This window comes from Pipistrellus hanaki (assembly GCF_964339955.1).
Source record: "Pipistrellus hanaki genome assembly, chromosome: 11".
NCBI lineage: Eukaryota > Metazoa > Chordata > Mammalia > Chiroptera > Vespertilionidae > Pipistrellus > Pipistrellus hanaki.
The window spans coordinates 42,335,851-42,480,029 of record NC_140513.1 but is presented as its reverse complement, the minus strand read 5'-3'; the positions used below and the strand labels follow the sequence as shown (position 1 = coordinate 42,480,029).

The window sequence follows — 144,179 nt, the reverse complement described above, 5'->3', positions numbered from 1 at the left end:
ATCAGGAAACTTAACATGGATGTACTATTTTCTAATCTAGAGTCCATATTCCAATTTTGCAAGTTGTCTCCATAATGTCCCTTATGGCTCCCCTCTCCCTTCCATTTTCTGACCCGGTCCAGAATCACATATTATGTTGTAGTTGTTAAGCCTCTTTAGTCTCCTGTATTCTGAAATGGTTCTTCAGTTGATCTTCCCATTCTTGTCCTTAACATTTTGGAAGAGCACAGAAGAGTTGTTCTAGCATGGCCCTGAACATGAATTTGCCTGATTAAATCCAGAGTTTGTATTTTGGGCAAAAAAGGCACAGAAATGACGTGTGTTCCAGGTGCGTCAGGAGGCACCTGCCTTCAGTTCCTCCTGTTATCGGTGATGTTAACTTTTATCATGTTAAAGCCACTCAACTTCTTTTTCTTTATAAATTAAGTAATTCATGGTGCTGTATGTCAAGACTATGCAAATTGTGTTTCATCAGACCTTTGCCCACTAGTTTTAACATTCATTGATGATTTTCTAACTCTTCCATTCAAAAGGATTGTTTTCTAAGTATAGCTGGAGAAAATACTTGAAATAGTCCCTGATGTGTTTTTCCTTCTCCACAATTCCACTTTATTCTACAGTCTTCCCACTGCTGGGACTAAGGCTATGTCTCACTAGCCCCAGGGTGGGGATTGGATGCTGGAGAACTTTAAGAGCAGATGTGATAAGATTCCTAATGTGATATTCCAAAATAAGATATTGAAAGCCACAGCTATCAATTTTAAGAAACTGGCACTTTTACGGGAGGAGGGACTTGTTGCTTCTTCTCTTTTCATCCTGCCCCCACCCCCTTTTCTTAATGTTAAAAGCTTGGCTTTGGTGATTAATAGCAAAGCCTAACTCCTGTGTAATAATTTAGGAACCAATTGTCCGTGGGTGCTAAAACCTGTTGGAGAATGAAATGTTTGCTTGATACCAAAAGGATTGCATCTCAGATTTCTTACCAACTTTGAAAGGAAGTTGGAGCCTTGGAGGACAGATTTTGTAGTTGCTATCCAGACTCAATTTCCAATTTGTCAGAAATATTGGGTCGGCAGCTAAGTAATTGCGGGTTTCACACATATATGGCTTCAGTTGAATTTTTAGGTTTGCAGACGTAGTACAAATGTAAAACACATTTTGTTATTGATAGTTGGCTATTCAGCTGTTAATCAGTAAAAAAAAGTTTTTTGATCTGTTTTGTAGTTTTCGTTTGGCGTTCGTTGAAAAATGGAAAATCAAAAGGAACATTTTCGTCATATTTTGCTTTTTTATTTCCGCAAAGGGAAAACGCATCGCAAGCTCATAAAAAGTTATGTGCTGTTTATGGTGACGAAGCCTTAAAAGAACGGCAGTGTCAAAATTGGTTTGCCAAATTTCGTTCTGGTGATTTTTCACTCAAAGATGAAAAACGCTCTGGTCGTCCAGTTGAAGTTGATGACGCCCTAATCAAAGCAATAATCAATTCGGACTGTCACAGTACAACACGTGAGATTGCAGAGAAGCTTCATGTATCACATACATGCATTGAAAATCACTTAAAACAACTTGGCTATGTTTTAAAACTCGATACATGGGTTCCTCACGAAATTAAAGAATCACAGTTAACGCAACGCATTAGCAGCTGCGATTTGCTAAAGAAACGTAATGAAAATGATCCATTTTTAAAACAACTGATAACTGGCGATGAAAAATGGATTGTTTACAACAATATCAAGCGGAAAAGATCGTGGAGCAGGCCAGGTGAACCAACTCAAACAACATCAAAAGCTGATATTCATCAAAAGAAGGTTTTGTTATCAGTTTGGTGGGATTACAAAGGAATTGTCTACTTTGAACTCTTACCACCCAACCGAACGATCAATTCTGATGTCTACATTGAACAACTAACGAAATTAAACAATGCAGTTGAAGAAAAGCGGCCCGAATTGACAAATCGAAAAGGTGTTGTATTCCATCATGACAATGCAAGGCCACACACATCTTTGGTCACTCGGCAAAAATTAATGGAGCTTGGTTGGGATGTTTTGCCACATCCACCATATAGTCCTGACCTTGCACCATCTGATTACTTTTTGTTTTGATCTTTACAAAACTCCTTGAATGGTAAAAATTTCAATAATGATGATGATGTCAAATCGTACCTGATTCAGTTTTTTGCTAATAAAAACCAGAAGTTTTTTGAACGTGGGATTATGATGCTGCCTGAAAGATGGCAAAAGGTCATTGATCAAAATGGGCAATACATTACAGAATAAAGTTATTTAGTTCCATGAAAAAATTGTCTTTGATTTTCTTTAAAAAATCCGCAATTACTTAGCTGCCGACCCAATATATGGGAAAGAGGAGCAGGATAACTTATATCACACGAAAGCTCTCAGATAAATTTAAAATATGGGATTTTTCCCCCCCACTGGGAAAAAATGGAGAAGGTTCTGTGTTAGACAAAAAGTAAAGAGACAACCAAACATAATGACTAACCTTGATACAATTATATTTTGTTGTTTGTGTTTTGCTTTTAAGCCATGAATAGGTTATTGGGAAAATGGGAATTTTAATATGAAGCGGACATTAATGAATTATTGAAGTTGTGATATTATGAAATCATTGTCAGATTTCTTGTGATAATGGTATGCTAATTATGCACGAGAATGTCTTTATTTTTAGAGTACACATGCTGAAGTAGTTAGAGGTGCTGTTATCTTTGTGGGAGACAATCTTGATGCTTCTCTTGTATTTCTGCACATCTTGTGAGCAGAGACACTGATAGCTTTGGTTCCAAACAATCTTTTCAATGATGTTTGCATAGCTCACAGCCTTAAAGGATAGAGTGCCTCTCTGTAAGTCAAAGGGAGGATACATTTAGGATCTTTAGGTTATGAGGTACGTGAGGAGCAGAGGGATGAGCTGCTTTAGCAGATGATGCCAGCAGAGAACAACCATGGCCAGATGCCCGACCTGCCCCACCCACCATGTTACGCTGTTCACAAGCTTCCTGTGAACCCATGGGCCACTTGGAGGATGAGAGAGAAGGAGGAGAACCATCCAAATTAATATTTTCCCACTTAAGACAGTTTAGACCAGAAGTGCATGTGTTGTCTCAAATTAGCTACCCATATAGAGTGATTAAGGGAAAGGTACATGAAATTACTTTTTAGCTAACATGAATCTGTGCTGGGGAAAAAACAAGTTTGCTATAAAACCCTGGGCCAGCCTGTGGGTTCTCATTGGTCCACCTTTCTGTGGCTCTTTAGTTAGCAAAATTCTTAAAATAAAACAAAACTACAATTTTAAATGGTAAGTGGATACAATAAAATATGCCCAAGGGTCTTTGTCACAGTTATGAACTGAATGTGTCCCCTTGTTCAGATATTGAAGCCCTCACCCCCAGCATGGATATATGTGGAGTAAGGAAGCAGTTATGTTTAAATGAGATCATAACGCTGGGGCCCTGAGCTGGTAGGATTAGTTTCCTTATAAGAAGAGACACTGTCCAGAGGGGATATTTTGTTAAGACAGTTTAAGAAAACTAATACAATAACAAAAAGCAATCGCTAATCTGATTCTGAAGGCCATGGAAAAACGGGCATGGTTGGTGGGTGTGGCTTTGTAGTGGAGTGATGGTTAATTTGCATATTACTCTTTTATTAGATAGGATAATAAGTACTGTAAATTTTTCTGAGGGAACAGCAAAGGGAAGATGGCATAGCACAACAGGGAGACAAAATTCTTTTCTGTGGTTGCTCCCTCTTCTCAAAGTTCCTCCCAGAAGCTCCCCACATCTCTCTTCTCTGCTTTCTAACCTGCACTCAATACAGTCACAACTAGCCGAGCTTTGGGAGTGTGGCAAGACAGACTGGAAAACTGATTTTTAAATTTTAATTAGTTTTAATTAATTTAAATTTACAAGCCAAAGCAGTGTACAGCAGTTTGCCATGGAGCACAAATGTATTTTTGTAGTAGGGCTACATTTCACTGTAATTGGATCACTTAATACATCACCGGGGTGTTGTAGTAAGCAGGCTGGGCACTTGTAGCTCTCTGGTGTGCCACACGAGCCCACCGCTGATCAGTGCCAATGGACTGTTTCAGCTCCACTGAATTGTTTTCTATATATTGATAGAGTTTTGTAAATTTCTTTGAACATTTTATATAGACAGTATGAGCTACCATCATATAAATTGTTATTGATCATTAAACTGGAGTACTTATTATTTTAGTTATAATTAAATCAGTGTTTTAGTTAAGCAAATACAAGTGCACAAATCTTGACATTTAAAATTAAGGCATGATAGTGATGTGGCATTGAGTGGAGACCAAGACACGAGTGCTATAAAGCCTCATATTCGGGCTGCGATAGCAGTGCCACAGACTGGGTGGCTCGAACAACTTCTTCCTCAAGGTCTGGAGGCTGTGACGTCCAAGATCAAGGCTCTGGTAGATGTGATGTTGGACAAGAGCCAACTTCCTGGTTCATGACAGCTGTGTTCTCACAGGTGGGGGCCGGGGAGCTCTCTGAGGTCACTTATAAGGACATTAATCTCACTCATGAGGGCTCTACCCTCATGACACAAGCACCTTCCAGGGGCCTGACCCCCCAGTACCATCATTGGGGACAAGGGTTCAGCATATGAATTTTGAGAGTACCCAAACATTCTATAGGATACAACTAGAAAGATATCTATATCTATATCTATATCTGTATCTGTATCTGTATCTGTATCTGTATCTGTATCTGTATCTATATATCTGTATCTGTATCTGTATCTATATATCTATATATCTATAAAGATAGATATAGATATAGATAGATAGATAGATAGATAGATAAATAGATAGATATGGAGGTGTATTGCAAATTTTACAAAGAATGGCAATAGCAATTTGCTGCAGAATACAAAAGGTGTTTGTCTTGTAAAAGCATTTTAAGCCAATAATACTGAAATTCTGCTTACCAATCGAAAAAGAATTGACAGTCACCTGAAATCAGAATTAAATGTTAAGCAGAAAGAAATTTAAACAATTTTAAACAGAATTTGAACTCATAAGTTTGCTTATTAACATTAGGAGTACTTTCCTTATTAGAAGAGACACTGTCCAGAAGGGATATTTTGTAATCTTTATTGCAAAATAAAGAATTTCCCATAGAATACAATACTTTTCTAATAATGTCAAATATCAGTTGATTCTAAATTGCAAGTACTTCTCTTTAGCTTTATGTGAGCCATGAATTATATGCAATATTAAAGATACTGCCCAATTAATACATTGGGTACATTTTATAGCAAAGGACTTACAAGTCTATGGAGAAATATTTTCAATTTGTGACTTAGATATTTAAATTCATAGTACAGATATTTTTGAATCTATTACAGTACTTCCCCAGACAGCGATCAGTTTTTATCAAGATGGATAATGTTCCAGCTGTTAGATCACAAGTATGGACTCAGGGTAATTTAATTCAAAAGGCAGATGTTTCCCCTATTACTTCATTCTGCTGATGATGTTGACAGTGTTAAACCCGATCTGAGCCTGTGTACCTGGAAAAGTTTTCTTGCAAAGGACCACCCGGTTCTCACACTCTGAGATCAGACTCGCTTCCACCCTTCCCTCAGTGACTAGACTCCCTTGTTTACCTGGTTGTATGTTCCCAGGCCCCCTTCCTTCTTTTTGGGAAGAAAATCCTCCTACAAAATAAAAGGCCAATATGCAAATTGACCTAATGGTCCAAGACTGGTCACTATGATGCACACTAGCCACCAGGGGGCAGATGCCCAATATAGGAGCTGCCCCCCTGGTGGTCAGTGCACCTCCACAAGGGGAGCACAGCTCAGCCAGAAGCCAGGCTCATGCCCGGTGAGTGAAGCGGTGGTGGCGGGAGCAGACTAGCCAGCAGTCAGACATCCCCTGAGGGGTCCCAGACTGCAAAGGCTTCAGGCCAGGCTGAGGGACAACCCCCCACCACCCAGGGCACGAATGTGGTGCACCAGGCCTCTAGTAAATATATAACAGGGGTGTTTTTTTTTCTTCAAAGAAAAGGAAGGGGGCTTGCCCTCCCCACCCTCTGACTCCCGCATAAAATAAAATGTTCCAAAAATCTGATGAAAGATACAAAATTGTTTACTATCCATAGGGTAGTACTCCATTTCATCTTCATCCAACAAAAATTTACATTTCTATTAACATTTGCATCCTATCAGACTGATAGAAGTTAACTGCTATCTCTACAGAATTTCAAAATAGTCAGACAATAAAAGGTACAGACCTCTTCAGAATCAGGTAACCCTGAAGACTTTCTCCAAATACTTAGCATTCTTTTGAAAGGATACTCAGTAGTCTTTTTGTCCGTTAAAAAATTTTCATAATTTTTCCTGGCAACATTGTGTGCCCTAAGACCTTGGTAAAGAATATAGCTCTCAACTGTCCATTTGTTATAAATGAGAGAATTTTTTACCTATCTGTATCTGTAGTCTCCCACTGTTTATATGTATGTATATATGCATACACTTTACATCCATACACACACACAGACATACACACTATATACACACAAATTCATACATGCACTATACATACATACATATACACTCATACATCCATAGGGTTACTAAGATAAAGTATAGTCCATTCATTTCTCTCAAAAACAGGTAGCCTAGATTTGAAGCTTAAGAAGCACAACACTGGAGAGCTGTGTGTCTGGAATAGTGTGTGGGCTCCTGTGAAAATGCATTTGCTAACTTGTACCCTCAGCTCACACCTAGGGACACCAGGAGATGCAAACATACTAAACTGAAAGTACGTGAGTCGTAGGGATGTCCTGTCTAAAACGCTGCCCCGGCTCTCAGTCAGGCCATCCCGTCTTTGAAAGACTAAGTGCAGACGGAAGACTCCCATCCGTTTTCATGTATGTTCCCACCACAGGGAAGGGCATTCGCCTGGGTCCCTTCTGTCCTTTCTTGGAGTTTCCGAGAATCTGAATCTCTGAGGATGGGGCTCCAGCATCTGTATTTTTAAAGATTTCAGATTATTCCAATTTGCATTAAAAAATGAATGACACTCCATTGTGGGTGCAATCCTTTTCCAAGGACAAAGCTTTCTTTTAAACTTGCTACCCTCAAGCAGAACACATGTCCCATAAAGTTAAGAAATGTAACTTGATTTGGGGAAGAGTTATAAAATATTGGAATTAAAGGGAATTTGTGGTCCAAAAGGGACAAGGGACTTTTTCAAAGTTACTCAGTGACAGAGGCAAGATTAGAACCTGGTGTGGTCAATAGAATTTGAGATGGTGCCTTTGCTAAGTAACTGGTGTTACTTCTGTGATTATGTTATGTGACATGACACATGACACATGACACATGACACATGGGAGATTGTCCAGGTGGGCATAATGCAATCCCATGAGCCTTAGAAAAGCAGAGAGCTTTCTCCATCTAGTGGTGAAGTCAGAAAAAGTCAAAGCATGAGGTGGACTGTGCTGTTCAGTTCTCCGTTCTCTGTTGTTGAGATAGAGGAGGCCGTGTGGAAGGGTCATGTGACACTGTGATATAATAAGATGTCTAGTCCTAATGCCTGGTTCTTGGCGCAGAGCTCCTAAAACCGTTGTAATTTCCGGGTTGATAGGAATGAGAAGAGTGTCTTTTGTTAACCAAAATAAGCCCCTCTCAACCACACCTCAAGTGATGCGATTGAGGTGACTCTTGGCGGGCTGCTAGGGTTATTTATGATTAAAGGATTGAAACCTTCAGCTCCATTCCCGCAACCTCCACGGAGGATTGAATTAATCACCAATGATCGATGATTTAATCATCTATTTCTATATAAAGGAACCTCTATAAAAACCCAAACTGGCCCAGCTGGTGTGGCTCAGTGGTTGAACACTGACCCAGGAACCAAGAGGTCGCAGGTTCCATTTCCGGTCAGGGCACATGCCCAGGTTTCAGGCTCGATCCCTCGTAAGAGAGGTGCAGGAGACAGCTAATCAATGTTTTCTCCCATAGATGTTTCTGTCTCTCGATCCTACTCCTTTCCTCTCTGAAATCAATAAAATATATTTGTATTTTAAAAACCCAAACTGATGAGGGCCTGAGAGCTCATAGACTGGTGAGCACATCCATGTGCCAGGAGGCTGCTGCACCCCGACTCCATGGGGACACTCCTGTGCCCAGGACTCTTCCAGAGTTCACCTTATATACCTCTTCAACTAGCTGCTTGCTTTTTTTTTTTTTTTAATCACTTTATATGTCCTTTATAATAAACCAGTAAATATAAGGAGTGCTTCCCTGAATTCTGCGTATGTTTGAGTGAATTATGAAACCAGTTCTTGGGAGAGAAGCCCACCGGTATGCAGATGTCCATTGCCCTGTCCTGCTATCCTCTAGTTGGAGACTGGAATTGGTACCCAGGCCCCAGGCAGAGGGGTAAGAGGAACCTTTGTGCTCCGTTCCCTGCCCTTTCAGTCTTCCTTTCCTCATCACTCCATTTCAGGCCTTCAGGCCTCTCCGCCTCCGCAGGTTCCAGCAGAGGAAGCTGCTCACCCTCCTGGCCGGCTGCCCCTGCTTCCGCTCCAGATCCCACTGTTCTCAGCAGCGCTGGGGAGAAGGGCCAGCTCCTGCTGGCTGTGTCCAGTGGAGGAGGGACGGGGCAGGTGGGGGTGTTTCAGGACATAGCCGGGGCTTCCTGGGACAGCTGGTCGCAGGCCCGGGTCAGAGAGCACCTGCTGCCATCACTTTACTGGCTGCTTTCTCCTGTTACGGGACGAGAGCCCGGCACTGCCGTTTGTTAACTTCAGACTGCAGGCCAGGCGCTCTTCGAGGGCCTGAATGTGGAAGATCTCACTTCACTCTCATTAGCATACTCAGTGCTTTCTATCTGCAAAGCATCTTTACTGCATCTCGGATTGGATTTTAATTTTTAAAAATATATTTTATTGATTTTTTACAGAGAGGAAGAGAGAGGGATAGAGAGTTAGAAATATTGATGAGAGAGAAACATTGATCAGCTGCCTCTTGCACACCCCCCACTGGGAGTGCGCCTGCAACCAAGGTACATACCTTGGCCCGAATCGAACCTGGGACCCTTCAGTCCACAGGCCGACGCTCTATCCACTGAGCCAAACCGGTTTTGGCTCGGATTGCATTTTCATTGGGTGGGTGGGTAAGTAAGGACCTTGACGTGCTGTAGGGAGGACTGACACCCAGCTCACAAAAGCAGCCGGACTTTTCCAGGGGAGCTGCCAAAGGTCCGAGTCTAGAGAAGCTGTTTTATTTCCACCTGTTGTTGGGCACCTTTCAGAATTTGCCTTCTTTTGAGGCCCAGGTAGGAGACTGCCATGCCTGTGATGCCGGCCCCATCCTGACATCCCTGTGTGCCTTTCCTCCCACATATATCCTTCAGGCACACATGTGAGCCTTGTGATCGCACTCTGGGAGGAAAGCATGCGTTTACTTGGATAAGCTCTCTTTGCACTTCCTCCCACTAGTGCACACCATGCTCTGCTCCCAAGGGACCGCTTCAAGGGAGGCCTCAGCCCAACACAGTCTTAGTTCCTAGCTTTCTTCAATCTTTGCCACCTATGCTTAATTGATTTGGGGGGGAGATGGAGGGAGGAGGAGGAGGAGAAGGAGGATGGGAGAGAGAGAGAGAAACATCAAGCTTCTTGCAAGCCCCGTACTGCAACCTGGGTATGTGCCCTGCCTGGGAATTGAACCAGCAACCTCAACCAACTAAGACACACCGGCTGGAGCACCATCTGTTCTTCTTTAGGAAACACAGGGCTGATGCGCAGTAGGTCTCTATGGAGAATGATGCTGGTCTGTGTGTACCTATCAGCAGTCTTTGGCTGCATGACAAATTATCCCAAATCTAGAAGCTTGAAGCAGCACACATGTATTATCTCATGGTTTCTGTGGGGGCAGGACTGGAGGCAAGATTTAGCTTGGTGGTTCTGGCTTAGGGTCCCTTAGGAGGTGGCTGTCACCCGGGCCTGTAGGCACCCAGGGGTGGTGGGCCTGCTTCCAAGCTCACTACCGGGGGAGGGGGGGGTTTCCTCTCCAGCTGTTGGCCGGACACCTCACCCCATGGGCTTGTCCTCCTGTCATAGCAGCTGGCTTCCACTAGAGCCATGGTCGACAAACTGTGGCTTGGGAGCCACATGTGGCTCTCTGGCCCCTTGAGTGTGGCTCTTCCATGAAATACCATGTCCTGGGCAAGTCTATTTTGAAGAAGTGTCCTTAGAAGAAGTTTAAGTTTAAAAAATTTGGCTCTCAAAGAAATTTCAATCATTGTCCTGTTGGTATTTGGCTCTGTTGACTTATGAGTTTGCCGACCACTGCTCTAGAGCGATGACTTGAGAGGGAGGCCAAGACAGCAGCAGCAGCAGCAGCAGCAGCAGCTTTTCTTCCCCATCTGAGACATGACAGCCATGACTTCTGCCACATTCTGTAGGTCATACTGATGTCAGCTCCGGGACAGTGTGGGAGGGGTGAAATACCAGGGCTCGGGGTCACCGAGGGCCAGCTTGCAGGCCAGCTACCATCATTTGTCTATTCAGATATTTTACATTTTTTTGGAGAACTTACATTTTATCTCGTTTTTAAAAAATGCTTTTCCATGGACTTATCTTGTTTTTCCAATAAAAAAAAAAGCTCCTCAAGGGAAAAGAATGTCACATTTCCAGATCATTTGTCCCCCTCACCGTCCTAAGCCACACCAGTGAGCAAAACAAAATAGAAACGAACCAAGCGTCTGTGTCCCTGGCCATAGCATTCATGGCCTGAGTTCGGTGGCTCCTTCACATTCTCGGCCACAGGTTTGCCTCCCTATACAGGGGTGTAGAGAAGGGGTTGGGTCAGATAATTCTCTAAGGACCCTTCTAGCTGCAAGGATTTTTCCTACAGTGAACGGGACTATTCCTATTTGACAGAAACAGGCAGAGGGCTGTGGAGTCCATCAGCTTTACCAGGGCTGTCAGAGCCGGGAGCAGAATGGCGTTCTCAGGACAGTTGGGGCTGACAAACTCAGGGCCAGTCAGCACCTTATGTTAGCGGTGTTACTATTACTCCTAGTTCTACTAACCGTCACCACCTCTGCCACTCATTGAACATCTACTGCCTGCCACACCCACTTCAAGGGTCCAGAGTGTCCGCAGGAGTCACGGTCATCTCAGGCCATGGGGGCTGCTGCCATTGTACAGGGGGAGCGACTCCCAGTTCCGCTGAGGGATGGGCCCTAAATCGCCACGAGAGGAGTGGAAAGCAGCGGTTGACAGTGGGAGGCTGGGCAGAGAGGAACTTGATGCCAGGTGACTTCCTCCCAGCCACCCACGATGTCTGGCAGGGCAACGGCACTGCAGGCAGCTGCCGCCAGCCCACGCGGGAAGGGAGAAGTGACCTCCGGGGCTACCTGGGTGGAGGATGACCTTGACTCCATTGCTATCTGACAGCATCTCAAACAGGTGGACTGCGACACTCCGAGCCAAGAACACGATGGGGAAAACGCCACATGTTTGCTTTGCACACAGTGTGTGCCCTTGACTTCGGGATGCAGGAACAGCCGCCAGCGAGGAAGGGCTGGAGAGGCGTGAGGACTGAGTGCCCTCCCAGGAGCAGTCCTGCCCCTGCCCTGTGGGCCTTAGGCTGCCCTCCAAGCCACTGCCATTTCCTTTCAAACTTGGGCTCCTCCCTCCCCATCTCAGGGAATTCCCCTCCCTTCTCTTGGGGTTGGGCTACTCTCAGCCCAATGTCAACTTCAAGCCCTGGTCTGTGCTGCCCTCCAGGTCAGCAGGATGCCGCCTCACTCCTTAACGTGCGTGCTCTGACCTCCCAAACACAGCCCCTTAAAGAAGTTCCTCCTCCTCCTGGGGCTAGGGAGCCCAGCACACAGGCTGCTGGTTCACTTTAGAAATCATTAGGGGGAGGAAAAACTTCTTTCTTATGCTTTGGAATTGTTGTTTTTAAGCAAAGACAATTTAATAGCTCATGACATTAGCCTTCCTTTTTCCCCCCTTCCATTTCTTCCTTACAAGAATTCTCTGTACCTGGTATTATTCTCACAATCTTAAAAACAAGAAACTGAGGCTCAGGAATGTTACTGGGCCAGGTCATACAAGTAGTGAGAATCAGAGTCAGGATCTGAACTCAGGTATGTGTAACCTGAGCTGCAGGCTGTGGGCCTGTTAGCGGTGAGCACGGGTCACAGGCCAGACCGTAGCTTCTCGATGTGTCTGGACATCGTCTAATTTCTACTCTTGAAGCAACCCTGAGAGATAGGCATTTTGGTGCCACTTTATGGATTACGAAACTGGATCAGCAAGATCAGGTAACTCACCCAAGGACGCACAACTTTCAAAGTGGCCTTGTAGGGCCTTCCTTCCTTCCTTCCACGAGGGCAGGCTGAGCTCTGGGTGCTCCAGATCAGATCATTCCTTGCCAGCACTCCATGCTTTCATCAGGAGGAGTGCAGGTGGATCTAGAACTGTGCGTCCCTCACACCTTCCGGGCACAGCGTCACCACCACCACCGCTTGCCCTGAGACCACCTGCACACTAACTACCAGTCTTATGATGCTGAATCTCATTGATACCTGACTCTCCCCTGAGGACCCTGTGGCCCTGAAGCCCCCTCAAGGGGTGGTGGTTTTCTATCCAACAGTCCTTACCCGCTGGGCCTGGAGTAAGATAGGTGTTTTCCTTGGTCCTTATTGCTGCTTCCAGATCATTCTGCCTCTCTCCTTCCTAATTACTCCCAACTAAGTTTGAATTGCAAGTCTCAGACCCTTCCCTCCTCTGATCACCATCATCTACTGATCTCCAGATCCTCCTTTCAATGTTTTGATGAGTAGAACCTGGCTCACCATCACCCTGTCCAGTTCTTGGTGAATGTCATGCATCTGCAGATGAAATTTTCAGCACCTTTGTCTCTGAGGTCCTTCACTTCCTCTGTTTTAAGGCCATTATCTTTTACCCACTTCCAATACTGACTCCCATTTTCTTACTCTGGAGTTTGTCATCAATGGAACTACAGCCATTCCTGAAAGGGAACTCCAAATATCCCTTTCTTCACCTTTTGTTTTTCCAGTTCATCCGAGTGTCTAAACTTCAAAAATCCTTCTACCGCACCAGGACCTACAACCCATTGGTCTTTCCGCCGTTTCTCTGTTGCTCATGTGCTCACAAAGTATAGTGTCAACCTGGGGCATATGCACTTGAGGTGTGCTCTTCCCCCAATACCTGCAGGTTAGCTCCTCACCTCATCCAAGGTGTGCTCCAGGATCATCTTTCACATGGAAGCTTCCCTGATCATTTTATTTTTTATTTTTTGTTGATTTTCCACAGAGAGGAAGGAAGAGGGATAGAGAGCTAGAAACATCGACCAGCTGCCTCCCGCACACCCCCCCACCGGGGATGTGCCTGCAACCAATGCGCACGCCCTTGACTGGAATCGAATCTGGGACTCTTCAGTCTGCAGATTGATGCTCTATCTCACATGTGTCAAACACAAGGCCCGCGGGCCAAATCCAGCCCACCCGGCCTTGCAATGTGGCCCGCACCGCGCTGTCATCACTGCACTCCGCTGTCAGTTTATGACATTGTCAGTTTATGACTGTTCAGTAAACCATTCGGCCCGCGATTTAGGCTGGATTTTAGATTTTGGCCCCTTCTCTGATTGAGTTCGACACCCCTACTCTATCCACTGAGCTAAACCAGTTTCGGCCTGATCATTTTATTTAAAAGTTTTTCCTCACCCAATATTGTTGCTCCTTATGAATTTTCTCCATTGTCCTTTTACTAAGATTATATATATATATATATATATATATATATATATATATATATATATAATTTATTTCTCTGGGATGGAAGCTTTGTGAGGGCAGGAAATTTTGTACACTGTTAACCCAGAATCTACAACAGTCCTTGGCACATAGATGGTCTTCAATCAATATTTGTTGAATGAAAATGTTCTAGGGCTGTTGAATCACGTGTTCCAGGGTTGGCTGCATTTTGAACCCTAGACCAGTGGGACTAGAAAGTTCCTCCTCCCATTATTCCTTGTCCTTTCAAGATGAACCACTGTTATGAATTAGAGTGTGGAAACTAGTGAGGTAGCATCTTTTCTGAGGGTGGGGGAGCATATGGAAGAGGGCTCCATAAAATACCCAGGTGTGGGTGATTGTTAATATAGTACCAATTAAAAATCTGAAAAAAAAAAGATGAAAATTCAGTTGGATTTCTGATCTCATGAAGGCATGGACCTGTCTCATTGCTATTCTCCTCTGTTCTTACTCTTCTTTCTTTTCCTTCCTCTCCATGCCAATCTCCTTCTCTTCCCTAATCTATATATATATATATATATATATATATATATATATATATATATATATATATATAAAAGGCTAATATGCAAAGTGTCCCCTCTGGAGTTTGACCGGGAGACCAGGAGTTCTATCACTTGCTATAATGTGTGCTGACCACCAGGGAGCAGCACGGAATGAAGAAAGGCCCAGCTGGCAGCCAGCAGCTGGGGAAGGGAGGCCCCGGCCAGGAACTGGAAGGCCCCGATCAGCGTTGATCGCCAGCCAGCCCTAATTACCCTACTCATGCACAAATTTTGTGCACTGGGCCTCTAGTTATATATATCTTTTTATTTTCCTTTTCTCCTTCCCTCCTTCTCTGCCTCTCATGTTCTCCCTTCTCAATCCTTGACCATCTTTCTCCTCAGCTTTCTCAGAGAACAAAAAATAAAATAGAAAAATTGGGGAGTGTGGGGAAAAATTTTTCATTTCCAAAGTGTGGGTGAAATGAAATTGTCCTCTTTCCGAGGTCCCTGGAGCATCCTATGCTTTAATGAAATAAATGGCCTGGAGAAAACATGGGGAGGGGAGGCTGTTGGTAGGTCTGTCTGTGTTGGGTTCTCTCTTTTCCTCCTTGTATGACCTCTGCAGTCTAAGGTGATGGGCAGGGCAGAGCAAATTTATCAATGGCCCCTTGCCCTGTGCTACTTCTAAACTAGAAATAAATGACAGACTAGAGATACTGAAGACATTTGAAAGAAGAGAGAGAGAGAGATACCCCTTTTGATAGTGGATCTTAAAGCTGCTAGAAAAACATAATCCTCTTCCTGAATGCCAAGTTTCTAAAATATATATATATATATATATATATATATATATATATATATATATATATATATTGATTTCAGAGAGGAAGGGAGAGGGAGAAAAAGAGAGAAATATCAATGATGAGAGAGACTCATTGACCAGCTGCCTCCTACAGCATGTGCCCTTGACCAGAATCGAACCCGGGACCTTTCAATCCTCAGGTTGGTACTCTATCCATTGAACCAAACAGGGTAGGGCCTGAATGCCAAGTTTTAGTTTCCATGGATGAGTGTGTCTGGGGAAGGCCAGTTTCTTTTTCTCCTCAATGAATTAGGTGACAAAAGCTGCATGTGTTAGAACCAGGAGATAGATGTGATGTGGGGCACAGGCCTCAAAGGTAGGAAGCAGAGGTATCAGGAGAGTGCACCGCACTGAACTTTGCAGTTTTCACTGGCAGTGTATGGAGCAGCGTGGAAAGAACAAGGACTTGGGTTTCAGGCATGCAAGAATTCAAATCTATGTGGATTTGTTTATGCCTTTGAAATGTCGTCTTAGTGCTTAACTGCTTTGTACCTTAGTTTCCTTGTTTGCCAATCGAAGATGATAACAGTCCCTACCTCGTGGGGTTGTCATAGTACTGGAGCTAATGGGTAATAATAAAGATGATGACAATTAGCATGAACTTGGATATCTACATGCCAGATGTTGTGCTAAGTGTGCACATTAGGTCACATGAAATGCCCAGAACAATGCTTGGCTCATCATGGGCATCTGACACATTTTAAGTAACTTTGTTATCTAGCACTGTGTAGGGCACATGACTTTGGGGACATGAATATTTCAAGTCACTTTCCTATTGTGAGATGGCAAGGTTCAGCTGCTCTGGAACCTTGATACCCAAAGAAATATTCAGCCTGGCCGGTGTGGTTCAGAGGTCGAGCATCAAACTATGACCAAGGAGATCACATTTCAATTCCGGTCAGGGCTCATGCCTGGATTGAGGGCTCAGTCCCCAGTAGGGGGTGTGCAGGAGGTAGCCAATCAATGACTCTCATCATTGATGTTTCTCTCTCCCCCTCTCTCTTCCTCTCTGAAATATATATATATATATATATATATATATATATATATATATATACACACACACACACACACACACTCACAAATATATATACTAGAGCCCTGATGCATGAAATTCATGCAAGAATAGGTCTTCCTCCCCCCAGCTGCCGGCATTGGCTTCCCTCTGGCACTCAGGACTCGGGCTTCCTTCACAGCCCTTTTTTCCAGAAGATCATCTGGAAGGATGTCTGGTCTAATTAGCATATTATGCTTTTATTATTATAGATATATAAATATAAATATTCACCAAGATGGGTCAGGTGATGGTTGCAGAAACAACCCACAAACTTGGGGGCTTTACCAACAAAAGTGTATTTCTCACTTAGACCACACACGCAAAGGGGGTCAACCTGGGGTTCTGCTCATCAGTGTTACTTAGAGCCACTGATGGATGGATGCTCCATGTTGACATCTGTTTCCACAATTACCAGGAGAGACCAAAGGAGGACTGATAAAGAGCAGCAGCAATTAAATGCTTCTGCCAAAAGTAACACACATCTCTTTTGTTCACATTTGTTTGGCCAAGGCAAGCCGCACTTGGCCACATTGCATTTCTCCACCACATTCAAATTCTATCTACTCCCAGGAGAACTAACATATGTGTGAACAGACCAGTAATAATGAACCTTAATGACCACAGCAGAAGGGCATTCTGTGGATGGTGGACACCACTGACATTCTGATGGTGAAGAGTGAATAATAAGAAGTACCATGAACTGAGCATTTACTATATGATAGCTATTGTGTCAAGCACTTTGCATTAAGATACTCGTAACTTTTCCCGAGGAGGTCTTAATATCTCTGTATTATAATGTAGAAACTGAGGCTCAGGGAAGTTTGGTTATGAAGGCTTAGTAGTATTAAGGATTGCATAAATATAGTCTGCACAGGTTTTCTGGTTTTATAGGAAAACCCTTCAGAAAGAACTGTAGCTCTGGCCTCTGTGGCCCAGTTGGCCGAGTGTCATCCATGCAACAAAAAGTTACCGGTTTGATTTCCGGTCAGGGCACATGCCCAGGTTGAGGGTTTGGTTCCCAGTTGGAGTGCATACAGGACACAATTGATCAATGTTTCTCTCACACCTCAATGTTTCACTCTCTCCCTTTCTTTTTCTCTAAAATCAATAAAAACTTTTTTTTTTTTTTAAAGAACAGTGTAGTGCCCAGTAAAGTCTGAGCAAGTGCCAGGATAGCAGACAGGTCTTGAGGGTCAACTCTGGCAGGTTTGCGTTGGCTGCTAGGGAACGGCAATGTGAAGGCTCACCAATGGGTAAGAGCAATGTGGCTGATTAAGAATGTCTGCTGTGGCATAGGAAGGGGGTGGCTGCAAGGAAAACAGATGTTTGTCATCTCTGGGCACATTTCTTAACTTCTTTGGGAATGAGTTATATCACTTACACAACAAGGTTAATAAAACCTTACCTGAGTGAAGGTAGAAGACTGGCCAAGATAGGTTTTTGTTTTTTTAATGTTCTCTGAGGGCACTTTCTGTCCCTAGGTGCATATATTCCAGCTCATTTTATGCATATTGTTTCATCATGTAGTCACGAAAATTCATTAGTATGTGTAGGATGGGGCTGCGGAAGGGCACTCAACAGATTGAGCCATTGAAAACTGCTCCTAATAAGAGCAGAGATTTTGACAGGAAGAATGAATCATTTATTGGCACTTACGGGTGCCAATCATCGCTGCCCTACCAACCATCTATGAGCTGAATATGCCTCCTGGTCTGTAAATCCAAGACCTGTATTTCTCAGTTTGAGGTGATACATTGGGGAGGCATGACTCTTCAGATACATGTGCCTCATCTTTTCAGTGGTAATCTGGGGAATATGAGCAACGTCTTTTTTGTAAGGTAGACAAGATGTACTAATCAGATCCCAGTGGGAAATAGGTGGTGTACTCAAAGGGGTTATTTGAAGAGATTTTAATAGAGATCCTATTTCCGGAGCTATGGTCAGGATTAAGGGAACCAACAAGGGGCAGTGAGATCATCGGTGACTAGCAATGCAAGAGACCGCTACCACTCACAGCCTGAAGGAATGACAGGAGGAGGAGGTGTAACTGGAACCTGTGAGTGCCGTGGCTGATCTATAATAGAAGGCTGCTCAACCGAGCCCTGGCTATGGGCGCTTAGCAGACACCCAGGCTCCTGCCACACAGAGGGAGGTGAGGGGTTAGTATACAGAATGGTCTCTCCTCTCATCTGCTGGCAGCCAGAGGGTAAGGGAAACATGGAAGACAGACCTCTTGGACCATGCACCAGGGCAGAGCGGGGTAAATAGGGGTTCTAGATAGACACATGGAGAAGGCCCAGCATACATGAATAGACGTGTAAAGTGGGATACATGAGGAGAATCATGTAAGGTTTAAAGATGCCACATCAGAGTTGACCAGGGAGGAAAGAGGGAGCATTGAGGTGTGGGGAACCACATTCATCTTGAGTTGGGGGCCAGGCATCAGCCTGGGAGGAGGAATTTGAAGCTTTTGTGAGTATTTTCTTGAGTGATAATCTAATGTTTTTCTTGAATTTTAAAATACTCTCCCCTCCCCCCCCCCGCCCCCCCCCCCCCCCCACTTCTCTGCACCCGCCCTCAGAGCAGATGCCTCTATGAAGGCAGATAAAAGGCCTACACCTGCATTGCCCACCGTGGCAGCCTGGAGCCACGTGTGACCATTTAAATTTCTATGAAATGAATTAAAATGAAATACAATAAAAAATTTAGTTCCTGAATCACACCAGCCACATTTCAAAGGCTCAGTAGTCACACATGGTTATGTTGTATTGGATATGGCATAACGTTCCATCGCCACAGTAAGTTCTCTTGAGCAGTCTGGCCAGGATCCCTGGGGGGTTAGGGGGCTGGCCACAGGACTCCAACGCTGTCTCCACCCACAGAATCCTCTCCTCGATGACAAATGACGCTGTTAACGCTTTTCCTGCGCAGCTGGCAAGATAGTAATGGTGATCATTGCAGCCCACAATTATTTAGTTCTTAACGCGAGCTGAACAGTACACTACAGATTTTATCTCCATTTTAAGGATGCAGAAACAGGCTTGAAGAAATTAAGGGACCATGCAATGTTAAGTTTCCCTGTATGACATCGCCAATATTCAGTTGTTTTCTTTATGAAAATGGCAGTTTCACATGCTTCAACATCACAGTTCACAGCAGAGCCAGGTTTCAAATCTAGATCCCAAAAGTCATGTCAAGTTCAACGTGGCTAAGCCTCTGTAAGGGATCGCCTTGGAACCTACTTCCTAGGGCTGTGGAAGGATAAGTGGTGCTGATTCTGTGCCTGGCACACAGTGGGGCTTATGGAATGTTGGGGTTTTGGTTTTTTACTTCATTCCCTCCTGTCTGTCTATCTCATTCTCTTGGGAGGCAGAGCACAGCTGTTCAAACAGATGTGGCTAATGAGATTGGGAGGTGGGGGCTGCTGTCATTTACCAGATCCCCTCCCAGGGACCTGCAAAAGTTCATCTTCCTGACCAAGACCTCCTGCACCCCCACCCCTCTCTCTCAGGGAGCCGCCTCTGCTGGGCTCCTCAGGATCATTCTGGCGGGGCCTCCAGCAGGGGGAGGGGTGATGAACATCAGTCCTTCCTGTTCCATGTCCTTCAGAGGCAGCTGCTGCCCTGAGCATGGCAGGTGGTCACATAAACTGTGTTCCGACCTCCTGCCTGTTGGAACTCTGTTTCCATGGTTCCTTCTGGCAAGGAGCCTGATGCAAAATTCCTCCCTCTTATTTGGCAAGAGGGAGAGATGTCCCTTTGGTGGAGGGTCCTGCTGTGTAGGTGGGTTTTTAGGATTTGTGGGTAATTTCCTTCCGTAGGAGGAAGCTTTGTCTCCCAGAAGTAATAGTACAGGGTTGCTAGGTCTGGCAAATGGAAACGAAGGATGCCCACTTAAATCTGAATTGCAGAGAAGCAGGAGATAATTTTTTTCTTTTTTAGTGGAAGTATATACCATGCAATACTTGGGACATACATCCAAACATTATTAACTTATCTGGAATTCAAATTTACTTGAGCATTCTGTATTTTAACTAGTGACCTTCCCATAAACAGTGGGGTTTCTGTCCATCCATCAGATGCCAGGTCAGTTGGGATGGGGTTAAGGGCAATTGTGATGAGATTAAGGGCACTTGGGGTTTTCCCAGTGGCATCCTAGTTTTGCATTCAAAGGGAGGTGATTTAGACCACGGTTCTCAGGATGTGGTCCCTGGACCAGCAGCATCAGCATAACCTCGTACTTGGTATAAGTACAAACCCTCGGGTGTCACCCAGACCTACGGAAGCAAAGACTCTGGGGTGGGCCCAGGGATCTGTGTTTAATAAGCCCCCAGAGGGTGCTGATGCAGCTTGAGAACCACACGTTTAGACTTCGGGCAAGGGCCTTAGGCATCAGACAGACCAGGCTGGAAGCTCGGCCTCACTATCCACGGACTGTGCCAACTTGGCTGAATTACTTAACCTGTCTGAGCTGTTTCTTCCTGAATAAAAAACAAGGTAACACCTAATTTAGGGATATGTCAAGGACAAAATGAGGTCCTATGTTGTAAAATACAATCTGTGTTTGTGCCTGTAATTGTAAGACACACCAAACGATTGTTTTTAAGACACGAGCATGCTGGGGCTAGTCATGCCCTGAGACACACTGGATGGTCAGCATAGCAAAGCTTCTCATTATTGGGCCAATCTCCACTTGCTCAGTTCGAACACACCTTTAATTCCCAGGACTTCAGTTCCCAGCAGTCCTATGGAAAACAGAAGAAATTAGGGGGAAATGGGGGCGGGGAGAGAAAGAACTAACACCCTATGGGAAGGAGCTGGTTTTCTGACCCACAGAGCGAGCCCAGAGTAGAGGGCCACATCGATCTAATTCATGTTGTTCAGTGCTCGGCCCAGAATAGTCCCCAGAGGCAGAGTTTTTTGGTTTGCTTGTTGAAAGGTGAGAAAAAGGGGCCTAGAGAGGTGGGAACATGTGGGGGCTGCTATCGAGGGAGAAGCGATTAGCACACTTGAGCATGTTTCACAGGTCGAGTCTGGAGGCTCTCATGTTAAACGCAGACCAGGGTTTCTCAGTGTTGGCTCTGTCGATGTTTTAGGTCAGATAATCCTCTGCTATGCGGCTGTCCTGTCCATATTTAGCAGCATCCCACGTCTCTACCTACTAGATGTCAGAGCCCCCTCATGCTTCCTTACAATAGTGACAGCCAGAAGCATCTTTAGAAAATGCCATGTTTCTACCCCTAGGGGGTGGACAAAATCAAATCTCCCTGAATTGAGAACCATCAGTCTAGAGAATCTACTAAACAATACCCTAACTCAAACATTTTTAACAGCTTCCATTTATTGAGCATTTACAAGTATTACCCTCCTCCATGCGCATACTACAAGGTGGTTTCTTATTACCTGCACTTCACAGTTGAAGAAACTGAGGCGCAGTTAAAGAAACTTGTCCCAAATCCTACAGCTGGTAGATCCGGGCTTCTGACTGAGATTGGTCTAACACCAGGACCCCTATAGTTCAGATGCGACATCCTCTCTCTCTGAAAAATCAAGGATTTCCTTTCTTCAATGAAAGGAAACTCTCAAGTCAACTCAAGTGCAAAAAATACTTATTGAGAAGCCACGAGAAGCTACAAGAAAAAGCTAAGATGTCACTCCTCCCAATGAGTTCTCCTATCAATGTCATTGGGATGACCAGACTCTCACACAACACAATATGGGGCCATCTGAGTCTGGGTTCAAGCAAACATTCATGAAGTAGAATTCTGTGAACGGAATGCCCTTTGTGTATGTCTGCCTCATGTGCCCTTTCATGAGCAACCCTGATGATGATAAAAAAAAAAAAAAAAAGGAAGGAGGAAGGAAGCCTCGAAGGTCACAGGACCTATCAGCCACGTGGACTATGGGACATTAATTCTCTTGCTGTGGGGTGGGCTGTGGGTTGCTTTTAGCCAAGCACTCAGCCATCTTTTTCCTGGCTCGCTGCACGAAGTCCACCTTTCCCCTTTCCCGTCGCATGGCAGTGTACTCATAAGCCTTGAGCTTGTTGTAGTAATCGGAGAATTTGTTGTAGAGGATGGAGATCGGCATCCCGTTGAGGATAATCCCAAAAGCGATGCAGAGGAAGGCAAAGAGCCTGCCCAGGTGGGTCTCTGGGTACATGTCTCCGTAGCCCACTGTGGAGATGCTCACCTGCATGGGAAGAAAGGCAGGGTGAGTTGTTAGCTCTGTGAGGGAGGAGGAGAAGGGGATGGAACAGGCAGGGAGTGATCTCTCTCCCTGAAGGTGCACATGAGTCATGTAAGAGCGCCCCACAAAGGCAGCACTAGGAGGTACTAGGACATTTGCCTGCAGGTCCCCTGTCATGGAAAGAACACAAGCTTTGGGGCTACAAGACTTGGGTTTAAATCCTGACTGCCACTTCTAAATGTTCTTTTTTTTTTTAAAAAAATTATTTATTAATTAAGGTGTTACATATGTGTCCTTATTCCCCCATTACCACCCCCCACCACCACCACTCACCCCCCTGGTGTCTGTGTCCATTGGTTAGGCTTATATGCATGAATACAAGTCCTTTGGTTGATCTCTCCCCTTTTCCCCCACCCACCCCTACCTTCCCTCCGAGGTTTGATGCTCCGATCGATGTTTCTCTGTCTCTGGAACTGTTTTTGTTCATCAGTTTATGTTGTTAATTATATTCCACAAATGAGTAAGATCATGTGATACTTATCTTTTTCTGACTGGCTTATTTCACTTAGCATAATGCTCTCCAGGTCCATCCATGTTGTTGCAATGGTAGGGTTGCAGGAGAGAGAATACCTACTGTAAAGGGTATTGTGAAGAGCTTGTAAGACACTGTGTATAAAGTCCCTGGTGTAGCAAGGGCTCAATCAGTGTTGGGCTTTGCCCCCCACCTCAGCCAGGGCCAGTTTTAGCACTGGGGCCCCGAGTTTGCCTAAATGATACACATACTGAAACGAGCTCAGGCTTAGGATCAGTCAGACTTGGGTTCAAGTCCTGAATCTGACCCTTCCCAGCAGAATGTCCTTGGATAAAACATTCATAGTCTCAGCCTTGGTTCCTTCCCCTGAAACAGGAGGATATTACCTAACTCTCAGGATCCGTGTAAAGACTAATTGAGAAAACAAATATCAAGCGCTTAACACAGTGTCAGGCACACAAAAGGCACTAACCAATCTCTTCTGTGGTCCTTCTCTCATCTTTAAAATGGAGACCATTATAACACCTTTCAGAATTATGTCATTCTAATGAGTTATTTTATATAAAGGTGCTTTACTTGCAAATGCTTGGAGGAACATATTCTCATTATGTTGTGGAGGGATGTTTTTTAAAGACATCACCAACCAAAGATAGTTCACTCTGCATGAAATTCTTCCCAAACTCTCATCACCAGGCTTTAGATTCCGCTAAGTAGAGATTTATTTAGGTTGACAAGCTTCCGTTTTAGCATGCAGATCCATGGAACTAGTTATGTCAGGTTAGTGAGAGAGAAACCTAGGAAAAGCTCTCAGGAATCGTTTCCTATGCCTCATGTACTAAGACTGCCTTTATACCCAGAGTATTGGCTATATGAGGCAGGGCTGCTGCCTACGTTGTAAACACTGGGCATTGCACAACTCCAGGGGGCACTGTGTGCTTCATGGGTTTGTGTTGTTGTTGCCACAATTTCCCAGCAGGTGGCAGTAAAATGTGCGAAGTCATCTTATTGCCCTGTACCCAAATGGCCTTTACTTTAGAAATTCAAACTTTATTATTATTTGCTAATACTGTAAGGGCTAGTTTGAACTTAGACTGAGTGTGATTGGTTAGGTAAAATGAAATGAAGAATTGAGCCAGCCGGGCAAATCTGATGGAGCCGATAAGAACAGGTGCTCTATCCAGCCTTAAAAGAAAGCTGGCACCTACCCCTTGGGGGCGGGTGACCCACCACTTATCTCTGCTCCATCCGTGGTGAGAGACCTGCTGAGGGATGGACTGTCCTTCCTCAGGTGGAAGAAGACAAGCAAGCATCTAGGAGAGGCAGAATGGTGTAGACTAGGTTAAGGAGACAAGTATGGCACTAGGCTATTTGGATCTGAATCCACTTCTCAGATGTGTGACTTGGGCAAGTCACCTACATTGGCTCTGCCTCCATTGCCGCCTTTGAAATGAGGGCGGCAATGGAGTAGTTGTGGGAATTGAAGGAGTGCCCGATGCAGGGTGTGTGAGTGATAATGTTAGTTCTTGAGCTTATTAGACTGACAGACTGGGGAAGCAGGTCCCTCTTGGCTCTTGCAGAATGCTCTGGGGGAGACTGGCTGGGGCACACACTCGCTCCAGGACGGAATCTCCTTTTCCTACTTTCAGTTGATCATGGTGACGAGAGGCCAGGATTAATTGAGAGTGTGGGTTAATCTCCAAGTATGCTTGTGCGTATGTGTGTGTGTGTGTGTGTGTGTGTGTGTGTGTGTTTCCTGTCACTGGCCACAGCAAAAGTAAAGCAACCTGAGTCAGATAGATCTCTGTCAGAATTGAACACATGTCAGTAATAGCATCACTCACACCTCTGTATGGATGTTTGGTTAGTCCCCATTGCCTGGGGAGTTTGGATAATAAGGGTGAGGGACAGGAAGGGTAGAGTTAGAACAGGAAGCTCCCAGGACAGGCCAAAGCTGAGGCTTTTGGGTGAACCAGTCCTTCAAAGGTGCAGGATTGGGGAAGAGGGGCAGGGGCGGGGGGGAGGAATAGGATGCAGAGGAAGGAGAAGAAATGAGACAAAGGGGCTTTTCAAACTTCTGATCAATCCTGATACTGGCCTTGCTTCACTCCCAAAGCAACTTCATTTCTTTCTTTTTTCTTTTTTTGGCTGAACTTTCAATGAAAAGCTAAAAAGCAAAGCGAATTGGCTTAAGGAAGATTAAATATTTGATGTGCATAATACGGTCTAAGTATCTTTGCGTATCTTGGATCTCTTGTTTTTATAGAAAAGCTCTCTCCTACTAGGGGGCTCTGTAGGATGGGTGTGGAAGAATTTGTTCAAAATGCATAGCTAATTTATGCCTTGTCGGGTTTGTGGATAATTTAACTCAACCCTGATCTGCATGCTCCTTGGCTCCAAGAGGAACTCGGGATTCCTTGGCTTTAGGTCACTTTCCCTCCATGTTCCACAGGCCAAGCCACTTCTCCCGGGATGAGCCTTAAACATTGAAGGCCCCAGGCCGACCCATACGAGTTTGCAGATTGAATTCTCTCATTAGCACGAATTGGGTTTGGAAATGTGGCCAACATTTTTACGATCCATTAAAAAAAAAAAAAAAACCCCACAAAATCCAACAGCAGCTTTATTGAGGTATAATTTGCATGATATGAAATTCACTTGTTTCAAGGGTGCAGTGAAATGATTTTTAGTGAATTTACAGAGTTGAGCAGTCATCACTAAAATCCAACTTTAGAACATTTCCATCACCTCAAAGCATCCCTTGTTCCCATCTGTCACTACTCTGAATTCCCATCCCCAGTCCCACGTAACCGCTAATCTACTTGCCTTCTTTGTAGATTTGCCTCTTCTGGAAATTTTATCTGGCTTCTTTCACTCAGCCTAATGTTTTTGAAGTGCATCCAGTTTGTAGTATGTTCTGTAATCCATCTTAATATCCTGAAAAACCGGCTGGCTCAGCCATTCTGTAAACTGGAAACGTACCATTCCATTGAAAACTCACATATTTCCCCTAGCCTTTGGGTCCCAAAAGCCTGAATGTGACGTTCCCCTAGCTGCTCACTCACTAATCAGCAAATCTTGGCCTGCAAAACATTACAAGGAGGATAAGCACCCAATTTTTCTCCAAAGCTGTGGAATGGCTATGCTTGAATTTCTCCTTCAACAAGAAATGTTTCTTTCATCATGAACTAGACATGTATAAAACTTTGGCAGCCAGTACTCAATGAATCTTGGAATTATGATCCCAATGAATAAAACTGATTTTAAAAAATAATTAACATCCCTTCTATTTTTTCCAAAAGACATTTAAGACTAACATGTTCTGGCTAAAATCATTACATACCTCAGTCCTTCAAAGGATTTAGCTTTAAAGGCTATACTTAGCCAACCCATGCCACTGTTGCTACAAATATTTTAGGAATTCCTCTTTGGGATTCTAATCTGCCCAGAGGATTCAGTGGAATGACCTTGAAACAAGTGGTCTTATTGGGCCACAATTTGGAACAGTTATCTGATGGCCTCACCTTGAGGGTTAACTTTAGATGCTAATATTAAACTCAAGGGTCTAGACCATTTTAAAATATCGAATCTACTCTCAAAAAGGTAAAGATTAAGCATGATTAGAATGAAGCAAATGGTCTTGTCACAGACTCTGAAGATAGTTCTTCAGTGAAATGCAAAGACTGTTTTGACCTGCAGAAGCACTGTTAGAATCATGTCATAGGTGACCACCTGGAAGAGAACCACCAGCTCATCTCTATATTATAGGTCTGACACGGACATAAATTGCACAATAAGGAGGAGGTGTGCAAAAGCTAAAGCAAGTTTGGGAGTCTATTAATCTACTCATAGAAAGGTTCACAATAACACAATGCCCTCTGCATCTTCAGCTTACCCGGCACTTCTCCCTGCCCTCTCCAATTCTGCCATGTCCTTCCCAGGCAAGTCATAATGGTCAAACAGGAAGAGCATAGTTTAAAGAGATAGAAGGGGACCACCCCCAAATCAGGAGACCACAAGATCAAAAGTCGTAAAGGTGCCCAGTAGCCTTTGTCCATTGACAGCTCCTGCGCTAGTTCTGAAGGAGCTAGAACATGAATTGCCTGCTGGGCCAGACATTTACCTGTTTCTCTCAGTCCCAAGCCTGACATCCTTCTGAGCTATATTTTGTAATTCTGCAACTGGGGGTCTGCAAACTATAATCTCTGAATTTCCTTGCCCACTGTCTTCTGGTTGTGTTCTGCCAATAAGAGACACTGTTGGGAGGCTGGAAGGTGCGATGAGGAGATGGGAGTCTCTATGGCTGATTCTGCTTCTGTCATCACCCTCCAATAAGAGCAGCTATCTATGGCCCAGTTGTCTTTCAGCACACTTGGCATCAGCCTCATGGTGCTATCTCTGGGGTCCCTGCAACAGCTACTCAGAGGCTCCTCCTCTGTACGCTATGGTTAGAAACTCTCCCTTCTCCTGTTTGTTCCCCCAGTTCTAGGGCTGACAGCTATTTCCTATATTTACCAATCTTTGGGTTATCTCAGTTTACTCCTTTTGCTTCTAGCCCTCTAGCACCTATATATCTATTTCCCTGCATCAAATTTCCTGTTTAAAATACACTTTTTCTGACTATAACTTCACTGATTCACCTTCCAAATGGTTCTCCTCAATGCATGCAATCCATCAATAACAATACATAATATAGTGCCCTGACTGGGTAGCTCGTTTGGTGAGAGTGTCATCCCAATATGCCAAGGTGCAGGTTTGGTCCCCAGACAAGGACCAACCAAAGAATGCATAAATAAGTGGAACAACAGATTGATGTTTCTCTCTCTCTCTCCCTTCTTCTCTCTCTAAAAATCAACAAAGATTAAAAAAGTAAAAAATACAATAAATCTCAATGATCTCATAAGTACACCCATTTGCGAGGAAATGATATCATGCTTTAGGAAACCAAAGAGAGGAGCAGGGTCTCCGGGGCTCAATTATCAGATGCTTCAGCCAGAGGCACACTTTCTTTGTGAAGAGCCTCTGTTAGTTTCTGGAGGAATGAGTTCATGACATAGTTTCCTGTTTGGTTTCCACAGTTTTAACTTGCTCTGAAAGCTCAGAAGGAAATGGTTTGTTGAACGGCCTATTTGCCCTTTTCTATGTGAAAACAGAGCCACGCTGGGGGCCAATGAGTACAGCTCCATCATAGAGCTCATTGTTCTGGTTGAGCTGGGCCATGCATTTCCCACACCAGGCAACCCTGAGAGCTCAGCAAGCCCGGGCCTCTTCTTCTAAACACCCAGAAGCTGTCCCGAGATAGGACAGCTGACCCTTTTGTATGTCCCACAGTCCATCTCCCCAGTAGAGAAGGAATCTGCTTTATTTCTCCCCAAATGAATCTGGAAGCAAAGGTTATTGCTTCCATGTGATAAAGACTATTAACTAGTCAAATATGGTAGCTTCTATTTATTGTGGATGTACTACAGGCTAGCATCTTACATATGTTTCCTATTACATTAGCGCTTACAAATAACCGCCATTTGACAGCTGAGTGGGACGGGTTCTATTTTATATCCAAATACATGAGTGTTTGCAGACATGAGTGTCCTTGTGGGATTTGTTTTGCAGCTGTAGGAGAATTCACAGCAATGAAAATTATTGTATTCCTCTTAAAACCCTGAGTTGAGCAGAGGAAGGTCTTTGGCAGAGAGCGAGGGAAGATTATTAAAAGAAATTCATATTTGGGGTTGTCTGGAAGCATTAAAAACAGAAGAGCGGATTAGAGAAACTAATGTGGGTGAATATACTACAAGGGATATAACACTGGAGTGCTGGAAGAAAATACCAGTCCTATCATTCTTTACCTCGTCCTTGAAATTTCAGAGTGTGTGTTTTCTGATGTGCGTAATATATTTGAGCAGGAATATCTTACTGCAGTGGAATGATTGTGCTTCTGAAACTAATTCTTTATATCTTCCTTTATCCAAGCTCTTTGCCTATAACTTTATAGAGCTTCTCTATAGTGAGTGGATTAACCTACCCTGCCCTTTGACTCTGAGTTTGGTCTTGTGACTTGCTTTGGCCAATGGGTTGAGCAAATGCCATTAAAGAGAACCAATGGACACAGATCCCAGGGGGATGAGGGCATGAACTGGAGTGAGTTGGGGGACAATGGGGGAAGAAGGACACATATGTAATACCTTAATCAATAAAAAAAGAGAGAAGCTTATATGGTACTTGTATGATTAGACTTTTTCTTTCTCTCTCTTTTTCTCATCCTTTGCCATGGATACATGTTTGCTGGAGAATGAAAGCTATCTAGCCTAGTCTCCCCCTTCATTCCAGCTGTTAGCCAGCTGACTATCAGATATGAGGCTAAATGAGAAGAACATTCTAGTTGAAGCCAGCCTAAATTGATGACTCCCAAACTCATTAGCTAAAGATATGCTTGGCATTTTAAGCCATTAAGTTTTGGAGTGGTTTGTGAAGCAATATTATTGTGATAATAAGTGACTTAGATTAGAATTTATGAATAAAGGCTAAGGTCGGGAAATGATAAGGTTGAAAGGTACAAATTTTGGTTTGTGAAAATAGTGCCTGCTAGAGATAAAGGCTACAAGAGAAAACTCATATTGGTAAAAGCAACCATTGATAAAATTTATTGTAGGTAAAACCTGGATGTTGATTCAATTTTTATTGTTAAATTTATGGAAAATACTGGTCTTGAGTAAAATAATTTCAGCTAACATAAAAGGGATCATTTGAAAGTTTTAAACATCATTGTTTATTATGCCAATCAAGAAATTAAATGGGGTCAAAGGGCATTCACTTCAGGGAATTTTTTAAAAAGGAAAACCCAGTATTGGCGACAAAATTTTTATTAAAATCTTTCTGTTAATATACAAAAGGTTAAAAAAAAGTTTTGTGGGTTAAAATTAAAATATTAAAGCGTCCACTAGGTCCAGCCTATATATGCGAGTCTTCTAAGATATTTGAATGAGTGAGAAGTTGGCTCTCTAAAACGGGGAATTATATCATCAGCAGGTGGATTTGCTCTTTTCCCTTCCTACCTTACTCGCCTCCAAAGTAAATGTCAGTTGCCGGGGAAAAATCACTCTCTATCAGCTCCATCTGTACATACAGCTTACCTGCCATGGAGATGACCTTTCATCATTTGGAATATGATCAGAGGGGTAGCATTTGGGAAGCTTGTTTGGAAGAGCCTCACTGAGGAAAGCTCACAAGTCCTGTAGGGCATCTGAGCTCTCCGTCCTCCCCTTGTAGAGCCGAGGACACTGAGGGTGGCCATGAGGGAGTGAGGTTTCACAGCCCATTATTTAGGGTCACAGGCAATTAGTACCAGAACTGTTATAAGAACTGAAACAGAAATCTTCCTCCCATTCCACCACACTCCATTGTTAGTAGCCCTGGGTTGGCTCATCTCAGAAGTTCACCCAAGGCTTTGGGTTCCGACATGCCCAATGTTAAGATTGAAAATACTGACTTTCTAGAAAAACTTGTTATATTTGCTTAATGTCTTTAAAGGCATTATCATAATTTACTTAAGAAAGTACAAGGAACAGGCTGACAGGTGTCAGAGGGAGGAGAGTGGGAGGGTCTGGATAAAAGGTGAAGAGAGTGGCTAAAGAACATACATGCATAGCCCATGGACACAGCCAACAGTGTGGAGAAAACTGGGGCTGGGTGTAGGTGGGCAAAGGGTGGGGATGGGAGGCATCTGTGATAGTGTCAACAAGAAAATATGGAAACCATATACCTAGTTCTTTCCTATGCACACATGCCAGCTTACTCATTGCCCCGAGAAGACCCAATCAGCATTTCTAGGACTTTTAGGGATTTTTCAGGGATTTCGTCTAGCATCCCAGAAACATAGATATGAGAGTAGATGGCATGAATGGTTATGAAAAGGCAAATATGTCATGGAAAGAAGTGACAAAAGTAGCTAGTATATTCACTGTTCACGGCCTGCAGACAAGCGAAAGCATGGGAGAGGCGGTGCTGGGTGTGGCCGGGGCGTGGGTTTTGCACTTGGACCAGTTTGGGCTTCAGTCCTCTCTCTCTGGATTTGGCTGTGAGTCTGCACTCAAACGCTCGCACCTCAGTTCCTCTCTCTATAAACGGAGGGAACCATTTCAGGTCCTGAAAGAGTTTCCGTGACACTGGAGCAAGTTTCAGTTTCAGATGCTCCTTTACTCACTTAGTTTAGAACCAATGTAATTTCAGTTAAGGTGACCATCTTCAGCCAAGTCTCACTTCCTCTCAGTTTCCTACACACACACACACACACACACACACACACCAATCACAACAATAAAAAAACAAAAACCCCTTCCAGCGTGTCCTGATTCAAATAGAAAATAGTGATCAAAACCACCACCTTGAGTGAAGATAAAGTTATCAACTACTTAGGATAACAGACGTTCCATGAGAGGCAATTCGCAACAAGAATGGTGATCAGGAAGCTTCCCACAAATATCAACAGTGAATTCTTCAAAATCTGCCTGGTCAGGGTGTGAGAAGTAAATCTAGAGTTGTAGATTCCTACCGTCAAGTCAAATTCAGTTCCTTGCTGGACTATACATTATCTCTGTCTTTCCAACCCTCTACAACCTATCTCTGCTTTTTTAATATATATATATATGTGTGTGTGTGTATATATATATATATATATATATATATATATATATATATATATTTTATTAATTTTTTTTTTTTTACAGAGAGGAAGAGAGAGGGGTAGAGAGTTAGAAACATCGATGAGAGAGAATCATCAATCACCTGCCTCTTGCACACCCCCTAATGGGAATGTGCCCGCAACCAAGGTACATGCCCTTGACCACAATCAAACCTGGGGATCTTTCAGTCCGCAGGCCGATGCTCTATCCACTGAGCCAAACCAGTTTCGCCCATCTCTGCTTTTTGTTAGCTGGAGGCAGCCATGAGGCAAAGGGGAAGAGCAGGGGATGGCAGACAGGCGGCTGAGCGCCAAGGCCTGGGAGGGCCTATGAGGAGGGCACTCACCGCGGCCCACCACCAGGCGTGCGGGATGCTGGTGAAGTTGGTGCCGGGCACGTCGTGCTCCACGGAGTAGACGGCGGCGGAGAAGGAGAAGATGCCCATGGCGATGAAGAGCAGCAGGCAGCCCACCTGCTGGTAGCACTGGCGCAGGGTGAAGCCGAAGGCGCGCAGGCCAGTGGAGTGGCGCGCCAGCTTGAGGATGCGGAAGACGCGCATGAGGCGCATGACGCGCAGCACCTGGCCCACCCTGCCCACCGTCTCCAGGTCGTGCTCCCGCGCGGAGGCGCCCGCCTTGCCGCGCCGCCGCGGGTCCTCCTCGTCGCCAGCGAAGTGCTCGAGCAGCAGCTGCAGGTAGAGCGGCAGGATGGCCACCAGGTCCACCAGGTTGAGGGCGCTGCGCGCGAAGCTGCGCAGGTCGGGCGTGGAGGCGAGGCGCAGCAGGAACTCGAGCGTGAAGAAGGCGATGCACAGCGCCTCCACGTGCTCCAAGGCCGCCCAGCGGCCGCCGCCGCCCTCCGCTCCCCGCCGCCGCCGGGGGTGGTGCTGGTGGTGCATCTCCTCCACCGTGTTGAGCGCCAGCGCCACGATGGACACGAGCACGAAGAGGCTGGAGGCCACGCCGACGGCCTTGGCGGCGGCGGACGAGAAGGGCTTCTCCATGAGGTCCCACAGGCGCTGGCGCTGCGGCCCGCAGCAGCGCGCGTCGCGGAACAGCCGCGCGGCCTCCTCCGCCCGCGCCTGCGCCCGCAGCTCGCGCTGCACCTTCAGCTGCTCGCGCAGCTCGTCGCGCCGCTCCTCGAAGCAGATGCGGCAGCAGCGCGGCGTGTGCCGGAGCCGCACGCCCCAGTAGCCCAGCTCCTCCAGGAAGCCGCGCGGGCACAGCGCGTCGCACACCAGCAGCACGCCGCGCAGGTGGAAGGTGTACACCAGCTGGAAGACGGCCGGGTCGCGGTCGAAGAAGTGCTCGCCCGTGGCGGCCTCGTAGTCGTCGCACAGGCCCAGCTGGCGGCCGCGCGGGCCCGGGCAGGCGGCCAGGCGGCCCAGGCGCGTCTTGGGGTAGCAGGCCAGCTGCGCGCAGGCCAGGCGGTAGCTCTGGCCTCCCACGTTCACGTGCAGCATTGTGCAGCCCTCGCTGCTGTCACCGCCTTCTGGCTGGGCCGTGGTGGTGGTGGTGGTGGTGGTGGCGGTGGCCTCCTCGGGCTGCTGATCTTCCTCGGCCAGGTCGGCCAAGTGGGCCAGGTCCAGGTTGGCCAAGTGGGCCAGTTCGTCTCTCCACTGCTGCTCCTCTTCCTCCTCCTCCTCCTCCTCCCCATCCTCGTCCTCCTCGATATAGTAGTTGTAGTTGCCCTCCGTCCACGTCGGGATGCTGGCCTGGGAGCCGGACCGGGCCGCCAGGGAGCAGACGCTGCCGCGGTGGTGTTGGCTGTTCCCTGCATCCGGAGCCTCGGTGCCCTCCGTGCTAGTCCAGGGCCTGTAGCTCCAGGAGCACCTCCGCTCACTGTTTTTCAGCATGGCTGCAGGAAGCAGGCCCCTTGGCTTTTCCCCAGCGTGCTCACTGCAAAGGAGGCGGATGGATAGTATGCCCTTGACACCTAGGAGCACAGACTAGGGTCCCAGATGCTGCCCTCAGGCTGCTGGGTCTGAACGCATATGCAGATGGCTGCTGCCAGCTCTAATCTTGCTGAGAAAGGAAGAAGCAAGTTTTAGAAGGGATTTAGATCCTCTTAGTCTGTTTCCTCCCCGTGTCCCTCCACTCCGTGACGCAGGGGGTGATTATGTGGCCTTAAGTCTGTAGATAATCAGAAAGTGGCAGAGACTCTTGCTCATAAAAATGTGGACCACCCATCAGGCCTTCCCTTAGGAAGTGCTGGGGGTGCCTATGCTGAGATGACATCCTTTGAGTGAGCTATACAATGTAGCTCAGTTTCTGTTCTTTGTCTCTGTCTCTTTCTTACCCTCCCTCCTCTTAAAGGTAGAATCCCAGGACTGGTGGGTAGATGTTCTTGGGCCTTGCAGGCCTGCTGGCTGCTGTATTAGGCCGTATGTGACAGTGGCCTAGACTTCCTTCCAAGAAAAAAGTCTCCAGCACTCTTCAAGACATCACTTTTTTTTTTTTTTTTTTTTTAAGTCTTTTTTCATATGTAAGGCACTGTGCTAGCTGTGGAGACACAATTGCAGCCCTCAAGTTTGAGAGACCCAACTTTATTTTTCAGCTTTTTTTTTTTTTTTTTTAATCCAGAAGTTTTATAAGCCATCTAAATCTGCAAACACAATAAAAAAACAAGAAAAAAGATCGGGGTGTCAAAGGAGAGCAAGGGATTTGCTCTGAGCAGGGAATTTGTTTGTAAATTCATTTTATTTTGGTGAGCTAATACATGCGATACAAAAGGTACAAAGGTGCATTCTGGTAAAAAATGTATCTCAACACGGACTTACCGCTATCAAGTGGGTCTCTGAGGAGGCAACCACTGTGAGTGCTTTCTGGTTAGCCTTCAAGACATCTTCTGAACACACACAAGCAAAAACCTATCTCCATCTGTCATCTGAATAGCTCTCCATTGTGAACACAAATCACAGTGTGCAATACACTTTGCTCTTTCCAATTAACCACATGTCTTAGAGGTGTTTTATGTCTGAACATAAATATCTGCCTCATTTTGAAAATATCTACTTGGTAGTCTGGTAGGGATAGACATTCTACCTTTGCTCTCGTAAACAACGGCACAATGAATAACCTTACACATACATTGCTTCATACATATTAAGATATATGAAGGATAAATTGTTGGAGGTGGAATTACTAAAAACCTCACAGGTGTAATATTGACTGGTAATGCCAAGTTTCCATCATAAAAGTTTACCAATTTACAACTCACCATCAATATCTGAGAGTGTATTATTGCATTTCATGAGCCCCTCCTATTTCATGGGTGAAAAATGTGTGGGCTTATTTTATGTTTCTCTTATGAATGCATTTGAACATCTTTTCATGTGATTAAAAGTTGTATTTTTCTATTTCCCATTGAGTTGTTGGTATTTTCTTATTGATTTGTCGGAGAGCTTCATATATCATGAAAAAAGACCTTTTGCCTGTGATAGGAATTACAAATATATTTCTTTCTGAGTTTATTTTATGAGTTCTGGGTGTATGTCAGGTTAGAAGTGTTTTCACCTCTCTAATTCTTTAAAACATTTCTTCTTATGGTTTCATTTTTCACAGTTAAGGATTTGATCCATCAGGAATTAATTTTGATGTAAAGAGTGAAATAGAGACCCAACTTTATTTTTCAGCTTTTTTTTTTTTTTTTTTTTTAATCCAAAGGGCTCAACACATTAATTGAATAACCTATTTTCCTCTGGCTGGTTTGTAGTGTTATCTTTACCATGTAGTTCAGCTGTAACTATTATATTCTTCAAAGGTGTTGGGGCAGGTGACAGTTACCACAGGGTCTGTACCTGCTAGTATAACATTTGCTGATGCTGTTGAGCTTCCAATAGGGCTCAGACCTACAGGCTTCAAATAAAGCTCTCACCAGGACTGGCCTTCAAGTTCCTCAGTGTATTTCCTGTGTTCTCCTGAGGGCATACAATATGGATGTTTCTCTAGCCACACACTTAATGGTTTTTCCAGTTCCATCTCTTCTTTACATTATGCCAACTGCTGTCACATGTTTTCATATGTTTCCTAAATTCACTATTTCCTTCAGAATCAATTATCCTGTATAATAAAGAGATAATATGCTAATTAGATTGAACAGCAGAACGACCATCCAGATGACCTTCTGGATGAATCCGGGGCTGTGAGGGCCGAGCCCCTTGCATGAATTTCGTGCTTTGGGCCTCTAGTACTATTATAAAGAGGAAAGGATCATTATTTTCATATTTTTAATGTTCTCTCTTTCCATTGCCATCATACAATACTTTGTACCTAAACTTTCAGCACACTGTGCCTTGTGCACTTGAAAACAATGGAGTGCGTGATGTTTGTCGAGCATCTCAAAGCCACTCTCCAGCTCCAGGACTGTGCTGCTGAGTGGGGAATATTGCTTTGATGAGCACACCGAGGAGACTCTCACAGCCCCAGGCGTCTGTTGGTGTGGACTTGTTGCTTAGGTTTTGCTCTGGTGTGTCTGTACGTAAGTGCAGTGGTAGGCGAGTGTCCATATGTGGAAACACTTTGTGACAAAGAACTGCCCGGCCATGGACGGGTTTGTGCAAACTGTGGTGAGCGCCTCCTCCCTGAGTGCCGGTGAGAATCCATGGGGCTGCTCTAGAGGGGAACCTTCATGTGTGGGAAGATGGGCTGGATGACCTTTAAGCCTTTTCTGGCTTGAAATCACCAAGTTCCTAAATTTTTGCTTACTGTCCCATTTGTCTTGAATTCTCTCCTGGATTTCTCTTAAGTCCTTGTTCTTGAAAGTCAGCTGAGACAGCATCTTCCTCTCTCAGCGATCCTTCTCTGACATCTTTCTTTCCCCAAGATGGGGAAGCTGCCCTTTCCCAGTTTCTCCTTGAAAACACATACTACTAACTTAATACAAGTCCCTTATTTTAACAGAGTGATGTAAAATGTTCTTCATTATAATAGTTATATAAGTACATTACAGGAACATTTTAAATATAACAGAATGCTGATAATTGATATAATGATGATAGCAGCCTGCCCACGTACTGTACTATGATAATGCTTACTGCAGCCTATCATGCAGGTGCTATAATCATTCCTATTTCACAGAGAAGGAACTGAGACCCAAAAGTTAAGTGACTTGCCCAAGGTTACACAGAAAGTAACTGAAGGAACTGGCTTTTGCTCCAGACTAACCATCGTGCTATAAACAGCATGTACATAAAACCCACCTCTAATCCAATCTCACCGCCCAAAGACAATCCTATTCGTATTTGAACCTGCCTACTTCCATTTAATCACACACACACACACACACACACACACACACTTAACATGCTTGTGGTTATGTAGGATATGAGACTATGTATCTTGCCTTTCTCATTTAACATTTTAACATAAGCATTTTAATATTTAAAAAAAAACACTTTGCAAACATTACATTAAATGGATACAAATTATTATACATTGTGGATGTACCATCAGTAACTTTACCAAACCTCTTTTATTGAAATAGTTTGTAATATTTCACTATTATAAGTAATGATGTAGTGAAAACCTTCTGTTATTTTGTATTCTGGGTTATTCCTTGAAATAGTTTTGCCAGACTTTTAAGGCCATTCTCATTTGATGCTCATCCCTCCCATGAGCTGGCTGTTCATGCTATTTAGGATACTTTCTCCATGCACCCTGTCTCCTCTTCCTCTGGGTAACTCCTCCTCATCACGTAATGGACGGAGGGCCTCCTCCATCCTCTCCCCTAGGATAGCCTTCCCTGAGCACCCCAGGCTGACCTCCGCTCCCCTCACAAGGGCTTCTGTAACATCTCCATGTTGCCCCTCACAGCACTTCACACCACGTGACTATGTAAACAAGACGTGACTGTGTGAACAAGACGTGACTGTGTAAGTTTCAGAAGGGCCAGACAGTGTGTGCTTTGTTCAGCGTTTCCCCCATGGATCTAGTCCAGTGCCTGGCATATAGCAGGCTCTCAAAAACATATTAGCCGAGAGAGACATTAAAGTATTTCATGCATATTGCCAACTCGATTTCCTATTTGCCTCCATTTACACTTTTACCAATGCAATATGGGAGTGCCTCTTTCGCAGCAGCTTAGCTAGAATATCATTACTGTTATTCTTACTTGCTTATGGGCAGGTGAAAATAGCATTACATTTTTTGTTTTAACCAACTCGGTATTAGTTATGTATTTGTATGCTCCCCGCTGGCCTCCAAAGTCTTCCAGAGCAAAGGCAATCCTGTCTCTGTGACCCCAGCACCCAGGAGAGTGTCAGTATGTAGCCGACTATACATACACATGTTGAAAGGATACAGGCTCTCTCTGTATCAGTTCTTACCCTGCATTAAATCTATAATTATCTCAACAGGAAATGTTAACCAAGACTTGTGGCTCTGTGCTGGCCTAACCCTCACCCCCACTTGGAAGGGAGGGGAAACGAGTGGGCTGTGAGGAGCAGTGGCTGGGCGTCCCACCTGCTTTCCCCGGGGACGGAGATTGATGGGCAGCAGGTACAACAGAGAGGACATGGAGATTCCACCAGTCCTGATTTTCATTCTGGTTTCAAAGCTTTGGTTAAGTGACTTGACCACTTTTTATTTCTGTGTTCTCGTCTGTAAAATGGGTCGTGGAGGACTGCCTGTGTAATAAAAAGGCTGCCAGTGACTGGCCTGCCCGTGCCCGAACCCTGGCATATAGCACTCATCAAAGGTGGTCATCCCCCCCTCATCCAGCCCAGTCCTGATTGATTACTTATAATCCACAAATATCCTTACTTTTAGCGCCTGTAACTTTGCTCTGCACAGAAATAATGGTCACTTTCACAGTCTGCTATCAAAATTAATTCCTTTTTGCTAACACAGTGCTAATAGAACTTTCTGTGTTGATAGAAATATTCTTAGGCATTAGAACATGACTAGTGCCTCTGACGAACAGAATCATTTTACATTTTATTTAACTGATGGATATTTACATTCAGTGGCTACCGTGTTGGGCAGGGCAGTGTAAAGATAGCACCTGTGTCTGGATGAGGCTCAGGTAAGCAGGCAGTGCCACAGGAGCCATGAAATTGCAGACATTAACCCTGCGGCCATTGGAGTTGCCAGCCTAACTGGCCGACCACTTTTAAGACTAAAGGGAATGAGACAGAAGAAATCAATCTTAATAGGACAATGAAGGAGGCAGCAGGATGGGATTGAGATGTGTGAGCAGGTGGGCTTCGGCTGGGGGCATTGCAGAACTGGTTCAGGTTCAGAATGGCTTGGGAAGAGAATAGTAATAAAAGGGAGAAGCGAAGGCAAATGGTAGAAAGAGCAAGTTTGCTGAATATAAACACTGTTGTAAATTTACCAAGACCTTATCCTGAAAAGCAGAGAGAGAGAGAGAGAGAGAGAGAGGTTTAGCATTTACTTGGGAAACTTGTTTACATTTCTTATAGGCCTTTGAAGTCCTGGTCAATAAAGAACTAAGATTATAACCAAAGCCTAAACAAAGAAATTACAAAAAAAAAAAAAATAGGCAATCTTTCCAACTTCCAATAAAGAAATAATTTTTTTTAAGTCTTTGCTAAGCCTGGTGGTCCCCCCACACCCCCACAGTAATTGAATTATTTAGGTATTCGTTCACCTGCTTCTCTTTAGATTTGCCTGTCCCGTCAGAGGTGAAATGTGCGGTGAATGGGAGCAGAGATGGATTGCAGTGTCTTAGTCAGTTGAAATTCTGGCCAGCCTAATTGAAGTTGTCTCTGAGTTTGGAAGAAGCAAGAGAGTGATGGGGAAACAAGAAATATGTTACTAAATCATCTTTTTATTGATGTCTTGTAACCAGACTTAAATCTGGAGAGTGTACCCTCTTTCCCGAAGCACATCCGTCCTCTCTCATCCCCTCTTTAAAGATGAAGACCCTGCGCCTCAGCAATGCAGGTTTCTTGCCTGATGTGGCTCCTCGGGCAGCTGGCAGGGCTGGACCCAGAACCCGAGGCCCTCCAGCAGCTGCTCCAGGCACCATCCTCTCCCCGTGCTGCATAGGCATCCCTACTGCTCTGTGCCTTACTGAGAAAACCGTCACCTTTTGGTCTTCATTTATTGTTTCTCCTAAACATACAGACAGACTTGCCACGGGGTTCTTTCTGTTCTTTTGGCCCCAGAGGACACGACAGATCTTGACACCTGTTATGGCATTCTGGAAGAGGACGCAATCCAGTTCGATAGCAAGTACTATAAATATATGCATAACTCACGGTGCCGCGCTAAGGCTGGGGTGAACCCGGGGTTGTCTGATTTCACTGCTCACTTTAGAGAGAAGGGAACTGAGGTGCCAGATAAATCGGGCCACTTGCCCAGTGTCCTATGGGCAGGGGAGTTAATACACACCTGACTCTAGCCCTGTTCTAATACCAGTCTAAGGCCCTTCCCTCTACTCTGACATGGTTTCAGCATCACTGCATATCGGTTTCACGTTGAGGTGTGTCCCTGTGGAGCAGTGAGTTGTCCATCTGGAAGGAGTGTTTTGGGTAATTTAAATATCCGATCCTGGCATTCAATGAAGAACTGGGCTCAGTTGTCCAAACCAATGGTCTTCGGTGATCTAACTCCAGGGAAAATCTCACGGTCCTCTGTGTGAGAGCGAGCAGGCGCTCACAGCGGTATCTCACAGACCTGCCAAAGCCCCTCTGCTCTCTGCTGCCCAGACCAGAACATTGCTTCATTTCCCTGGTGGAATTGACTCGGCTGATCTTTAAAAGCTTAACCTCATACAATTTGAGGCAACGTTGTCCTCACTTCCTTTGGTTTTCCAGTGTTCTCTCTCATCTCAGTCTCTCTGTGCCTGTTTCTGTTTCCTGCACTCTGAGCAAAGAGACTCTCTGACCAGGTCTCCAGAAGAGCAGACATGAGGCCACTGAGCACTGCATTTGGCACAGAGAGAACACACTTGCAGGAAATGCTTGCACCCACAAGTTCTTTTTTCCCTTCATCTCAAAATTTGCATTCCAGAACTCTACCGTGAGAGGGAAATATGCCAGAGAGAATGGAACATCTGCTCCAACACTGGTATTACTGAGATGTCTGGGGCTCCCTGGAGTAGGGGTGACGGGAGCCAGATGATGCTCCTGAGGAGATTTGCCGATTTAAAAAGTGGCATCTGTGAAAACCTCGTAAGAATATAAGGAATGTGCTTGAACAGATGGTATGAGAAGAATATTGGAACAAAACCATTTTTTTCCCTGAAAAATCTTTAAGGATTAATAAATGTGGCAAAGGGAAGGGATTCCAAGTGATTTAGAATGACTTGATTATATTATTCAAATTGCCTATGTAGTTTTGCTCCAAAGACTGTATTTTTTTTTTTGTATAGATCAATAGTTATCAGTCATGGTAAAATAATCTAGTATAGGTGAATACTTTCTGTGAAGCTTTCTAAAACATCTTAGTTCTTCATTGCAAAGTTTACTCATAAAATCACTGAGCCACACCAGCTGGGCAGCAGTTGACTTTTTTACATTATTCTTAGAGTTAGCTACTTTGTTAAGTTCACTTGTTAATGTAATAATAATAAATTTTCTGTAGATTCTATTGGGTTTTGTGTAAACAATCAGCAAAATACACTCAATGGCAGATTTTTTTTCTTTCCATTCTTACATATTTTCCTTCTCTTAATAGATGGCTTGGTCTTCAGTATGATATTGATAAGAAACAATAATAGTGGGTGTTTTCATCCTGTTCCTGATTTTAAGGGGATTTTTGGATATTTTTCCACTTAGGAATGTTGTTGCTTCCTAAGTTTCTAGTTTATATCCTTATTGGGGTAAGGCTGCTTACCTCTGCTTGCTTCCCTCAATACACAATGCATACATCCATACACATCTGTGCTGGTAGATCTGTAGTTTGGAATTGCATGGGATTGATGAATCAGAAGAAACAAACATTCCAAGTGCTATTGGATGTTACCAAGCCACCCTCCCCAAAAATTGCATCAACATAAACTCCACAATAGTATATGTAAAAGTATACTTTTCCATATCTCACCTAACCCTTTTGATCCTCAATGCATCACCATTTCCTTAATAATAATAATAATAATAAAGATCAGTCATATAGCTGTTACTTTGTCCCAGGTGCTGTTCAAACACTTCATTTATATTAGCTCATTTTATCTTCACAACCACCCTTTGAGGTAGGTGTTATTGTTTCCCGCAGTTTACAGGTGAAAAACTATGGCACAGGGAGATTAAATAACTTGTGCAAGGTTACCCACTATAAGTGATATAGCAGGGTTTTAACACAAGCTGTCTGGCTCCCACGTTCATGCTCTTAAACCTTATGCTGAATGGCTCTTCAATGCTAACAGCTAATGAGTGTTTGCCAGGAGTGGCAGGAGCTGTTGCAACTCAAGAGTCACAATCACCTGTAAGGTTAAGTACTCTCATCACCCCCAGTACTTCGCATAGTGTAGCACATTATACATTTTTGTTCCTGAGTGAAAGCATTGGTTTGATGGTGTCTTGGTTGGGTGGTTGATCTTCCTATGCCTTTTGATTTCTCTAGGAGTGGTGACTACAGGCAATCAGCATTTGCCCTGGGACTGGGGCTAGATTGAGACACACTCATGACTCAAGAAAAGGCATGTGGTTGTAGTTTGAATTTAGTAAGGAGAGGATTCACATCCATTCTGAACAAGAGGCTGTCTGAAAGAGCAAGGACTCGGGAAAGAGAAAGGCTTGGGTAAATATTCCCTTCCATTTACCAGCTAGGGTTTCTTCAAATCTCTGAGTCTTAGATTTTTTCGATATATAAAATGAGGACACTAATAGTAACTTTGTGGTATTGTGAGAATTAAGTAAAATGGAATGTGTAATGGGTCTGGCCAAGTGCAGAAATGCATGATACCTTATTGGGTGCCAGGTATAATTCAAAATACATTACATATGTAGTAACTTAAATTCTCAACCAACTCTATAAGTTATGTGTGATTGTTATTATCCCATTTTAGTGGACAGAGAACCTGAGGCACAGTGGAGTTGAGAAACTTGCCCTTGGTCACACAGCTCTTAAGTAACAGAGCTGGGATTCAAACTCAGGCTCTGAAGCCAGTCTTAATCACATGTTCTTCATCTGTGATAGCTCAGAAGACAAATTCCTAACAAACGTCTTTCTGAGAGAAGACCATGCATAAAATTCAGATTAGGTTTATGTGTGGCAGTCTATTTCTAATGCTTTCTTTTGATGTCTTCCTTCTATATCTAATAGGGTGTATTTAAGTTAATTTGAATCTTTACCATTGTGGTTTTTTATTTTTATTTTTATTTGTTTGTTTGTTTATTTATTTATTTATTTATTTTTGTAAAAGATCATCCATCCATCTATCCATCCACAATTTCATTTATTCCTTCAACAGTATTTGTTAGTCCTTTTAAAGGCAAGACAAAGGCATGAGAAGACTTGAAATCAAAAGACCTGGTTCCAAATGGTGGTTTTCCATCACCTCGCTGGGTGACCTTGGGTCAGTCACTGAACTCTCTGATCCTCGGCCTCTTTAGATTAAACAGATGAAATAATGCCAAGACCAGAAGCCTGTGCTTCCTTAAGCACAAACGCTGCTTTGGGCATAAGAAATGAATTCAATCGCTCCCCGTCCTTTTATTGCTGATGTCAGCCAGGGTTTGAGCTTCAGTTGTGGCACGTGAACAAAGGGAGAAGCTTTGAGGGAAGCTGGCGTGGGGATCCTACTTCTCTTCTGCAAGCGTCTCAGTGGGAATGGGTCAGATTTGTCTGTCAGCAGAGTGTTGCCTCCTTTGTGGTCCAGAGTACAAATTAAAATATCAGGCTATAAAATTATTAGCACTTTCTTACCCAGAAAAGACGTTAAAAACAAACAACGGACGTGGCATGGTAGAAGAGGTGAATTGTACCAGGCAGCTCTGCTGGCACGCTGGGGCTGGGGACGAGCCTGCCTTCAGACCTCCCAGAAGCATTTCAAAGGCAAAGATCTCCGATTTCAATCATGAGGCCTTCTTTTCTTCCAGGAAATTGTCTTGTGTGCCAAGGTCTTTTAAATTAGCAGCTTGCTGGAGAGACTGGCCACCCTAGAATCCACTAATGATAAGTAAGTGGAAGTTGAATCCATACCAATTCTTAGTCCCCCTCTGCAGGGATCCTTATTCTTCAGTTCCGACACCAAACCTGAGAAGCTGCATTTTTAAGAGCTCCCAGGAAGATGCTAATTTACAGCTGGATGTGGGAACCAGGGCTTGGTGATGAGGATGAATGAGGCCTGTAGGGTTGCATATGGGACTGGTGAGTTTGGGGAACTGAGCTGGTTTTTGGAATGTCTCTATGCTAGGTTCTCTTCACCCCCATTATTTATTATCTCCCCCTCCTCTTTTTTTCATGAAAACTTGTTTTTAGTATAGCTTTCTGGACAATTGAGCATGCCAGTTTTGAATCACTTTAATTGCTGCTTTCTAAGTCAACCATTTCCTCAGAATATAGGGGAATGATTTTAGGAGGGTATTTGCATTATCCTTTCAACTCATGCCCTCTAGCCAGTTATGTGATTGATGTTGGATAACACTGTTTCCCTGATAGACTCTCAATGCTCAGCTCTCTCCTCCTCCCCTCCCCTTTGTGTTATGAATGCAACTACTGCTGGGTCAGGGTGTGCCCTGGGTGGGGAGTCCTGCCAAGGACCAAGTCAGAAAGATTAAAAAAAAAATTTGGAGACAGTTGTTGATGAAGATTTGGAAGTCACTGCATTTTCTAAGGAGCTGATGAGAGACAGGGGCACACAGGCACAGCTGTGACATAGGGATGCAAATAGGTTCGTTGGCCGTGTGCTGTGTGGTTGTCTCTGTACTTTTATCTTCACAAATGACTTTGTGATCCATCAAACCTGTCCATTTGAATTCTGGGTCCCAGCACTATGTGACAGGTTGCTTAACTTCTCTGTCTTTTGCTTGCTTCTGCCTTCTCCATTTGTACTGGAGCCACCTTTTTTTTTTTTTTTTTTTATATATATAGAGAGAGACATTGATTTGTTGTTACACTCATTTCTGCATTCACTCATTGATTCTTATATGTGCCTTGACTGGGGATCAAACCCACAACCCTGACATAATGGGATTTCGCTCTAACCAACTGAACCACCCACCAAGGCCAAGGTGAGTCAGTCTTGATAGGGAAGTTTATTAAGCTGAGCCGATGTGTCCCTTTGTGTGGAAGGTGCTGGGATACACATCTGGGCATAGGACCTCATAGAGTGCCATGTGGCAACACAGGAAGTAGCAGCGTGGTGAATTGCAGAAGGTAACAAAGCAGGCTGTTGAAATCTGGTTGTGGAAGGGGCTGTGAACCAGGAGGGTGTTCGGGTAGTACCCCTCCCCACTGCTCCGCCCCAGGATAAACTGCATACCAGTCAGGGGTGAGAGGGTCTCGTTATCTAGTTGGTAATATGATATCTATCATCCTGGGTAAGTTCCCACTTGCAGTGTGAGACTCCAGAAGGCAAGGTCCCTTGGTTAATATATTTCGAGTCACAGACCAGTCCTTCCTATTTTATGCCTGTCTTTGAAGATACAACAAAGGACTAACATTTTGCAGTAGGGAGGATAACAATCTGAAGAAGGGTTGAGAATTTGGGCTCCAGATAAGACTGTCTTGCTTTGGAAGAGGGTCATCCGGATAAGAACAGGTGCTTGACCAAGAAGGAGCACGGGACTGAGAGTTTTGTGTTGAACTTAGACTCTGGCTCAGTGCTTCTTGAAAAGATTAAAACTCCAGCAAAGAATGCTGAGGTCTCAGACTTTTCAAAAACACTTTTCAAACTTCTTTTCTCATCTGTGCCTCCCAGTGCCCCTGGGAAGTAGGCGTTTGAAATCCCCAGTTGATTGTGGAGAATGGAAGGCACAGAAGACAGGACCTTTGACTACAGAACGCAGGCCCCGGCTTTCCCGCCAAGCTATGAAATGAGTCTGTAAGGAATGAAGGTGAGGTTTGATAGCATTTGATAGCCTTTATGATGGTATAAAGGCCAGGGGATGCAGGAATACTGAAATCCTACTCTCCTAATAAGGTAGATGCATTGGCATTGCAATGAAGAGCAATGATAAAGAGAAGAAAAATGTTATTTTATTTATTTATTGTTGGTTGGGGTTTTCCTCCAAATCCCCAGACTAGGAATTTGGTAAGCTGAGTTGGAGCATGGGTCCTGGGCATAAAGCCTGAGAGACCACTTTCTTCCCTTTTTGAGCAAATCTAAATCTTATGGATCATATTAGACTGGTTCATAGTACTATAAGTGGGGGGAGAGATAGAGACAGAGATGAGAGAGAGAGAGAGAGAGAGAGAGAGAGAGAGAGAGAGAGAGAGAGAGAGAGAGAGAGAGAGAGAGAGAGAGAGAGAGAGAGAGAGAGAGAGAGAGAGAGAGAGAGAGAGAGAGAGAGAGACTACACCCGTTGGCGTGTAGGACTGATTCGTGTTGGCCCAGAAAACATAGTATTGCAGAGGGACTGCCATTCTCAAGATCACACTTTTCCTGGATGCTAGTGATGAATTTATTGAGTGCATAAGTCATCATTGCAAGAATTGCCAGTCTCATGTCTCTCTTCTTTATAAAATAATGAAGGTTTCTTCCTAAGTCTTCTTTAAAGGTTAGGCTTGATCTTTCTAAAGGTCAACCTATTATTACTTCTGATACTTGGGTGGAAGAGAGGTGAGAATGAGACAGAGATCTGGCCAGAGGTTCCCCACAGTGAAATGGGTTCTGGTCCTTCAGCATGCTATAGACAAAGGAGAGAGATACACACTCAGAACTTGGCCTTTGTATATACTCACTAGCAAATATAGCCCAACTAGAGGCCTGGTGCATGAAATTCGTGTATGGGTAGGGTCCCTAGGCCTGACCAACAATCAGGATTGATCAGAGCCTTCTGGCTGCCAGCCTGGCCCTTCTAGCTGCTGGCCACTGGCCAGGGTCTCCCTTCCCTGGCTCCTGGCTGCCGGCCAGGGCCTTCTTTCATTCTGCACCACCCCTCTGGTGATCAGTGCATGTCATACCGAGTAATCAGTCTCCCGGTCGAACTCCTGTGGGGACAATTTGCATATTAGACATATATATATATATATATATATATATATATATATATATATATATATATATATATTCTGGAATCAGTCTAACTCAAAGCAACTTTTTCTTGTTTGGGAGAAATTGGGGGCTAAGAGAAGAGAAGATAGAGAGCCTTGGAACCAAACTCTTATAAAGTTTCACTAGGTGCTGGAACATGAAGTGAAAGGTAGGGTAGAGCAGGTAATGATAAAGAGGGGATGAGACCCAGTTTTGGAGTCCTATTAGATCATGTTACTGTAGGTCAGTGCTACTTAGTGTTATGGCCCATGGAGATGCCAGTTCTTTGGCCCTATCCCAGACTCCTAAATCAGAATCCCATGGATATGGGCAAGGAATCTGTGTCTTAATACTTTCCAGGTGACTTATGTCAGCTAAAGTATGAGAACCATTGGCATAATTCACGGGAAAGGAATTGAAGGGTTTCCGGGCGGGATGGGTATGGTTGGTTTTGGGGGTGGTGACAAAGCTTGTATTCCCTTCATATGATGACTTCCACCCCCTCAGCTCACCAGCAGGGATGGGTTCTTTACAGCTATGCTTTGGTTACTACCTGATACGATGTGTCTGACTATAGCTGATTGGGCCACGCAAAGACTGTGGAGACAAGCTGAGCCAATCCAATGATCTCGCCCACTTTCCCTGATTTGCAGGAAGTCCAGACTATCTCTTTCTTTTAGTTCTGCCACCTCCTCTCCTTTAGCTATCCAGACATTTCTAGACGCTTACAGTGCCCAAAGGGGCAATTTTCATGTTCTCTTAAAGCATTGGGAATAGCTGCTCTCCCCCTTGTCTGCCAGGCTCCCCCTCATCTGTGGCCAGTCTTATCCTCAGGGATATGGCTGGGTGGGATCCCTGGTGTGGGTGCCCTGCCCATGCATACGGGCCCTTCATTGTGTGAGAGACTGCGATCTGTGCCACTCTCATCCAAGAGGCCACTTCCTTCCCCAGGGCTGACCTGGGCCGTCACTGTTCAGCCCTAAGGGTTTCCCAGCAGCCTCCAGAGGGCCTAGCTCAGATCAGGAGTTCAAGGCTTGGAATCACATTTCCTTATCATCTCTGCTTTCCCTCACCCCAGTGCTAGAAGTTATTTCCTTTCCTTCTCCCCAAATGATGCCCATTGAACCTCACGGAACAGGAGGCAGTTCTTGAAGGAGAAAAAAAACAAAACAAAAACACTCTATCAGATTATATGCATTACATACACCCCTGCTTGAAGTGTAAGCCTGATTGAGTGAGTTTCTGTTCCTGGAGACAGAACCTTCGCCAGGACAATTAGGTTTGCCTGTGGGAAATCACCACGGCAGTGTAGGTACCCGGGTAGAGGGCATAGACCTGATGAGCAATAATTTTCCTGTCCAGGTGGGAGAGGAGCATGGCTGAGCTAGAGCAGTGCCAGCAGAGAGGGAGATAGATGACTAGACCAGTAACACATGCAGATGTTAAGATCAGCAGAACATGGGAGAGGGAGAGAGGGCTCCAGGATCCCACTAGGTTCCTGCCTTGAGTGTCTGAGTGAATGATGCAGCCTTTCTCGAGGGCAGCAACCACAGGACTATGGACACTGTGGCCATCAAATGGTCATGACAGAGGTCAATGGTAACATCAGGGTGCGACTAAAGTAGTTTCACTTGCCTCAGAACCAACAGAGAATATTTTCTTTATCATTATTATTACCCTAGGTTTTCTATGCTCCTCATTGTCTCTGTACTCTTGTCTCGTCCCTCAATGGGCTTCTCATTTTCCTTGCTCCTCTGTCTGACCTACCCTGTACTTCTCTCTCTCTCTCCTTTGCTCTATTATTTCCCTTTCTTTTTCCCACTCGACCTGGTCCTCTTCACTTAGCCTATAAATATGAAATGAAAGTACTGTACTCTTCTAGGAGTTATATATTTGTGGCATGAATCTTATGCTCCATGTTCTGAATTTAAAAACAGTGTCATTTAAATTACCTAATTACAGCGTTCATTCCTATATAGACTCCATGCAACCTTAAAAATGAAAGGTGGATCCAATTAATGCTTATTTTCATTTTTCAGGTTCCCCAGCTGGGGATTAAGTAATATGTGCCCTGCGAATCTGCTTCTTGTACCTATTACTGCCATTTCCTTCATTACAGATGGGCCCCCAAACACCCATTTCCCATTGGCTCCAGTTGTTCAAGATAGTAAAACTGCACATTAAAAAAGTCAGCTTTTAAAAAATAGCCTAGATCTGGAAGGAAATCAAGTGAACCACTGAGTTGCCTCATCAACAACAAATATTCTTTATATCCCTCCTGATTGCGAGGCCCTGATACATAGGTCAAGAACTGTCACAGCACAGTGGCATCCTTTTATCATTGCCTTGTGATTTATCTCTTCAGTCCAATTCAGCTGTGCAAACACTCATTAGACACTTACTAGGTGTTAGAAATTTGCAGAGTGCATCCACTTTTAAGCAGCGGAAAACCTTCCCATTTAGCCCACACATTCCCCCGCTTCCAAGCTGTGCCCAAGGAGTAAACAAACAGGAAAGGGGATAGTGGTGCTGGGCATGCACAGGGATGGATGAACACAGGCTGAGTATCACATCACCACATGTGGGGTTGGGTGCATTCCAGCATCACAGCTTAATCACCACCAATATCCTAAGGTAGCCATAGGTGTTATTCCCACTTCACTGATGGGGAAACTGATGCTTGGAAAAGTTTAATGAATTGCAACACAAGTAGCAATTATTTCCAATAATATTTATTTATTTTCAAAATTTTAAAAATATTTTTTTTTATTGATTTCAGAGGGGAAAGGAGAGGGAGAGAGATAGAAACATCAATGATGAGAGAGAATCACTGATCAGCTGCCCACACCCCACACTGGGGTTCCAGCCCACAACTTGGGCATGTGCCCTGACCAGGAATGGAACCATGACCTCCTGGTTCGATTCCATGACCTCCTAGGTCGATCATTGAGCCACACCAGCTGGGCTCCATTGGTTTTTAGAGAGTGAAAAGAGAGGAAGAGAGAGAGAGAAAGAGAGAGAGAGAGAAATATTGATGTAAAAGAAACACATTGATTGGTTGCCTCCTGCCCACACTCTGACCAAGACCTCAGCCAGGGAGGAGTCTGCAACCAAGGTACGTGCCCTTGACAGGAATCGAACCCAGGACCATTCTGGCTATAGGCTGACACTCTATTCACTGAACCAAATTGGCTAGGGCTCTTTTCAATGATGGAAAAATATGTACAGCATGAAATTGACTGAAGCTCCGTACCCATTAAACAATAACTCCCCATTTCCCCACCCCCAGCCCTGATGACCTCTAGTCTACTTTCTCATCACTGCTGTTTCAAGTGATACTTAGCTGGCATCAGAGGAAGGGGGCAGAATGCAGTGGTTATGAACCTTAGGTTCAAAGCTTGTCTTCTTTGGGCTTATTAATTAGTTATTTTTGTAATTTTTGTACCCGCATTGCAAAAATAATATTTTTTCTTTTCAAGTAAAAGAGACAAGATTTCAGCTGAATTTTTGAGGAACAGGAAAACTAGGTGACTGAATACATTGCAGACCAGTAGTTTTATTGCTAGCTTTACCCAGTGGCTTGATAAGTTTCTATTGATTGAGTACAAAAAAACGTTTTACATAAATGCCCATTGCATTTTGAAGTTATTTATTACATGTTCTTACAAACTTTCAAGCTATCTTTTTAAAAGTATATTTATTACATGTTCTTACAAACTTACAAGCTATCTTTTTAAAAATATGATACTTTGTAAAACACTGTGTAATATGAAGTGATAATTCTCATGATCCATCCGCAATGTGTTAATATGTAGAAAATGCATAATTGTCTGAAAAATATGAAAGAATATAGGAGGACCATTCTGATAGAAATTATTATAGAAGAACATGCATTAGTTATGCAAAGAAATAAGAATATTTTCACCTTAGGAAAGGATCCCAAAATGTAGGTCATGGGTCTAGTTGCTGAAAAGGGGAAGTTCTGCGATGCCTTACTTTCACAGAACTCTACAGATTACAGATACCTTCTCAATGAAAGGCACTAAAGTGGCATGTTAGCAAAATATATGAACATCTTCCTCTGATAAGTCACTAGAGAAGACAGAATTTACTGACCTTCTCAGCCAGACAGTATGGTGTCTATGGAAGAGAGTGTAGGTAGGACCGGAAATGGTTAGTCTAAGTCACGCTAGTTGTCCTACCACTGCTTAGTGACGAGACTCACCATCACCATCCTGAGTCACTGTATGTCCTTTATCCCTCGTTGTGTTTAGGAACAAATCATACATTGTCCACAGTTTTCACCACAGTCATTGTCAGCCAAACTCTTTGATATCAGTGGTTAGCGGCATCTGGAAAAGGTGGACCCTGCTTGGTTTTCAGAGGGCCAGGGTGGGTGTGCAGCAGCTGATCAGCATGGCAACTTGTCACAGCTTCCTTTCCTCGGGGACAAGTAGCCCTTTTACTTGTTTACTTGTAAACGAGACAATTTGCATTTTACATGTTGACCTTCGTTTTTTAGCTGCCATATGCTTTGAGTCTTCTTTAGAAGCTATTCTAGGTACCTGTTACGGACTGAATTGTGCCTCTTCCTCCAATTCATATGTCATAACCCTCAGCACCTCAGAATGTGACTATATTTGGAGATAGGGTCTTTTTCTTTTTCTTTTAATTCTCACTTGAGTGCGGTGGCCAGAATGATTGTATTTGTTAGGCTCCCACGAAGGAAGGACAGATGTAGCCTACATGGAGCTTAAACACCTGCTCCCATATTCCAACTCTACAATCTTCCCCACCTGTTCTGCATCCCAAGGCTTACCTTCCAGCGTGAACTTGACAAGACAGCTGGACCTGTCTGCTTACTGCCTCATTCACCCCACCTCCCACACATGCTCTGCGGGGTTCAGCTTTTAGAAATACATCCTTCACATCCAGCTTGGAATGTGCCCAGGACCACCCCCTGTCCAGCCTTCAAGGCCCAATTGCTGACTGTCTCTCCGAGGGGCTCATCTTCAAATGCCTACCCTGCTTTGTCATTTGGACCATACTGTTCAGGCTTGATTCCTCTTCCTCTGTTCTTTTTTTTTTTACAGCCTATCCTATTTTTTAATAAAAGTATTCAGGGAGCTGACACACGTACATAAAACTCAGCAAGATACCAAAAAAAAAAAAAAAAAAAAAAAGAACCCCCCCAAACCGCCCCCCACAAACAAACAAACAAACAAACAAACAAACACACACACACACACACACACACACACACATGCATTTGGCATGGAGCAAAAGGAAAACAGCGGCAGAGTTATAAAAGGGAGCCCAGGAATGAGACAAACACCAGAAAGCAGACTAGTCTTGCTCCAGATTTGGCTCCCTTTTCAAGAAACCCACTTGAAAAATGGAAACTTAACAGTTACACAGTTCTCACTGTATGTCACATGGAAACAAATCAGTTGCCCAGAAGTACAACTGTTCCTGGTGTTATCAAAAGAAAGCCATTTCTCCTGAGAGTTGTTAAACTGGCTCTATGCGATGAAAGGCATCTTTGACGTCTTGACAGAGGCCAAGTGATGCGGTTTCAGGAAAGCCCTCACACCTTGGCACCCAAGTTGAATTCATTAACAGTAGTTCTACGGATGTTGAACAGTGGGATTCAGGTAGAGTTCCTGACTGGTCTCCCTGAGTGTAGGGATCGGTTCCAGTGGTCTTAGAGAAGGAGAGGGAATCCATGTGCTTCTGGAGGTCCCTCATGCTGTTTCTCTCAACTGAGCCTTGAGGCATGCTGGCCAGCAGGGAGCAGTTCATTCCTGTTTTTGTACAATGGCAAGAACCGATTCTGGGTTGTTTGCCCTAGGACTGACCAAAACCAGGAAGAAAGATGCTATTTCATTTGTCCATGTTCGAAAGCTAAGGTCCACCAGGAACACACCTATAGGCGAACTGAGGTGGGTTTCCTGGCTGTTGAGGGAGACCATATGCCAATGGGAAGGCACTGTGGGGAGTCTCGGTGAAAAGATACCAGGAGGTTTGTATTACAGGATTTGAGTTCATGTTGGGTGATTTTGGGGGAGCGGTCAAGGAGCAGGAGTTTGCTCTTGATTGGGTACTCTCAGGAATTTGGGGGCAATTCTTTGGGTTTCTAAATTTTTATCTAGAATACAGGGGACTGAAGCATAGCTAACCCTGTGATTGTTAAGAAGTGGCAACCTTGCTTATAAGCTGAGAGAGAAGGATATTTGGTTATGTTGGTGGAATGCACACCTTGTTCTTGTCAGATATGGTTATGGAGTGGGTTTATTTTTATCTCACTTTATCACAGTAATCGAGTGACCTTGTCTGACATTGCCTCCTAGCAACATCAAGACCAATTTGCTAATGCCCGGCCAGCTCCCTGCTGTCAGGGCCACTTTGTCTTTTGCACAGTGTAGAGCCTGAGGACTATCAGGATGGGGCCCCACTAAATTGAGGGGTGAGGGAGAGAATGCCTTCAAAAAGGGATAAGCTTTTTCCTTAAAACTTTGGTTTGAATCTGCTCAAATTTGCAGAAAAATGAGGGAATTGGGGCCTCCTTTATTCCATATAACAAAAAATTAATTTAACACCTCCCAAAAAAAGTTTTAGGGAAAGCCCTGCCCTAGGCAGTATCAATCTTAAAAATTAATATTGGCATATTGATGCTGCAGCCCTAAATCATCTGCTCTGGCTGCAAGATTATAATCATGATTTTTTGTTACTTATTAAAACTATAACTCCTTTATAAAAATTGAACTTTACATTAACCATAACTCAGAAATGATCAATATACTATTATTATGCAAAGTTTATAAAATAAAGAAGAAAAAAGTGTCATAGTCCTTATTAGTCTAACTCAACTATTGTCCTCTTTTGTTTTTCCCCCCATCTTTTTGTGTACATTTAAAAGCATATTTAATCATGCTGCACAGAGTTTCATAAGCTGTTTCACTTTATAATGTACAGTCTCACCTTACATCTGTGCTTTTCCAGTAACCGCTGAATCATTTTAATGATGGTTTTTAATAGCTATATAACATTTCATGTAAACTTATTTTCTTAGTTACACTTTTATTGTGGAAATGTGTTATTTTTTAATTTTTCTGTTTTAAATAACACTAGAATAAAGATTTTTAACCAAGCTATAGGCTTTCTTCTCTTTTAAAATAATTGTTCTTTCTAGTTAGAAACTTTAAAGATTTTCTCTTTACTTTTGTCTGGAGCTTGAAAATTTTGCCAAAATATGGGTAAAAGCTCTTCTTTTTTTCCCAATAATTTTGCTTGAAATTCATTAGGCTCTTTTGAGCTAAAACTCAAAAAAAAAATTTAGGAAAGTTTTTAAAATTTTGTTTCTTCTCTACGTCTTCCCTTATTTCTTCTTTTCTTCTATGGCTTCTGTTATCCACATTAGTTTCCTGGGTTTCTGGTCCCGACCTCTTTTCTTTTCCCTCAGTGACCTTTGGTTTTACTTATTTCTCCCTTTTGATTTTTCCCATGCCACTGAATTTGAGTATCGATGCCTTCTTATGGGTTTTGTATTAAGTGAAAAGACAATTAAAAAATACATTTTTATTGATTTTAGAGAGAGGAAGGGAGAGGGAGAGAGATAGAAACATTAATGATGAGAGAGAATCATTGATCGGCTACCTCTTGCAATCCTCACACTGGGGATCAAGCCTGCAAACTGGGCATGTGCCCTGAACAGGAATCTAACCATGACCTGGTCCATAGGTCTATGCTCAACCACTGAACCACACTGGCCAGGCATGAAAGGATACTTTCTTTTTAATGATTTAGATGAGACTGTCAAGATTTTTATTGCTTATAGTCAAAATCATCCTAATATGTCACTTTTATAATTATTATGCAGATGACTTTGCTGAACATTAGAGTCTTTATTGCTATAACTTGGAGCTTAATGGGTAGAAAATAATGATGAATTTTTCTTGTTCTTTCTCATGCTATGGAAAATCATAAGCAAAATTAAAATAGGGAAGAGTCTAGTATTAATTTTAAAAAGGCATATTCATTGCAATTTCATAAATCATGTAGAGATATTACAGATCTGTGCATTTAAAAATGATTTGTGGGAATAGATGTAGCAGAATATTTCTACTTTAAAATGGGGTAACATTTGTAATTGGTTACAAAGATTTATTTGGCTTTGATTTTTTAAGGTTTTAGGCAAAAGCTATTTGTTCCACATTTTATGTGAAAGGCATGGCAAGAACAAGAAGCTGCCACGAATAACTGAATCAATAAAATACAGGCAAAGCAGACAGAGCTGTGTCAGCATCTTTAAAAGAGAGACATGTCAATTCAGTATCTTGGTATCCCACTCAGAGTAGGAAGCTAGATGCTGAGGCAAGTTTGCTGGAAGTCCAGGCCTTTGCATGATTAGCTATAGTATTATAGGACCAAATTATAGGATTAGCTGAGGATAAACTATTATTAGACCTGTCAATATTTGTTAACTGCTGGGTAATACATGCATCTAATGTTTATGCCTCAGCACAGAATCTCCCTCCCTCCCTCCCTCTCTCCCTCCCTCCCTCTCTCCCTTCCTCCCTCCCTCTCTCCTCTCTCTCTCTGTCTCCCTTTCTTTTTCATACACTATTGCCATCTTGGTTTTGACCTGGAAATACTCAAGTTCACTGAATTCTAGCTGGTGCCCTGAGAAGATCAAGGAACGCTTGCCGTGTGTTGCCCACAGACCAGCGAGGGCTGCACTCACCCAAGACTTACATTTGGGTGATGCCAGTTACTCAACCCTAAACCCATGCCTTTCGGGGAAACCCAATGCTCTAGTTTGCATCAGCGCTGATATTTTCCACATTACTTCAGAGCCAAGAAAGACAGGGATCTTATAAATAGTTTGCACATACTACATATAAGGATGCTAGAAACTTTTTTAAAAAATTTAAAAAATAATGTCCAAGGCTATGCCTTTACATACAGCAAAGTTGCAAAAAGACATCTTTTCCTATTTATCAGAAAAGGAAAACTTCCCTAAGTGGACTTTGAGTCCAGCAGAAAATATTGCCTGCCGTGTGCTAAGTGATCCAGTAAAACCACTTGGGGGGGGGGGGGGTCTAAACTTTCAAAGGTTGTGATGAAAGGACCCGTATACTTTATAGCTTGCTCCTGGGAATGAGACTTATCAAAGAGAGAGGTGCCATTGCTAGAAGGAACTAGGACTCTAGTTTCATCCTCTTCTTTCTCTTCCTGCTTTTCTGCTCTCACCAATTCTTAGAATGGTGTGTGTGTTGTGTGTTGTGTGTATGTGCAATAATCACTCTCCTTCTTCTGAAGGGGTCCAGATGTCTTCCATCAATTCCCTCATATTTAAGAATTGCATTCTTGTATGATTAACATTTCACAAAATGCTTTTTGGACTTTTTTTATTATAAGACTTGTCCTATATGATCAATTGATATGTCATATTCAATTACTTGATACTATATTATTCTAGCACTAGAGGCCCAGTGCACAAAATTTGTGCATAGGGGGGTCCCCCTCAGTCCAGCCTGCACCCTCTCCAATCTAAGACCCCTCAGTGTTGTCTAATTGCCAGTTTAGGCCCAATCCTGGGAATTGGGCCTAAACCGGCAGTTGGACATCCCTCTCAGAATTCAGGAACACTAGCTCCTAACTGCTCACCTGCCTGCCTGCCTGATCTCCCCTAAATGCCCCCCCCCACCCCGCTGTCTTGGTCACCCTCAACTGCCCCCTGCCAGCCTAGTCGCCCCTAACTGCCCCCCAGGCTGGCCTGGTTGCCCCTTACTGCCCCCCCCCCGCCCCCTGCAGGCCTGGTCACCCCATGCAGCCTGCTGTTCAGTTGTTTGGTCACCCCTCACTAACCCCTCTGCCAGCCTAGTAGCCCCACGTGGTCTGTTTGGTTTTCTGTTCAGTTGTGATATATATATATCTTGAGAATTATAACTTGATCATGGTTGGTTATGCCCTTTATGATATTGAATTTGAGTTTGGATTTTTTTTTTTTAATTTGGGATTTTTTTTTTTTAATTGCACTTGTAAGTGATGATGGTCTACAGAGGTAAATTTGATTGTGTATTTGTGGGCATACATACAAATCATCATTGTCCAGTGTGAAACAGGATTATTCTAACTAAAATCAGAGCATCAAATACATGGATAGAAACAGTTATTAACTGCAAGAAGCAATAGACTAATTCACCTTTATTTTTTAATAATTTGTGACATCATGTGGAACCACTCTGCCAACCAAAAAGCTTAGTAACTCAAACTGCTATAGCTTTCAATACTTCTCTTTCAATCATTGATTTTTAAAAGTAAACAGCAAATCTGCATGGATGTGGAAAATCTGAACAATACTTTCAACCAGTTTAACCTACTGGCAGCATGGAACACTCCACCTCACAGCAGCAGAACACCTTGTTTGAGCTATCTATGTTCTTGTATCTAGGTCTTCCTATCTTTTATCAGATTTGTCCCCAAGTATTTCATATTTTTATGATGTTAAAAAAATATTTTTGTTTTAAATTTCAACTTCCATTGTTGCTAGTGACTAGAACGAAGTTAATATTTGTGTATTGCATCAGTATACTGCAGCCAGTTAGATACACATTAATTTTAGTAGTTTTTTTTTTTTGGATTGATTTACTAGAATTTTTGACACAAATGAACATAAAAGTTTACTTCTTTCTAATATTGATGTATTCTTTTTTTTTTTTTTATTGCCTTCTTGCACTGGTTAAAATCTACAATACAATGTTGAATAGAATTGGTGGGAGGAATTTTCCTGTCTTGTACCTGATTTAGGGAAAGCATTCAGTCTTTAATTATTAAGTGTGATGTTGACTATGAGCATTTCAAAATGCTCTTTGTGAGGTCTAGGAAGCTCTCATCTATTTTTAGTTTGCTGAGAGTTTTTCTTTTTATATCAGAAGTAGATGCTGTAATTTGTCAAATGCTATTTCTGCATCTATTGAGATGATCATATGTTTAAATAATCTATTCTAAATGATGTTGATTCATTTTCAAATGTTAAATCAATCCTGCATCTTTAAAATAAACCCCAGATAGTCATGATGCATTATTATTTTTGTATATTGTTGGGTTTGATTTACTAATATTTTGTTAAGAACTCTTGCATCAGTGTTCATGAGGCAGAGTATGACTTATTTCTTTTCTTGTGATGTTTTTGTCTGGTTTTGGTAGCAGAGTTTCTTGAAATGAGTCGGAAAAGATTTCTTTCTTTCCAATTTTCTTGAAGACATTAGGTAGAAGTGGTATTATTATTATTTTTTTCTTAAAGGTTTTCTAGAATTCACTAGAAAATTCATCTGGAGGGCCCAGAATGCCAGGCTCAGGAGCTTGGCCTTTGCTCTGAAACCCTCCTTGGTTCCCGCGGTAAAAGATGTCTGCAAAGGGTGCTCTGGGAAGATGAAACTAGCAGCTGTGAGGAGGATATGGACTGACCGTGGGGGCCTGGATGGAAGCACCAGGAAAAACATTATATTCTAATTCCCAAACTCCCTACAGATAAAACCTTGTTCGATCTTTCGCAGGCTTGAAGGAATTCCCCACACAGAAGGGAAAGTGACCCCACTTAACGAAAACCACTTATCGGCTGGAAGACGCTTTTTCTTGCTGGAGAGGCTAAGCGGGGCAGCCACTGTGGGCTCTGAAGAACCGCCCTTGGTGCCCAGGGCTCCAAGTTCAGCTGAACAGATGCAGCCTGGTTTGACACTTGCTTTATGGCGTGCCAACACCAGTGTTAGATTGCAGAATTTTTTTAAAAACAGACGTTATCATCTGAGGTTTTCTTTTCTGTACCGGTTAAAGGGCCATAAAAGAGACACAAATCTTTAGGACTTATTTCTAACACAACTTTGTCAAGTTGCTGCCTCCCCACAATGGAAGATCTGTCTTTTTGAGTAAGCTCGCTTTCCTATCCTGGGCATAGAATTCTTCATAATCCCTTCTACGTTGTTTCTTATTTTTTTTTTAAGAACAATATTGCAACTTGATCATCCGATTGCGGCAGCCACTTTGCGTGAGTTTCGCTTTATTTCATCAGCTCTCTGGAAGGCGAGGCCCGGGCCAACCAAAAAGCTCAGTAGCTCAAACTGCACAGATAACACGGTGGATTTGTTTTCAAACTGAAACCACCGTGCAGTACAAGTCCTTCTCAGCTCACGAGCGAAAATACTTCCCAAACTGTGAGTTCTATAGAGACCATCTTTCCACATTTCCTTCTGCACTGCAGCTCCATGCCTGCGCATTGGGAAAGCCAGCACACCTTTCTCACATAATCAAGTGCTGTTGGGAGGGTGGCCCAGGCGACATCAATGGAAAATCCAACAGATTCGGGAACGACATGTCCTTGCCTACATGGGCGGTGCTGTTGTCACACAACGCCGTGCGCAGGGATTTTCATTGTTCGTCAAACGTCTGTGATGTCGAGTGATCAGGCGATGGCGGTCTGGAGCCTGAGCCTGCGGGCCCGAGCTTTCATTCTGTGAGCAGCAAGAGGTCATCTAACGTGGGGGCAGTGACGCAGTTACGTTTGCACTTTGAAAACATGATTCTGCCAGAGGTTCCGAAATAGCCAACGTGAAGCCGATGACTCACTGGAGTAGTGATTGAAAAAAAAAAAAAACTTATTGTGCGCACACGGAACACACTGTTTGCGAACTGGGAGTGCTCACACCGAGTCACAGAGTGAGGTTCAGGGCTGTGCTGTATTTATACAGTGAGAAAGCAGCCTTCAGTGGCTGGTAATTCAGCTGAGTTAATGACGAAACTGGAAGTGTCAAGGCTGGTCTCTGTTTGCCTTTGATTTTTAACGATACCACAGTTTGAAATACTCCCAGCTGCAAAAGTCTATCGCGATGATAAATTGTGTGTACTGAATAACCAGCAAAATGCTGGGTTCCTACCATCAAAAAGCCACCTGATTCTACCTAATAAATGGAATGATCTGTGACTTTTTGTGGAGTCACTCTGCCCCTCATGCTCCGGATGATATGGGCTTGGATTTCCAATTCCACAGTCTGTAGAAAGTCTGCCCACCGAGCTTAAGGGCTCTGAGTCCCTGGGGAGCTTATGCTCTCTGGGTCTAAGCTCTTGCAGCTACTGAGTTAGTTCAGATCAGTTAATGGATTAATCTTAACTAAGGCCCTGTTCTGCTGCCAGGTGAACCTGGTGAATCTAGGACTGGGCTTTTCCTCCTCCTCCTCTTCCTCCTCCTCCTCTTCCTCCTCTTTTTCTTCTTTTTATAATATATTTTTATTGATTCTAAAGAGGAAGGGAGAGGGAGAAAGATATAGAAGCATCATTGATGAGAGAGAATCATTGATTGGCTATTGAGCCTGCAACCTGGGCATGTGCCCTTGACCAGAATTGAAACCGGGACCCTTCAATCCACAGGCTGACGCTCTATCTACTGAGCCACACCGGCTAAGCCTGGGCTTCTTTCTATGATTTTTCATCTAAAGCTACTCACACAAGGTGCATTGCGTGCCATACATTATATGGAAGGACTGGATGGATGAAAGGGTTTGCAGTGAAGAAAATGGAAACAGTCTAAAATTACATATTGGATACTCCTGTTGCTGTCAGCCTCGAGCTCCACGCACAGCCCAGAAAGTCCCTGCACATCACGTTGCTCCACCTTCTTCTCCCCTCTGCTGCCTCACGGCCACTCCTCACCCCACCGCCCCCAGCCCGAGCCCTCTCCTCGCAGAACGCGGAGGATTCACCAATCTACAGCCAACTCCCCAAAGCCAGCCTCGGACCTCCTCTGGCAAATCCATAGATTTTCCTCCTCTGGTGGCAGGATAGAAATTTCATTTCTCTGGACGTTCCCAGCCCTCCTGCCAACAGCTAGTTTTGTTCTTAAATCATCTTTTTCCCAACCCGAATTTATGGATCAGTACAGACTGATGTGCCACTTTCGGAGAACTGGCCCCGTTGGAATCTTCTCTGTCTCACAGTGGCCGGGCTCCCAGAGCGCAGGGAGCACAGTGCCTGCTGCAGGGGAGGGAGCAGCCAGGGACAGCGGCACGTACCTCCTGTCTATTCTCAGCCTTGTCCTCTCTGGGGGTTACAGAGGAGGAGGAGGTTGCTTTTCTTTCCTGAATGGAAGCAGGTACTGGGCGGACATCTGGGAAGAGGCTGTTTCCTGTTTCAAAGCTGTTTGTCAATATTTGGCTTCTTTTCAATGACCTCATGGATGCCCTTCCGAGACTTACCTCATTCTTAATGCGGTAAAAATGATAAGAGAAACCCTTCCCTGAAGTTGTGGGTCCTAGGAGGCTCTTGTTTTTCAAAACAGTGCCATTTCTATTTGTTTGGTTTTTGATTTATTTTATTATTGTTTATTTTATTTTTGCACAAAGCTGTTGTTGAAATTCTGGGCTTTTTTCTGAGAGTAATTGCTAGTTTGTGGGTAACTCAAGCCATCGTCTGATGAATGGGGTGTGCTTGCCGAGTAACTTTAGGCAGACATTCTTTGCTTCCTCCACTGGGGCTTGTGATCAACCCTATCAGACAGGTACTCAGTGACCTTGGGGTTTGTTTTAGCTCAGAAATACCAGGATCCTAAAATGTCCTGAGTAAAGTAGTTCTGATGATGCTCCAAAGCCATTAGAGGACCACGCAGGTAACAGGGGAAGTATACAGAGGGTGGAGAGATGGAAAAATGCCGACTTCTGTCTAAAGCCATTACATTTAAAAGAATTGTGCCACCCAGAGGAAGCATGCTCTTAGAGGCCACTACTCAAGAGCTAGCGCAGAATCTGCCCAAACGCCCCTGCCGGGAGGTGTGCCTGGAAGGGCTCTACCGTGAAGGCAGGCAAGGACTCCCTCCCTCTGAGTGGGTGAAACACGTCACGTCTGTGGACCGGGTTTGTGTTCCACGCTCCTCTTTTCTTCTGGCTTCAGACTCCCTTTGTTAGGGAGGAGGGATCTGGCTCTCCTTCTGCTTCCATGTAGCCTTGTGGAGCCTTCCCACCAATGCTGGGCTGGTGCCTGTCATCCCTGCCCAGCCAGGACACAGCCCAGTAGATATCCCCCAGGCCAGGAGCACAGCCGACAGAGGAACCAGCTAGGTTTCCCCAGATGTGGGGACCGTCTGTCATGACACTTTCTCCACGTCAGGGAGCCAGCCTGTGCACACAGCCCCTTCACAGGACAGGCTGGAGAAAGAGCAGAGTTTTCTCCCGTCCTCACCAGCCCAGCCCAAGCCATGGCCACCTACCTGCCCTGCTTCCGCAGTCTCCCAATGGAGCTCCCTGTGTTCGCCTTTGCCTCCCTGCAATCTGTTCTCCACAGATCAGCCAGAGCGATCCTTTCAAAATGAGACGTCACCCTGCTGTCCCCAAACCCTCTCAGGCTGTTCCACTACTTTAAAAAGGGTGGGTGGGGAGAGATCAACCAAAGAACTTGTCTGCATAGATGCATAACACATGGACACAGACAACAGGGTGGTGAAGGCCTGGGTCTTCTTTTAAATCTTTTTTTTTTTTTTTTAAGTAAACATTAAAAGAAAGAAGGAAGAAGGAAGGACGGAAGGAAGGAAAGAAGGAAGGAAAGGAGGGAGAGAGGGAGGAAGGGAGGGAGGGAGGGAGGGATGGAGGGAGGGAGGGAGGAAGGAAGGAAGGAAGAAAAGAAAGAAAGAAAGAAGGGAGGGAGGGAGGGAGGGATGGAGGGAGGACTAAAATCTAATCATAGCCCTTGAAGTCTATATTGCTTGGTCTTTGCTGTTCCCTTCACTTCTCTCTCTTTGTCATGACCACCTTGCTTTGTTGTTGCTGAATCAAGCTGCTCCTGCCTTAGGATTCTGCCTTTGCTGTATCCTCAGTGGGCTCATTCCCACATTTCCTCTGGTTCTTTGCTCAGGCCACCTCCTTGGAAGACTACCTAGACTACTGCCTAAAGTAAAACATTCCTTCATTCTTTTTTGCCTGATTTGTTTTTCTCTGGAGCTCTTATTACTGCCTCACCTGTTAAATGTCTGTGCTGTGCCTGACTTGCAGCTAGAATGAGCCCTTAAAGGGTGGAGCTTTGGCCTGTCTTGTTCTCCACTGGTTTCCTAGAATTCAGAATCCAGAACCAAGCTTGGCACATAGGAGCTGTTGAACAAATGAATGAAATAAGGACAAAGCGTGTGTGTGTGTGTGTGTGTGTGTGTGTGTGTGTAGGGGAGGTTCCCTTGAAGGGGCTGATCCATATACATCCTTCCTCAATGTTGTTAAAAGCTCAAGAACTTTTTGCATTTCCCCCAACTGATGTTCACACTAGGATCTGCCAATTATAAAGCTGTCCTAGAACCTTCTAGAAACTGCCACTTGAAGTCCCCTGAGGCCTGAGAAGCAATGCCAGCTGTTACCTAAAATCATCCTCCAGCACTTCTAGGCCCTTCTCAGGAAATCACGCTATTTGCTTGAGGTCAGATAAAAAACTAAAATTTGTTTTTAGTTGTAAAGAACTAGTCGTTGGTAAATTTCACATGTAAGCAGGAAAATTTAAGGAAAGATAAATGACTATGGGTTTAAAACATGTCCTTCATGAACTAATAGTAAAAAATGCCTCTGAACTAGAGGCTCCATGATTCATGAAATGTTCAGAACGGAAATTGAGCATTTTTCAAATTTCCTAAATTCTGGCCCATCACATTTGCTGAGCCCAATACATTCAAAGAGAGTGTTAACCTCACCCGCTGGAGTGCTACCAAGATTAGGGGCTTCTCCCCACTGGTTAAACAGACCTCTATGTAATTGGGGAACTTAAACCAGACACTTGTGCTCTTTAATCAGCAGAGGGTCTCTCTCTCTCTCTCTCTCTCTCTCTCTCTCTCTCTCTCTCTCTCTCTCACACACACACACACACACACACACACACACACAGGGCTTTTGCAAAGCCTAAAGATGCAGAATAATTACTCTTGATTTCCTGGAGTAAAATAAATAAATCACCAAGTGCCAGCATGTTAAGGGAGACCCAAGAAGGAGCTCTCACAAATGGGATTTAATGAGTGCAGACCCTAATCAGTTCTCCAAACGGACAGAGGAAAGAATTTCTTTCAAGTCCTCACCTGAGGATGTATGTTATTGATTTTAGAGAAAGACGACAAGAGAGGGAAACATTGATTGATTACCTCCCATATGCCCCCTTCTGGGGATCGAACCCACAACCTAGGTATGTGCCCTTTCCTGGAATTGAGCCTGCAATCTTTTGGTGTATGGGATGATGCTCCTGAGCCACCCAGCCAGGGCACACATAAAGAACTTTAACTACATTTTTTGGTAATGAATCATGATTTTTTTCTTTTTTGGCACTAGAAAGGAAAATAGCAGCCATCCTTTGTGTCAAAACACTTTATGTGTGTTGCCTTTCTCTCTTATGAGACTCCTATTTAGTTAGGTGTCATAATTTTCAGAGGCGGTCAGAAATTTGGATGGTAAGCAACTTACCTATGGCCACAGCTAGTTAAGTAAGAGAAGAAACATCCAAAATTATATCCAACTCACTGCAAAGTTGGTATTCACTGAATTCATTAAGGACTAGCTATTATTGAGATTTTAAAGCCTTTTTTTTTTTTTTTTTGGCAGTTTCTCTTGTCCTCAATTTACTTAATTTTCTTTCACTACATTTTTGGGTTCCCTGAGCCAATTTGAAGGTTTAGCACCTGATATAATTCAAATAATTGGGGGCCATTGACTGGGAAAAGTTTAACATGGAATATACTAAGGGTCTCAAAACTTTAGCCTTGTTGTAAATAAATTTCAACACACACTGTGTCAGAGCTGATGAGAAGATGGAAATGATTGTACTTGCTTCTCACGGCCTGTCTCGTCCTGCCGCCCTGAGGTGTCCTCCCTTTTCCCAGGTGCCACTTGCTCTCAATCCAAGGGACGGAGCTCTGGGCTCATGGCTCTTGGTCATAGCAGCTTTGGTTTTCATTTCTTTCATGGCAGGAGTGGACAGGGAGGGTTTGAGAGGGGAGCACAGTGGCTGCCTATGGTAAAGCACTAATTGTACTGCTAAGCATGACAAGGGGACATCTCTCATTCTTTCAATTGGGCGGTTTTAATACTTTCCCAGAAAGGGATGACGGAACCATTTGCAGTGATTCAGCTAAGAAAAGGAGAAAGATCTGAGCGAAAGATTTTAGAAAAAAGCTTGCCATAAGCATATCAAAAATAAACTTTTATTTCAGTTAAACGTACAGTTCATAAATGAAAGAAGAACATTTATTCACAGGTCACCAGGCCTGGGTGTGTTCCGACAGGTACCTCTGGAGTTCTGAAGCTCCTGAGCGTGACCATTGTGTTGCACGTACGGCACATTTTGGTATCAAGTGCAGTTTTTAAAAGGGCACGATAGTTTCCCCAAAGCCAGTCATTACTGATCGGTTCAAAGAATTCTTTTTTCCCTAGGTAAATGGAGAAACACCGAGGTCTTTGGGGGTGGATTCCATAATATCTAAAACCAAGCCCTGGAGTTACAGCACCATCACTCACTGACACAAGCAACTGTTCTTCCTGTCTTCTTGGGCAAGTCTCTCTTTATGACAGTCCTCACACTTAAGGTTTGCTCTCTTACAGCTTGTTTCCCCCAATATTTTATACGCAGGAATGATGTCACATGCCTACAAACTCCTTTAGGGACTCTTTCTTTTCTACTTGGTTAATCCTCGCCTGAGGTTATTTTTTTCCCCATTGATTTTTTTTTTTTAGGGAGAGTGGAGGAGGGAGGGAAAGACAGAGAGAAACATCGATGTGAGAGAAAAAACCTGGGACCCTTTGGTCCATAAACTGATGCTCTATCCACTGAGCCAAACTGGCTAGGGCTTTCTTTTCTCCTTTGCAATCTAGTATTCTACTTCTGCTTCACGTAGATGGCAAAGGAAAAGAATTTTGGAACTTGTGGTCTCTTACAGGCATGACAGGTAACCAGCCTGATGAAGAGCGCTAGCCTCGTACGCTTGTACATGGCCGCAGTGAAGCCAGCCGTAAGGGCCCAGAGACACCCGAGGACGTGCTGCAGCATCCCAAGGTCAGCAGCCATGGGGACTCAGCAAACAATGTGACACCCAACTTCCCCTTGACACAGCACTGCCCCTTTTCCTGAGAGGAGACGGCGATAAACACCTAAGGTATGAAATCACATGTTATTTATAGCCTCAGCTTTCACACTGGAATAATACTTACCTACTCGGGGTGCTGTGAAGTTCAAATAAAACACACGAGAGCATGTATGTAGCCTGTTATGAAGCACATGGCAAAACATGGAGGGAGACTGCGACTATTGGCTTCCGTGCCTCGGGCTGTAAAGTCAAAAGGCTGAGGCAGAACCAGCCCAACTGTTTCTGGAGCTTCAGCCACGCAGTCCTTTAAGCCTTCTAACTACACAAAAGCGATATCACCCTTCCATTTCAGACTTCAGTCTCGGACAGGCGTAGTGGAAAAACACCTGGGAGAAGGTGTAATGCGGGTTACCCTCCATATTGATTCATTACCTGTATCTCTCACTGGAAAAGGTGCTTCTCGGTTTCTGGACGATGTCACAGTACACGCAGAGAGAGGCATATCGTTGAAAGTGATTTTTTAGCAGTGATATTTGCCCTGCACCTGCTAAATGCCAGGGGCTGTCCTGAACACTTCGTGTGCGTTCTCACTTAATCCTGACCATGTGCAGAAGGTAGTCCCATCATCTCTATTTAGAGAGAATATCAGTAACTTCCCCAAGGTACCACCTGTCAGCGCTGCCCATCTCCTCACGTTTCCCTTGAGCACAGTGAAGAAGAAAACAGTCTATGATGCACCACACAGTCATCTGCAGAGCTGGCGCCCCTCAGCCTCAGTGAGCATAGATGGAAAGAGATTTATGGGGGGCTGTCAGCCAGTGGAGCCCGTTTGTTCCTGTTTCTCTGATGAGCCAGCCTCAAAAACATGAAACAGATTCAGGAGATGATAGAGAGATGGACCAGGACTTAACCTGTTTCTCAGTAGCTTATCTCTGAACCCCCAAATTTCAGACAGGCCCTCACTGCTAACTCACATTCAACTTTTCTTGTGTGAAGGTACACAAGCATGAGGAATGTGCAAAGAAGGTCGATGACCCTTCACATGAAGCTGAAAAGCTTCTGTGCTTGATTTGATAAAAATGAGTCCAAAAAATGAACCATTGTTTAATCTTATTATACATTCCCCCTGTATTTGGAAACAAGACCCATTTGAAGACTTACTACTCTTATGTATTCCTAAACTACAGTGAGATCCATGATATGCCTAAAACGGGGACATACCATTCTCAGTTTTCCCAAAGAGTATGGCTGAATACTTGATTATGTAACTGAAGGGCTCAAATTCAGTGTATATGATTTTTGTTTGTTCTGTGAGTTTTCCCCACCATTAAAAGCAAGACAAGGATCCTAGTTCCCTTGGATACAAAATAATAAGCTGCTTTCCTAGGTAAGAATTCTAGGAAACCACTCCATTTAGACTACCTGATATAGGAGTACATCCCACCAGAATTTTTTGGTTGGGGGTGAAGATAGTTAAAACATTATACTTTAAAGTCTCCCATTTCCAAGTGTGAATGGAAGAGTTAGTCCTTGAAATGTCCTATAGTTTTTCTATTTAAAGCCTGTCTTCTTCTCCTCCTCCTCCTCTTCCTCCTCCTCCTTCTCCTTCTCCTTCTCTTTCTCCTTCTCCTTCGAGAAGGACTATCTGACTTGGATAAAAGGAACAGAAAAGAGAGCCAAAGTGAAAGCCTTACTCCTCCTCCTCCTCCTCTTTTCTTGTGTTCCTATCAAGAATAGAACACAAAGGCTTGAAAGTCATACCAAAGCTTTAAAATTGCTATAAGAATATTTTCCAGGAGCTGGTTGAATAGCTGGGATTATTTCTCTCTAAATAGCTTGCAAAGGCCACTTAAAATTTTTCCCAGGGCTTCAAGCCTTGTATCTTCCTCTACTTGTTGGTATTTAGAGAAAGGAAGTCTTAGCCAATCGGATAGAAAACTTAACTAATTCCCTGTGCTGCTGCTTCTTCTACCTAAAATCTGCTTTTCGTACTAAATGTTTTAAAAATTGTCCCTAGAAGGAATCCATTCTATGCCAGCTGGACTGAGAAATTAGGAGATATTATAGATTCTTCATGGAATAACATTAGAACAGTGATTTTCAAACATTAGTTTACAACATCACCTGAAGGGCTTGTAGAAACACATATTCCTGGACCCCACCTCCAGAGCTTCTGACCTAGCATTTTTAACAAGTTCCCAGGTAATACAGATGCTAACCTTAAACTCTCTGAGAGCCACTACTTTAGATTGTTCAAGAATGGTTATACTTGTTATTCTTCTTAGCTCTCTTCATGGTAGACTGGCTAGACTCATAAGGAAGAAAGTCCTTTCCCATACCTTAAAAGGCACTGGTCCTTGAACTATATATATGTAATTATAGAAGATGGAAAATGAATTTAATATGAAGAAGCTGAATTGATAGAAATCTTAGCATATGTTTCTAGATCAGCAAACAAATTAATGAGAAAAGAAAGTTCCCTCTAAGCAAGAGGAATTCCAGGTATATAGTACCCTAGTTTTTTTGTTTGTTTGTTTGTTTGTTTGTTTGTTTTTTTGTTTGTTTTTTTACAAAATAAATTATTGCAGAGGAAATATTTAGTAGTACCTTGTCCTTTTCATGATGGTTATTTAAAAAAATTAGCAATATTATAGACTTAATTATACAACATTAAGAACTATAGCTCATGTATTTAGTTAGAACATTTGATACTATTTAGACTGTTTATAGTTTCTCCTAGAGGAATAGGCATCAACCATGGTTAAGCTGCTTAGTTTAATTTTTTTAGCGCTTGGAAAAAAAATGTACAGTAGTTTGAACACTCAGTCTTTGCAAACCTCCATTGAGGTCAAAGATTTCATTCATATTGATAGGTACAAAATTAGTTTACAAATTTTTTGGCAATTTCATCTTAGTAACCCGTTTTATCCTATTGCCATTGTCCCAACCATTGAAAAAAGTGTACAATAATTTACATAGAAATATTTTCAAAGTGCTTAAGAATAGTGATTGTTCTCTGGGATATTTACAGGTGGCCTATACAATGTATGTACAGGTGGTATACACTATAGCACAAGTTTCTTGGTGGAATATGGCTTTCTAGGGAAAGTGCATATTTGGCCAGAGGTGGCAATACTGTCTAGAAATTCAAGGGTTATAGGGAACCACGTCCAAAGCTGAAGCAGAGTGTGGACAGGAATATTTATGAAAGTCATATAGAAACGGTCAAGTACACAAGCTTGATCCACGCAGATATCTTGATGTTCTTCCAGGCTGGAGGAAGAAAGAGACTTCTGCTGCTGACTCGGTTACCATTCCAAATTGGGGAGTTATTGGTTTAGATCTCAAAGGTTGAGACTTGTCTCCAAAATCAAGCTAGATCATCATCTGTGCTTACAATTGATATCTGTGGAAAAGAAAAAAATATGGAGTGAGCTTGATCACTCATTGGTAGCCCTTCTAATCGCTAAAACGGACCTTGCTTTTGAGTTGGCCATTTAGAAATCAAAGGTGCACAGAAGGGAAGTCAGACTCAAAATAGTATTGAGTTGTGTCACTAATGCTGTTTAACTTGAATTTAGCTGTGAATGCTTGGTAGAGAGAGAGGAAACAGTGTGACTAATTCTGCATCTTCTACTTAGTGATCTTAAGTCCTGGAGAAAAATACGAAAAGACACACGTGTGCCATGAATTGGCTACCATTCTTTGTTTTACCAGAATGTTGGAGAGGGAGTGCTCAGCACTTGTTTTGTTCAGGCTGGTCCCTAAATGAAGGCCAAATACTCCATTTGGGTTTCAACTAAAGAACAAGTGACTGAATGAAAAACTAGCTAGCTCTACTAGGTGGGATAGGACACTTCCAAGCATTTGGTAATTTGGTAAAAAAAAGAACCTTGCTCAACACATTGACTTTAAGCTAACTCTCCTATATATGATATGCTAATTTACTTATTTAACAGTTCAAAAAGGAGTTACTTAGTTCATATAAATAGTCACATGTAGTTTCTATAACCAAAAATACCTCCAATAGTATAGTGATGACCTGAAGTTGTCATCCTGTATGGGGCAGGTGCTTATCAACTGTCTGAGTTATGTTCTAACAGGCTAGACTGTCTAATCTCTGGTAGATGAAGTATTTGGTGGTTCCATAATCCTACTGGCTCTTCCTAGCCCAGACAGTCATAGCTTGATTTTGAAGTTTCCTTACCAAAAAGTCTTACTGCAAGCCATGGCATAAAAGGACACAAAGCTGACTTACTGCTGGGTATGTGTGTCCAACTGAAGCACTGTGTCTACCGATGTCTATAGACAGGTCCTCTTCAGTGGTCTTCAAGTACACAGGATTGTCAAAGTTCATGCTTTTCATGTTCTTGTGTTGCCAGTTCCGCCACATCAAGTAGCCACCTACGGCTGCCATTGCTAAGAGCACTGAAAAAAGTTAGAAGGTAACTAAGCAAGGTCTAGTCTCCAAACACAGAAAAAAAGATCATGTTCATGAGTCCATAAGCGATATTCCTAAAAGTTTCATGTTATATGAAGCTGAGATAACTGGAAGTTAGAGTCTAAATGAGCAGGAGCTTAAAACAAGTTCAGACCAATGGTTAAGTTTTATTCCATAGTCTGGCAGACTGGAGAAACCGAGTGTCCAAGGTCCCTTCCCAGGCAGAATGAATTAAAATTGCAGAAGTGCCAAAACCGGTTTGACTCAGTGGATAGAGCGTCGGCCCGCAGACTGAAAGGTCCTGGGTTCCATTCCAGTCAAGGGCATGTACCTTGGTTGCGGGCTCATTCCCAGTGGGGTGTGTGCAGGAGGCAGTTGATCAATGTTTCTCTCTCATCGATGTTTCTAACTCTCAATGTTTCTAACTCTCTATCCCTCTCTCTTTCTCTCCGTAAAAAAATCAATAAAATAGAATAATAATAATAATAAAAAAATCTGCTGAAGCTTCTGGAGAACTCTTCAAAGGGGCCTCCTAGTGTGTTAGCTAAGTTTGCAACCCATTGATTTAGGATAAAGAGACCATTATAGCATAGTGCCTTAGCATTCACATACTCAATAGTAGCTTTAGAGATTCATCTCCCTGGTTTTGAAAATTCTTCACTATTTTTAATTTATACCCTGTAAGTCTTATAATTCTTCAAGAAAGCATTTAAGCATTGTATCTCCTCTGTATGAAATACTATATATATATATATATATATATATATATATATATATATATATATATATTTCAAAAAGAATTAGAACAGTTTTCTTTACTTAAAGGGACTTATTGTGAAAGGGGGTAAGCCATACTAACCATTCTAAAGTAGAAAGCTATAAGCACCCTTCATGTAATAGCTGAACATTTATCACTGCCACTCACTGTAGGAAGGATACCACTGAAGAGAAAGGCATGGACTCTCAACTCAGTGTGCCATGTTGGGGAGAGAGTAAAATGTAATTCAGTATCATGAGAGCTATGAAAATACAAGGGGCCATGGGAACTATGTCTCTAGATGAGCTATAAATGCCCATCTGGTATCTAAGAAGTTCACGGGCTCCACATATATAAAGAATTGACTTACAGAGGGGAAGGATGGCCCAGGCAGCAGAAGTCCCTTTTGGGGGAACACTGACCTCCGATACTGCTGTGGTCATGTTGATCCCTATAGGGGGATGAAAAGAATCAGTTTAGAAGAATCTGAACTCAGACTTGGAAATGCACCCATCTAGTGGAGAGCCTCATACCCTTGCATCCATCAAGGATGCTCAGTATCTACTATGATTGTATTGCCAGCAAAAACTGATCCAGAAGTATTTGAGAGTCACATGCTGTTATACCATTTCATTAACACTTCTCTAACACAAACCTTAATAAGTCAGATCAGGCTAAGACTTAAAGCTTCTTAGTCTTTGAAGTTTAAAAGTAGGTTACCAATCGGGGCAGAGCTAGTAGTTAAAGGCTGTATTAATCATTTAAGTAATAGATACCAAGTGTGGCTGTTAGTTGAGATTAACAGTTTGCAATACTGAACCCAGTACCTCCAGGAACTAGTCCACTAGTTGGTGACATTTCTGTTGTGTTGATATCTTTTGTCTCACTGTAAGTCATAGTAGTTGCAGTACCTGAATTACAAAAACCAAGAACCTGGTTAATGCCAAGGTTCCAGAGTGGCTAGTTGTTTAATCCAGATGAGCCCTGCCTAGGCTATTTTAATATCACGGGAAACAGACACGTCACTGCTGAACTAAGTTGCATGGTGGATGCATCAAAACTGGGAGAAAGAGCGGTCTTCAGACAAAACCAAACACATGAGACTTTAGGCAGAAGAGCAAGCATTTGAAATTTGACAATTCAAAAAGACACACAGCCACACTTCATGACCCCTCTAAGCAATGTCCAGGCTCCTGAAAATTACAAAAAATGCCCGTGAGCCTGGCAGCGGAGGCTCTGTGGTTGAACCAGGAGATCATTGTTCGATTCCCAGTCAGGACACATGCCTGGGTTGTGGGTTTGATACCCTAGTCGGGGGCATGCAGGAAGCAGCCAATCAATGATTCTCTTCCATCATTAATATTTCTCTCTCTATCTCCCTCTCCCTTCCTCTCTGATAGCAATAAAAATATAATTTTTAAAAATGCTCTTGAAAATAGATGACCAGGCATACTAGTCTTACCCCAGATTGTCTGTCTTGCAACTACTTTCTCAGGAAACGGGCTAGTCCCTGCAGGGACTCAGGATTAAGCTAATAAAAACCTCACAACACGAGCTCCTTGCTCACAACATGTGTGAGCTGAATTTGCCACTCAACCGAAAGCTAAGAACAGAAGACTAAAAATGTAAGTTTGAGTGTGAGTTTAAGATAGTGTCCTGCACTGGGGCTATGAGGTTTCCTGTAACCATAACCTTCTTTGTGCATAATTTCTGGCCTCCCTCTTCAGAGGAAATGTGAAGGCTTTGTTATCTGCGCATTGCCAAGCTCAGTATCGTCATGGGACTAATCTGCAAGAGGCCTGTGAATACTTTGACGAAAATGTCACTTATAGACTCATCTGATGTTGAAAGCAGTTAAAAGTCAGCTCTGAAGTAATGCCGGGAATAACTGGTAGGCAACAGTACCAGGCAGGTTCTCAAAGCCATTCCTAGAGTTAGTTAAAACGGAATTCTTCAAACCCAGGCTAGTTTTCATAGCTAGTGTCTTATTCTATGGCCTGCGATATGTCTGGCTAGTGGATGAAAAGTAAAAAAGTCTTACTTTGGCACTCCCGGCCATTTGCCCGTAGGTTGTACCCGTTGGGACAGGAACATGTGTATTTTGGGGAGTGGTCATTAATCTGTGGTGCTGGCAGACATAGGTATTCACATCCTCCATTCTCCATGTCTTCTTCACACCAATTTTTACCTGTTCAGACACAGAAATCCTTTAAAAGAAGTACGCCAGGGCCTGTTATACACATACAGTCCTGTTCTAAGTGCCAAATACATGAATCCTTGGCCCCAAGGAGTTTAAACTTGTCTACTCTGTCTAACCTTCAAGTTAAACCAATACCAATGAAGACTAAATATGAGTACAGACAAAACAGCATGCCCTAAGGACACCAGAGATCCAAAGAAACTTATTGGAAAGCAGAACAAGAGTTATGCCTTGAACAGATGGATGGTGAGGGAGTAGGTGGAGAATGGAGGTGAGTGACCAGGAGTGGCACCAATTACCGGTCCAAAGCTCATAGTGAAGGCTCAGAGGAAGAAGATAAACATGTTCTCCTGGCTTTATCATGCCTTGTTCCCACAAAGTGGAAGGCACTCAATTATATGGAAGTTTTAAGAGTTTCATTCATTCATTTTTTTGCATTATAACATCCCTCCCCACATAAATACACAACATACACACATAGTTCACCTAATCAGCCTTCCTCTCTTAAGCTCCTGGTAACCACTAATCTGTTTATTATCTGTACTAGAGGCCCAGTGCATGAAATTAGTGCACACGGGGAGGGGGGGGGGGGGTCCCTCAGCCTGGCTTATGCCCTCTCGCAGTCCGGAAGCCCTTGAGGGATGTCCATCCCAGGCGGGAGCATGGCTTCTGGCTGAGTAGTGCTCCCCCTGTGGGAGTGCACTGACCACCAAGGGGCAGCTCCTGCATTGAGCATCTTCCCCCTGGTGGTCAGTGTGCATCATAGCGACTGGTCATTCATTCTGCTATTCAGTCAGTTTGTATATTAGCCTTTTATTATATTATATAGGATAGTGTCATATAAATGTAGTTAACATAGTATCTATTCTTTTCAAACTCTCTTCTTTCATTTAGCAATATTAAGAGTTATGAAGTGTACCTCATTATAGCATAGTCATTGTATTTCCCTAATGACTAAAGGTTTTTGAACATCTTTTCATGTACTTACTGGACATGTAAAGCTTCTTTGGAGAAATGTCTATCCAAATAATTTATCCATTTTTAATTTTTATATTATTCCCCCCCTCCCCATTTACCCCTTCTCTGCACTACTGTCTGTACGTGGATTATGTATATACGCAAGTAAGTTTTTTTATTAATCTCCCCCCCCCCCCCCCCTTGCCTGCCAGCCTCCCCTTTCCCTCTGAGATTTGTCAGTCTGTTCCATGCTTCCATGTCTCTGGGTCTATTTTATTCATCATTTTATTTTGTTCATTAGATTCCATATTTAAGAGAGATCATGTGATACTTGTCTTTTTCTGACTGGCTTATTTTGCCTAGCATAATACTCTCCAGATCTCTCCATGCTACTTCAGATATTTGCTTTTTTATTTTTGAGTTGTAAGAGTCCTTTATGAATTCTGGGAAATAGATTCTTTTTTTTCTTTTTCTTTTTAAAAAAATATATTTTATTGATTTTTTACAGAGAGGAAGAGAGAGGGATAGAGAGTTAGAAACATCAATGAGAGAGAGACATCGATCAGCTGCCTCTTGCACACCCCCTACTGGAGATGTGCTGGCAAACAAGGTACATGCCCTTGACCTGAATCGAACCTGGGACCTTTTAGTCCACAGGCCGACACACTATCCACTGAGCCAAACCGGGTTTCTGCTGGGTAATAGATTCTTATTGGCTTTATGATTTGCAAATATTTTCTCCCATTCTTGGGTTGCCTTTTCACTTTTTTTGATAGTATACTTGGAATCACAAGATTTTAAAAAATTCTGATGAAGTTCTCTTTATTTCTTCTGTCATTTGTGCTTTTGGTATCATATATTAGAAACGATTAACTCAAGGACGTGAAGATTTACTCCTGTGCTCTCTCTCTTTTTTTAAATGAATGTGCATTAGGGCCACTTGAGAAACTGGGAGCATTTTATTCTATAGATTCTAAAGCTCAGTCTTTTTCAACCTATATCTCCAGGGCCTAGAACTCTACCTGTCACATAATAGATTTTTAAAAAATGATTCCCACTTCATAGCCCCTTCCCTTTGGCAACTAAGCTTGTTCTCTTCTGCATCTATGGTTCTGTTTCTACTTATTCATTTATTTTGTTTTTTAGATTCCACATATGTATAAGTGAAATAATATGATATTTGGCTTTCTCTGTCTGACTTATTTCATTTAGCATAATATCCTCTAGGTTCATCCACATTGTTGCAAACAGCAAAATTTCATTCTTATTTATTGCTCAATAATATTCCACTGATGTTCATTCATTGATGGACATCTAGGTTGCTTCCATATTTTGGCTATTACTAGTAATGCTGCAATGAACATAGGGGTGCATATCTTTTTGAATTAGAATTTTTGTTTTCTTCAGGTAAATACTCAGAAGTGGAATTCTGGATCATATGAAAGTTCTATTTTTAATGTGTTTGAGGAATCTCCATATTGGTTTCCATATGGCTGTACTAATTTACAACCCCACCAACAGTGCATGAGGGTTCCCTTTAGAGTAAATCGTCACCAACACTTGTTTATTGATTTATTGATGATAGCCATCTGACAGGTGTGAGGTGATAACTCATTGTGATTTTTATTTGCATTTCCCCGATGATTAGTGACATTGAGCATCTTTTCATATGTCTGTTTGCCATTTGTGTGTTATCTTGGGAGAAATATCAATTCAGGTCCTCTACCCATTTTGTTGTTATGGTGGTGGGTTTTTTGTTTTTTGAATCTTCACCCGAGGATATTTTCCCATTGATTTTTAGAGAGAATAGAAGAGAGAGGGAAAGACAGAGAGAAACATCCATGTGAGAGAAACACATTGATTGGTTGCCTCCTGCATGTGCCTCAGCCAGGGCCTGGGTTGGGGAGGAGCCTGATCCAAGGTACATGCCCTTGACTGGAATTGAACCAAGGACCCTTTGGTCTGCAGGCCCACACTCTATCCACTGAGCCACTCTATCCTCTGCCCATTTTTCAATTGGGTCGTTGTGTGTTTTTTGGTGTTACATTGTATGAGTTCTTTATATATTTTGGATATTAACCCCTTCTTAGATGTAACATTTGCAAATATTTTCTCCTATTCAGTAGGTTGTCTTTTCGTTTTGTTGGTAGTTTCCTTTGCTGCACAAAAACTCTTTAGCTTGATATTAAAAGTCTCATTTAGCTAGAACCAAGCAAGTCTTTGGAGGTGACAATATGACCAGATGTGTCTGAGCATCTACATCACATGTGTCAAACACAAGGCCCGCGGGCCAAATCCAGCCCGCCAGGCCTTGCAATGTGGCCCGCACCGTGCTGTCATCACTGCACTCCGCTGTCAGTTTATGACATTGTCAGTTTATGACTGTTCAGTAAACCATTCGGCCCGCGATTTAGGCTGGATTTTAGATTTTGGCCCCTTCTCTGATTGAGTTCGACACCCCTAATCTACACAGTCCTATACAAGATGCCTCATGGGGGTGGAGGAAGGGAAAGTTTGTGGCTACTTTGGAGGCTAGCGCCATAGTCTTAGCAAGAGGAGATGCAGGCCAAGGGGATGTGAAAAAAGTAGAAATAAGAGACTGAACATGGAAGGTTGGGAGGGAATAGGAGAGCTCAAATCCTGAAGCTCATTTACTAGAAAGTCAGAAATAAAATATCCCAAACTCCAGGTTTGACATGTTTGGTATAGAAGGGAAAAGCTCCATTTTGGAGCAAGTTGAGTTGCTAACAAGCTACTGAATACCCCACAGGTACTGTGTCACGCTCCTGCCCTTAAAGTGGCCACGAAGGCTCCTGCTTTCCCCGTTACCTGATGGCTGGACGAGCTCATGATAGACAATGATGTCTTGGGCATCATTGAGGTTGTTTACTAGAGTGGCCAGCTCCGACCCAGTGAATTTATTGGCACCATAGACGGCTTCATTTTCCCCGTCTATCCAGTAGACACGATCCTAAAACAGAACCCCCAAATTAGCACGTAAGTGTAGGATTAACACAAATCGCTGTCTAACTAAGGTCATTATTATTTATTGGCAAATTAATGGACCAAGTTTATTTAAGGCTGGTTTGGGATACTGAAAGTAAAACTGTAAGAGAGCAAGTTCAGGTTTCTTAAAAGTGCTACAAAAATCAATATCTAACTTGCCCCAGGTTTTAAGTGACAGCAGATTTTCAAGTCATGTCTTCTGCTCTCCCCTCCCAGGCCCCCCTCACCTATGCCTGTACCTTCTCCCAAAGGTGCTATGGTAACTCAAAGGCATACACTTGGACGTGAGGCAGGCATCTTACCTCAAATATCGTTAGTGCGAGAGGATGGGCCAGGAACTCCAGAGACTTGAGCACTATCCTCCGATCTTGGCCGTTCAAGTCCACACTGGATAACATGTGCAACTTGGAATCCAGCCAATAGAGACGGCTCTTTATGAGGTCTAGGCAGGAAAAGAATTTCGTTGCATGGTAAGTCAGTATTGCTCTGGCTTCCATTTAAAATCTCTGAGGAATCCAATATTCAACTTTTATGATTCCTGCTCCAGTAGGGATTCTTAATGGGTTCCCACAAATCTTGTGAAATGGCATGCCATTTCGGGAAACTCAAGGGGTACCTAAGGTTCTCAAAGTAACTGACTTAAGAAATGTTACATGATAGAAGTTTTAAAAGAGGCTGGCATTTTGTTGTTCTCTCCTTATGAGCCAGAAAAAAAGAAAAGAAAAAAAAAAACTGTTTAAGCTGGCAATTCAGGAAATGCTAAGGCATCTGGGCCAGGAGTATTTAGGGTGAGAGTTCCCAAGACTCACGATTCACAGAATTTGTGTCAGAGATTAGGCCCCAATGGACAGAAAAGCTAGTAATTAAAGCAGGTAATTTAAATTCCCCATGCCATTGGCATTGCTCAGTTATTTCCATCCAAAGTCACTGCTCTAGCACTGTCTGCCGTAGTCCAGAATTAACGGAGATCAGTTAAAGCCGGGTGAAGGCTGTTGAGTTGGTTAATGTAGGAAGGACATACGTACCAAGTGTAATTCCGTTAGGCCACTGGATATCCACTGCCACCAGCGGCCGTCTATCAAATCCATTCATTCCTGCTTTTTCTATTTTAGCCGGCTCACCCCAGTCTGACCAATACACAAATCTGGGAAGAATTAAATCAGAATTAAGCCTCAGTGGTTTTAGAACGAATAAAGTTGTAGCTTAGGACAAACGTTCAAAGAGTGAACAGAAAATTCTAGGGATTGATTATGACAAATAGTAACATTTCAGGCTATAAAAAAATCATGTTCTGCGTAAACAAAATTAACACTAAGAACCTACAAGGTCATTCACTATATTAATGCATTTAAGTCAGCCAAAAGTCACAGATTATGCATTGTTTTTATTTCAATTTTTAATTTTTTTTTGGTTAATCCTCACCTGAGGAGGATATTTTTTTCCATTGATTTTCAGAGAGACTGGAAAGGAGGGGGAGAGAAGAGAAAACCATCGTTGTGAGAGAGACGCATAAATTGGAATCGAACCCGGGACTCTACAGTCCGCAGGCCAATGCCCTCACCACTGAGCCAAACCGGAAGAACTATGCTCCATTTTTAAAAGGCTGATTCTTTCTGAGGAGTGAAGAAGAGTATCTGTTAAGTTTGATAGCAGGGGTAGCTGATCGTGTGCTGGTGAGGTTACACTGGGCCCATTTCTGATTACTGTTGGCCAGTGGTCGGCAAACTCATTAGTCAACAGAGTCAAATACCAACAGTACAACGCCTGAAATTTCTTTTGAGAGCCAAATTTTTTAAACTTAAACTGCTTCTGACGCCACTTCTTCAAAATAGACTTGCCCAGGCCGTGGTATTTTGTGGAAGAGCCACACTCAAGGGGCCAAAGAGCCGCATGTGGCTCGCGAGCCTGCCCACCACTGCTGTAGGCTTAGCTTCCTTAGTTGTTTTGTTTGTTATTTAGTGGCAATTTAGGAAACCTCTCTCTGAAATGTTTCTAGCGAGGTCTGTCAATTTCAACTGGACTTTCGGACAAGCCTTGAGGTAATGTTACCAAAATCCTCACAACTCATGCTAAGACTTAGGTTTGATCATCCAGAGCTAACCTGACAGAGCATTCCGACAACAATAACAAGTCCCTTGTGTAGAAGGTGGGTGGGTATAAGGGTTCAAATCCACCCTCTGTTGCTCATCAAGTCAGAAATGCTGTTTCCCTAACTTCGACCAGCAGTCAGACTGCCCTGGGAGGGAGGGCCTGCCATGACATGTTGAGCCAGACAATTCTTTCTCGAGGGCAGCTGATAGGTCTTGATATTTCAGTTCTACTTCAGGCACAAGGAGGGCTCCTGGCCTGTGCAGACAGCACCCAAGAGGCTACAGGATGCAAAACACAGAATACCAACCCAGACAGGGGGTCCACGGCTATGGAGGCAGGCTCTCGCAAGTCCGAGTTAAACAGGAGCTTCCTCTTGGTTCCGTCCAGGGTAGCTACTGAAATAGTCTTAGAAGCCGCGTCAGTCCAGTAGAGGGTCTTGTACACCCAATCAACAGCAATGGCTGCAGGATTATAGACATTGTCGATCATTTTAACATGTCTACCAACCTTGTCATCAAGGGAGGCGCTGAAACAGAGTAGGCCACAAGAAATTTCAGAGGTTTGACGCCATCGGAGCCTGGAGAACAGACTTTCTGCTTACAAAAGGGTCCACAGCCTTGTTCAGAGAGAACTCTAGTAACACTGCTCACCGCTCCAATGATTGAGCCGGGCTGCTCACTGATACTGCATTCACAGTAGGCTATCTAGATGCTGTATGTGTTCTATATGCCAGACCCACACGCTTCTAAGTGGAGCTATTTGTTTCAGTAGCCACCATCTGAGTTTCTCTAGGTCCCCCTTAAGGAAAAGCTGCACTACCATTTCTATCTGTAGCAACCATAAACGGTTCTCAATTAACTGTAATGGGGAGAAAATAGGAGAAATTAAGATGTCAGCTGTGATAATCTTTTAGCTGTAGACACTTTTTATTTCATAGGTGACTGTTCATTTGTAACGAGGAACTGATAGTCAGGGAAAAGTTAAAGATTGGGTGTTTAGATTTACTGTTTCCAGCTAATTAAATACCAGTTTGAGACAAGAGAAATTCTTTCAAACCCTCCCAAAAGGTCAAGCAATTTAGACCAAATAAGACACCAAGAATGGAACTGAAAGTTACCTGAAGATGGCCTTTTGGCTCAGATCAGCCCAGAATAGCTTCTGGGCAGCAATGTCAGCATCGAGAGCCACAGTGTTCCTTAGCTGCTCCACTAGTTGGATATATTCTTTCCTCTCTAAGCCAATCTTCCTGATGTCTCTGCGGTTAGTGAAGATCAGACTTGGCTCTTTCCCTGCAAGACACGACGAGTCCAGTGTATTTAGTTTTGCTGCAAGAAGGTAGGGTCCTTCTAAGCTACCTCCTCCCAACAGAGCAGCACTTAAAAAGTGAAGCCACCGCCCCAGCCAGTGTGTTCAGTGGTGAGGACATCAGCCCATGCACCAAAGGGTCTCAGGTTTGATTCCTGGTCAAGGGCATGTACCTGGGTTACAGGTTCTATCCCCACCCCCTGGAGGAGGCAACCAATTGATGTGTCTCTCACATTGATGTTTCTCTCACTCTCCCTCTCTCCTCCTCCTCCTCTCCCTTCTACTCTCTCTAAGAAATCAATGGAAAAAATATCCTTGGGCAAGGATGGAAAAAAAAAAAAAAAGTGAAGCCATTGCTGAACACTTCAGGAGTACTTATGCCCGAGGCCATGCCTCAGAGACCTGCAAGTGCTTCCCACTACTTAAGGCAGTTCTGAGGTCTCAGCATTCAACAATAGGGCTGCTGGTGAATAAGTTATTCATTTGAATTGCACTCAAGTATGGGAAGCAGAAAGTAAGCAAAGCTGGCAGGTATTCATGGTGTCATGTGCATAGAACAACGCAGGAATCTGGGGAAATGGTCTGTTTTTAACCTACTACAGAAAATGCGCTGTGATTTTAGTAGCATTGCTCTCAAGTACTATTTTAATTCCATCTTCAATTTGGTGATTGTCATCATAAGCTGTACCTTTCCTAAAAGATACCCTTACTCTTAAAGATACCAGAGCAACACCAGGCCCAGTCCATTTACCTACAGCCTTGCACACGCCAGTGGCAAGATCCATCTGATAGCCACGACTACATTCACACTTGTAACCGCCTTTTAAGTTGATACAAATTTGACTGCAGATTCCTGGATTTTGGCATTCGTCAATATCTAGGAGGGAAATTAGAATGAGTCTTGCTGCTCCTGGATAACCTACAGAGATACCCTGTCCTTTCCCACCACCCCCAGGGCTTAGGCTCTCTTCTCTGACTCACCTCCACAGGTTTTCCTGTCTATCAGCTCAAACCCAGCTGCACAGTCACATTCGTAGCCTATAACCAAATCTCTGCAGATATGGGAGCATCCGCCATTGTTAACCAAGCATTCATTTACATCTGAAATAAAAACATCGTCGAATTACTTGACAACTTATTCCAAATTGACATTTGTCCTATTAACATTAAGAATCCAGGCTATCTGCAATAACTTATCTACTTAATCTGTCCAAACCTATGATTTTTTCAGCCCGTCACCTTGGCTAGTTGGTTAAGCAGGATTTGATCAAGTTGCTTTCTGGTCAGTTATCTTTAAGGAGGTAAATTATGAACTAGCTTGTCACTGGATGGGCTCTTGAGTCATAAAAATTCACTCTTAAGTCCAACCATTGAACTTAGTTCATTAAAAGTAGTTTAGCCAGACATTATGCATTAGCCGTGCTAGATTGAATGAGCCATCCCAGCTCTGTCTCCAAGCAAAGGCTTCACTTACGGCATTCTTTCAAGGGTTCGTCACTCCAGTCCCTGCAATCCTGCTCCTGGTTACATACTTTAATGATGTCTATGCATTCCCCGCTTCTGCACTTGAACTTTCCGGGGCTCAAGCACTGATTGACTACAAAGAGAAACACAAAAGAGAGACTCCATGAGTGGGTCCGATCAGGGTAGTCCTTTGACAAACCCACACGAAGAGGCCCTTACCATTTTTGCAGTTGACTTCGTCAGAACCGTCGACACAGTCTCGGATGCCATTACACTGCCTGCTGCCATGGATGCAGCTCCCATCGTCACATTCAAACTGGTCTGGCCGGCAGGTTCGAGAAGCTACAAAGGGAGGAAACACCATGGGATGAAGCCAGCCAAGTTGTCCCCAGTGGATCCATGGGAGGGAACCGAACATGCCACACGGATGAGAACGCTACGTACGACAGTTGACCTCATCGCTGCCATCCCTGCAGTCCGATTCTCCATCACACCGCCACTTCTTGTGGATGCACTCGCCAGAGCCACACTGGATCTCGCTGGCTGGGCACCTGGTGTGGATCACGGGCTGGCGGCCACATTGCTCCAGGGACTCATCAGACTGGTCTGAGCAGTCGGCATCGTCGTCACACACCCAGCTGAGGGGGATGCAGGAGGAGACGCTGCACTGGAACTCGTGGGCACCGCAGGACGGAGGGGCACAGTTGAGCTCGTCACTGCCATCGTTACAGTCATCCTGGCCGTTGCACACAAAGTTCCTGGAGATGCAGCGGCCGCTGGAGCAAGTGAACTCATCAGCGCTGCACGTTACGTTGCCTGTTGAAAGAGAGGAGGCCCCACTGAAAGTGCATCAGACTGGATCTTTCAGGACTTTTGTCTGGAAATCTAACCTGCAGACCTTTGATCATGAATCCTAGCTTAACTTAAAAAGCTAAAGTGCAATTACATCAATATCCGAGTTCCTGAAATACCAGGAACAGTCTCACCACATAAAAGATGCAGGGACACTTGAATAAGAACTGAAATAAAGGACCAAGAAAGAGTTGAAGACCAGAAATTTGAGATGAGAGCCACAGTGGACTCTTACAGGAAGTGATCAATAACTTAAACAAGGAATTCCTTTCTGGAAGGCAGAGACTGAGTTATCTTTAAATGGACATAGTGCTTATCAGGCCAGACCACATCATAGCTGAGACGATCATGCATCAGGTATTCAGACAAATGTACACTCATAATAAGCATTATCACACAATCACCCGAAAGGAGCCATTATGTTGTCCCACCATGCATGGCTCCTCTTTACATCCTTCAAATGAGGATCAGGACTAACAGGTCTTAAATACTTAAGAGTTTTAGAAAGTCAGTTCAAGGGCTAGCATGACAGTCTAGCAGTCAGGCATGCTAATAATAATAAGCTAGTCAGAGTCAAAGATAAGCCAGTTTGTACTTTGATTCAAATTCGGGCCAAATGGATTCAGTCACAATTTGGTGGTAATAACGGTAGAGACCGCAGCTCTCTTGGGAAGCAAAGTCTAGATTTAAGAGGGAAACACTTGGCAGCTCCAGGGCTTACCAACACAAAAAGCTCAATTCCAGGGTTAAACACCAAAACTCATTGGACTAGGTGCAGTGGTATTGACCTCCAAAGGTAATTTCTACACAGAGGACGTGTTTCGGCTGCAAGCGTCCTCAGCTCACTGGCACACTACTGCATCAGGAGGCCTGTGTTCCTGGGCAGCTGTGGTGATAGAGGCCCTATAAAAAGGGCGGTAGCTTGAAAGCGCGTTCAAAACAATGTTTGTTCAACCTTGAGATTTTCCCAGGGCCTCACCTTTAAGGTGTAGCATTTATTACACACTTTCCAAGAACAGAAGCATGAAAGGGAAGGAAACAGAGTTGGCTTTTACAGGTAGAAACTGATAGAAGACAAAACTACCACCAGCTGGGTAGTTTTTCTTCGGGTATCTGCTAATAACATGATGTTCACGAACACGGCTATGCCAGTTTAACTTCTGGAAGTGTCAACATAGAATCTGGTTTTGGAGCTAAGAAATGCTGGTATGATACCCAAGTAATTTATTTCAATATGGAGATCCAATTTAGACCTAGGAATGAGTTTGCTGGCCCTATTCCCCTTCTGGGATGGCGCCAACGTAAGGAAGGCCCATGCATTACTGTCCTCACAGAGACAAAAGCCCACACGCTTGGTGCACAACTGAGCTACTTCTACATGTAAGTGCCTTGAATGACTTACCTTTGTATTTCTATTTGTCTAGAAGAAACACCAAAGCAAGCCATGGCCAATGACCATGTGAACTTCTTTCAGACTTTTTGGGGCGGTTAGGAAGGACAAGTAGCTGAGCAGATAGTAAAGTCACTGAAAAGCGAGTCAACGTAACTGCATCTTCATGCTTAAGTTAGCTTCCCCTGCCCACCCTTCTTTGAGCAAAAGGGTCTTTGGGATAAGCCACTCAACACTGATCTTCTTACCACAGTTTTCTTCATCTTCTCCACTGTCACAATCATTCTCACCATCGCATCGCCAGGACTCTGGGATACACTGAGTAGAGTGGGCGCCACAGCTGATTTCATTTGTGCGGCACGTTCTCATATCTGTTGATGATATACAGTCTCAAAAGAGCCTCCAGACTCATCAGGGCAAAGTTGCTGCTCCTGCGCTGCGTGGAAGTGGTACACCTATATGACTCAGTGGCCTGGCATGCTGGTGAAATTCGACTTACTGGTTGCAGCCTGGGTAGATCCTTTGCCAGCGCCATTGCTTAGAAGCCATGCCAACCTATGCTACCTGGCAGTACACCCGAGAGCCTTGGCAGTGTAAATCCTTCAAGGTTCCGTGGAGTGCCCAGTTCTGGGCTTTTGTTTTACTTGGCCTAGTTAGGTGTATTGGCTGGCCTGCTCCTTGACCATTGTTTATCTGTTGGCTATCAGGTGGTACACCCACATATCTAGTCCCAATTTTTTTTTAATGGCCAGATGGTCTAAGACTCATGAAGCCTTCCTTCTAGGTTCCTTTACAGGCCTCCTTCACAACCTCCTTTAGATTTACATTTTGCAAAGTAGTGACATCCCATATGTTTTGACTTGACTGGGTCATCCTCTATGAAAACGTGGGGCTGATCTTTATGGAACCCGTCTTTACATGTAATAGCTTACATGCCTTAACCAAGATTCTTATTATTCCCCTTGCTTCCTGCCTAGAAAATTGATATCACACATTTATTTTCCTTTCTGCTTGATTTTCTTTGGTAACCATTTTCCCAACTGAAACTTTGTTCACTGGTCCTCCACATTTGGTGCTCCAATAGGTCTCTATTGCCTAAAAATGAACTCCTAGACTTTCTTTATCTTGACATTCAAATAATTGCAAATCCTCCTCCTCTATCACCTCATAGGCTTTTCCCTGAATATCAGCCTAAGAACTCAGATATACATTTGCTTAACTATGAAATTTATCTTATTTAAGAACATGCTATGTTCCCTACTTTAATAGTTTTAGATTTCATGTTTGTTCAAAATAATGATATCACCCTACTTCTAGTCACTCTACCTCTTCAGTAACAGATTCTCCCCTCCCCCCCCCATAAAATGAGAAGCTGTGTATCTAAAAGCTTATATTTGGCCTACAGGGGATCCTTACATCTTGACTTAGCTTCCAGGACCAGAGTACCATCTGCTCATATTCATCATTGTCAAACATTTGAAAACTGTGCACCTAGTCAAGGAGTTCTTAATGAAGTCTGCTGGCTTCAGTCTTAAATGTTCAATAGTGAAGCTACCCAAGAGAACGTCAGTCTTGTTAGACTAGGGAGAACATTCTTTAGAGGATACCGATCAACTGTTCATGACTTGACTGAGTTTGGAGTCAATTGGCCTACACTTCAAGGGAGTCAAAGGAAATTAACACGAAGTATTGGATTAAGCAATTCGTAGAGACACAGATGGCAAGGCACACTCACGGCACTGTTCTGGGCTGTCATCAGAGCCATCTTCACAGTCGGGATCCCCATCGCACTGCCATCGGCTGGGGACACACTGGCCATTGTTGCATACAAAGTCAGACTCAGCACACGTCTTCTTCTCTACAAAAGTTCATTTGCAGGGTTAAAGTTGAAGTCCCTTACCCAAGAGCCCTATAATCCCATGAGGGTAAAACTGCATTTTGATGTATTTTACTTGTAAAATAAAGCTGATTCAATTAGCACCCAACTGCCAATATCCAGGAGAACTATAGAAAAACCCTCTCCCTCCCTAGAGGACAAAGGTGCTCACTTAAGAAACTTGGAGGATACTAAAGTCAAGATAAGACAAAGGTTTCCAACTATCTTATAATCTAGGGATTGCTTACAGCTCTTGTCTATTTTATAATGTTGAGATTAAGTAATAGTTTCATTCTCTTCATGCATTTCTTCCAACTCTTTCAAGTCCTTCCTTTATAAACTGAATAGCCAAACAGTCCATCCTATGACTGGATCATAGTATAATTGCTCTGGGGACATACCTTGACAACACATGGTGTAGAGATAGATGAAGCTCCAGTACTGAATGTTGTCACTCCTACAGGTCTACTGGGGAGAGGAACCCACCCAGTAAGAAATAAACAGAGCTGGAATCCAAGTTCAGGAGAGGTGTTCAGAATCCAGCTTGAAGTGATTGAAGTTGCCAATACCCATAACTGATGGCCAGGGTTAAAATAACCTGCAAGGTATCCATTTTGCTATTAATTCTTACTAGGGTGGGCCTTTTCTCCTGTAATTAGGGTGACCATGCAATTTATTGTCCAAACTGGAACAATCTCAGTAGAAAGGGGACACTGTTCATTGTACCAAGAAGATAAGCACAAACCAAGACTATCCTAAGTAAACCAAGCAGCTTGGTCACCCGACCCATGAGGAAGTCAGAGGTTAGGAAAAGTCTTAAAAAGTAGCCACATAGGATATTCTCTAGGCTCATCCTTCTCAGACTATGTTCTTCCTTACCCAGGTGTCTATACCTTCCATCGGAATTTCTAGTTTAAAACATTCTTCTCTAACAAATATTTTGTAATAGTAAGTCAACTAAAAGCTGACAATTTGCTGAAAATTGGAAAGGGACCGTTTCAAGACAGGGGTTTAAACTAGGTACAACATTTAGAGTATCCTAAATGAGAGGGCCATTCTGGTTTAGCTTCTGATATTATAAAGTGGGGAGACAGTGATTAGAGTCAATTTCTAGAACTCAAGATGAGGAATTATGATGATTCGAAAAGGGTTATTCATCTCCTTGAATGGTGTAGCCAAGGAAACAAGAAAGGCCACATTAGCTCTTAGATTCACATCTATTTCTAAAATCACTGAACATCCCAAAACCCCAGTGTTAATGTTACTTTCATAACTGGGAGGCGGAAACAAATTCTGGTGAAGAAATATTTTTAATTTTTTCCCATCTAATGTGATCTTGATACACATCCTTCTCTTTACCTCTTCCAAACCCTCCTGCCATACGACTGGACGTTATTTATGCAAAGACTGTTTTAGGAAAAGCCAGCGATGACCCTAAGGTGACTCAGGTTCGTTCCTACTAGGAAATGACTCTAATCATTGCTTCCCCCTTTACAACATCAGAGGCTGAACCAGAGTGGCCCTCTCCTTAGGTCACTCAGAACTCTGAGAGTGGGACCAAGTTTAACCCCTCACTTGAAGCAGTCCCTTTCAAATCTTCAGCAAATTGTCAGCTTTTAGTTGACTTCCCCTTACAGAATTAGTCAGATGGTAAAAGAAGACTTCTCACCCATGAAGAGAATAATTATTTTCCAAGAAAAAACAGTGGGTTTTGCCAAATATCTAAGTTTAGACTAGAAGAATTACTACTTTACACCAAGAGAACAGCTGACCAGAGTGAGTTCCTATGAGTGGGATAGTTACAGAAGGAATTATAGTAGTACCTAAGTAAACCTAAAAATAGCATGGGACTGAGTGTCTTATAAAGTAGATGAAAATCTTGGTGCTATTGATAGAATGCAAATGATGGAGAAGTGTTGCACAGTACTATTTTTCATCTTGAGATTAGAGAGAAGTTTCTTCCCTGAGACTGTAGGGAAGTGCTTCCACATAAACTACTAATCCATAGATAGGCAGGAAAACATCCATGAGAGCTCAAGTGCAGGACAGCCGGCTATAGTGTTTACACTATAACATGTTAGTAATGATGCATGAAGAAGCTGGTAATGGTATAACAAGATAGCAGTTGATGAAATTTACATTAAGCTAATGTAAATTTACATTAAGCTAATGTAAATTCTGTATTTCTAGTTTGTATAATAAAGATCTCTATATAACATCTTTTAAAAGGCAGATGATGATGCCATCACCGGCATTCACACACTACGTTATTTCAGGATTTTTACAGCCTAGGACAAAGGGATCAGGTACCTACACGAGAACATGTAGTTCTCAGCTGTTCTGGCTTGACATGAGGTTATACAGATTGTATCAACAAGCATTCCTCACAATGATCTTTTCATAGATGCTGATCAAAGGGCACGATGGTATATCCCCATTGTCTTGGGAGAGATGTCTTCCACCCTGTCTCATGCTTTAGAATTAGCATCTATTGTAGACAGAAAATGAAAGAATAATTCTTATCTAATCTTCGATCTGAGCTGGCTTGTAGTTTCTGTGCCAGGAGTTAATTGACCCCATGAAACTTTACGGGATCTTTTTACTATCTGTGACTTCCTTTTTTAGGGGTGTGTGTGTGTGGAGGAAATCAAAGCTATTTGAAAACTGAACAAAGAAAGTCTGTTCTAAGGAGTCTTCTGTCTATCTTCACTTCTGCCCCTCCCCTCCCTTCTCCTAGCTTCCTACACCAAATGTTTGTCTGGTCTCAGATAAACCAGGTCCTGTCGTTTGAAAGGGACTCCAGTTTATCTTCAACATTCTGTACCCAGGTTGATAACCTCATGTCAAACATTCAATTATGTTCGTTTAGACCAGGGAGGACAGAATCTTTGGACTCTGGTTCAAAGGAAGTCTTAGGAGTGGATTCTATTCTCAGAATCTCAATACATTCACAGAAACTAAGATAACATCACCACTTTTCAATTAAATGCATAACTCCCAGTGAGGTGGCAAGTGAGACTGTCAAACTCTTGACTCACCACAGTTCTTTTCGTCACTGCCATCAGCACAGTCTTCGTCCCCATCGCATTTCCACAACAGTGTGATGCAGCGGCCATTTGTGCACTGGAATTGGTTAGTTTCACATTTGGCTTTTCTTCCTAAAATCAGAAGGGAACACTTAGCTAAGCCTGGGACATAGGGGTTATAAGATAGAGATTCCAGTTATCCAAAACCAATGGACAGGGGTCCTCTGAGAAGGACAGCTGCAGACTTGGCAGGCTAACACATTCTAAGAGGAAGACTTGGATGGGTCTTGGGCAGTGACGGATAGTAACTGAGTTCTTAGCTGGGCACACACCTTTTAGATGAGACTAGATTTCCCAGCCTCCCTTGCAATGAGGAATCACCATGAGAATCAATTCTGGTTAATGCACTGTAAGCAGGATGGGCATATACAACTTCTAGGAAATATCCTCTATTTTCCTTCCCTTCATTCCTTTCTGGTTCCTGAAATTTGGGCCTGGTGGCTGGAATCGTGGTCTTGGGCCAATGCAGCCAGATCAAGATAGAAGGGATCTAGATTGCTCAGAGAACATAGGGCATTTCCATGTGTTCAGGACTCACTCCTCTCATTTGTTTAAAAGTCACTTGTGTGGCTATAACCACACAGCCAAATCCTAATCCTTCAATGGCATTTCTGGCTCACATGTCATATTGTTTTTCATGAACGATGCTCCTATTACAAGCAAAGTGAAGGAGATTTAGAAGGAGCAGCAGGGAAAGGGGAGACATAGAGGTTTAATACTATGATTCCTCATCTTAGACCTTGAGATCTGATTGCAAAAAACACATGTTTACACACTAACTCCAAGATAAGATACAAAGCATCACAAAGGTATAGTTAAGAGACAAATGAAAACCTTTTTTTTTTTTTTTTTTTTTAATTTAAGGATAGGAGAAAAGCAAGTAAGGTAAGGTAGAGCCACAGACTTGGGTTCCATTTCTCCAAACCTCAGTTTTCTTATGTTCAATGTGTAAACATTTAACTCACACAATGATATGAACTAATTCTTGTAAATAAGTAGGGCACTTAGGTGTTGTTTTTTCGCCTAGCACAGACAGCTAACATCCAGATGTTTCCCATCATTAGCAGGTCTGTCCTTCTGGAGGATATGATGTCTTTGAGATAACAGGCAAAGATCCGGTTGCTTAATGCAAATATCCTGCAAATATTCGAGAAACCCAGTAGAGCCATGTATAGTTCATGCAGGTTACTTAGGGAGGGCTTCCGATTTCCTGCCACCTTTCAGCATCTGCAGCTGTGACCTGCTGGCGTCAGAACAGATGCCACAGTGACAAGCACAGACTGGAACTCTTGTGTTATGCACACAATACACTAGTTAGCCTCCCTACTGTCAGCTACTCCCCACTGACTGGGAGGATTCTATGCTTTGCAGCAAATTCCCAGGGAGATTAAAATTTGGTCCAAATCAAGTTCACCATATAGGTGTGGTTCTTTTCTTAGGTACTAAACGTATTTGTTTAAAACCTGCTCCCAAGAGTCAAGGTAAGCTAAGACCCAGGTAAAAAGCAGTGTGATTCTATTGCATTTCCTACATACATTTTAGACTATTCATTCGCCCCACAAATATGTTTTTGAGTATAATATACCAGGGATTTAGAAGGGAAAACAGGGGAGAGTAGAGGTTGCTGTCAGGAAGCATCGCCTGCTAGTTTGTATAGAAATACCTGTCTGCCTCCCAGTTCTCCGCCATCATCAGTCTAGTCTCAGTGTATTCTCAATGTGCTCAGGGCTGGGGTACCTGCACCAGGGGCCACTGGCTATAGTTCTATATCCCCACTATGTTTGAGGGCTGTGGGAGGAATAAGAATCTACGTTGAGTATTGCATTTAAAAAGTAGGAAAAAAACACAATTGATAGAGTACATAGATATAAATGTACTTGGAAAGAACAGCTGGGTTATAGTGAAGATACTGTGCAGACTGAAAGGCTCTGAACTTTTTAAAGGTTTTAGTCACCCAAGGTCAAAATGAGACAAAAACACTGACATTGATATCTACACTGTCAAAAAGGTAATCCTAAGGTCAGACTTGGATATGGACTTAAAAATAGGTGTCACATGATGGTGTTCCACGTCAGGGTGAGGTACCTAGAAATCTCCTTACAAATGAGGCACCTGGAAGCTACATATTTTATAGACACTCAAGCTGTCTTGGGATTAAATACAGACACAGAACACCCTAAGCCTGACGTTTAGTCCAATGTTCCCTTCGAGAGGGTCTCTGAAGGTAGCTGTTAACATACAAACTGTCCACACTAACAGGAAACATAAACCATTCCAGCCAGGCTGCTTCCCGCGTTGATACTGAGCATGCTCAGGGCAGACACGAGCATTTTCTTAGTCTTTATTCCAACAGCCCAAGATGAAAAGGAGTGTAGTTTCTACCTTTGCTTATCTGAGCTGTTCCCACTTTCCCCGGGGCTTCTGCCTGGCTGCCATAAAGCTGTTTTCCCAGGACTCACACACACGGCCCTCCATTAAGAAGCTCCTAACACATGGGGTTAGGAGCACAGCCTGCTCCTAAATGTCCCAGCTTGTTTACAGAAGGAGGGAGATGGGCTGGGCGAGGCTGTCAGGCTTTGTAAAGGACCCTTTAGAGAGCGAGGCAGATAAAGGCCTTCAGCTTCATGGCCACGTCTCTCCGTTTCCCAAGTGCTTTGTTTCCGGAGATGGTTCCTGGGCAGAAGGTGCTCGCCGGTTCTGTTCACTCCCTGCCTCGTGCTGAGCGGCAGAGCTCAGACAAGAACTCCAGTGCTAAGGCCACGGCCACCTGCCTGCAACACCGTGTGGGCTTTCCGTCTGAGCGTCAGAAGGATTCTACCTTCTGCCTCCGGGTTCCCCTGGGGTTGCTGCTGCCCACAGGAGGGCCGAAAGCACTGGGCGAGTTAAGACGCTTTTGGTTTGCGAAGCTTTGGGGATGACAGGCTTGTGGACCTTAGCCTGTTTCCATCCAGGACAGTCAACTCTCAAGTTCAGAATTAGACTCTCATAAAGGGAACAGGATGAACTTGAAATCACGCACACCCGAGGTTCTTTTAATTCGTAGGCTCAGCTAGAGCCAGCGATGCCTGAAGAAAACACCTGTGAAGCAGAGGAGCTAGGCCCGCTACAGGGCGGGACAGAAGTAGGTTTGAAGCAGGGTGGCTTTCTTTTGTCTTGGAGTTACATGGAAGAATGTGAAAAGGGCTCTGTGGCTTTAAGAATTCCAACTGTTGGGCGGACACTTTGAATATCCCTACCCCTTTGGATCAGGGGGTGGCACGTCACAGGCACCCAGTCACACACATGGCTATTTAAATTTGTACTGAATGAAGTGTCGAAGGATTACTCACTCACGCTGTCACTTACACAGATGGAATCAGACCATGCAAACTTACTCCATGTCCCAGGAGCCTTGCGTATCTAAACAGTGAACTACCCAGACATGTTGGCAGCTCACTGGCCCCAAGAAACTCAGGTTTTATTGCAAATAGAAGCCTGCCTGCCATTGTCTAATTGTCCCTGCATGGGTTACATGGAAGAGCAATATTAAGCTTCAGTAAAAAACGGCAGAGACCTTATAATAAACACCAAGCCCCAGTGGCTACAAATGTATCTGGAGGATGATAGTGACACCTTGGCAGGAGTGTCCACAGCAATGCCTGGAACATGGAGATGTTTCTGGGTATCAGGCACAGGCTGAACTTCAACTACTCAGAGGGGCTCACCTGGCCACACCGCTGGGACTAGCAGGGCCAAGTATTCAAACTGCTCACACCCCCTCCTCTCAGCTTGAGCATGCGGGTGTTATCATCGACTGGAATTTCTTCAGTCCATTTGTTTTGGCACTTCTGAGGCTGCCAAGGGCATTTATTTTTAGTAGGACTCACTTCTGCTTGGCACTTGAATGCCAATCTTTCTATTCATAGGCGAAAGCTTGTTTTCAGACAAGCAGATATCCTAGTCAGCAACGCTTCCCACAGGGGAGGTTAGTAAGAGGAACTCAACGAAAGGCCCCCGAGATATCAAGCACCAAGTTCATGTTCTGGCCTTCCAGGCAGCCTTTGAAACACTGGTGGGGGCCAACTAAGAACTGTTAACTACTGAGGCTAATCCTTCTGATTCACTGCAAAGAGTGAATCTTACAATTCAATTGTCAAACAGTTTTTCCCATTTACATCAGATTGAAACGATCTTAAGAATCATGGACAAATAACTCATTTATTTCTCAATGCTACATGTTTAGAGCTACTGTTCCCTTTGTATACATATATCAGGAAACCTGTTTACTCTGGGAAGAACTAGAATTTGAACCTAGGCATTCTGGCTCCAAGTACTTGTTATTGAGCGTGTATGCAACCAAGAGCACCCCACTCAGGACTGTTTCTTTCTAGAGTGTCCTGCTGATTTATAAGTTGGCCAGACCAGTCAAGTTAATTCAGAATTCGGGAGTTTGTTATTTGTCATAAACGACACTATCCCACATAGCTTTATTGTGGAGATAGAGCCCTATCTCCTGTTCCCATTTTAACTTTTAAAACATGCTGCTAGAGTATCCTCAGTGGGTCCTTTCCTAGGAGAACGATAGTGCTTGAGGACATATTGAGGACATATTGGTCAAGTAGCGCAAAGGCCCTCTGATACTCTTTGGAAGTGATTGGTTTTTGGAGGGTGGTTCTCAAGCTCTCTTTGCATCAGAATCCCCTGGAGGGCTTATAAGACACAATGCTGAGCCCCACCCCCTAGAAATTCTAATCCAGTGGGTACAGAGCGGGGCCCACATTTACATTTGTAATGTGTTCCCAGATGTTGCTGACGCTGCTGGTCTCTGGCCGCACATTGAAACCACTGCAGGAAATTAGAAGGTTCAGATTCTACCTACCATGGAAGTGACTGTTTCATTTCAGGGTTGGGTTATATAGTGCTCATCCCCTAAGCCCTCCTGCCCATCACTGGATGGATGTTGGTGAGAAATGCCAGTCTTACAACACATTGGGTGACAGCCTGACATAAAGCCTTTGTGCCCGTTAGGTAGGGAAAATTTATCCAGATGCCTTAGTCCGCATGCACGGTAGAATCTGGTTCTAAAATCTGCCTTCCTCTCTCCTGTGCCCCATCTTTGATCGGCCCCATCACTTCCTCTAAATCAGTAGTCCAAAAACAGGGCCAGATTCTTCTCCCCTGACATTTTGGCATCAAGTCCTGGCCTGTCTAAGCCCTCATCTCTCGCTTGATCTAAATTTGTCTCCTGTCCGTCTGCCTCTAGGCTGCCACATTCTGTATCCAAATCGAGATGGTGATTCAAACAACCTAGTGCCAAAGATGGTATCACTTCCAGGTTTCCCACTGACTCTGGAATTGAGTCTAGTTTATGACCTATTCCTCCCAACTCTGTCCTATTAATTACCACCTGCCATCTGCTCTGGCTACACCAAGTTGCCCCGCTCACTTCCCCGGGCCCACACCCTCACTGCTGCTTTGTCTTCATTTGCTCATGTTACCCTTGTCCGTCTATCTACCAAGAGTGGGCCCAGATGTCAACTCTTGAATGAGGCCCTCAGTTCCTGTCTTGACCAGTTAGGTATGGTTTGGCTGTGTTTCCATGGTCTCCTGTGCCCAGGATACAGTTGTCATGGTCTAAGATGCTCTTACCCACCAGTTTGCATCTCTCCAAATGGACATCCTCTAATATGGGGCTTAGAATTTATCTTTGTAATCTGGGCCCTGATGTCTATAGCTAATGACTCTTTCAGCACTCGTGAGTATTCATGGATGCACTAGTTCCTTGGTTGGCAAACCGCGGCTAGCGAGCCACATGTGGCTCTTTGGCCCCTTGAGTGTGGCTCTTCCACAAAATACCACAGCCTGGGCAAGTCTATTTTGAAGAAGTGGCATTAGAAGAAGTTTAAGTTCTAAAAATTTGGCTCTCAAAAGAAATTTCAATCGTTGTTCTGTTGGTATTTGGCTCTGTTGACTAATGAGTTTGCCGACCACTGCACTAGTTGATTTGTTAGTTCATTAATAAAGCTGGTTTGAACTATAGACTTTTCCCAAGCATTCTTCCCAACTTTTGTGAACTTGAAACCAAGTGTGACCAGCTGTTTTCACTAGCTCGAGTATTTTGAAAGAATCTAGGTTATAAAGGCCACTGTTCCCTGTGCCTTTGAGGGTTCCTTCCCCTCATCTGTGTGACACTTTCTCATTTAAAAGTAGACTTCTTTCAAACTTGTCTGTGTGGGTACGTAGGCCTCATTTCCCTGTGAGGAGGAAGGTTTGACACACAGGGAAAGCGAGCAGTGGCTGACTGACAAAGTTAGAAATCAGATACGTGGGGCCCAGATTTTACTTCTGACAGTTTTGAGCACTCTTTGGTAATGTTGGCAGCAATCTGTTGGGCTTGAATTGCATCACCTCTGTGAGATCATCTGCAGAGGGGGAAGAGCTTCTGGCTTTGTCACATTGGAGTCTATGTTCTTGGTGATTTGGGGGAAGCTTCATAAGATGTAACCCGGGTAGCATGTGGGAACTCCAGCAATTTTGAGGTGCTGGCAGCCTCTTTCATGATTAAGACTTAAGCACATGGTCTGCTCACTTCTATCCAGTGCTTCTCTTCCCCACTGTGTTTGAATCATTGATTTCTTAGGTTACCTTCCCCACTAGATTAAATGCCAGAAAGGAAGGGACCGACCACCTGGTCACAGGGTCTCCATGCCTGGTGCCATATGATAGGTGCTCAGTATTTTAGAGGTAAAGTGGACTCAAACAGATGTACAAAGAAGGTCAGCACCAGCCCACCGCCTACTTATAATAGTAAACCTACAGATCAGCCAATAACTCAGATCTTGGGAAGGCTTCTTAGGAAAATTAAAGATTAGAGGCAGCTTGCAAAAGTTGTCTTTTGCCAAGGTTTTATCACGCCCTTTGCTTGGCAGCCTGCAAGACTCACTCCATCCCTCATATCACATCTGGGTACACAAAAGCTACCAGCTGGCAAGGCCAGCATGGATGACCCAATTTGGTGGCAAGATGAACCATTCTAGCCAGTGGTCCAATCTTTAGTGTCTTCCCCCAACGGTATCTCTTAAATAAATATAAGGCCATGTGTAACCTCCCTGCTCTCTTCTCGCCCCTCCCACCACACCACTCCACTTACCCATGTAGCATCTCTGAAATACAGAGTGGGCAAAGGATTCCTAAGCAGACATAACACCGTTTTTTTAAAAGCAGAATCTGTACTTTGTCCCCCAGCATCTAGCAGGCATCCTCTTGCTTAATTTAGAGTCCAAAATAGCCATCAGGTCCAGGCTTTCCTAGGGAACTTCCATGAAGGGGAAAGTGTGCTAACTTTAAGGTTTCACCTGCCATCTCATTATACCCTGCAGTGCACCTAGCAGACCTAACTAGGTGGCATTAACAATATCCAGATTTTTTATTGCAAACCCACAGGAGAGCTTAGCAAAGAGATGCTGAATCAAACTGAAAAATGCGCAGAGTGAAATGGAGACGATTTTTCACTTCCAAAGCCAGATTTTCCTAGAGCTAAGTCATACTCTGCCTTGAAGTCCTATGAAATGCTATCCTCAGGTTTCCTAGCTAAAAACTCTTTAGCTGGGCAAAGAAATTGCCTCTGGACCACTTACCTCTGCTCACCGGTACATCTAATCCATCCCCTCTGCAGAAGGGATTCTTGGACTTGTCGCCTTGAAAATAGTCACTGTGCTGTGGCCTAAGTACTCTTTTGAGATTAATTTGAAGTAGAAGGGACCATCTTAAGCAATTTTGAGGCTATCAACTAACCATCTGGAGAGCAGCTGCATCAAGGTCCATTTATCACAAGCATCATCACAGACCTTTCCATAGTCCTCTGAGGCACTTAATTTCTTTTTAAAAATATATTTTTATTGATTTTAGGGAAGAGAAAGGGAGATGGGGAGAGATAGAAACATCATTGGGAGAGAAACTGCGATTGATTGCCTTCTAGACACACCCTACTAGGGTTCAAGCCCACAACCCAGACTTGTACCCTGATGGGGAATCGAACCAGCAACCTCTTAGTACAGCAGATGACACTCAGTTCACTGAGCTGAACCAACCGGGCACATTTAATTTATTACAAACTAGTATGTGAAGGCAGCTTTCCAAAGGAAGGTCAGCATCCAGAGTAAATTTAATGATGACTCAAAATCATATAGGTGACTGCTTAGCCTTGATCACTACTCCATCTATTAAAAAGGACAGTGTAATTCATATTTTGTGAGAAATAGAAAGTGATCTAGAGAGTTAATGAGTGTATATATATATATATATATATATATATATATATATGCTGTGCTCCGAGTCTTCTGGTCCTTGGATCAAAACCCAAAAGCCTTGTGGCTGGGAGCTATCTGTTCCCTTGATCTTATGGCCATGCTCTACATTTTATCAATTTGCTGCTCCTCCTGAAACAGAAGGGCTCCTAACTACTTTTCAAATGTTCCAGAATTATAAAAACTACTCAAGTGAAATCGAGTCTGTGGTCATACAATTGTATAAAAGGCAGACACACTTCTAACAGACCTTCACTTCCTTTGCCCATGGAGGCTGCCATGATTAACATGTGCAGTTTTGTTGTCCCAAAGTCTTAACTTTTGGCAACTCCACTGAACTTGGCTTTAGGTACCTCGTGACTCAGGCAATAAAACCAAAGGATCAAAATGACACAGAACAGGTGCAAGAAGCTGTCTCTACCAATACGGGCTTGCCTGACGACCCTCCTTTAAAGAGCCCTGCTCAGGTCCTCACGCTTTGGTCCAGATGAGAGTTCTGGCCATTCCCACACCTTCCCTTGGTGCTACCAGATGAACCAGGTTCATTTCCCTCTTGCCCTCTAGTCTCCTATCCCTCCAGGTCCATGACTACTGCTATTTCACCAATCCGCCCCCCATAGTAAGAAAAGTGCTGTGTACTCTCTTGCTAGTTGCTAGCCATATCTGAATAGCTCTCACAGAATCTTTGTTCTTCTGGGCTTTGGCCTGAGCAAATGTATGGTACCCAGAGCCTAGTCTTGACTCCATAGGCTGCAGGAAAAGGTCCTAGAACTCTGGGGATTTTGCAGTCAGGTATACACACCATTGGATTTTAACTCCTCTCATTAGCCTGCTCTAAGTCCCTTGCCAGGGTCTTAGTGCACACCTTCCCTACTCTAGAGTATTTTAGACCAGCAACATGAGTGTGTGTGGGGTGTGTGGTGTGTGGTATGTGTGTGTGTGTGTGTTGGGAGGTGGGTGCAGCAGGCAGGTAAGTGTAGGAGACCAGGGCCAGATGTCAGCCTACATGTCCTTGGACTTTGAACTTCAAACAGGACCAGTCTGGGTTGGCTTGGGGTCAGTACCTATATCAGCAGACTCCAAATTCCCAGCAGGTCAGAAGGATGTGTGTGCTTCCTTTCCTTTGAAGAATTTAAGTCTTGCATGGGCTTCTCCACTGTTCATGGCATGTCACATGTTTCATATGTGACCTAAGGGAGCAAAGGGTCCTCACCTACCCAATACAGATGAGCATATGGCTTCCAGTAACTGTTTTCAACAATGTAAGTGCATTCCTAGCATTTTATAGGATCAGGTTAACCCCCAATGTGTTAACTTAAGAGAAGTCCATGCAGCAAGGAGAACATGGGAGTAAAAATGAATACTTTCTCCTACCTTCCGGGACAGTTATCAGTAAGCTCTAGCACATTTTTTTAAGTCTTGGAAATGGTGTGAAAAGTATAATGCAAGTCATGGCACTCTTCTGAAAAATGGCTTAATAAGTTAGTGCAGCTCATCCATTAATGATTAATGTTGGGATCTGCAAACTTGTGAGCAGGGCTTTCCAGGCTCTCGGGTTTGACACACATCAGAGGCCACACTCAGGACACTTTCCGAGGAGGCCAGGCAGGGACAGCATTTGCGAGAGCAGTGGGTCTCAGCCTGTGGGGTTTCTACATTCCCTCAAAGAGAACACTGGTCAGGCTGCTCCAGGGCGAGTCTGCAGAGCCATGTGACCAACCCAAACGTGACCCTGCGGCCAGCTAATCGGAGCGCGAGGACAGGCCCGTCCCAGCTTCACACACCTCTCCTGGACAAATGGAACCAAAGGGCAGGGGGCGTCCGGAGACTTTAAAACCACCCAGCGGTGCCCCAGAGAGGCTGTCTGACCGCACACTTGAAAGTTCGCTCTCACTTCAGGAGGCACGTGACTGCAGGCAGGCAGGTCTCCTAAGCCCCCGGGCAACCCGAGCTGGGGACTCTGAGATGGGTACTGAGGACCCGGCAGCCTTCTGTCCTAACACACCCCCCCCCCCCACCCTCAAGAGCTGGCGAGCAAGCCCCTTTGGGGTCTCATCAAGATCATCACTGCAGGGCTCCGGTGGAGTCCCCTGAGGGGTTTCCCGTCTCTTGCCTAGGAAAGTTGTGCGTCCCGGTGGGGTGGGGAGAGTGGCTGAGACCAGGCTCCTGGCTCAGGGACCCCACAGCCGTCACCGCTGCCTCCCAGCCAGCTCCAGCCACACGCCGGCTCTCCCGCGATCGCCTTTGATCCATTGTTTAAGAGGAAAGCTCATTACAGCCCCTCGATTAGGACTCGGTTCCCCGCGGAGGAAATCTCGCCGGGAACGAGGATCAGCAAACTAACCTGATTAAGTCTTTGTTCCCCTCCCCTCCCCCGTCCAGCTACACGGGGGACCCACGAGGTGCCCAAATGCCGCCCGCACGGGAGCGGGGTGGGCAGGGGCGAGGGGGGCAACACCTCGAGAGGAGTCCCATGGCAAGCCTCTAACCTGCACTCGGGAGAGACAGCCCGGCGGGCGCCGGGGAGGCAGCCCGGGCGCGCAGGTCTGCACACTGAGCAGCTCCGGGGCGACTCTGGGCTGCAGCCAGCCGACCGACCAGCGCCCGCTCAGCACCGCGGGGGGAGGGATCGCAGCCCCGGCTGACCCCCGGGCCACTCTGCGGGGTGCCGGGTCCCCAGAGACGCCCCCGCCCCCCTGAAGTCCGAGGCACGCGCCGGGGGGCCCTCTGCCTCCTCTCCCAACGCTCTGCCCGGCAGGCGAGGCAGAACCATTGTTCAGGGGCTCCGGAGCCCACGTTCCCCTCGCCCCCACTCCGAGCGGGGCTGGAAAAGGGGGCGAGGCCGCGGGAGGGAGTGTCAGGGACTGGGGACTAGTTCAGGCGAGGCTTTAGGACACCCCAAACCGCACACTCTCCCCCAAGCCCGGCTCTCCGCGGCGGTGGCGGCGACGCTGACAGCTCAGAGGCGCCACCAGGGCGGGGAGGGGGGAAAGGCGAGGAGAGCCGAGAGGTGCCTCCTCGGAGGGGGAGGGGGAGTGGGCAGAAGGAGCAGACCCGGAGCCTTGGGGGAGCCCTGGGGGGGTCCGGGGCGGCCCTGGGGGGTCTGGGGCGGCCCGAGGAGGAGGGGTGCATCCCCCCACTTACCTGCTCCGGTGGCGTCGCTCTCCCCGGGCGCCCAGCACAGCGCGAGCAGCAGCAGCCCGAGCGCCCAGAGCGCGGACGTGCCCATGGTGCCCGCCCGGATGGTGCCGCCGCCGCCGCCTGCTCCGCACAACAAGTTACCAGCCTTTCGGAAAGGAGGAAGGAGTTGGGGGCAGGGAGAGAGGAGGGGAGAGGAGGAGGGGAAGGAGTTAGAAGGGGGTTGGTGGTGGGGGAGGGAGCTGGCGAGCAGAGGACACCCCCTCTCCTACAACTTGCACAATTTCTCCCCACCTGCCAGCCCACCCAACCTCCCTCCCTCCCACCCACCCACCCACCCACCTCCCAGGGCTGCAGCAACAGCGCCAGCCGAGCCCGTGGGCAGAAAATAATGCAGGCGCTGCAGGAGAGGGGAGGATAAGGGAGGGGAGGGTGCAAGAGAGAAGGGGAGGGAGGGAGGGAGAGGGGGTGGGGAGTGGAGAACCGAGGAGAAGCCAGAAGAGAGAGAGAGAGAGAAGCCCGCGGCCAGCAGCCAGCCGAGCACCCGCTGCCGGAGCTAGGGGTGAGGAGCGAGGAGGGGTCCGGAGGGGAGTGGTCAGCGGGGCGGCGGGGCGGGGGGAGAGGCGCTCAGCCCTCCTTTCTCATGGATGCGCCGGTCTCCTAAGGGGTGTGAGTGTGTGTGTGTGTGTGTGTGTGTGTGTGTGTGTGTGAATGGGAGCATGCGGGCGGGCAGCATGAGCGGCCGTAGCCGTAGCCTTGACCGTGGCCGCCGCTGCCGCCGGGACTGCTCCCGGGGCCGGGCGCTCCGCACGTCCCCCAGAGCTCACGGGGGCCCGGAGCGGCTGCTGGTTGGCTCTCCGGCAGCCCGCGCGCCTCCAATCCTAGATGCCTGTCCTAATTTCCTGATCCAGGGAACCTGCCGCCGCAGCCGCTGTGCGCTCCCTACAGTCCGTGCTGACTGTGCCCTCCCCGCAGCCGCCGGCAGCGAATGCAGCAGCAGCTGGGGCCGCAGCAGCAGTTAACGCTGATGCAACTAGAGCTGCTATTGCCACTGCCTTTCCACTAACGCGGCTTGCAGCTTCCATCGGAACGGGGTGGGGGGGGGGGCGGTAATCACCCCCTGCCACCCTCTCCTGCGCCCCAGAGAGAGAGAGAGAGACTGGGAATGGGAGGCTGCCAGGTAGCACCTTCCTCTGGCCTCTGCTTCTTCCCACGTGAGTGAAAGTGGTGAAGAGAAAGGGGTCCAAACTTTTGGGCTGTCCTGATGTGGGGTTCGGGGTGTCTGTCTCAAGTGCACGTGGAGATGTCATTTTTGCTTAAAAAAAAAATTTAAATTAAATGTGTCTTGAAGTGTGTGAAGTGTGGGTGAGATCGTACACCTTGTGACTTAGAACCAGGCCAAAAAACCCAGGGAAATTGTCACAGCGGCTCTGCATCCTCTCATCAACATTGGAGTTAATTGCCAATTGCACGAAAATGATCGTTGGAGGGCCTGTAATGAGAAGCTTAACTTTTTCTTATTTGGGGGAGGGGAGACACATACGTTTGCTCTTCTTGATGTAGTTTGTACTAATCAATGGCATGGCCCAAAGAAGGAAAGAAGGAGTAAAGACATGACTTCTGTAAAGGATTGATTCTTGTTTTGTGCCTGGCTAATACTGAGCCCACCTAAGATGCTTTTGGGGCGCTTGAGTTTTCTTACACAGTTCCCCTGCTGTGATCTGTTAGACATAACAAGACACAGTGGGCACCCCCAGCTATTTTACCTTCTTAAATAAAGGGTTTATGCTTTTCAAAAAAGTTGTTTTTATCACGAATGCTGAAACCCTGCTGATTTCAATAGGACCGTGCTCTGGCTCTATTCTATCCTTGAGATGGAAAGTGGTGGGCACTACCTAGCTGTATTCTCCTTGTTCTGGTTCTCCCTGGCATTTGTCAAGGCTAGTTGTCAGGTGGGATGTTTATTAGCAACTTACTGTTGTCCAGGAGACAAAGAGGATAGGAAAATTCCAGAAGGATACACTTTGGTAGGATCAGAGGTTATCCAGATAGTAACTAATGCCCATGAAAAGGGCTTGAGTCGATGTATGTATTGGTGGAGTCTTGCACAGCAGCTCATTTTGAATGCTGTTTTGCCCACCCCACGTTTACATGTTTGAGACAGACCTACAGCAGCCACACACATGCTGCATGTGAAACTGACTTCAAACTAGTTTTATGCCATTTAGTAGTGAACATGCATGGAGGTGCTGTTCACTTACTGGGCATTACAGTGTGATGGTAAAACTTTAGGTGCATAACACCTTCAGTATTCTGGGGGTTCTGAAAGACCACCTTATAATGAACTGTGGCCTTAATACAAATAGACACATTGTTAATAAACAGTCATGTGGCTTGTTTCTAATATTTTACTCAGAGACAAATGTGCATGATGAGTAAAACATTGGTATGATATAACAAGGCATCTTTGACAAACATATATTATGCTTTCTTTCTCTCCTAAGGGTATAAGTAAACTGTTGGAGAATTTAGCTGCTGCTCTATGCTCAGTTCTATAACTTTATTGTTGAATCAAAGGGAAGCATAACTTTTGGCTCTGACTCTGATTGGCTGTGTAACTGGGAAAATCATGGTACATCTCTGTGCCTGCCTTTGACCTATAAAGTGAAAAGAAAACCACAAAGTATCCAAGTTCTCTGTGGCCTCAAAGTATCAGCTTTCTGTAAAGTGATGGTGTTTAGAAGAATAGTTTATAAGGAGGAATGCATTTGATTAATACAGAAAATAGCTGAATAACCGAAAAGATATATGTATCTTTTTGAGTGGAGTCTAGTGTGGTTGAACTAACTGGAGTTACAGAGATTCAGAAGCCTCCGATAAGTACATAGGCAATCCCATTCTTCCCACAGTCTACCACATTTATTTATTTGTTGCAGGAACATACATTGAGCATCCCTGGAGGGCTGGCAGGCACTGTGCTAGACTTTGGAGATGCTAAGCCCAGGAAGTTCAGTCAGGATCTGGTGGGGGAGGCAGAGAAGTGGCAATTACACTACCCTATGCACAGCACAAGGATGCTCCAAGAGCTATAAGATTAAAGGGGAAAGCAGCTAATGTGGCTGGGGGCAAGGGTATCAGAAAAAGCTTTCTAGAGCACTTGGCTTCAAGCTGAGTAGATTTGTCAATTTTACCAAGCAATTTCAATTCTTCCTACTGCTGGACACATGATAGGATTGTACGTCCTGGCCTCCTCATGGCTGAGTGGGACTGAAAGATTAATTTTGACCAATTATTTGTGAGCAGAAGTTACAAGAGTCCCACTTGCAGACTGGAGCATTTAACTACTTGCATAAGCCACTCTTTTTGTCTACATGATGACAAGAAGTGGCTGCTCCATTAGCCTGATTCCTAAATGACTAGAGCAGTTCTCTACTTTCTGCCTGTCTCTGGCAATGATCGCAGAGAGGAGAGATTAGCAAGTAGTCACTGGCCTGTTTTGTATGATCTATCAATAAGAATAGTTTTATATATATTACATATACACTGAGTGGCCAGAATATTATGATCTCTGAAGGCATAATAATCTGGCCACTCAATGCACACACACACACACACACACACACACACACATTAGAGGCCCAGTGCATGAATTTGTGTATGGGTGGAGTCTGATCAGCCTGGCCAGGGGGAGGGGACATGGGCAGTTGGCCAGTCTGCCTGATGGTCCAGCTCTCCTGGTCGAGGGGATGATTTGCATATTAGCCTTTTTTATATAGGATATATACTAAGTGGCCAGATTATTATGTATTATTATGTATAATAATCTGGCCACTCAGTAATATATATATATATATATAGTTGTACCAAGAGAGAGACTATGCAACAGGAACTGTATGTTGCTCACGGATTCTAACATATTTACCATCTTTGTCTCTAGAGAGAGAAAAAACCCTCACTGACGCTTAATATAGAGTGAGTGCAAAATAAGTCTTTTTTTTTTTTTTTCTTTCATCTACTGAGTTTTTGTTACCTCAGCATGACCTAGCATTAACCTGACTGATGTAGGGGGTAAAGAAGGAAGGGAAGCAAAAGAGCATCAAGTATTCAAGAAAATGCAAGGGATTCAGGATTGTTCAAGGACTAGATGATATGGGTATCTGAATGTCATGCTAATGCTTTGGACTTCATCCCATGGGCCATGGTGGGGACTTGTGATCATCTTTTCTGAATTATAAAAAAAAATTATTATAAAATACAGAGAAAAATAAAAATTGAAAGGCATACTTTCAATACCCAGAGATAGTAACATACTTATTTCTTTCCTTCTAAAAATGTATTTAACTTTGTCCTCAAGTCACAGAATTGCATTGATATTATTACAATTGGTCCAGTTATGACTCTCATTACTTAATAAATTATGTGTTAATTTACTTCTGTACATTAAAAAAAGATATATCCATGTGCCCACTAGTGAAGCCCAAGAAGTGGAATATTCACAGTAAGGCATCCACTGAGGTGCTTCTCCACATGGCCATCTGCTAGCCTTCCCCCTGGAGGAAATTGCTATTGTGATGGATTTTGATCAGAGGCCAGACCTCCAGTGTGTTTTATAAAGTTCACTCTGTCAGTGGTGTGAAGGGTGATTTATTTGGGAAGCAGAGTCGAATAAGGTAGAGGAAGGACCGACAGAGACTCTGGTGGTGAGGGAACACCTAAAGAAAGGAGGGGAAGAAGCTATTGTTGGCAGCCAGAAATGTTCATGTAACTCCTTCATGAGCCTTCTCCCCAGTCCCATGGGTATGTCTCTTAGAACAGTGTTTTCCAAACATGCGCACGCCATAAGGATCTCTGGTCATGTCTGCCGAGAGCAGATTCCCAGGTTCTCCCTCAGAGATCCTGATTCTGTGGTCTAGGGCAGCACCCAAAAAGCTGTGTGTGTGACCTTATCACAGGTGAGTCTTAGGATTATCCATGATTAAGAAAGTTTCTTAGAGAATTCTTGTTTAATGCAGTTTTAACTACCATGTAGCTTTCTTCTCTCCATCATGTGTATATTGTCCAATTTTTCCTTAAAAAATGCTAAGGTTAATGTTGGGCTTTTTTTTATTCTTAAGTTCTATAAACTAATAAATATGGGCAGCAGAAGTAATCTTCAAGCCAATCTGTTAGTTTGAAGCACTGATTAATGTGTTTTCTATGCCACAGCCTCACCATGGGAACTAAGAAGTGAAATGAACTGTCCCCTTCGGAAGATGTCCCCTTATGAGGTAGTTGCTGGCAATGTCCCAGGCCTCCATGACATCATTTTCTAATTGTGTGGCAACCCAGTGCAATGAGTGGGATTTCCCCCACTGTGGATTCCATGCGGAGGGCCTGATGCTCTAACCAGTGGATCACATGCTTCAGCTTTCATAGGAATCACCTGGAAGGCTTGTGGAAACACAGATTGTTGGGCCCTACCCCAAGAGTTTGATTCACCAGGTCCAGAAATTCACTTATATTTCTAACAAGTTCCCAGGCGATGTTGATGCCATTTGGTCAGGGAACACACTTTAAGAACCACTCTTCTGAACCCACCTGTAAAACTCCCCCCTTAGCCACTGTAATTAATCCAAGGGCCTCACCCAGTCTGCCTGTGGCCTTTGGGGCACACTGATGGGATATGTCAGCCCTTAGCACATTACACAATCGGTCCAATTACAGTGAAGCTCAGGGCTTTGGCTTGATTAGAAAGGCACTAATAAGCCACATGGTGTATGGGTATTAGGCCAGAAGTGTTATAGCCATTGTGCCCCCAGGAAGGAAGCCAATTTAAAAACTGACTCACTCATGGAGGAGAGGAGGCTGAGAGAATCGGAGAAATGACATCCAAACAGAGCCCGGGTTAGCTCCTCCTGACAGCTGGCATTCTGCAGAGCTTCTCAGTTACCCGAGCCAGTAACCTCCTTTTGTTGCTTAAGCCAGTTTGGTTTGAGTTTCCTGTTACCTGCTCCCTGACTGACACAGGTGCCCTCTTGAGGGATATAGTATGTTGACTGTAGGCATTGGGCAAAACACATGTGGCCATCCAGTGGGAATGACATGCCTGACCCCTCCTGGGGAGTGTTCTGAGGAGGCATGTAGGTTTTGGTAAGGCCTGTCTTAAACAATTGCTTTCTTCTGCCTCCTGGCAGGGTCAACACTCACTCCTACTTCCACCCCAACTCAAACGCTCAGTGAGGACTTCCTATGAATGAACCCTTATTGAGGGTCTGATCTTATAAGAATATTTTTTTTTGAAAGCCCCAAGTCCAAAACTATTTTGCAGGCTGCTTTTGAGCAATTGAAGGAAGAAAAATATGGTCAACTATGGTCAAGAGTTTATGGCTGGAAGGACACTTCAAAATGGGTTGAGTGTGAGGTTAGTCCAGTGGTTCCCAGCTGGAGCAGTTATGTCCTCAGGGAACATGTAGCAACGTCTTGAAACATTTTTAGTGTCTGTGCCTTGGGGCGAGGTATTCCTGGCATTTAGGGAGTAGAGGCCAGCGCTGCTGCTGATCACCCCACGGTGCACAGGACAATCCCTACAACAAAGAGTTATTTGGTCCAGAGTGTCAATGCTGCCCCAGTTGAGACATCCTGGTCTGGACTTAGAAGAAGTCAGATGATTTCTGTACCGTGTGAGCTTTCTGTCTGGAGAAGGGCAGGGGTATATTGTTTGGAACTCGGATGGCCCAGTAAAAAGATGGTTTCTTTCTGAACAACGACAGCATCAGGGCAGTGGGTCCATTCACTGCCCCGCGAGATGTGCAGCATATGGCAAGTCCTTTGCATTTAGACGGAAGTAGACTCACAGAGGACACCCACATCCTGGTTGCCTTGTGAACTATCGTCCTTTAACTTTGCAAAGTGTTGCGTTGTGTCTGGTTTGTTTTCCTATGAGGAATGAAGCACCGGACCAATTCCCCTGTACTTTCCAGAAACTCTGATCATTAATCCCTATGATTTTTGGCCCCAAATTTGATTGTTCTCATTTGTCATAAATGTGATTTATAGAGGTTTTGGAATGGAAAGCTATAGCGTTTAAAACACTCCTATAATAGGAGTTTCTATGGACATGAAAGCTTTGTGGCCCATACTGGACTCGCTAAGTGTAGGTGCACTTTTGGACATAAGAACTTGAATTTGCAAGTTATGAGTGATGCAGTAGGTACCATTTAACTATGACATTTCCATTTTTAAATGTTTAGTTTTGTGGGAGTGGATAGTTGATGTAGCTAACGCTTTCTTGCTTACTGTATGGCTTACATTTATATTATGCTACCGCTCACACTCCTTGAAGGGCCGAGCTTCTGAATGAATGTGCGTCCTTCCAACCTGGTTCTTTGGGAAGATCTTGTCTTAATACCCCTAAACTGTTTTAGAAACGCATTAACGAGGTGCTGCCATGCTGATAACAGCTGTATCTGGAGTGGGGGGGAGAGTCCTCATGCTCAACCCTGCCTTTAGGGTCTATGGTGGGGTGAAGGAGGGGCAAGTAATTCAGAGTTAGTGGAGGGTAGGTTGGCGTAAGGTGGGAGGACAAGTGCGTAAGGTATTCGAATATGATTTGGATTTTTATCCAATAAACTGTTACTAAGCCACCGGAAGTTTTTGATCAAGGGACAATGAGATCAGATATGTGCGTATTTATAAGTATGACTATCTGAGAAGGTCGTTATGTTTGTACAGGATCCGGAAGGCGCCCAGGTGGTACCTGCAAGTCTTCATGCAGTGAATGAATGAAGAGAGCCAGTGTAAGCTAATGGTTAGGAGAGACGGTGCTGCCCCGATGTTTGTTGCAGTGTTACTTACAAGAGCCAAGATTTGGAAACAAGCCAGGGGCTCATCAATAAATGAGTGGATATATATGAATATTACTCATAAAAAATAGAATGAAATCTCACCATTTCGACAGCATGACTGGGCCTAGAGGGTATTATGATAAGTGAGATAAGCCTGCAGAAAAAGACAAGTACCATATGATTTCACTTATGTGTGGAGCCTAAAGAACAAAATAAATGAACAAACGAAGTTAAAGCAGACTCGTAGATACAGAGAACAGACTGATGGCTGCCAGAGGGGGGGCGGGGCTGGGTGAAAAATGAGAAGAGGATAAGAAGTACAAATTAGTAGTTACAAAATAATCCAGGGGATGTAAAGTACAGCATAAGTGATATTGTGGTAACGATGTATGATGACAGGTGGGTACTGAAAATATTGGGGGAACACTTTGTAAAGTAGATGGTTGTCTAAAAACCACTACGCCATACACCTGAAGCTAATACAAAACAATATTAAATGTAAACTGTAATAGAAACATAAAATTAAACAAAGAAAAGAGAGAGAAGGTGCTAGAGCCTGCCCTCCTGGATTCAAAGCCTGGTTCCCTCATTTGCTAACTGATATTTTAGGCACGTTATTCAGCCTCTCTCTATGCCTCATGTTTTTCACCTGAAAAATGATCAGAAGTGCGTGTAATAAATGCTCAGGAATTGTGAGCTCCTGTTGTTGATAATAGTGACATGTATTATTATTGTTGTTATTGTCAGCAGGCACCCTATAAAGGTAAGCAAATGAGTTACAGGTATGGGCCCAGGATTAGAAAACTGGAAGGCAATATTTCTGCACTCTGCCCGAAAATTAAAATTCCTAGGAGAGCTTTTAAGACTGTCAACCCTGGAATTCTTCTCTGATCAAGTCAGTGACAATGTCTGCCAATGGGGCTTGGGTGTGAGCATTTTTAAGCTTCCCAGGTGACCTGCCTTCTAACTGTGACCCACTTAGTGTCCTGCCTGAAGCTCTGGGCCAGGACAGCGCAGGAGGAAAGCTGTGTGGTGAAGGTGAAATGGATGTCACCCTTCCGCTGCAGAAGAAGCAAGAACAAAGCCCCTGCCAGTGTCCCAGAATGCTCTCCCCTCCCTCAACACTGTGGATTCTGCACTCCTGGCCCGGCGGCCCAAGTCCAGCTAGATTGCTCAGCTGTCAGAGAGCCAAGGACTGTGGGTGGTCAGCGGCTCTGCACAGCCGGACTGTCAGGAACCCAGCTGGCCTCTGCCTATCAGGGATGGATTACGGATCACCATTCTCATGACTTTACAAATCGATCTACCAACAAGGGCTGCTGGAGTACCTTCTGTGGGCCCAGCCGCCTGCCAGGTGACTGGAGGGCAACCACTAGGTAGCTAAATGGTTGCTGCTGGAGAGTGAGTTGCTATTGCTTTGTTTGCTTTTTCTATAGGAGCCAAAACCAGGCTTGTTAAGTGGTCATTGACAGCCCTTTCTTCGAAGTTTTCTCTTGGATTCGCTGCCAATAGGAAGTGTATTATTCCTCAGAGCACTATAGCATTCATTTAGCGAGTGCCCACTCAATTATGAGGCATGACAGGAGTTTGCCGTATGAAAGAGGAAAGACCACTTAATGATTATTCTAGAGTCAGAAGTCTGGAATAAATGGATAGACAGATCAAAGAGTTAAGGGGGTCTCACTGTAATTGGAGAAGCACTTTAAGCAGGAGCTGGGTCTCCCACTGAAACCTTAAAGGAGCCCTTGAATCAGTTGTGTGGGAGAGAACGTGTGTTTTTTTAATATAAAGGGATAGTGATGTTAGCTGATCATCTGACGGGATAACAAAGTGCAGGTTGTGCTTTTGCCAAACCATGGTGGCAACAGACTTAACGCTTGGTAGAAACTTGAATTCTGTTCTGGGATCTTAAGGATTACTTTCCCTGAACTCTCTCAGAAATCGTGTTTATCACAGTAGTTTTCTGTCTGATTATTTTTATGAATGGGCAGTTCTTGCATGTGAGGGAAATAAAAGGTTCCACCCTCTGGGTGAGGTTTCCTTCTAGAGTTGAATGGTAGTTCATGGTTATTGACCCCAAAGGGAAGGACGATTGATGCTTAATGACCCAAATCAGATCTTGTTCCTAAATTATTTAGGATTTAGGATTTACTTTTGGAAGAAGGCAATGGAAGGCCATTTGGAATCACAGATTAGGGGTTTGACATAGATAGAGATGAAGAGGTGGGGAAGGGTTGGGATTAAGATGAGGGAGTTTGAGAAATGAGACATACCTGAGACTTCTACTAAATCTAATACTTGCCTTTTACCTTCTTATCTGCAACACCCTAACATTACCAATATCCTTCGAAATCAAAATTCGTTCTCCCCTCACCACCCACTGTAAGATGTAAGCACTTAGAGGGGAAAGTTGATGATGGCCTGCCCTGTCTGTAGAGTTGAATTGGAATATATGGACAGATGTTTTAATCAGGTTCTGTTGGTGAACATGGGAAAGGGGCCCTTCCGGGAACACGTGACTGCAAAGAGGATGGATCCCTGTTTAGTTTTCTCTTTATGGTCCTTCATTTCTCCCTTCCTCCCCTTTGGCAGTCACTCCAGGAAAGAACAATGTGGGCCTGGCCAGTGTGGCTCAGTTGGTTGGGTGTCATCTTGTGCACTGAGAGGTTGCAGTTTTGATTCTCAGTCAGGGCACATGCCCAGGTTGCGGGCTCAATCCCTGGCCCAGGCCGTGCAAGAGGCAGTTGATCAATCCATGTTTCTTCTCTCTCTCTTTCTCTCTCTCTCTCTCTCTCTCTCTCTCTCTCTCTCTCTCTCTCTCTCTCTCTCTCTCTCTCATTCTCTATTCCTTTCCCCTCATGTATCTCTAAAAATAAAATAAAATAAAATAAAATAAAATAAAATAAAATAAAATAAAAACATATTTTAAAAAAAGAAAGAACAAAGAGGTGAGGGGGAGAGAGCGCTAGCTGGCACAAAGACTATTCAAAATATCCCACAGAAAAATCTACGAAGGTCATTTATGGAAGCTCTTTTTCCTTTCTCGTGGCTCCATGGAGCTTGCCTAGCTAGAAGGACAGTTTTAATATGTGAAACAAAAAGGTAATGATGGCTGTGTCTCGTGTAGTATGAGAGGAATGTCTTGGGCTTGCATACTCCTCTGCTGAGGAGGTGCAAAGTGCTCTGCAAACATGACATCATTGCTCCCTGGGTGGAGACCGTGGGCTGACTCCCAGGAGAATAATCCCTCTGAACAGTTCGGAGGAGCTCAGGCACAGACCAATGTCCTTGCTGAGTTTAAGCCAGTGCCCCCAGAGAGGGTGAGTTCTGAATCTCACGATAAGATGGGCATTAATTCTAAACATGGATGGATGAAGTCTAAGTGAGGGCTCTTGATGAATTCTACATCTCATGCTTCAAAAGTAAATTTTTATGGTTTCTTATTCTTTTCTTCCAAAGGGTCATGCTCAGAACTGGCCTCCACCTAGCATCTTTTTAATATTTATTTATTTATTTATTTGCAAGGCAAAAATAAAATGATAGAACAAAACAAGAGACACCAAGTAGCATGTGTGTTATTATGACAGAACCAAATTGGCTCATCCCAGGTAAAACCTGGAGTCTTAGACAAGATTCCTTGAAGAGAGAAATGAAAACATTCTTTCTCCCTCTGTTTTGATTAGGACCTCATGGCAGAGTGCAGTAGTTGGAAATTTTGTTAACAACATGAAGGGGAAAATAGCAGTAGTTATTTCTTTTTCTGTCTTTGCAAGGAAATTTAAATCATATCGAGTAAAGTTGCTTATTTTTCTTTACTTCATTCCATCCCCCCACTTGCAATTTTTGTCCTGCCTTCTGCCCAGCTCTCTTAAAAACCTCAGGAGGGCCTGGCCAGATGGCTCAGTGATTGAAGCATTTTCCTGTACACCAAAAGGTTGTGGGTTCGATCCTCAGTCAGGATGAATACAGGAGGGAACCAATTAGTGTTTCTCTCTCATGTTGATGTTTCTCTGTCTCTCTCTCTCTCTCTCTCTCTCTCTCTCTCTCTCTCTCTCTCTCTCTCTCTCTGTCTCTGTCTCTCGCCCTCTCTCTTCCTCCCTACTTCCTCCCCTCCTTCTCCATTCTCTAAAAAATCAATAAAAACATTTCCTTAGATGAGCATTAAAAAAAAATCTCAGGAGGTTCTGCCCCTGGGGAAAAAGTTTACAGGATATGAAGAGAAATGGAACTGTGCCTTGTAGATCTACTATCATTTCCTCAAATCAAGTCCACTTCAGGGGAAGATTCACTGGAGAAATTATCGGAAATATTGCAACAAGGATTATTTGGAAATTGAGGGTGAAAACAGGAACTATTTACGATCAGTTCAAATTCTCTTCCCATTTCCTTCGACTCTGATGTGGCTGGCTTCAGTTCATGTATTTCTACTAACAGGTCTGATGCGCTGTCAGACAGAGAAGCTGTTTCCTTCTAACTTTATTTAACCACCGAAGTATCTCTGGAAGGCAGCGTCACTGGCCAATTAAATCTTGTTCTGCTGTAAATGCTTGTTCTGTGTCTGGACTTGACAGTGTGTGTGTTGGGTTGACAATCACAACAGCAAGTCAACTGTCTTTTTCTGTGCTTATCTGGATTATTTTGAGGGCTTTTTGTGTTTCTCTCCCCAAATACTCCCTTATTGTTTTTTAAAATGTATTTTAGAGAGAGAGAGGTAAGAGGGAAAGAGAAACATCAGTGTAAGAGAGAAATATTGATCGATTGCCTCCCAGGCATGTGCCCTGACCAGGAATTGAACAGGTGACCTTTCAGGGCACGGGACAATGCTCAATCAACGGAGCCACATCAGCCAGGTCCTCTCTTGTTAATTTTTGAAAATATCTTCTTGGGGATAGGGTGGGAACCTTTGATTTATTTGCAGTGAATGAGAGATGGTGATGATTCGTGTCATCTATTTATAATTGGACTGCCAAATTCATCTTCTCAGCTTCCCCTGTTGTACACATTGCTCTTGCTGAGAAGATTCCAGCGTCTTTCTTTTCAAAATTTCACCCCCTTACTATGGATACTTGGAGCCTCCTGCCCCCACCCATCTCTGTGAGTTCACCACATCCTCTCCCCACCTAGTACCCCCGCTATAGTCATGTATGTTCTCATAGTTTACCTTGGAGCTAGTATCATGTGGGAAGGGGGGAGGGTCTGTGACATTTTTGCCATTATATACATGTTGTCATGTCCAGTTGGGAATCGCAACACGTGACTACTTGTTTGACATGTAACTTTGTCTTCCTTTAGTTATTTTTTTAAAAATATATATTTTATTGACTCTTCACAGAGAGGAAGAGAGAGGGACAGAGAGTTAGAAACATCGATGAGAATCATCGATCAGCTGCCTCTTGCACACTCCCTAATGTACCCGCAACCCAGGTACATGCCCTTGACCGGAATCGAACCCGGGACCTTTCAGTCTGCAGGCCGACACTCCATTCATTGAGCCAAACTGGTTTCGGCCCTTTTGTTATTTTTAACTTTTTTTTTAAGGCTCTGCCCAGACTTTCAACTGCATTGACATTCCTATGATTTTGGGTATCACAAGTTTTGGGAACTCACACCGGAAGTCTCTAACATGCACACATGTACAAGGCCCTTTCAGGGGTTAACAAAGACTATCTGCTCCCAGCCGGTACTGACTGTGCCTTCCATAACCTGCTGAAATTCCTGCTGGAGTCAGGGCGCAGACTCAGAGTGCTGGAAATGCTCACGTACTGGCAGTTCTGTCCTTTGGAGCACTCAGCACGGCCCCTGGTAGATGGGACTCTTTGTACTGGGAGCCTTGTGTAACTTGGCAGCACAGAGTCTGGAACCGTGCGCAGGAGAAATCTATCTTGTAATAAAGTTGCTTCATGGAAAGAAGTTAACAGTGGGATTCCACTGTGTGTGATTTAACCATTGGATGCGACCTAGGATTCTTGTTCGTTGATGTAGATTATGCAGAACAAGCACCATTGTTAAGGATGAGCTCTGAGGGGTGAGCATTGGGGCTGCAGGACTGTGGTAGCAAGCACTTGGTTCTGGGTCCCAGAAGCCCAAAGCCTTTCCCACTCACAGAGCCTCATGCAGCTCACTGGGCCCTGTCATGCTCTCTGAGGAGAAATGGGGAGGTGCCCGTGTTTGATAAGGAAGGATAGAATGGCCCTTGTCCAAGCAACACAGAGTTTCAGAGAAGACAGAGGCCTTACCTGTCCTGCAGTGATGAGGAACTCATACCAGAAATGGTGCTTTTGAAATTTCCTGCTCTTCCCAGGCTCTGCAGGATCTTTGGGTTTAGGAATGCAGGGAATAACCAGCGGGGGTGTCTGTTAACTCCAGTAGGAAGTTTGGCAGCCCCTGGGTACAATTTTCAATTGCCTGGACATGTCCCATTAATAAGCAGGCGAGTATATGACAGGTGGGAGATTGGGTGGGAGAGTATTAGAAGGATTTGTGCCCCTATTGGTGGTAAAATACTATCCAGTTATAAATATCCTTTCTGCCTAGAGCCATGGTTGGCAAACTGTGGCTCGTGAGCCACATGCGGCTTTTTGGCCCCTTGAGTGTGGCTCTTCCACAAAATACCCTGGCCTGGGCGAGTCTATTTTGAAGACGTGGTGTTAGAAGAAGTTTAAGTTTAAAAAATTTGGCTCTCAAAAGAAATTTCAATCTTTGTACTGTTGATATTTGGCTCTGTTGACTAATGAATTTGCCGACCTCTGGTCTAGAGGATATTTAGACAGAGGGGCCTATTTGACCCTGGGATGGCTTTGTAACATTTTCCGTTTTCATCCCTTTAATGTTTTGTGACCTGTTCTGCCATGTGGGTTCAGGAACTGGGAGCTGAGTCTAGGTTCTGCTACTCGCAAGCTCTGTGCCCTGAAGAAAGCCCCTTGCCTGCTCCCGAGCCTCACTTTCTTTTGCCTAAGGAGCTAGTTCTTGCCCTGCCCATCTCTCACAGCATCTTCTCTGACTCAAAAGAGAACATGTACCTATAAGAGATTGTCAGTGGTTTTCATGGAGTATCCAGTAAGGTTTTTGCTGTGACAGTTGTATTGATAGTCAGAATTTAAAATTATAGGAGAAGGAGAGAGTGGAGTAAGTAAATTTGCATAAGGACTCTAATGACACTCTTGGAAAGGAAGGGACCAAAATCTCATTTCCATCTCCTGTAATTTCAGGTTACAGAGACCTTCAGGATGTGCTGGTGATTCACCACCAAAGGAGAATAAAGAGTTACTTACCCAGGGTCACAGAGCTAGCCGCCAGGCGATAGAGCACTCAGGACAGAAGCACTCAGGATAGAAGGATGTGCTGGATGTTGCCTTGTTCTGAAAAAAGCAAAGGATTTGGCCTTGAGCAAATGGCTTGGGTGAGTAAATCTAAAGAGACAGCAGTTGGGAACCCAAGTCACTTTTATTTTTTAATATGTTTTTTATTGATTTTTTTTTTTGAGAGAGAGAGAGAGGAAGGGAGAGGGAATAGAGAGAAACATTGATGAGAGAGAGACATCAATTGGCTGCCTCTTGCACGTGCCTACTGGGGATCAAACTCATAACCCAGGTACATGCCCTGACTGGGAATTGAACCAGGGACCTCTTGGTTCATTGGTTGACACTCAACTACTGAGTTACCCTGGCTGGGCCCAGAACACCAGTAGAACACCAGGTATATTAATCAACTTGGGCTGGCATAAAAAAATACCATAAATTGGTCTAGCCAGTGTTGCTCAGTGGTTGAGGCTCAACTATGAACCAGGAGGTCATGGTTCAATTCCTGGTCAAGGCACATGCCCAGGTTGCAGGCTCAATCCCCAGTGTGCGGCATGTAGGAAGCAACTGATCAATGATTCTCTCTCATCATTGATGTTTCTTTCTCTCCCTCTCCTTTCTTCTCTGAAATTAATTTTTTAAAAAAAACATTTTTAAAATACCATACACTGGATGGCTTAACCACCAGAAATTTATTTTTCACAATTCTGGAAGCTGGCAATTCCAAGATTAAGATGCCAGCTGATTTGGTTCCTGGTGAGGGCTCTCTTCCTAACTTACCAATGGCTGCCTTCTTGCTGTGTCCTCACTGGGCAGGGAGAGCATTCTGGTCTCTCTCTTCTTAGGGCACTAATGCCATCATGGAAGCCCCACCCTCGTCTCATGTCCTCATCTAAACCTCGTTATTTCCCAAGATGTCAGGGCTTCAACATCTGAGCTTTGGGATACAAACATTCATTCTACAACACCAGGTTTCTGGCCTACCTTTGTTTTCTAAAGCAACCATCTTCTATTGGAAACTACTATGCTCTCCTACTGGGAGGTCAAGGAGCACATCTGAGTTCCGGCTCTAGGGTTTAACTGGGAGCAAGGACTAACAGACCCTTTGTCCATGAGAAAATACTGGGGGAGTTCTTAGATCTATTGAGGTGGGAAGACCCTGGAAAGAAAATTTAATTTTTTTGCTCCTCTGGACAAGTAGAGTTCCAATCAAGTCATGTTTGGGAGCATGTCGTATATCTGAGAGTTGGACACATCTGGGTTTGAAGACAAATTCTGTCATCTGGCAGCTAGCTCTGTGACCCTGGGTAAGTTACTCTGTGGTCTGAGCCTCGGCGTAAAAATGGGGATAGCTTTCCCTCAGAGATTGGGGGTGAGGAGTAAATGAGATCTTTCATCGAGAGCTTTGCAGGGTTCCAGGGAAGAACTCACTCCACTTAACGATGCTGCTCTTGCTAAGACAGCCTTCCTTTGAGGACTTGTTTTTGTGGGGAGGGCATTAGTCACAACTGGGGATACGTAGGACAAACCCTGTGACAAGGCACAACCCTATTTCAGCAAAAAGGGATGGAAGGTTTTCTAGAAAGTACTTTAGGGGGAAAACAAACCAGCTCTGAATCACATTTGATGGGATGTTTTAAACATGAAAGAAAATATTCTTCTGGCCCTTAATAGGTAAGGCTTCCCCCCCGCCCCATCCCCCTTTTTTAAATATATATTTTATTGATTTTTTTTTTTTTACAGAGAGGAAGAGAGAGGGATAGAGAGTTAGAAACATCGATGAGAGAGAATCATCAGTCAGCTGCTTCTTGCACCACCCCTACTGGGGATGTGCCTGCAACCAAGGCACATGCCCTTGACCAGAATCGAACCTGGGACCTTTCAGTCCGCAGACTGATGCTCTATCCACTGAGCCAAACCAGTTTTTGGTAGGGTTTTCCATCTTAATATTTCATGCTGAGTCCTAAGGGACCCCAGAGTAATGAGGGGAATACGGCAATCACACACAAATCTACACAACTGAGGTTTATCAAGGGCTGGCCATGGAATTGCAGGTTTGTCATCTCCTCAGAGTTAGCGTCTGTTACTACTTCTCTGTGGGGAAGAGACCTGGAGCAGAAACTCGGGATTCTTCCTTACCTAAAGTCTTTCCCTTAAAAAATGAATATTAACATGTGCTATGCTCATACAACACAAGCAACCAAGCTTTCTCACACACACACACACACACACACACACACACACACACACACACATTTTCTTGGGACAAACCACAGAGAAAAACTGTTTAAATGTATTTAATGAAAACATTTTCCTAGTTCAACAATTCTTAAAGAGATCCAGCTTTCTTATGGAAAACAGCCCAGGATTCTTAGAGGAAATTTTGAAGGTTGGAGAAATACTCTTCTTTCTCTCTATCAGTATCCTTTTGCCAAAGAAGATGCCGACTGTCTTTCTCACTGCAGAGCGCGAGGAAGTTCTGGTTATATGCTCACATCAATCCGGGGGTGCTTTTTCAAATTTGTTTTTCTTTATAACATTAACCCAGGTCCTTTAAAAAAAAACTGTCTTTGTTTCATAAAGGCTTTAAAGCAATTAAAAAACAAGCATGTAAAATATAATAAGGACTAAAGGGAAAAAGAAAGAAAGCAAAGTTGGGGTAGAAAGTGTGTGCCTATAGAACAAAAATTTGGCTTTGGGCTTCCCAGTGACCAGGCAAAGAGGAAAAGCTCGTTTGGTTGCCTAATTATTAAAAAAGGAAGTCTCTTAGGGTGAGCTCAGCTGTCCCTGGCACTGAGGACAGAAGTCAGCTTTCTCACGGGCAGTCGTGAAGAGGACATTTCTGAGTTCTGATGACGAATTTCCCCTGAGGCCCCCCAGTGCCTGCTACTGAACTATTGGGACGGTAGACAGCCCTCATGGTTGGTATTTGCTACTGAATTATATGGGACTATAGACAGGTCTCAGGGTTGGCTTTTTGTCAAAGCATCGTTCCATAAAGGTAGAGAAAGAACCTCCAGGCAATTTTCCATTTGTGTTATCAATTTTCAACTGGACGTTTGTGAAATGTTGAGCAACAAAGAGTTAGAGGTCATCTGTGATAAGCGCCTGGAATGTAATTCCTTGGAAAAGGGAAAATGTGGAGCCACAGGCTTAAAACAGCTCCATAAGCAAGGGCAGAAACGACATTGCTTTGTTAATGTTAAAATGAAACTGCCTTGGCCAGTGTGGTTCAGTGGTTAGATAGTCCAAGAACTGATGGGTCGTGGGTTTGATTTCTGGTCAAGGGTATGTACCTGGGTTGCAGGTTTGATCCCTGACCTGCTCAGGGTGCATGTAAGAGGCAACCCCATCAATGTGTCACTCTCATTTCTCTCTCTCTCTCTCTCTCTCTCTCTCTCTCTCTCTCTCTCTCTCTCTCTCTCCCACCCCCTCTCTCTCTTTCTCTCCCACCCCCTCTCTCTCTTTCTCTCCCACCCCCTCTCTCTCTTTCTCTCCCACCCCCTCTCTCTCTTTCTCTCCCACCCCTCTCTCTATCTTTGTCTTTCTCTTCTTCTCTATCTCTTTCCCTCTCTTCCCCTATCCCACCCTCCCTTCACTCTCTCTAAAAATCAATGGGAAAAATATCCTCAGGTAGGATTAAAAAAAAGAAAGAAACCCCAAGGTATGGAAGCTAGAGAGAAGGCTACCCACCTCTGCATGCAAGGTCATATGCAACAAAGAAAATGTAGGAAATTTGGGGGGATGGGGAGGAAAAAATGAATGATAGTTTTATTACTTTAATGCATCAATTTTCAGCCAGTGTGTGTGCTGTAAGAATTTTAAAAACATGCAATACCTATTTAGCCAGCGGCCCTGGCTTCTTTTCCCTTAGGTTGTCAAATTAAAAAAATGACAACAGCCAGCACAACAATAGCCTTCTGGTGTGAATGAATCAAAATTATACTTTTTCTTGTTTTGTTAGATTTACAATAAAATATATTTTTTGGTGTGCAGCAGAACTTTAGTAATTAGTTATGTGTGCCAACCTTTGAGATGAAAATCTTGAAAATCGCTGCTTTAAGTAACTGCTATTAACCCTTTTGTATATTTCCTTCCTTTTCTCCCAATAGATCATGTTAACACAATCATAGTTTGCATACAACTTTATATCCTTTTTCTTTAAGCAGCATAAAATAAGCTAATGTATTTTATATTGTTTGGTGTGTGGGTGCTGGGATAGAATTCCCACTATGGCTGCAGCCCTTCTGTAGAGTGTGTAATACGGCTACATGCCACACACACAGCGTTTTGTGAAAAATAAGACAAGAGGCTGTTTGAATGGATTGGTGATCAGTAAAAAGACCAGAGGGCTTGTGGGGGGAAGAGGGTGAGACCAGAGATTGACAAGGAGTGTACCAGAAACCGAGAATCCGGAGGAGAAATCCTGTGAGAACATAAATCCGAGAGGATGTAGAACCCCTTGGGGCTCCCCACTGCATGTGGGAATCAGGTTTTAATTTAATGTGTATCTCAAGTTCACCTCCTATAATGGTGTTAAAATATATATAAGCATGAATAAGATCTGGCCTTTCATAAAGGAGGTAAAAATAGAACGTTGGATGGGTCAACAAATGTGATAATATAGTGGTGCTATTTGGCAAGTTTTTTCTCTTTTAAAGTAGTTTTTCTAGCAGCCCCCCCCCCCCCTTTTTGCATTATTTTTATTTTTTTTATTTTATTTATTTTTATTTTTTAAATTTCTTTATTGATTAAGGTATCACATATTTGTCCTCAACCCCCCCCCAGTCCAATCCCCTCCCCCCCTCATGCCCCCATCCCCTTATTGTCTTTGACCACTGGTTAGGCTCATATGTATGCACATAAGTCCTTTGGTTGATCTCTCCCTTTTATCCCCACCCTCCCTTTGAGGTCCAACAGTCTGTCACCCATGGCTCCTTGTCTCTAGGTCTGTTCTTGTTCATCAGTCTATGTTGTTCACCATTTCTCCTAGATGAGTGAGATCATATCCTACTGGAAATATACTTATAAAAATAAAAAATGAGACAAGCAATAATCGTTATGCTGAAAGGCATATGAATCAGTCTCCAGCAGTCCCTTTTTCATGGTCAAGAATGTTTCTTCTTTCTTTAGGGGTGGGCACCCAAAGTCATCAAACTAATGCAAACACTTCCCAATAACCCTCTGTTCAGTTCTGAGTTCCCTTCCAGACATAAACCACAGATTCATTGAAGTCATGTCTGGAGTGACCTCTCAGTTCTGATATTCCACTGTTGACCTTGTACAGATGTCTCCTCCTCCCCTTGTGGTATTGCTTTGAAATGTGCCACTTTCTTCTTAGTTACTCGGGATTGCCTTCAGGTTCAGGAAGGGACGGATAAGTCCATTTTCTTATATTGTGGTCGTTTCCTGCTGGCCAGATGCTGTGGCCAAATCCCACCTTCCCCAGGGCCTGAAAGGTGACTGTCCAGGAAGAGGCTCACCTTTGTGCTTTTATCACAGCGGCCTATGGAAGCAGTCCCACTGTGCACACTCGCTTTGTTCTCTGACGGGTTAAAAAAGACGGAGGAGGGAATCTGTCCGTAGCTTATCTCAGGCAATCCCTGATGTAGTAATACTATTTTTTTCCCCTGAGGAAATCCAATCAAATGGGATTTTAACCATCTAGAATCTTCCCTTCCCTATAAATGAGTGTGAGTATCTGAGAAGACACAATGAAATTAGATCCTTTTGGCTGATTTCATTAAGAGGCTGGGATTAATGAGAGGATGTGTGTTGGCTGCAGTTATGACTCCTCCTCCACTGCCTGGTATTCAGTTAATGAAAGGAAGAATCGATACATGTTTGGAATTTCATCTCCTCTCCAACACTGAAAATTTTATAAGCTGCTAGCTTTACTACTGGATATTAAAGTCTTCGAAGAATCAAAACCGCAGCTTGCTTTGTTATATCAAAAGGGAATGAGTTTTTGTGCTTCTAGCACAACTGGTAGGCAGTTACCTGGTAGTGCTGTTTGCTGGCCACAGACCTATTTCAGAAATGTAAATGCAATATAGGCCTGCATCATAGAAAAGGCCAGTTTCCTGACAGGTCGGTTCAGAATTCATGGTAAAGTGGATTCTCTTTTCTCGTTGGCTTCTATTTTAAAGCCAGAGAAACACTGCCATGCTAGACTACATAAATGATTTCACCCTGTCCCTGGAATTCTGGTAGCATCAATAGAATTCGCTTGTTGACTATAACTGTCTTCTCTCCTCTGGGGCCTTGGGTATTACTTGTCCTAGAAGGACTTCCTACAAGGTCTTTCCCTGGCTCCTAAGCATTTCTGTCTCTTGTCGTGGCTTCTAGAACTTCCTTCTTCCCTTTGGGACCTGTCATACCCCTGTGGAGCAGGGTTTCCGTAGCAGTTTACCACTGGGCTCACTCATGGAGACTCTCAACATGAATGTTTCTTCTCTTTCCCCTTCCACTCCCCTTTCCCTCATCCCCCCCTCCCTCTAGTTCTAACCCTCTCTCTTCTAATGCCCCTACCTTCCCCTCAGCATGTTTTGGGCTCTCTTTTCTTTCTTTTGATACATTAAAAACTATAGAAAAGTACAGGCAATAACAGACAACTTATTTTTACTATGAAAAATTAATAATGTTTTAAACTTCAAGTTTGATTTTTTAAAATAAAATAAAACATTACAGGTAAAATTAAAGTCCTTTGATGCTATTGAATGCCCTTGACCCATATTTTTCCTCACTCTTCCTCCAGGTAACCCCCATTAGGCATGTAACTCCTCAGGCCAGAGGCTCAACTGTTGGCCCTTCTTTGTCTGCTAAGCCATGTCAACTGGAGCCCCACAAAAGGCCTCTCTCTTTCTCTGGGTGATTATTATATGCTGATGAGTCTGGGGGTCTCCAGAAGCAAATTAAGTAAACATCCATTCTTATCTATATTGTATGGGAAACTAAGCAGATTGAGCAGCCCATGGCATGAACTTGTGGGGAAGAACTATGTGCAGGAGACTTCAACTGATGCAGCCAGGCTCTCTCAAGCCACAGAACCTGTTCTTGTTGGAGTCCTGTCCGCCTGGTCTCCCATCTGTGTAAGCAGCCAGGTCTTTTGTGAGTGCTCCTTATTCTCTTTTCTTTGCCAGGAAGCCTAACTTGGGGATTTAGGATTTCTGATCACATTCTTTATGTTCTCTTGGCTTCTTATGGATCCTGAGTCCACATTTCTAGCCCTGGTCTCATGGCTGTTTTCTGATTCCCTGGTTGTATAATGGTCTGGTATTGATGTTCTTAAATCTAATACCCTCCTAAAGCTCTGCTTAATTTAGTTGAAGAAACTCAGCAATGGGCTCAGATTGTCTCCTCATCTTAACCCTCCAGAGCATGCTAGGAGATAGGTAAGGGCTGGTAAGTTACCTGGCTAAGAGTTGACTTTGCCCCTAGATCTGCACAGCATTGTTCCATTATTGCCAACTCTCAGGTCCTCAGGGTAAGTAGGGACCATGGAAAATATGGCACCAAGAGTTAGCAGGTCAGGGAGCCTGGAGTCTGAGATGTCAACATCAACTCTACAAGTCAGCCTGCAGCCTATGAAGACAAGTCTTAGAGGGAGTGAGTAGATGTTGAAATTGACCATAGTTCAATGTTCTTGTCTAGGTCTCCCCTTGGTATTGAATCTGAGACTGAAGACTTTTTTCCAGAGCTCCACAGAATTGTTCACAGTGAGATGGAGACTGAGACTAACAATGCCAGGGTACTGCTAGGTGTACGTAGGGTACCTTTTCCCTCACTCCGCCAGCTTCATTGGATGTGAAGATGTCAATTCACAAGCTTCTTTATGAGCTTCTTAATTGCCATGCTCCTTCTCACCCTTCTCCTTCCAGCTTCTTTATGTTCATTTTTTTCCTTCTCATTTTGCATTGATTTATGGGTCTATTTGGCTTCCTCTCTCCTGCTGTATCCAGTTTGCTTGTCCTCTCAGCTGGTGAGTTGTAGTGGCGCATAAATAGGGAAATGGAAACTATTGATCAGCCTTGTGTAAAGCCTGCCAAATTTTTCATCATCACTTCTCACTTCCATTAAATTCTAGGGAAATAATATAGTGGGGAAATAATTTCCAACAAGTGGCTGAGATTCAGGACTCATGCTGTAGATTGTATTTGCTCAGGACAGGGGTTGTGAGTGGGGGAGGGAGGAGACTCTATTAGAGTCTGTAAAAAGATAATGTTATTCAAGAACAACTATTTTTACATACACTATTTTTAGTATCCATTGGTCTTATAATTCCCAGTGATTAAACTTGTGGTTCATGAGGAACAGTAATTGGTCCACTTTTCTCTGTTCAAACATGCCATCTCTCTTCAAGGTTAAGGCATAGTGTTTTAGGACCCTCTTACCCGTCCCCTTCTCATGCTTCTTAAGGAAAACAAACCAAATAACATAAAACACCAAACAAAACAAAACTCTCCTAACTTTCTGGAAGTTAGAACATGCTAAAGACTTGAATTACCCGCCAGACCTCTCAGTGAGAGCCAACAAGAATCTGTGTCCATTGACACCAGGGCACCTGCCCATCTGGATTCTAATACTAGCTCTAGCATTTACCACTAGGGGACCACAGACAAATCATCTAACTCTTCGAAGCCTTTTTTTTTTTCATATGTGAAATGGGAATTGAGGAAAAAACCTGTCTTAGGAGATTGTCTAAGCAGAGGTAGTGTGTGAAAGGTGCTCAGAAAGAGGTGGGCACTAAGGCAGCAATTACAGTTCTTCCTCTGTCCCTTGTACTTTCCCCGTCCAGCCCCTGCACCAGCCATCCTTGGTATGTCACCTGAGACAAAACTTTCCACCTTGCTGAGGTTGTTTCTGTACCTAAAAATTGGTGACAACGACAATGATGATGGTGACAATGATGATATACCCAAGTTCATTTTGAGTTTTAACACAGTGCTTTGAGCATAGTAAATGTTCAATAATTGTTACTTTTTATCATAATATGATTATTAATATTCCCTCAAGGGTCAAAGGCTTAGATCCCTGCTGAATTACTAGGATGCTGTGCCAGACTTGAGATGGGTGTGGGGTAAACTATAAAGTATAGATGAGTAGTTGGTGACTTCAGAGAAGACACGCTATGTTGATTTGTTTATTTAAATTTAAGTGAGTCTTGGGGGGCAATGATAAGATATGTACACATATAATAACCTTAATAAAAATGAAAATAAGAAATAAAAAATAAATAAATTTAAGTGAGTCTTTTTTTTTTCTTCTTAATATATTTTATTGATTTTTTACAGAGAGGAAGGGAGAGAGATAGAGAGCTAGAAACGTTGATGAGAGAGAAACATTGACCAGCTGCCTCTTGCACACCCTCTACCAGGGATGTGTCCGCAACCAATGTACATGCTCTTGACCGGAATCGAACCTGGGACCTTTCAGTCTGCAGACCGATGCTCTACCACTGAGCCAAACCGGCTTTGGCTTAAGTGAGTCTTAAGTGATCTCTAAGGTTCTATTAGTTCTAGCATAGCAGCCCCCCAAAATGATGTCAGAGAAGTGGAATTGCCTTTGTTTCCTTTCCCAGAAGCTGCTTTTGAGGGATCATCAGGAGCAGTGGAGCCCCTAGTCCTGTAAGGCGGCAGATGTTTGTTTGTTTGTTTGTTTGTTTGTTTTTCTGGACTTTTCTACATTCCCCTCTCCTGCCCCTCCAAAATGTAAATAGCCTCAAGGAAGGACAAGGCTTGTGGCATTACCAGTCAGCTTGCTCCTTTGCTGATCTAGGGTTTAGTGGGGATTAACTGAAAACAGACAGGACCTGGGGTGAGTCTTGGGGAGCAGAGTTTGTGCTGGAGTGTAGAGCAGGGGAGAAGGACCCAAGCTCCAACTGCCTGTTTTATAGTTTTTACTGAACTCATTAACTCTCAGCTCCTTTGCTGAGCCTACCTAGAATACAATCACAGCCATTGTCTTTGCCCTTAACAAACAAAGACACTCTAATAACTTTAGCTCTTAGTTTGGCTTCTTCAAAGCACTGATTAGGGCCCAGCTGGTGTGGCTCAGTGGTTGAGCATTGAATCATGAAGTAGGAGGTCATGGTTTGATTCCTAGTCAGAGCCCATGCCAAGTTGCAGGTTCAATCTTCAGTAGGGGCCATGTAGGAGACAGCTGATCCATGATTCTCTCTCATCATTGATGTTTCTATCACTCCCTCCCTCTCTCTCTCTCTGAAATCAATAAAAGCATATATAATTTTTTAAAAAGGGCACTGATTAGGCTGAATCTAATCCATATAAGCTGTAATAGTCCTCTGTGTAACTACACACTCTTTCCCTCCAGTGTAGTCAATCCTCATGACTTAAACAGTAGCTTAAGTCTGGCTCTCCCAAACCATTGAGAAAGAGCTCTTTTCCTCATCTGTGGCTGAGAAGCAGATAGGAGTTCTTACCCTCTGGCATCAGAACCATGGCCAGCTTCTCTTTCTGCCTTCTCAGCCAAGGTGGCAGCAGTCCTTCTCTGTAGTGTAGTGACTCAGACTGGACTCTAAGCCATACCCAACAGAACTTGTGCACTTTTTCTGAAATGGTTTAAATTTCAGAATGTAAAATTGGAATGTAAAATTGGAAGCCAATGCTACGCAGTGTGTTTGGTTCACCTATGGACTTCCATAGCAAAACTACACATTACAAGTGTAACTATTATAAATATTGTAGTTCAGAGGAGACAGTGGACAACCTCTTCTTTTTGGAGAAAGGATCACAGGGACAAAGAGAAATATTCAGGAGGAAGAATGAAAAAAGAGAGTACCTAAGTCTTGGGAAACATCTTTATAAATGAATATCCACAGCATCCTATGTGGTTTATTGCATCACTCATTGTCAGTATATTTAACATAGTAAGGAAAAGTTCTGCTTAAATTTCTCCTAGGAGGTTAATAACTTTGGCAAATGGTGTAAAAAAATTGGGCTAACTATATTGTACATGCAGACTGTATATTCTTGTATTTCTTTAAAATTACATTTTTAAGATTAAATTATATGTTTCATAAATTAGAAAATGCTAATTTTACAAAGGAACTATGGAAGCTTTCTTTAAAAATGTACGTGCTTTCCAACTTATTTGATCACTTAATGTTGAAAATCAAGGTTTCTAGACACCCCTATACTCAATTAATATGACAGTAGGATTTTCCAAACAAATAAGGGACCCACAAATATTACAACCAAAGACTTTAGAAAAAGTTTTTTCCCCCTGAGTATAAGATTAACATGTGTACATAGATTATTTGAAAAAATACAGAAAAGTATATAGAAATTAATATCTCTCTATATAAAAGCCTAATATGCAAAGTGTCCCCTCAGGAGTTCGACTGACCTACTGGGAGTTCAATCACTTGCAATGATGTGTGCTGACCACCAGGGGGCAGTGCGGAATGAAGGAAGTCCCCAAGCGCAGCTGGCAGCCGCTAGGGACCCTACCTGTTCACAAATTTCCTGCACTGGGCCTCGAGTTACTAATTAAAGCTTACCATAAGACTTACCAATACTTTGCTGTTAATACTCAGTATGCTTTCTTTTTTGTATATATACATTTTTCACATAGTTTGGATTATACCACTTTCATCTGACTTTTAGATATAATCTTATTAGTGGGTTCTCATTTTTGAAATTTTCTTTTTGAAAATGTTTTAGCACAAATGTATAACCTATTTAATTTTACTCATTCGTGGATATTGCCAATAATAACTATTGTTGCTGTAAGCATTTCAGTATATCAATCCTTGAGTCTCTGCCCATTTTTTAGGATATATTCTTAGAAGGGAAATCATTTTGTTTTAGGTATATGACATATTGCCAAATTATATTTTGGACAGATGATACTAATTGTTACATATTCGTGTTTCTGTGTGCTCTGACTTCCCTGTACCCTCAATGTCATTGAGCATTATCTTTTTGATCCAATTTTTCTCAACTCTGGTTTCCCTGTGGAATCAATCCAGAGCTTTAAACAAACAAACCAACAAAACAAACCTATGCCTAAGCTCTACCCCCAAACCAATTAAATCAGAATTTCTGGGGAGTTGGGGACCCAAGGCATCTTCAAGTTTAAAAACTCCAAAATGAGTCTGGTTGATAGAAGTACTTTGCTAATTGAGCAAGTGAAAAGTCTTCTATTTCAAAGCCCTTTGATATCAAGGCACATTAGCATCTAAGTAGTATATATTTGCCTCATTAACTTAAAATACATACTGTGAAATCATGGTCCTGGCCGAAATATTTTCCCCCAATGGGTTTTCATATACTTGGGGGAAATAATAGGCCACTTCTATACCACATCCCCCTCACTTAACATTCATTTTTGTCAATAGAAACATTTTACAGAACCTCTTCTATTTCCCCCGTTTCATCTCTAATCTTGACATCTCTAAGACTCTTTTAGAAGTGGTAAAATTGAATTGTCTTCTTTTAGAAGTAGTAAATTTAAATTTAAATGGCCTTAATTTCATTTACATCAAAGTTATTTGTATCAGTTATTTCATTTATTTTGGCATTTTCAACACCAGACCATGCATTGTCAATGCAAGGTTTATTTCTGTATACTAGTATAACATCATTTCCTCATTTTATTTGTTTGCTAGATAAAAATACAAAAGAAGACTATAAATAGTTTGGCTTGTCAAGTTTGATGATGTGCCAGACATGTTCTGTTTCCCATTTTTGGTTACATTAGTCCAGGGAAACCATTTATGCTCACCCCATTAGGGTAAGCTAATAGGAAGTATTCTGCTCCTTGGTGAAGTGTTTTCTGGTATGTGAGAAATAAGGAATATGTCCTTCTCACTTCTAGTCACCTTTCCTCAAAATCTGGTGCCAGCTATTTATGTCATCTCCTTAAAGGCTCTATTTCCTTAATTTCATCTTGCCCCCATCACCCTCCCATTCTCTTTCCCAAGCAGGAGGAGAGCTCCCTCTCCCACCTCCCAAACACTTGCAGCCAAGAGTGGCCATATAATACGGTTTTGTCTAATTACATGTAAACAATATTCTGCTGACAGTTTGGGGGAAGAGTCTTATTTTCTGAATGAAGGTACATTGATATTGGAACCCCGTGCCCTTTCTTCTGGCCTTTCATTCTGATGGGATGCCTGGATTACGGTGGCCATCTTGCAACCACGAGGTAGCGGGTCTGAGAAAAAGACTAAGAGACTAGCAGAGACATGGGCTCTGTTATCTTTGGGCTGGTGAATCTGTATTAACCATTGCCTGTTGAATGGATATTAGATGGATTTTAGCTGAAAGCATCTTTGGCTCACCAAAAGAGAAGTCACTACCACATTTAACCATTGACTGTAGTTTTCTGTTTCCTGGTTCTTTCATTTTAGAGCTGAATTAGAAAGACCAAGACCATTCCTCAAGGGGACAAGGCCTCTCTGTCTTATCTCCCTTGTATTCTCTTCTCCCTCCCCCAGGCAGAGGTCAAAGTTGGGGCTGTTATTGGGCTAAGAACTGGGGAAAGTCACTGCTTTCTGTTGTCTGTGTCTGATGATGTTCCTGTCTACGTTGGTAGGTAAGCTTGCTTCAGTGTAAAGCTATTTAGGCTTAATTTAAAGTTTAAAAAATGACACATTCTTGTTTATACCAACTTCTCCAAGATTTCATTTTAGAGCCCACAAGCACACTTTATGATAGTTGTTTGCTTCCTATTTGCTATTTTTTCTTGTGGGTTTCTATCTTTCGCAATTCTGGGAAGCTAGGTGACTGAAACCTAAGACAGGATATTGGTACTTCTTGCTCTAAATACCATCCGCACTGCTCCAATTTTGACACAATTTTCCTGACACTTACTGATTGGTAATGACTGTTATTTGAGATTACATCTATTTACTCTGTGCAGCCAAACGTTATGCCAGTGCCTTAATTGGTTTTGTTAGAGTGAGCTTGAAGCCTTGCGTATAGAAAGCAATTAAACTATTTTGGCATTTTGCATTAATCACAGAAGCATCATCAATTTTTGATAAGCTATGTGATGTACATATTTATTGAACACAAGTAGATATAATTTATGTATGTGCAACCAGGGGATGGCCAAGAAAAAGCAAATATGTTTGAGTTTAAAGAGAAACATATCGCATGTCCAGTCATTACTAGAACAGCTAAGTGTTGAATGAAGTGGGAAAATAAAGATAAATTTAATCTCTTTCCTCTATATAACCATCACAAGCTTCACCTGTTTCAAATTTTTAGCTGAGATGTTTAGATAGGTTTTGCATTATTTTCTAGCTGTTCACTATTTGTTTCCATTAAATGTGTAGGCATTTCTAGAACTGGCCAGTATTTTGCCACTACATTTATCTCATCGTAAATCTGTGGGAAGTATAATAATAATAATAATAATAATAATAATAATAATAAAAAGGTATTTTAAATTCTAGCCTCAAACTAAAATGCTGAAACAAAGACCTGGTTTATTTGTAATCACCAAGTTCATCTTCTTTTTCAGGTGTAACATATACTGGACTGTGAAAGCAGCCATGAAAAAGCGCTTATTTTTGAAGCCTTGGTCCTAATACTTGCTTACTGCATCCCCTTTCCAGAATCACTGTGTTCTAGCTCCATCTAATCAGAACAGAGATTGATTATGAAAGAAGCGAGCCTGTATGTGGTATTTCCTAGCAGAATGCCAAGGCAGAGGAAAACCCAGGCAGGTCCTTTGCAGACCGACACATGAGATCATGTAGTGACCTTTTCCAGAACCTTTACTTCTAATTCACTTCATCAGTTTCAGTTTCCCTTGTGGCCAGGTAACTGGATTGAAGCTTCAGCCTGACATCTTGATTTGAAATAAGTAGAAGGAATTTTTGTGGTCTATCCTGCACCCCAGGCTACTGGTATGTTCTTTACATGCTTCCAGGCATGAGCTGGGTCAGTTCTTTGTGAGATAGGGATGTGGGTAGAGGAGACTATGTCCCTTTTTGACTCTTCATGTCTTTCTAGAGACATCTGACTCCAACTTATCATTCTGGTAGGGTGGGGAGGCTGAAATCATTAAGAGCAGTATAAATGAATGAATGAATGAATGAATGAATGAATGAATGAATGAATTAGTAAGTCAAAATTTATTCTAGTAATTAGCCACCAAACCTTGAAATCCCCCAACCTCTGGCTGAACAACAGCAATACTCAACTACACAGGCCAGTGCTCTTCCCTGCAAACACTATAGTCATGAATGCAGCTTCTCCATATTGTTAGGAAATGAACAGGTAGGTAAAAGTTACCTTCTTTATAGACAGAGGAAGTGGCAATACATCTCCCAGTTTCAGTGGCCCTCATTTAGACCCCATCCTGTGTTCTCATTCAGCTCCTGGTCTTGGCTCTGTTCTTGGCTTGCCACAGGGGAAACTAGCCAGACTCCATCATCTGTTGGGCTGGGAGCACCACCCCTCTTTACCCCTCTCCTCTCTCCTTGTTAATGATCGGCACAGACAACCCCTACTGTGATGAGACAATAAAATCCTCACAGGCCTCAAGCGATGAGGATAAGAACTAAAAAAAAAATAATAATAATAGTCTCTGCCATGGAAGCTAATTGGTGCTTTTAATTAATTGCTCCAATTAGTCCCACTCTTTGCAGCTACGATGCTCTGTAACAGTGTCAGTTGGGATGCTTTGGAAAGTGGAAATTGCTGTAACGGTCAGGTGCTCATCCATTAAAACTCTTACTATGTGCAATTAGCTTCTCTTCATGTTTCCATGGCAGCCCTGGGAGTGTGACAAGCAGCATGGATGCAGCCTTACCACTGCCAGAATGAATGGCATCCGTCCATTTCTAGTCCTATAACCTTGATAGCCTAAATATTTTATTATAGATCAAAGTCAGTTACCAGAGATAGTACAATGAATGAGGAGATAATTTAAAAAACACACACAAAAAAAACTAGTCTTGCCCCTTCGTTAAATTTAAAATTTAATAAACAAATAATAAGAGCAGTAGATGGTGTATAGGAAAAATGTCTTTCAAATATTTCAACTAAACACTTTGGAAGCATCTTTAACATATTATTGACATGAATATTTGTGGTTAGCATATTTATTTGTTTAACGTAGCTAGACTTCTTTTGCATCACAAATAAGAAATGAGGTTTGGCCAGTGTTAGTTATATACCCGGAGCTATATCACTTTTTTTCCCCTCAAATATTCAGCCTTTTCCTGCTGTCGCCTAAACTTACAATAAAGTTTGCTTTCAAATGCAGCTAGTGCAGTATTTGGCAGTTATGCTATGATTAGTAATAATAGCATTTTCTGTCACAATCTGTTTTTTGAACTTAATGTGAACTATTACATACAGGAAAGTACACAAGTCATAAATGTGTAACTCATTGGTTTACCATGAAGTAAATATCTATAGAAGCATACCCAGGTTAAGAAGGAAAATAATTGTAACATAGAAACCCACACTTGAAACTTATATGGTCATGTTAACCAATGTCACCCCAATAAATTTAATTAAAAATTTTAAAGGAAAAAACAAAGAGGTAAAATATTGACAGCAGCCCAGAATTCCTCTCATGTCCTCTCCTGGTGTCCGTCCTGCCCCCCCCCCCCCAACCCAAAAGGCAATCACTATGAAGAAATCATTCCATTTGGCTTTCATGTCTATTTTTTGAGAAGATGGCTGTTGGTTTCCTTGCTTCTTTGAAAGCAATTTAAAAAAAAAATTCTAGCTGCATTAAAAATTTTTCTTTTTGTATTTGATTTTAAGCCATTTTACTATGATTTGCCTATGTGAGAATGTCTTTAACCAGATTGAAATTTGTAGGACCTGTTGAATAAATTTGTTGTCTTTCATCACTTTGAAAAATTATCAGCCACCATTTCTTCAAATGTTGCTTTGGTCTCATTCTTTCTCTCCAGAATTTCAGAACTACATTAGATCTTTTCACTATTTTCTATCCCCTCCTAACCTTTTAAAAAGTATTTTCCAACTTTGTATCTCTTTATGCCTCAATCTGAGTATTTTTTCTTACCTTGTCCACTAGTTCTAGTTTATTAAGTATGTCTTTAACTATGTATCAATTGTTCTAAATTGATCTACTGAATATTAATTTAATTACTGTATTTATATTTTTGCCTTCTATCTCATCTTTCCATATATGGAATCTATTGTAACATTTGTATAAGCCATAAAAAGAGTATTAACTGTTACCTTATATATGTTGGATTATATTGAAACACTCAAATAACAAGTATAACTATTATTATGACTAATATCATTATCAGACAGGTAAAGACAGAATGGATTCTAAGTTTGATGTGCTTAGTTACTATATTTTTCAATTCTAACATTTCTAAGTTATTTTTTGATCTGATATATTCTTCAAAAATAATTTCTATTCTGTGCTGAATTCACAATTGAGTCTTTTATTTCTTGGAAAGAGTAAGTTGGTTTTACTTGTATGGTTTCTGCGTTTCATTACCATTCATGACATACCTTCTTTGAGGAATGTCACAGATATGATGCAGTGTTTCCCTAGGCAATGGTTTTCAGTGTATTTCTGATGTGGTAACAAAAGAGCCAACAAAGATTTTCTTTGGATTGATTCATAGACTTTTTTATTATGAAAAATTGAAAATAAATATTAAAGTAGAAGGAAAATTCTATGAATCCACAAAAATCTATCACCCAGTTTCAACAATTATCAATATTTAGCAACCATAGTTATATTAAGTTTTATACCTGATAAACATAGTATCTGAATCCCCTGTAGGTCTACTTCTATTTTCTGTTGGTTCTGCTGTTTCTTATTTCTGTCTTCTTGCTATTATTTTTTTGTGTTTCAGAAATCTATTAAAAAACCATTTGTAGAAATAATTGATGTTTAGGATAGTTTATATCTGCAGGGAAGGTTTATATATTCTTTCTTCTACATGCCTGGCAGCTTTTACATCTGGAATCACCTTCATCCTAATTCAGGCAGGAAGATGATTCAAAGATGAGCTAAAGTTACTACAAAAGCCAGTCTCCTCTGGTTCGCCCTGATAGGGTGATGTAAGCTCTCTTACCAAGCCCAAGACTATGACATTTGTGACTCTATCCCCATGAGATTGACTGCCCAAAGTGCTGCTTAGCATTTTGGCTGACACTTCTTGGATTGGTAAATTCCCCCAGAGGAAAAACCCAAACATTGGACCTTTACTAATGTTAGCTCCCCAATGTGTTAAGCAGAATACACACACACACACACACACACACACACACACACACACACTGGGTGGCCAGATTATTATGATCTCTGAACGCATAATAATCTGGCGACTCAGTGTAGACTGACCACAGAGTTGGATTTTAAAATAAGGTTTTCCATGTATAAGCACTGCATTGTGAGTAGTTAGAAAGAAGCAGGGGACTTACGGTACTAGCCAGAGGCTGGGGGCCACTATCTCTTGCCTACCATTACTAGAAGCAATAGCCTATTGTGAACATCTCTTAAACAGTACCTCATCCTGCAGTCTTTTATACTAATTATTAAAAGGGAAAGTTGAGTAGTAATATACATTGCTTGTACATGGATTAATTGATTTCTGTGTCTATCAGTAAAAATTTAATGGTTGCTTTCTATAAATTCGTTATTTACTCTCAGATCCATTCCTTACTTCTTTTCTTCTATGATTTGTATAATAGATATAGGCTCCCTTACTCTTTGGCTCCCAAGTATGTGTGTTCAAAGGAGACACTGGTAAGACATTGGAGGCAAGAACAGGGAAGAAATCGGGGAATCCTCACCTCTCTTTTTGTTTCCTTTGATGTTTCTGACAGTAGCTGTGTCTCCTCCATGGTTCCAGCTCTTACTGGAAGGCCCTGGCTTCTGGGCTGGGATAACAGCTTTTCCATTATCTTCTTTATTCCTACGGGTGGTAGAGGCCTCTTACTATTGCTAACTCATGGGTTGGGTTACTCCACTTGGCTTCTCAACCCTTCTGTCATTATGTAGTCAGTTCCCTCCAAATTTTCACCATGTCATAATGCCTCTATTTTAAAGATCTAGTTCAGTTACTTTATTTTTCCATAGGGTTTGTTATAGTATGATGTGTATAACATCTAGTTCTTCTTCTCAGAGAAGGTATAATCTTCATAAGGAACAAAAGATATCTGTACATGAAAAAAATGACTGATGACTACATATTAAGAGTCAGTCTTAATGATTTATAGGAGAAGGCCAAAGCAATTCAAAGAAGAGAGAAACCTCTGGAATCTTCATAATCTTTATGTGGAGGTGAGATAAGTTGAACTGCATAGTAGAATAGAATAGAACATGCTCCAGGTGGAAGACAGGATCAAAAAGTTAAAATAAGAAATTTTGTACAACAAATTCATGTTCAAAATTTCCATGTAAAAGTAGCTTTTGAAATTACTTTCCGTTCAAACTAATGGTAGGTATGAGCAACTCGGTGATTCTTGTACATGCTTTGAAAAAAAATCTTTAAACTTTGAAAAATATTTAAAGCTGTTTGAAGTGATGGCATTTTTAATATGTCACCCATGTGGTCTTGCTGGTTCATAATCTTGAGCTAAGCTAGAAATTAACCTGCCATTTATACAAGCTCTGGCACTTCAGATTCTACCAACAGACAGCTGATTAAAAACTGAATAATGAATTATGGTTTAAAAAACTCTTGAGCAAATACATATTTTTCTAGTGAATAAGAGTTTATGATAGGTGTATGAGGAGATGCTCTTTCTATGCCAAGATGTCACTGTATTTTTTAATGGGCTAAGGAAATTAAAATAAGTTAGGAAATAGAAGATATAATGTGAAACCAATTACTTTGAGGTGGATTATTACTCTAGTTAATTTTTTAAAATGTTGTTGCTTTCTAAAATTTTTACAGAGAGGAAGGTAGGAGAAAGATAGAAACTTTGATCACCTGCCTCTTGCATACCCGCTACTGGAAACTGAATTTGTAACCTGGACATGTACCCTGACCCGGAATTGAATCAGTGACCTCCTGGTGCATGGGATGACACTCAACCAAGGGAGCCACACCAGCTGGCATTACTCTAACTAATGTGTAAGTGTGTTGCCAGGCTGTGCTCAGGGCCTGCTGGGAATCAACATGCCTCTCTGTTGGTATATATTGTCTTCATATAGTCAGTGGGAAGAACATTGAATTTGTAGTCAGATCTGAGTTGGTTTTTTTTTTTTTTTTTGGCAGTTGGATCATGGGTGATGAATTTAGCTTTTATTAAATTTAGTTTTTATTACATTTGATATAAAATATTATATTGGTTTCAGGTGTACAACAGAGTGATTAGACATTTATATACCTTACAAGGTGATCTTCCAATAAGTTTAGTACCCATATGGCACCATACATAATTTTAACAATGTCACTGACTATATTTCCCATGCTCTACTTCTTTGTGTTATTGTTTTTTTTATAACTAGCAATTTGTATTTCTTTTTAAAAAGAATATATTTTACTGAATTTTTACAGAAAGAAAGAAAGAGGGAGAGAGAGTTAGAAACATCGATGAGAGAGAAACATCGATCAGCTGCCTCCTGCATACTGCCTTCTGGGGATGTGCCTGCAACCAAGTTACATGCCTTTTACCAGAATCGAACCTGGGACCCTTGAGTCTGCAGGCCAACACCCTATCCACTGAGCAAAACCATTTAGGACACAATTTGTACTTCTTAATCCCTGGGGATTTAATTTCTGAGTTTTGCCTTCATCTGTTAATTAGAAAGAATGATGCAATCTCTTAGGATGCTGTTGTAATTATCTAGGTGAAAGTGCTTAGTAAACTGTCTTACAAATGTAGCTACTTCTTGCTTAAGTATTTGTTAGCTGTCCCTCTATATCTATGCTCCTGTGTCTGGCCAGGTTATAAAATTTGCTGGGGGCAGATAATAGACATGTAACTGCACTGTTACATAGGGGCTTGTGCTTATAACACAGACAAGGGAGAATGGCAACATTTTCTTGTTTGCTTTTTTTTAATTTTTAATTTTTCAGTTGGCACTGCTAAAATCCTGGCACCTGGCCCATAGAGTATTTGAACTCATTTTGCATTTTACCCACATGACAGGCTTGGCTCTGCTCCAGAGGTAGAAGTTGAAGTAAGTAAATGATCTCTTTATTTGCTTTATAACTAAGCTCCATTTCCTTCCCTCTCTTACATCCTGAAACCTTCATAATATACAATATATACATGGCATAGAATGCACATGAACTAACAAGTCGTTACTTGCAAAGTTCTTTTTTTCTTTTCCTGTCTCCAGGACTTTATTAGCTCTTGGAAATCTTAAAAGTTCAGCTCATAGACAGGCTCCTCATCGGGTATTCCTTGACCCCATTCTGTGAAGCACACTAACCACTCGATGATAAGCCATCTGCTAAAAACCAGAGACAGCCAGGGGATCTCCTGCAAGCTGCTAGCTTTCCCTTCTCAGAACAAGTGTTACACTGGTCAGAAGTCACACAGTTCACTTGGAGAATAATAGCCTTTTGCAGTTTATGCTTATCTTGATACCCAACAGCAGTAATAGTATGTTTGGCATAAACTACATACTACTTTTTATTATTCCAGAGGTTTCTTTAGCAACACTCTTCCCTCATCCCCAATATTCCTAGACTAAGAAATCTCTAAAAATACCATCTTAACTATATTTGTGAAGATAAAAGTAAGTTCTAGCATACACATTTTCTATTTATTCCTCAGCTTGGCCTCTGCCCTTGCCAAGTCTTTCAACTATTCACACCAAAAATGCTAAAAGTCAAAGAGTATCATCAAGATTTCTCAAAGAGGACTCTTGTCTTTTTTAATTTAAAGCTTTAAGAGCTCTCTGAACTCATATGTGAGAGACAATGGAACACTTTTCCCCTTTCCTTAAAAATGGTCTATACGTTTAGTTTTATCAATCTGTTCTCGGCTATTCGCAGCCTAGAAAACATGTAAATACTGACCTTCTGAATGCCAAATTTTAACTTTGAATTTGGAAGCAGATCATGAAGACACCAGAGCTGTCAAGATAAATGAAATAGTACTCACTGATCACATTCAAACTTTTATTCTGAGCTAAATTTGATCAAGCGGTTCACAGCAGATTAGAAGCAGTGAATCGGAAATGGAAATGTGGTCGCCCTATTTCGCAGTCAGCTTGGTCTGCCATGAGAGGGGAATTAAACAACAAATGTTTACTTCTCTGGAGGCTAGGAAGTCCCAGACCAAGGTGCTGGCCAGCTTGGTTCCTGGTAAGGACCTTCTTCCTGGCTTGTAGCTGGTCGCCTTCTCTCATGGTCTTTGTTTAGTGCATTCATGTGGGGAGGGGGAAAGGAGGGAAGAGAGAGAGAGACAAGAGAGAAAGAGATAGAGAGAGAGTTGTTCTTTATAATAGTATTAATGCTATCATGAGGGTCCCACCCTTAAGACCTCATATAAACATAATCACTCCCCAAAAGCACCATCTCCAAATACCATCACGTTGTGGGGTAGGGTTTCAACATGTGAATTTTAGGGGCTAAAATTCAGTCCATAGCATCCAGCTAAAGTCAGATACACCAGCAACAACCGAAAGAGAAAATCCGTCTCCTGATAGGGAGGGATCAAAGAAAAACTGCTATTTTTAAGGGGGACCATTTTGTTCAGGGACATATCACACTGTGGACGCCAGTGGTTCCTGAGAGCATCATGATTACTAATGTTCTGATTCATTAACAACAGGATGAAGAGACTTCAGTGCCCTCTGTTTAAGAGGGAAGAGAGTACTCTGTACTCTTTCTGAATTATTCTTGTCAGTGTACTTAAAATGCTGCTATGTCTTCAGGTTGCCATTAATCATGTGAAATATCCATTTACATCGAATGGTTTGTTTTCCTGAAACCTGACCCATCTTATGCATTAACAAACAAGTATTTTATAGGGCCAGTCAACAGGATACTATTTTCAGAGAACAATTTTCTTTTAAAGCTGAATTATGCAGGCGCTAACAACATTTTATGTTGAGACTTTAGCTGTTGAAAACCATCCATCAGGTTTTTCATTACCTAGCACCAAGTTTGAAAAAAAGGTATCACAGTGCTTTCTTATGCAAGCACTGTGCATGGAAAGTCTTATTACTGTTTAAGTTAAAGTGGTAATGCAGATTGGGCTTCAACAGGAGAGAGGAATTATATTTGACTGCACTTCTTTCACCTTGGCCAAGGAACAGTGCTCTCCTGATTTGTCTGCCCATTGTCTTAGTGCCTCTCTCCTGTTAGTAGCCATTTCCTGGACTCTGGTGATTGCAATAGCCAGAGCCCGCCATAGTTACTAGGCAATCAGCATCCATCTCCACAACAAGGCTCGTCTTGCCAAAGGTGAGGCTACTCAAGTCAGTTGGCTGCAATTCCCTGAGTCAGTCTCTATGATAGGGATGGCCTTGCCAAGAGGCCACAATAATTGTTATCACTTGGCAAAGGCTCCCCACACTCTGGAGGGTGTTTGGAAAGGTACAGTCTGCTGCTGCCTCCATCATTCTCTTTTTATGTGTTTTTTTCACATCTGAGAAACCCCCATTTGGCTGACAAACCTCTTCTTGGGCTACATTAAAGAGTCTGTGATCCAGTCTCCTCTTGCAGGGTGATACTACCCTGCTGTCTTGTTAAGCTGCCACTGCAGATCTTGGATGTGAGCCATTATGTCCTGATTTTAGAGTTTATGCCTGGATGTCATCTGACTCTTTTAGATCTGTGTTCTTGAGGTAGATGTTTCTCTGTAATACCCCCAAACCAACAGTTACTGAATAATGCTCTGTACCACATGCTTTATCTCATATCTACTTCTAATCTATTAGCAAATTCTTGTGACTCCACTTACAAATATTTATCTTGATTCTACTGATTTCTCCCCCACCTCTACTGCTGTCTAGCCCAGGCTTCCAACATATCAAGCATGTTTCTGCCTTGGGGCTTGTTCTGGAGACAGGACTGCCCTTTCCCTCTGAAATGTGCATGTCTCAATCCAGTACTTCATCCTGAGATCTGTGCATATGCCCTGTCTTCAGAGAAGTCCTCCCTGACAATCTATCTAAAATAAGAGCCTCCTTCTCTCATGGTGTATCCCTGTCTGTCTCTCCTCACTCTGCTCATGTATTTGCTCATTAATTTTTTTAATCCATGTCCCTTCCTAAAAATAGAGGCTCCACTAGGGTTTGTTCTCCACATCCCAGAACAGTGCCTGGCACCTAGTATGCCCTCAGTAGAGCTTTGTTGGCTAATTGACAGAATGATTCTCTATCATATTGAATCCTCACAGCGCTCGCCTTAGGTGTTAGGTGCCTCATTCCAAGTTTGTAAATAAGCTAAAAAAGCAGGCTTGATAACTTGCTTAGAGAATACAGCTACTAAGGAGTTGAGTTTTTAATATTGGTCATCATGACCCTGAGTTCACTGTATAACATATCACACTTTTTTAACCCCATCTAGTAATGAGGAACTCCATGGCAATGTTAGTGAGTGATAGGAGGTGGCATTCCATTGACCATTGATGTTTATGGCAGGACAGATCACTGGGTTTTACCTGATTTCACGGCTGATGATAAAATTTCTCAAGAACGTAAGTTGTGGTCCTTCTGAATACTATTAATCAAGACTCCTCAGTCTCAATATGGAGGACATGGAGTTTAGCTTTCTGTTTCCTTGGCATTTTGTTCTGAATAAACTGGTCAAAAACCTGCTGATTAGTCATTGGGTTTCCTCATCCCCTCTCAGATAGATAATCATCACAAGAACTAGAGTAATGTGTAGTTTGAGTCCAGAGACAGACGACAGATCATACTCATTCATTCAAGGATCAGAGCCAAATAACCAGCCACAGGTTTAGGATACATAATGTTAGATGTGAAATTTTCAGGGTTTAAAGCAACAGGGTCCTTATATTGATGGATTTCAGCCCATCATAAGAATGCCTGGCCAGGGTTAGAAAAGGAAATCCCTAGCAACTAACCAAGTGCCCACACTTGCCTTTTGATGCTGCCTCTTGGGCCAGAGCCAAGGCAAGGCCAGGAGCTAGTATGCGCCTTTTGAACACACTGCCCCAGCCAGGGGAAGTCAAGAGGGCTCCATGAGAGGCTGCTGGTGTATGTATCAGTGGGTTCATCTTTGAATGGGTACTGTTGTCTCATAGGTTGATGCCATTTCGTTTTTGTTCTTGAAGAAATAAAAATTTAAAGACTTTTAGTGCCTGTCTTAATGTAAACATAAATGTCTGCAAATACAAGTCTGTTTAAACTCCAGGAAATAAGTGGTTATATGCTTTTAAAAAGTAAAAGTACAATGAGTTCAACGTGAGTCAGCATGTGAGAATGTGGTGGAGAGAGCAAATGTGACCCTGCAACCTGAAAAACAGGAACCTAGCAGGAAATTCTTTTTCCTGCAAACATCATTTTTGCCATCTATTTTTAGAATACCTCTTATATACGAGGTGATGTGTGATATGCTGCTACCATACAGATCTCAGAGCCAACCAATTCTCAAAGGGGCCAGGAACAAGGGACTTCCCTATGGGCCATTTTTGGATGCTCATGCTCCTCTTTCTTTCAGCTTTCGGGAATACTAAAAGGGGAACTAAAATTTTGAGATAAATGAAAAAGGAGTTGATTAATTAGTGTGAAGGTGATTTAATGGCCAATTAGAGGAAAGATACCAAGAGCATACCTTGTAGTTTGTCTCCCTTCACGCTTAGGGAGGAGGTCTGTGCAGCCAGAGAGATGATACTGAGATAGAATAGATAGAAAGACTTTTCCCTTCTTGGCCTTATAGTAGTGAAAATATTTGCAGGTAGCTCTCAGCTTTCAAGATGACCAAGGAAAGGAACAATAGTCATGTCCCAAAAGGTCCAAGCCATATGCAGCCTGTTCGCTGCACCAACAGTGGCAGTACATGCCCAAGGATAAGTCCATTAAGAAGTTTGCCATTTGATGCTGAAACCAATTTGGCTCAGTGGATAGAGCATCAGCCTGTGGACTGAAGGGTCTCAGGTTCGATTCCGGTCAAGGGCATGTACCTTGGTTGCGGGCCTATCCCCAGTAGGGGGTGTGCAGGAGGCAGCTGACTGATGTTTCTCTCTCATTGATGTTTCTAACTCTCTATCCCTCTCCCTTCCTCTCTGTAAAAAATCAATAAAATATATATTTTTAAAAAGAAGTTTGCCATTTGAAACACAGTAGAAGCTGCAGCAAGTGTCTTTGATGCCTATGTGCTTCACCAGCTATATGTGAAACTGCATTACTTCAATTTATATATTAAAGTCCTAACCCCCAATACTTCAGTATGTGACTATATTTGGAGACAGGACCTTTAAAATGGGGATTAAGTTGAACAGGGTCATCAGGCGGGGCCCTAATGCAATATAACTGCTGTCCTTATAAAAAGAGGAGATTAGGACACAAACTGGCACAGAGGGCAGACCATGTACAGATGTAGGGAGAAGACAGCCATCTACAAGCCAAGGAAAGAAGCCTGGAAGAAGTCAACTCGGCCAACAAACACTTTGATCTCAGACTCCTAGATTGTAAGACTCAGAGGAAATACATTTCTGTTTTTTAAGCCACCCAGTCTGTGGTCTTTTGTTATGGCAGCACTTGCAAAGTAAAACAAACACACAAATCCTGAAATTTTGTAATCCAAAATTACAAAATTTTGGAAACTCAGGCAGGGTTTCTATGAAGCAGTAGTCTTCTTCCAGGGGAAACTTCTATCTTTCCTCTGAAGGACCTCAACTGATTGGATGAGGCCCACCCAAAGTATGAAGAGTAATGTGCTTTGCTAAAAGTCCATTGTAAATTTGTAATCCAAATTTTATAAGTGCCAAACGAAGGACTCCAGCTCTAAACATGTAAGTATGCAAAGTACTGCACATATATATCAAGACTACTTTACTTTAGAAAGAAGTATTCTTAGGTGCCGGATCACGCTGGGCTTGCTACACTCAATGGTAGGATGAGAAAAAATCCTGACTGGCTACATGGATGCTAAGTGCTTTATGATTCTTTTTTTTTTTAATTGAATTTATTCAGGTAACATTGGTTAATGAAATTGTATAGATTTCAAGTGTAGAGTTCTGTGATACATCATCTGCATATTGTCTTGTGTGTTCTTTGCCCCAAGTCAAGTCTGCTTCCATCACCATTTGTCCCTCTTTTACCCTCTGCTTCTTCCCCCAACTCCATTTCCCATGGGTAATCATAATACTATTGGCTCTGTTTATGAGTATTTTTTTCTCAATCCCTTCACCTTTTTTACCCAGACCCCAAACTCCTCCTCCCTTTGACAGCTGGCAGCCTGTTCTCTGATTCTATGAGTATGTTTCTATTTTGCTTATTTATTTTGTTCATTAGCTGCCATGTATATGTGAAATCATATGGTGCTTGTCTTTTTTTTTACTGGCTTATTTCACCTTAAAAAATACTCTCCAAGTCCATACATGTTGTAGGAAAAGGTAAGATTTTCTTTTTTTTTTAAAGGCCAAGTGGCATTCCATTGAGTAAATGTATCACTGCTTCTTTATCCACCTATCTGCTGATGGGCACTTGGGCTGTTTCCAAATCTTGACTATTGTAAATATTACTGCAATGAACCTATATCATTTTGAATTAGTGTTTTGGGCTTCTTCAGTTATATTCCCAGAAGTGGTATCACTGGATCATAAGGCAGTTCCATATTTAATTTTTTTAAGGTAACTCCATACTGTTTTCAACATTGTATGGTTGCACCAATCTACATTCCCACCAACAGTGCATGAGGGTTCTCTTTTCTTCATGTCCCCACTAACACTTGTTTGATTTATTGATGATAGTCATTCTGCCAGGGGTGAGGTTATATCTCATTGTGGTTTTAATTTGCATTATTCTGATGATTAGTGGTGTTGAACATTTGTCTATTGGCCATTTGTATGTCTTTTGGGGAAGTGTCTATTCCGAGTCTTTGTCCATTTTTCAATTGGATTGTTTGTATTTTTGGTGTTGAATTCTTTTAAGTTATTTCTAAATATTGGATATTAACTCCTTATCACATAAATCATTGGCAGACATGTTCTCCCACTCAGTGGGTTGTCTTTCATTTTCTTGATTGTTTCCTTTGCTGTGCAAAAGATTTTTAGTTTGATGTAGTCCCATTTATTTTTTTTTCTTTTGTTTCCCTTGCCTGAGATGATATATCAGAAAAAAATATTGCTATGGGAAATGTCCAAGATTTTACTGCCTATGTTTCTTCTAGGATTTTTGTGGCTTCCAGTCTAATATTTAAGACTTTAATCCATTTTTAGTTTATTCTTGTTTATGTTGAAAGAAGGTGGTCTAGTTTGATTTTTTTTTGCATGTATCCATCCAATTTTT

At 43.2% G+C, this 144,179-nt stretch overlaps 3 protein-coding genes across 6 annotated transcripts in view; 1 reads left to right on the top strand and 2 right to left on the bottom strand.

The window, feature by feature from the left end:
• Positions 1-22,164: 22,164 nt before the first annotated feature.
• KCNV2 (potassium voltage-gated channel modifier subfamily V member 2) lies at positions 22,165-33,505 on the bottom strand (the record flags this gene model as incomplete). Its single annotated transcript, XM_084899518.1, has 2 exons — positions 22,165-22,446; positions 31,997-33,505. The coding sequence occupies 2 exons, from the start codon at positions 33,503-33,505 to the stop codon at positions 22,165-22,167; spliced, it is 1,791 nt and encodes a 596-aa protein (XP_084755644.1).
• A 35,093-nt stretch (positions 33,506-68,598) lies between these two features.
• Positions 68,599-101,555, bottom strand: VLDLR (very low density lipoprotein receptor). Of its 4 annotated transcripts, XM_084899492.1 has the most exons (19): positions 100,697-101,551; positions 89,220-89,339; positions 86,041-86,163; positions 84,554-84,676; positions 82,508-82,879; positions 82,283-82,405; positions 82,074-82,196; positions 81,581-81,700; positions 81,351-81,476; positions 80,412-80,583; positions 79,602-79,820; positions 78,229-78,347; positions 77,506-77,645; positions 77,027-77,168; positions 73,082-73,228; positions 71,868-71,951; positions 71,411-71,491; positions 70,101-70,270; positions 68,599-69,248 (listed from the first exon to the last, which is right to left on the bottom strand). In XM_084899492.1, exons 1-19 carry the CDS (start codon positions 100,779-100,781, stop codon positions 69,213-69,215), a joined length of 2,625 nt encoding a protein of 874 aa, XP_084755618.1. In that variant the 5' UTR covers positions 100,782-101,551; the 3' UTR covers positions 68,599-69,212. The 4 variants fall into 4 exon arrangements, with proteins under 4 accessions (XP_084755618.1, XP_084755620.1, XP_084755619.1 ...); XM_084899494.1 differs by lacking the exon at positions 84,554-84,676 and having other exon boundaries at positions 100,697-101,555; XM_084899493.1 differs by lacking the exon at positions 71,868-71,951 and having other exon boundaries at positions 100,697-101,544.
• Positions 101,556-115,846: 14,291 nt separating this feature from the next.
• The window catches only part of LOC311630498 (uncharacterized protein), a 122,157-nt gene continuing 93,824 nt past the window's right edge, over positions 115,847-144,179 (top strand). Inside the window, exon 1 of the mRNA XM_084899572.1 lies at positions 115,847-115,912. The gene's annotated coding sequence lies outside the window, so the exon portion shown is untranslated. The remainder of the gene's footprint in view (positions 115,913-144,179) is intronic.

What these genes read in the sequence shown, in the direction of transcription:
- VLDLR (XM_084899492.1), bottom strand. Translation starts at nt 100,781, where the DNA reads ATGGGCACGTCCGCGCTCTGGGCGCTCGGGCTGCTGCTGCTCGCGCTG. An exon ending in AGCCAAAAGGCCATCTTCAG is followed by an intron (nt 79,821 to 80,411) that starts GTAACTTTCAGT and finishes ACTCTGTTTCAG; the next exon opens with CGCCTCCCTTGATGACAAGG. An exon ending in GCCTAACGGAATTACACTTG is followed by an intron (nt 77,646 to 78,228) that starts GTACGTATGTCC and finishes TTTCCTGCCTAG; the next exon opens with ACCTCATAAAGAGCCGTCTC.